Below are 144,179 nucleotides of genomic sequence, written 5' to 3' on the forward strand. Positions count from 1 at the left end.
TTTTCGTTTCCACAAACAACGCGAGACTTCTCAGAACGCTGTCATGGGGTTGGAAAACAGGCCTTGTAGAAAGGCTTCCAAAAGAATCTGCAAAGTTGCCCGCGTGAGCCTCGTCTTTTGGCGCTTCGCCTACTATTGTGGCTACCCATGACACAATCCTACTTACTACCTCCGTTTCGCATCACCTGAAGCGTTTTTGTATCGCCAAATAACCGCCATGCGCAACTCGATCGCTTCACGTGCGCGGGAAGCTAGCGGAGCAGACGCATGGCCTCCGAGACCACCTCCGCGCGCACGTGTAAGTTGGAAAAGGAGCGTGGCAGCGTCTTTCGCCGCACCGCGGTGCTCGCCACCCATTCATCAAGTGTTCCGCCGCAGCTTGGCGCAAACTATAAAACACGAGTTTTCTCAGCTTGCGCTCGTACCACAGTCGAGCTGCCAGCTTTAAAATGCCACGGGCAACACGGCAGCCACCAATTTCGCTATCGTTAAAGTACTAATAATATAAAGCCCACATGCGCAAAGTTAGGCAGCGACTACCCGAAACTGCATGCCTGCCCGAAGCATGCATGCGTGCTCTGGCGCTCTTTGCTGCGGCTCCACGTCTTTTTTTTTAGTCAGTGTGTATATACACACCGTACATTTGCGGGTTCATTAACTCGCTAAATACAGTATTTACGAGTGCGGCGACTTACATAAACATCCATCGCACGAATGCACTTCTCTAAACGGTTCCGCCACAGCCACATGATTATTGCTTACTTAGATGCATGTCACGATAGCTATTTTTTTTCTCGCACGGTTTTAAAGCAGCCTTGGAAGATCGTAAGCACGCAAGTTCGATAGCGTCCTTACGGAAAACAATTTACATGTATTTTTATAATATGCCTTATGGCAAGCTTGCGTAATAAAAAAAAGTTCGATAAAGGTGAGGGGTAATCGGGGCACGTTCAGGCACCTCTGCCGTCATACGAGTATATGCGAGGTTTTCGGAAGTGATCCCGATAAAAACGGATCAGCTTATACGATCGAAAGTGAGGAGAAGCTATTACCTCGTTTGTAAACTACGCGGCCCGCCATAGCGTAAATGTGCGACATTATCACGCGAGTTTCAGCTTATTTCTTGTTTTCACTTGTTTGCATATGCTACAGACTCGGTGCAGTGCTTTTATTTTTAATTTTTACTCCTATGCCTCTACACGCAGAGAGCCAAGCCGAGCAAGTGGGTTAATTCAAACGAATTATGATTAGACTATAGAATGGCACTATCATACACACCTGCCATACTAGTTAGCAATTTTTCATTAACTTTCAATGATATGCGAAACTTATCAGAACATTTTTGGCACTAAACATCCGCCGGTTGTAATGAAACTAGCCACTTTCTGAATAAAATTACGAGGCAAACACTGTTAGCAATTTAAAAAAAGACGTACATGTTTCTTTATTTACAAAACTCATGAGGTAGAAAAAAAGAAAAACAATATGAGCAAGCACAATCAAGAAGTACACATAAACATTTCGTTATTTACAAAGTTCAATCACCACATGATGACTACTTGCGTAGTTTTCTATTCGCAAAGATAAAACAGGCAGACTAAACACACAGCTCCTATCTTGCTTAGCAGGCTTTTTTTTTTTTTGGTAAGCTGCTTGATCAATTACTATTTTTGCTGCGTTGATTAGCTGTGGCCTCAGCAACTTTTCTATGATTATCTTCGTTGTTTCAGTGGCGTGGTCCTTTCTTGGTGCACAAAGCTAGAAGAGAGCACCTCTCGAAGTAAGCAACATAAGCTAGCGACATGTACGCTACACATGGAATGTAGCGATCTACGCTCCTCAGGAATTTGTTATATTTGCAAGCAAGCGCAGAAGCCTTAGGATTAAAAATGGGGAGGAAAACGAATGTCTCATCAGTTCACCAAACTGCAACAAGACCTTGCAGCTGAGAAACATGATCCCTTTGACCACTCGAGCATACGCTCGTAACGTTGATTGACTGCCGGCTTCACGAGTGACTGTTAGGCATTCAAAGACTACCACCTACACGAGGTAATCTTGACGAGTAACTGTTTCACAAGCAAAGAAAACTATCTACACGAGCACAGTGCGCAAATTCAAAGTAGAACGGAACGCATTATGTGAACGCAGCAAGAACATCAACACTCCGCTTCGGTAGTAAACACAACACTCAACTTGTGAAACATTCCGGACACACCTTGCGGTCAGTTTTTGCTGGAAAACCAGCTAGAAATGAAAGGCTACGTAACACTCTCGTAACAAATTTTTCGTCAATGTACACGCGCAAAAAACGAGAGAACCGCCAGCGGAGTTAAGGCCCGTTCACACTTGCGACTAGCAGCGGTCGCGCGACCGTTTTGGTCGAAAAGCGACAGTCGCAAATGGTCGCATCGGTCGAAAAGCGACTGCCGCGGGCCGATCGGGCACTGCTCGAATTTCTAGTCGCGCGACTACTAGTCGCAAACCATTTCACCAATCAGCGAGGTCCCGGAGTACTCGATCGAGCACCTTCTCGATGCAATTAAAGAATACCCCTTCCTTTTCAACAAACGGCATCCGGAATTTAAAGGCAGGGAGAAGGATATGGCCTGGGAGGAGATTGGAGAGATATTCGGACTATCCGGTAAGTACTATGAACTTTTGAGAAATGGGTTTTTCACGCAGGCGCAACATTTTATATCGACACCGTCTATTCATCGTCGGCGTTCTCGCCTGAAAAAGCTGAAGTGTCTGGCAAGCGGCTGCTACCGACGTTCGCTGTCAGCGCCCTGCAGCTTTCCTACTCCCAACTCGTTTTTCGTGAAGGCGACAGTCGCAAGTGTGAACATAGCTCCTCTCCTCTGGTCGCGCGTCTAGTCGCAAGTGTGAATAGACCTTTACGCCGCGAGCGGGCTGGACGATGCATCAACGCATAGGCGCGCACTGCCGCCTGGTGGTGCCTGGAGGAACTGACAAACAACATTTGGCTGGAGCGCGCTCCGATTGCAACGGCCGGAGAGAAACACGCGCGCGAGAGTGATCTCGAAGGCCATGGCAGACGTCTCATCGTTTCACATTTCGCCACCGTGCCAGGAATGCGGCGCTGCCATCGCGCGGCGAAAATTCAGCTTGGGTTCCTTAGAAGATGCAGCAGTGGCGTTGAGGTAAAGCATCCGCCTCGCATGCAAAATAACCGTGGTTCTCCATCGGATAAAAAAAAATATATATATAATACGCGTGTTGATAGAATTGCATACAGTATCGGGGTGTGACCTGGTGCTGGTCAACACCTCCGACAACGCACTCTTTCACCAGAACAGGAGTTGGCCACCCTAGTGCAGTAATTGGCTGCAACCTCCCATGATTAGTCTTATGAAACCCCGGCCCTCAGTCACCAGCGACTGCGGAGCAACTGACCACGGCGGCGGTCTGACCTGTGACGCAGCGGAGGGTGCTAAGAATCTCTAGTCCCGCTGGACAGGCCACCATAGGAAACTGACCCTGGCAACGTTTAACGCTAGAACCCCACCTAGTGAAGCTAGTTTAGCAGTCTTGTTAGAGGAACTAGAGGGTGTGTAATGGGATGTCATAGGGCTTAGTGAGGTTAGGAGGCCGAATGAGGCATATATATACTGTGTTGAAGGTTGGGCATGTACTGCGTTATCGAGATTTAGTGCAGAGACGAGAAATAGGACTAGGCTTCCTTGTATAGTCAGTAAGTGTATAGCTGTTAATATTTATGAATTCTATAGCTTCAATGAGAGGGTGGCAGTAACCGTAATCAAGCTTAATACGCAGTATAAAATGAAGGCTGTACAGGCCTATGCACCAACGTGTAGTCATGATGACCGGGCAGTTGAAAGCTTTATGAAGATGTAGAATTAGCAATGCGGAAAGGAAAGACGCAGTATACTGTACTAATGGGCGACTTCAATGCCAAGGTTGGGGAAAAGCAGGCAGGAGACCAGGCAGTGGGTAATTTGGCATTGGTTCTATATAGAGTAGGGGGGAGTTACTAGCTGAGTTCGCAGAGCGCAATTACTTAACAATCGTAAACGTCTTCTTCAGCAAAAAGAAGAACCGAAAGTGGTCATGGAAAAGTCCTAACGTGGAGCCTAATAATGAAATTGACTTCATAATGTGCTCTAACTCCGCCTTTGTGCAGGATGTAGAGGTAATCGGGAAAGTTCGATACAGTGACCACAGGATGGTAAGGTCTCGAATTAGTCTAAATCTGGAGAGGGAACGAAACAGATTAGTAAGAAAGAGGTCCATCAACGAATTAGCGGTGAGGGGGAGGGCAGAAGAGTTTAGGATCTCGCTACAAAATAGATATTCCGCTCTAACCGAGGATGACGACATTAGCCTAGAAGCCGTGAACAATTATTTCAGAGATATCATTACTGAGTGCGCTGCAGAAGTAGGCGGTAGGGTAGTTAGAGAGGATATCGGTAAGCTCTCTAAGGAGACAAAATATTTGAATTAAAAGCGTCAAAGTATGAAAGATTCCAATCCAACCGACCAGATACGATTGGCAAATATATCAAAGCTAATTGTAATGTTCTGTAATGTTATTACCTTGAGGGTAACCATAAAAAAAAATAATAAGCGAAAAGTGGCCGTTATAAGGAAGTATAACATGGAGAAAATTGAGCATGCTGTAAAGAATGGAGGAAGCCATAGAGCGATGAAGAAGAAATTACATAGGCAGAACTCGGATCTATGCGCTAAGGGACAAGGCGGCCAATGTCATCACGAATATTTACAAGATAGTCAAAGTAGCCGAAGAGTTCTATACTGATCTCTACAGTATAGCCAAATTGGTTAGGCCGATATTGAGATTGGCGCTAGGGAAATGCAGTCAGACTATCGGCCAGTGACGAAGAACGAAGTTAAGAAAGCATTAGAAACTATGGAAAGGGGGAAAGCAGCTGGAGAGGATCAGGTAACTATAGATTTGTTTAGGACGTGGGGCATATCGTGCTAGAAAAACTGGCCACGCTGTATACGCAGTGCCTGGTGTCATCAAAGGTACCGGAACCATGGAAGAACGCGAACATTATATTTATTTATAAGAAAGGGGATCCCTGAGGACTTGAAAAATTAAAGACCAATCAGCTTACTGTCCTGCACGCATAAGGTATTTACCAAGCCAATCGCTAATAAAATCAGGATAACCTTAGACTGCAACCAAGCAAAGGATCAAGCAGGTTTTCGGAAATGGTACTCTATTTATCGATCATATCTGTATCATCCACCAGGTGATAGAAAATTGCTCGGAATATAACCCCTTATACATACCATTCATTCATTACGAAAAAGCATTTGATTCAGTAGAAACCTCGACGGTCATGCAGGTATTGCGAAATCAGGGTGCAGACGAACCGTACGTGAATGTGCTGGATGATATATATAGGGGCTGCACAGCAACCATAGTTCTACATAAAGAAAGTAATAAAATTCCTATAAATAAAGGTGCCAGGCAAGGAGGCGCGATCTCCCCGGTACTATTCACAGCCTGCTTAGGAACAGTATTTAGAGACTTGGATTGGGAATAGTTAGGGATAGGGGTAGATAGAGAATACCTCACTAATTTGCGATTTGCTGATGACATTGCCTTGTGAAGTGACTCAGGGGATAAACTTCAAAGATTTATTGATGACCTAGACAGGAAAAGTAGGTTAAATATAATATGTAGAAGACTAAGGTAACGTTCAAAAGCCTGGGGAAGGAGCAGCAGTTTACGTTAGATAGCGAAGCACTGGAAGCAGTAGCCGAATATGTCTACTTAGGACAGATAGCAACAGCAGATCCGGACCACGAAAGGGAAATAACGAGGAGAATGAGATTGGGATAGAGCGCATTTGGCAAGAACTCGAAGGTTATGACTAGTAGCTTACCGGTATCGCTCAAGAGGAAAGTATACACCTTACCTGTACTCACCTATGGCGCTGAAACGTGCAGGCTAACGAAGAGGGTTCTACATAAATTAAGGACAACGCAGATGGCTATGGGAGGAAAAATGGTAGGGGTATACGTTAAGAGATAGGAAGCATGCAGATTGGGTGAGAGAAATAATTCAAGTTACTGACATTCTAGCGAAAATTAAGAAGAAGAAATGGGCATGGCAGGACATGTAGTGCGAAGAGAGGATAACCGATGGTCGCTTAGGTTAACAATCTGGATTCCAAGGGAAGGAAAGCGTAGCAGGAGGCGGCAGAAAGTTCGGTGGGTAGATGAGGTTAAGAAGTTCGCAGGGGTCAAGTGGAAGCAGCTAGCACAGCACCGGGTTACTTCGAGGAATATGGGAGATGCGTTAGCCCTGCAGTGGTTGTAGTAAGGCTGATAATAGGGATGGTGATGTTTCAATTCGCACGGCTGTCTGCTGTGTCAAGCATGTGTTACCGCGCCGATTCCCCGTTGCTGCGGGCGCGGTGGACCCCGCGCGGCGCCAATTCGCGCATGCGCGCGCAGCGGTGGTAGATATCAATATAGCGTAGTAGCCTATTCTAGTACACTATAATATTACCGCATGCTATCATGTGGTTTAATCACGTGAGGACCGACTCGCTCCATTTTATTTTTGATTACTAGGCTCGACGAGTATTGCTGCGCGCTGTTGTGATCGGGCGTCTAGCCGCAGTTCCCGCGGCTCCTGCAGCGAGCGGTTCCGGCAGTCGAGAGGATGCGGGCGAGCGGCTGACGCCCGCTTACAACCCCGGTGTTGCACCGCACTTAGGAGAAGCCTCGGCGTTTGGCCTGTTTGGGCTTGTCAGAGCAGAGGCCAGATATCATAGAGGAAGAACCCTCCATGCCAGATATTCTGGCGCCTCAACGACCTCCGGCGCCCCGACATGCCACGGCGGCGCGCTCTCCTCTCCTACGTCCTCGCCCGCGGCGGGAACCCAGTGCGCTCGTTATTGGGCCTCTTGGTCCGCGGCCAACCACAGCGTCCTGATTGGACAGTTTGCAGATGATGGCTTTCTGGCCCCTATAAAAGAAGGTACGAATACAGTCGCGTGAAGTCAGTAACTTTCAGCCCCCGAGCCTTTATTGTTGTGCCTTGTACCACGATTGTAAATATTGTATAAATTAACCCTGCGTTCTCTTAATCGTGGGTACCTGGAGCCTTAATTCACGGACCAGAATCGTGACAGGGCTTCCTTCTTAGTTTTTTTTTTCTTCATGGCCCCATGTCGTATCTACGTACTCAGTATACTTTTTTACAGCGCTACCTGCGTATGTCCCCTACGCAGGTAGCGCTGTAAATAAGTCAGGTTCGTGTCGTTCAGCGTTCGCATATATGCAAAGGTACAAAGCAATATTGGATTTACTGTTGAGCCTTCCCACAGGCTCAAGTTATCCTGGTTTATTACCAGGGATCCGCGAGATCGCCTTGAGAGAGTTTCGCCACTCTCGTAAATGCACCTACAGCCGGCAACGAAGGACATCACGACACGCGCAGGATTACATACGTGGGACGAAGAACAAGAATCCAGGAAAGGAGGTCGCAGACGCTCTTTGCCTACTTTGTTTCGGTCTAAAGCCTGGGGCGAATGCAGCCTTTACGAGCCGACAGCTTTCTGTGCGATTTTAGGGTGCGAGGTACGCGCTATCCGGCACGCAATCATGCTCGCAAAGCTCGGTTGAAGCGGGGCTTTTTACGTATAATGTCGAGTGCTCTTGCCCATTGTTGTGATTTCTTATGCGACTGCTCGCTGATGATGGTGTTCGAGACAAAAAGGATTCGTGGGCAAGCTGTCCCTGAAACAACATACTATATGGTAATAGTCTCATCGTTTTCTCCCCTCACGGTGCCGGCGGCGGTAGGTTACGGCACACAGTCATATGCAATATGCATATGCATTTGATTAAGACTTTAAAACCTCCAACTTGAATAGCAACTGCACGCGAAGTGAGAAAAGAAACGCAACTCCATTATCTGGAATGCTAGGTGTTAACGATTGCTTTTCAGTATTGCCAAGACTCAAAAGATATCTGTCATCAGATGGTGGTTCACTAGCGTTGGTATAGCCCACCGCTTGATTTCGTAGCTCGGCGCACAACCAGGCGAGAACAGAGGAGGGGGACCGGGGACACACGAGGGCTCGTGTCTCCCTCGTCCTCCTCTTCTGCTCTCGTCTGGTTGTGCGATTAAACGATGATGACATAGGGCCGCCGGCCCAAGCGCGAAGGCGCGCGGATTGAATGCTGGCGTTTTGAACCATGCCGCTTGAGGACAACTTCCGACTCGTCTCCTGCTCTTCTCTTCTGTTCTCGACTGGTTGTGCGGTTATTGACGATGCCATGACAGAACGACACCATGCCTCCGGCACTTGCACTTTCGAAGGCGCCGGGGAAGCAGTTTCCTCACTTTTGATAGCGTAAATAGAGCAGAGAAAGCGATTCCTGCGTTCCATTGGGCGAATGGGAGAAAAATGTAAAACTTCATAGGGTATTCGTAACCACTTAATGAAGGAAATGGAACAGCGCGCCGTATCTCTTCTATACCGCACAAATCACTTACGTGCAAACGACTGAGTGGAAGAATGCAATAAGCAAGGGAACAAAAGTACGGACGAGTTATGCGTACAAAAACCGGAATAAATGCTGCCGAGAGTTAAGGCTTTTTTGTCTCAAGCAAGCCCAACTGCCATCATTATTTGCACGAATCCCAACTGCACGAAGGCTGCACGATCACTGGGAGACGTAACCAATTGCGCCCGCCATGCTCCCTTTACAAATCTTCTCTGGGTTGTATACACGCAGGTAGTGACGAAGCGAGTTGGCCCGCTGCCAAGTTCACCAGGCGGGCTGGGGCCTCTGGCGCCACTGTTAATATAACAAGCCGTCGGCGCACAGAATTCTGGCCTACGCCGACGGCGAGAAAGTGACTAACTAGTTAGGCAATGAAAGGTTTATGCTCTAAAAGAGTTTCAATGAGCTAGGTCCTCTGCATGGTCCGTATGCGCAGCAACCATCCCACTTCATTTTTTATCGTCGTAACCATCAAAAGTCTCAGTGCGCCATCGCAATACGGTGACATGTGCAAAATGATATTTTTTTAAGAATCTGTAAATAATTAAATTTCTTGCCCGCATTTTTAACTAGCATCATTCATGCCATCCAACTCCAAAAGTTCCATACAACACTAAGTAATCTATTTGTGTTCACCAACTGATTAATATTCTGCTTTGGCGCACCACATCACATTACTGTTCGTCAATCTCTAATGTAGATTCAATAAAGCTGTTAACCATAATTTTGCCTATATTGTTTTGTATTGAATTAATTATACTTGGTGTTCTTTTCTCTTAACTTGTGTACTGTGACCTGAGGATAAAATAGAGAAAGGAAAATAGAAGTAATGGTATAGATGAAGTGAGGAGGGGGGGCGGATTGAGTGGGAGCTAGCAGAACCCAGTTAGAGGAAACTAAGGATCAAACGAGTGCGCGTCGACAGGCCGAAAAGATGAGCGGGCACAGCGATGGGCGAACCAAAGATGCACAGTCAAGCAACAAACGAAACGACCGATGAATGCTTTGTTGTCGAAGTGCCGCCCCTTATTCGTGACGCAGGTTCAAATTCCGCGCGAAACATTCTTCGCCTTCTGCACTTTTATTTAGGCGCTCACGAAGCCACAGATTCACAAAACTGAGTCTAATAATGGACCTAAACAAAAAAGGATGCTAAATATTTTTTTCTCATCATCAGCCAGAGTTTACGAAAAAATGGCCCTGAAAACATTTTGTATTCACCATACAAAAGCACAGCTTCCCCCTACGTCACAGGCCGCTGAGCGAACTGCCATCTGGTACGGCTCAGACGAACTAAGGGACTTTATATGGAACAGGCGCGGTCCGCTGTGGCCCCACCTATATATCTTGCACCGTGTCCCAAGTGAAACGGGCGGAACGGAGCGCAGTGAGGCAACGTTTCGCCGGTAATTTACACTGGACAATGATTTTGCGTTTCCCCGTGTTAGTTGTCGGCACACGATGAAAGACCTTATTGTCACGAATGAAATGGAAGTAGTCACGATATTGCCAATCCGGAAAAGTATGTAACGAATGTGTATATTTTGTTCTTTTAAGGCACCTTTAATTTAAATACTGCATTGCCTGGACTACTAAAATGACTGCATTATAGCATACAGGCACGCAGAGGATAAAGCAAAAAAGAAGAAAAGTGCCACGTCAACCTGGTGAGCAACCACCAGACGAAGAAGAAGCAGTTCAACCACTCGGCGTGCCATGGCACACGATCGCAGCGTTGTCTACGGTCCCGGCTCGGAAGAGGAGCTCGCGGCAAAAGACAAGGAGCGGGCAGGAGTGCAACCGAACCTGCCAGCAGCCAATTTGAACGGATTGTTACCGATACGGCAGGTAAGTCCTCCACCTGGCGAAGAGTTTGTAGCTTCTGTTTGAGTTCAAAAACAGCCTTCACCAGATGAGGACGGCAGGGTATACTTTCAAAACCTAAAGAGCAGAGTATACGGTCAGTGACGGTGTTAATCGCTACAGTGCACGCAGCGTCTTGCGCGGAACGACTTCCCCGAAACGCTGCCCTAATGCCATGATTGTCTATTCCAGATGAGATGCAAGCAACTCCGGCAGTGTGGACGAAACAATCGTTCGGTGCTGACGGTTAAGCCACGTAGCATCGGAAACACAAAGCGGAATATAAGTGCATTCGAGGAAGGCCTTCTCTCAACTTACCGATTCGACTGGCAGGAGCTCCTGATATCTCGCCGCTCTGTTGCAGAGACAAAGGATCCGCAAGGCCGAGCAACCAAGTTGCCTGGAGACATGGTCAGTCAGCTTCGCAGATTCGATTATCGCGGCTGCATCCGAACGAAGTGGAGGCCGTCGACAGTTTCTGATAAAGCATCCGGCACAGGCCTTATGTATGCGGCTCTCCTGTGCAACAGCCTGAAGCTCATGCTGCGACTTAATGTCCCCTACGAACCTGCGATGAAATGGAGCGGCTCCGAGGCACGCTATGAACTGCTTCTCGATACGCTGATCATGCTGCCCCCGCTGCACGCAATCTCTGATGCGTGCGGGATGTGTTTGTAAGCGGTCGGTTCTCTGCACAAGCGCAGCTGGCACTGCTGGAACGTCTCGAGCTTAGGGGCCACAGCTTGGTCTTCAGAGCCTCCCAGAAGCACTATTATTCACAGCAGCGTTGCGGCTCGCTCAAGTCTCAGTGATTAATTTATTTTATGTTTCTTTACCAACTTATTTCCTCTTTTTCTGTATTCATTTATTCACTGTGCACCTGTGTGTCGTCAATGTCCGCATCGGCGCATTACATCTCCCTGGGAAGAGAACTGGAAACCAAAGAATAATATGGCTTCGTTACTCCTCGACGCTGCACGAGTTTAGTGGCATAATAATAAATACCGGTTGATTAATTGAAACACGTCCTTTATTATAGCCCTGTAAGTGCTTTTGCTGAAAGTGTTAGTGTGGCAGTGTGGCTCTTACTTCTGTTTGGTACCTTCAGTGCAACAAGAAGTTTGTGATGCACGTCATTCTTTCCTTCTAAGCTTGTGGACTCAATTATTCGTGTATATGGGACAATGCATTTTGCCTTGCGCATTGCCAATGGACGGGCTCCCAGTACTCCGGTAGCGCTGACGGCATCACAGTGCTCGATATGCTGAAGGCGTCTTAAAGCGCTCGTGTAGGCGGTACCTGTGAGGCATCCTCAACTGCATACAGAAAATTTCCTACTCATTTAAGCACAGACCTCTTAATATGTGCCTCCATTATCTCCACTTGCTCATCAGGATAAAGTCGTGAGCTACCATATAATGCGAAAGACCACTCGACATAATATAATGCCCCGCTATAGTCAAGATGTACGGATGTGCCTGCCTGGCCTAAATCGCTATAGGATGTCTTAGTCAGGATGCAAGGTTCCTGGCGGGTTTGATTCCCATCACAAAGACCTACTCAATTCCGCAGCTTTTATCGTCTCGATTATGACATGTCACCTTGCGACGTAACACAACCCGCCAACCAATCCCTTCCCGGTCGTATCACCTGCCAGGGCTTATCAACGGCATTCCCATGATTTCTCGCTCTCAACGAGGACGCCTGATGTTCCGAAGAACAAGGGCTTTAACGATGTCGTGTGAACATACCCGTCCGTTAGGTCCCCTTCATGGCATCAAGGAGGACTTAGATGTTGTCTTTCGGGAGGATGAGAAGTTCTCGAGTAGTAGTTCAGTCTTTACCCGGCGAATTGGAGAGGTTTTTACTCCCTAAACCAATGCGCAGCTCTGTCCATCGACATGATTTTGCTAAAAGCAAGCGGGATATTTCGAGGCTCGAAGTCATCGGTGTAAATCGAAGGCTCAGGTGAAGCAACAGTTTCGCGGAAGAATGCGACAGCCTGAGTGGCAATCTCTTATTCGCACTTAGCGATAAGCAGGTGATAGGGCGCACGAAGGGCAAAAGGAAATGTCATATTCTGGAAGCGTACTCGCGATGGCTAGATAGCACACCTGTGTCTGTGAAGCGTCTTAATTAAACTGGGTGGATGATGTCAAATACCTGAAAGGAAAGGTTTCTCCTACCCCCTTTTTTTTCTATGGAGCCTGCATAAACCACACGTGTTCTTTCAATACCCGGCATCAGAAAGAAGGTAGAGCTATCGACGACAGAACTAAAACAAATCACTCTTGAATACTACCACGAGTACCATGCAAATCGTTTGCACGTCTACACTGATGGTTCAGTGAATGCCGTGAGTTCTTCAGGCTCCATGGTCATACCCTCAATTAATACAGAAATAAAAGTTAGGACAATTCACCAGACTTCTTCAACAGCTGCAGAGCTAACCGCTCTTCGTGTCGCAATTAGGCACATCAATCAGCAGAGCCCCCAGCGGTGGTATATTTTCACAGATTCAAAAGCAGCCTTGCAAGCCTTAAAAGGGGCTCTTCGCCGTGGAGCTCATGAACAACTCGTTGCGGAAATACGACAAATTCATCACTGTGCAATTAATGGAGGACATCACATCATCTTCCAGTGGCTTCCAGGACACAGCGGCATAGCGGGAAATCTTCGGGCGGACGAAGTCACACGAATAGCCCACCAAGACGGCGATTGTGTGTTGATTCCCTTTTCCAGGGCAGACGTAGCGGGCGGGCTTCGCGCACTTGCGCGGGAACACACACTCTCCTTGTGGAATTCTGGCCAGTTTGCGAACTGCCGCCTAAAATCCCTGGACCCTGACCTGAAGCTCCACCTTCCATCTGGCCTACCCCGACGCGAAGAAACTTTGCTGTGCCGCCTGTGGGTTGGTGTAGCATTCATAAACTCGTATTCTTTTATGATAGGCATGGCAAACAGCCCTACATGTACAAACTGTGGCTGCGACGAGTCTATAGGCGACATTCTGTGTGAGTGCCCGATATACAGCGAGGAAAGGCAGTGTCTGCGCCGTACGCTGGAGGGTCTAGATGGACGCCCATTGAGTGAAATTAAGATTTTAGGTCCCTGGCCACGGCGACGTCTGCGGTGATGCGCCTCCTTGTGGGCGGCTATCAATGATGTCCTTCCATTGTGCAGCACCTCCACCATTCACGGACGCTGGCGGAAAAACTTTCATATCTTCAGTGAATTTTTTAATAGTATTGTGTAATTACTGCAACGCTTATCGACAGGGGGAAACTTGCTTGGATGATTATCAGAAGAACCTCGAATGACAGAGGTACCGGTTATAGGAATCGAGGCAAAATATTTCAGCAAAGTTGGCTTCCGTTTAGTGAGTTCCCCAAACACAGCTCCGTTCGCAAATTACCCGAATGCTGTTCTTCGTGTGTCGAATAGCTCCTGCCGCATCGCAGCTGGTAACGGTGAAAAGTCTGCCGAGGACTGACAACCTATGCTTATCCAAATCAACAAGATGATCAAAGTTGTGAAACACCCGATAAACGCTGCGAAACTTTTGACGCTTCGCCATTAGAAATATTCGTGTGTCCCCAGTCTCATCAGAAAGATACTAGCTCTCGAGTTCAGCTAAAATTAAAATTTGAATCGTAGAATTTAAAGTCACCGCCATAACGTTAAATTTTGAACCTGTAAGGCACGCTCTCAAAAATAACGGATTACGCATTTTTTGTTCGGTTCTCCTATTGGAACTGGGGAGGAAAGAACAAGAGAGACGAATTTTTATCTTTAAGAAGCCTGTGTGTTTAAAAGAGGACCTTGCTCAGCGAAATTGGCTCCCTGAAAACCGCTCCGGGGGAAAGTTCCTATTTAAGAAAACAGCATGTGCATGCGTTGAATGCGTCATTAAATACTGGTCAAGTACACGACGCGGAAGCAGGCAGTAGTAACCAAAGCATAAGTTAAACAGCCACTAAATGAATTTCGAATTGCGGCGCAGAATTAAAGCAGGTAAATTTTATCGGAACAAGTTTGAAAATCGAAGGACTTTGAAGGAGATCGCTTGAGATCATCGTCCAAACACGCTGCCTCACCCTTCAGCCGAATAAAAATGTATCTAGAGAAACCAAGCAGCAGTACACTTTGAATGTGCGTGCAGGAACACATTTCTGTACCAACATTGCACAGGCCCGAAAAATCAACATCTCGGGAAGCCAACGCGGCCTATTAGATTGTTCGACTTACTTTTACCATGAAGTGTGCGCGCTGCGTAGGGTTCCATGACTAAGTAATGGGCGGCTATGTTAGTGCTGTTAACGATGGTTTTAACATCGCTAATAATTTGGTTAAGTGAAAGCGATGTAACAACACGCTGTTTTAGGCAAGTTGGAAAAATTCATATTTTAGACTAGCATAAAAAATACCAAGAAGCGATTAAAGAGACGACAACTCGCGCGCATGTATGGACGCGATGTAGTTGTAATTTTAGTTACGGGGGTCTCGGTACTGGCAGTCTTGAAGCCATAGGGAGCGTAAGAGGGTTCTAGCACAGCTTTCGCCCTCGCTCTTGATCACGTTCTACATGACGCTGGCGGTAACACAGGACGTTCCACGTCGATTTTTATGGTTGATCGTGGCTGGCGCCGGTGAACGCTCTCAAGGTTCGTATACAGGCATTATTAGTACCCAAGAATGTAGCGGGTGGGACAGCGGCCTATGTAGCTTAGTTGGAAGAGCACCGGACGCAATATTCGAAGGTCGTGGGTTCGGTTCCACCATCGGCACGGTGTTTTTCCTTCTACTTTGTGTTTAATTATCTTCCCCAACGGATTACTATAATAATTTGTGATTACCAAAACAAAAATTAAAAAAAAGACACACACACACACACACACACACACACACACACACGCACGCACACACACACACACACACACACACACACACACACACACACACACACACACACACATATATATATATATATATATATATATATATATAAGCAGATAAATGGTTTGCATGGGAATAATACTAGGAAGAAATAACATTTAAAGGATGTAGCAAATGTTTGACGAATTACCTGCGGGGCGTGAAATTTAGGCCAAATAATTGGCACCGAAAAAGGAGGTCGGTTGGCAACAAAAAACGGACATAGATCGGTGAAAATCAGATACCTATATCCCTAGGTACGTCTGAACAGTTAGAAATTATAATACATAGCAAAAGTGGAAGTCAGGCTTCAAGGTAAAGCACGTTGTTGGCCACAAATTTGGGAAGCCCAAGACACAAACGAAGCGCTTCCCGCTCCAAGATAACAAGCGGGCGAATTTTATTAGCTGGCGAACCAGAAAACAACACTGACCCGAACTCTAAAATTGGACGTATACATTACATAAACCATTAAAAGCGAGTCTCTTCGCAGTCCACAGCGGGGACGACTTATTCGGCGCAACATGCACACGGCACGAGCGCCTTTCGTGGCGATATGTTAATGTTAATGTGCGGCTGCTATGTAAGAATATTGTCATAAATGACACTTAGATATTTTAAGGACCTTATCTGAGGAATTATTTGCTGCTGATACATTAAATACAGACTCACAGGATCTTTTATATTGAAAACAAGGACGGTGCCCTTGTTCACATTGAACGTGAGTAGCAAGCCACACAACCGGTTCTCAATAGAGAGCAGATACGTTTGCAAACGGACATAAAAGGAATGGATGTCTGATGCAGCCGAAAAACAAAAACGCGATATTAACAGCCTATACGTAAGTGCGGGCTTTATGATTAACTGGGATTAAGCTGAGTAGTGTATTGAAAAGCCCAGGTGAAAGGACTGCCCCTCGAGGTACTCCCCTGTCTTGCTTGTATATCTGCCTGAATGGACGCCATTTAATGCACAGAAAAACTTAGTTTTTAAGGAATGCCGATATAAACGCTACTAAATACTGTGGAAACTGAACAGCATGTAATGTTTGCAATAAAATGCTGTGTTTTACACTATCCTAAGCATTGGCTGTATCTAAAGTTACCAAGGCAGCGTGCATTTTTTTGGCGTCGTGCAAACAGAAGTCGACTCTCCAAGTCGGCATGCGCATTCCAGATGGAGCACTTTGGACGAAAACCAATTTATACCTCGATTACAGCACCTCTTTCTTCTTTCATCTAGTCGCATTTGTTTCATTTACTGGGCGGTTCAGGTGTCCACCGAAATGTGCGACAGATACTGCGTCTTTCTTTTCCTATAAATCAATTTACACTTACGTTTTCATGGGGCGCGGTTGGGTGCCGTCGTGACTTATTTTCTTTATTTTTCTTTTAATTGCGCGTCGGCTTTTACTGAGTTGAAGATTAGAAGAGGAAAGACATTTTCGATTGCCGATATGCTCGGTGCTGTTGAAGCTGCCTAAAATTTTACCGTTGCAGTGAGATCCAATGGAATGCTGATTGCTCGCACATTTTCAAGTTTTAGTAACTATAGAGCAAAAAGGCGTGAGTGGTAGACACCCTAGGCGCACCATCTGCGCTGCACCTGATGCGTTTACTCGTTGGCCGAAGAAGGCTATCGTACCTTAAGCCGCGTGTTATCGATTGAGGTTGGTCTGTGAGTGGAGCGCACTGTACATAATTACTGTCCTGCAGTTGTTGGTCGACTAAATGTCGTTACTATAGAACGCCATGTACAGCGAACTATCCTTCATTTTCGCCTGACATAGTTGGGGAAAAATGGATAAAGAGGAGGCTTGGACTGATGTTTGGGCGAGTTGGTATATGAAAGAAGAACAGCGGCGACTTGGTCACTTGAGCCTGCCTGCCACAGAAAACCTGCAGCACCTTCGACTTGCTACATGTATACAAAAGCACCCCACCCCGGCGCATCGCTGAGGCATCTCGCCAGAGATTTGAGTGCGTATACAGCAAAAGTACAGTGGTTTCAAGTACACAGCGACGAGCGACGTAACCGGAAGAATCACCAAAAACATGGTGGCAGCCCATCTCTCGCAATGCATTGCGCGCACATGCGCAAAGGACCCCTACAATTGTAGAGGTTTAAGCAAATGGCTTGAACCTAGTGATATAGAGCGAAAGCTGTGTGTTGCAGCGAAACCCGCTTTTCAATCCGCGATTTTTTCATAATATTTATTTAAGTTAGGTTTTTAGGAAATGAAGGAGCCTTATACTTTTGTCTGGACGCCACGGAATTGTGGACGCCTACACCTAACCAGGTAAAGATCACGTTTTCATATGTTTTTCTTGTATATTGTACAGTGATCCATAAGAAAGGAAAGGCGCTGTATCTGCCTTTGACCTTCAAGGTTGTTCAAGGTGACGTCGCACAACCGAATCTCCGTTAGTAGTAGTAATAATAATAATAATAATAATAATAATAATAATAATAATAATAATAATAATAATAATAATAATAATAATAATAATAATAATAATAATAATAATAATAATAATAATAATAACAATAATAATAATAATTTTTTCACAGGATAGGGAAGGCGCTGCATCTGTGACACTTGTTCTGTGGACACCTGAACCGCGCAGTAAGGAATGGGAGAAAGGTGGAAGTGAAAGTGGAGAGAGAGAAAGGGTACTCCTGCACAGTAGTCGGGCATATTAACCACCGAGCCACCGCGGCGGGGCATGCCTCTCGTTTTAAGTTAGGTTTTGGGGAAAGGGAGGCGCATTATGCATCTGAGTGAACACGAAAACGTGGACACCCACACTTAATTAGGTCAAGGTCATTTGAAGGGAAAATTTACGGTCACACGAAGACCTGTTATACTAGTGAAGGCTTCGCTTCCATTGTAAATTGATTTATAAGACAGGAAAGGCGCAGTATCTGTCAAGATTACTTGAATGTGAAAACCGTGCATACCCCACGGCTCAACTACCTGACGTAGTGAAGCTTTCGCTTCAAAAAGGTAATAGAGACTGTGGTAGTAATGGCTTATTAAATAAATAAAAAATAATACTCGTGGTTTAACTCTGCTAATCACGGAATATCGTGCAGAATCAGTACGTTTTCACATGGCTGTGCTTGTTGTCTCTTAATGAATACACCTTATTTTGCCGAATGAATCTGGCGGCTATGCTTCTTGATCATACATTGCATGTGCTTCACAGAGGCTATCTTAGAAATGTTTTATTCACAATGACTTTACATGCACATCACACTTTGCAACACAATTTTACGCAGTTTTGTTATCAGTGCAGTAGTTTGCATTGACCATCATCCTAATATTTTTAATACAAGACCTGTGTAACTGTTCCATGACCCTCCTTCATGGGTTTGTGGAGGACGTTTTCTCTGCACATACTGCCTTTGTGATACCAGTTAGAGGCCACAACATCGGCCTCTGTCGCCTTGCCCGATGTTGTTTCCTTCATCGCACAGACGACCCTCTTCGTCAGACAAACCGAGCGGTCCCGAGTTAACCTCCATGCTAACTGTAGAAAGAGGTCCACGGCAGAAAGTAGTCGATCACGCCTATAGGAGCGGCTTCCCCTACTCCCCAGCGTGGTAACTCCGGCGGAGCAGCCTTAATGCGTCGCTTCAAACGTCAAATCGACTTTTGACATCGGGATAATGCAAGAATGCGGACAGTAGGGCTGCAACGCTAAAAAGGAAAACAAAAAATATTGCTGACCGCGGCCATGGCTATCTAATATCTTAAAGGTGTACAAAGACGATACTGAGCTCGTCTTTTTATAGCAGGAGCAAGATATTGTAGCGTGTGCAACAGCAGTCGCTAGGCGGCTGCTCATCGAGAGTCTCGTAAGCGGACTCGAAGAAGTGGCCCCGTGGCATTCGAGAAGAAGCTCTGCTGCTGTCACTCAGTGCTCTCTGGACCTGCTCTTGTTTCTGTTCTTACTAGGTCAACCCCCTATTAAAACCAACCTTCTGGTTACGGGCCTAAACGGCTACGTGACACTGGTGGAGGCGAGGCCTTGAATTACATGTCGCGGGCCTCTCGCAGCCGCTCATCGAGTCCCAACCGGCTTCCGCTCGTGTCGACACCCGTTCATCGCTGCAGCCGTCGCGTCCGACGTCTGGCACCGGAATTCGCTCCTCTACCTGAACCGACGCCAGCTGACCAGCAGTTCGAGACTTCTGTAATGGCACAGGCAAGTCAGCATCAGTTGCTGCTTCAGCAGCCTCGTACGCCCCCCAGTTTCCATGGCGCTACTGTGGAAGAGGTCGACGACTGGATCGACCAGTTCGAGCGAGTGGCGCCATTCAATCAGTGGAGCCCTGCTCAGAAGCTGCGCAATGAATATTTCGCCCTTGAAGACTGCGCAAAAACGTGGTATGAGAATAGGGAAGCGTGGCCATGTTCGCTGAGGACGTGACCCGTCTCTGCCGACGGGCTGATCCCGACATGACAGAATCAGCGAAGTTCCGCCACCTGATGCAGGGCGTAAAAGAACCCCTCTTCGCTGGTCTGGTTCGCAGTCCACCTCAAACTGTCGCGGACTTCATCAATGAAGCTACCCTCATTGAGCGAGCCCTGCAGCAACGATACCGGCTCACAGAGTCTGCCTGTCGTCAACCCTTCAGCAGTGTGGCCACATTGAACGGGTCCACTGAAGATCACTCTCTGCGTGAGCTGATCCGCGAGGTAGTTCGCGAGGAGATCCTCAAGTTCAATCTTGGATCGCCTAACCCGACTGCCGCGGCTGTCATCGAAGCCGTGCGTGAAGAAATCCGTCAAACATTTTCACCGACTGAGTCATTGTTGGAGCCACGTTCTATGAACTACGCAGCGGCTCTTCGTCGGCCTGCAGTGCCTCCTGCGCAACAGCTTCGTTTCGAAGCACAGCCGCCGCCCACTCTGCAGTCACCGCTCTACCAACCTTCCTACCAGCCGCCAACCTAGCAGAGCCTCTTCACGCAGCCGTCCGCTCCTCAGCCACTATCCTACCAGCCTCCCTACCAGCCGCCATCATAGTAGAGCCCCGTCATGCAGCAACCGGTTCGGAAGGCAGACGTCTGGCGCACTCCTCGCCAACGGCCGCTGTGCTACCACTGCGGAGAACCCGGCCACTTGTACCGTCGTTGTCCATACCGTGAACTCGGTCTTCGGGGTTTCGCTCGTGATTCCCCACGTCCCCGGATCGGCGAACGCCCTCCAGAAATCGAAGAATATCTGGCAACCCGTGCAACCCCTTCGAGCGACGGTACACAGTCTTCTCCCGTGTGCTACTCGTCACCCGGCCGCCGTGACTTTAATCATGTGCCGAGGCGCCGGTCGCCAAGCCCACACCGGGGAAACTGAAGGCGGCGACCTCAGGGGAACAGGTCGCTGACGAACGGAATCGATGTCCCGAAGACCCTCCCGTGACGACTCAGCCCGATGCTGTGACTACGATGCCTCCGCCGCCCCATGAACCCGAAACTCACAATCAACCTAAAGCCGATCACGTTGTTAGCGCCGATCTTTCCGTTCTCGTCGACGGACACCCAGTAACCGCTTTGGTAGACACCGGAGCAGACTTTTCAATAATAAGCAAGAATTTCGCAGATCGGCTCTCCAAGGTGAAAACTGAATGGCTGGGGCCGCAAATTCGTACTGCTGGCGGTCACCTTATGACGCCGATCGTACGATGCACTGCCCGAGTAACCATCTCCGATTCAGCCTTTGTAGCCGTTTTTGTTATCCTGCCGCACTGCTGCAAGGAGCTCATACTCGGCATGGACTTTTTACGTGAGCATGGGGCCATTATTAATGTTCCTCACCGTACTGTAACGTTTTCGACGTCTGCTACGATTACCGCTGACTCAGAACGACGCCACGCACCTTTACGCATCGTGGCCGCGTATGTATCCATGCCGCCACGTTCGTCTGCTCTCGTCACAGTCAGGTGCGACGACCAGTCCTGTGCTGCCGGTGTTGCCGAACAGAACACAGAGCTTCTGTTACATCATGGAGTCAGTGTTGCACGCGGTATAGTTCATCTGACTAATGGTCTAGCTCACGTGCTGAAAACGAACTTCGGAAATGAACGGCAACGCATCGCTAAAGGCACCACGGTAGCTTACTTTGAAGGTGTCCCAGAAGCTTCCCACGACTGCTTCGTTCTTGAGACCAACACGTCTGCCAGCCAAACGCCCAACTTCGACCCTGATGTGAATCCCGCTCTATCACCGGCAGAGAAGGAAAGACTCGTCGGGCTACTCTTTCAGTTCCAAGACTGCTTCTCATCCGCCTCCGCGGTTAAGCAGACGCCCTTGACCAAGCACCGCATAATAACCGACGACCGCACCCGACCAGTCAGACAGAACCCCTACCGAGTGTCACCGCGGGAACGCGAAGTCATTGCTCAACAGGTAGACGAGATGTTAAATGACGGTGTCATACAGCCATCGAGGAGTCCCTGGGCTTCGCCTGTTGTCCTCGTTAAGAAGAAAGACGTAAGTTTAAGGTTCTGTGTGGACTACCGTAAGCTCAATCAGGTCACAAGAAAAGACGTCTACCCGCTGCCACGCATTGATGACTCATTAGACCGGCTGCGCCACGCGCGCTACTTTTCATCGCTTGATTTTAAGAGCGGTTACTGGCAGATCGAAGTCTATGGACGTGATCGCGAGAAGACAGCGTTTGTCACGCCCGATGGACTTTATGAATTCAAAGTCCTACCTTTCGGATTGTGCCCCCCTCCAGCGACATTTCAGCGAATGATGGACGCAGTTCTACCTGGTCTTAAATGGCAGATGTGTCAGTCTACCTGGACGACGTTGTTGTGTTTTCACCAACGTTCGAGGAACACCTCCAACGTCTCTCCGCTGTGCTACGGGCTATCAGATCTGCCGGCCTCACGTTAAAACCACAAAAGTGTCACTATGGCTATGAAGAGCTCCTGTTCTTGGGCCACGTCGTCAGCCATCGAGGAGTTCGTCCCGATCCCGCTAAAACAACTGCCGTCACCAAATTCCCTACTCAATGTAACAAGAAGACAGTTCGCCGTTTCTTGGGCCTCTGCGCCTATTACCGCAGGTTTATTGAAAACTTTTCGCGCATTGCCGCTCCGTTGACACGTCCCACCCGGGATGATGTCACCTTCACCTGGACGGACAAACAGCAAAAGGCATTCGACGAGTTACGGCACCGCTTGCAGACAACACTTGTGCTTGCCCATTTCGATGCGAATGCCGAGACTCTGGTCCACACAGATGCCAGCAACGTGGGTCTAGGCGCTGTACTCGTCTAGTGGCAAGACGGTGCCGAGCGAGTTATCGCATACGCCAGCCGGACTTTGTCCCGTGCCGAATCGAACTATTACACAACCGAAAAAAAATGTCTAGCTGTTGTATGGGCGGTGATGAAATTTCGGCCCTATCTTTATGGCCGGCACTTTCGGGTTGTGAGTGACCACCACTCTCTGTGCTGGTTAACGAACTTGCGAGACCCCTCCGTTATTAATATAAATAGCGCGAACACGAAGGCATTAATAATGAATAAGTACCAACTCGCCCAACAAAGTATCTTGGGGAGACCCCTCCGGACGCCTTGCACGATGGAGCTTACGGCTTCAGGAGTTCGACATGACCATCGTATATAAGTCTGGACGGCAGCACAACGACGCTGACTGCTTGTCCCGTTCACCTGTCGAGGCTGCGCGGGAAGACAAAGAACCAGACTTTCCCCTTATCGCAGCCGTCGACGCGCTCACCGTTTCGCAGCAGGAACGTAACGATCCGGCTCTCGCACCACTTATCGATTTTCTGGAAGCGCGCACTACAGAAGTTCCCCGTCTCTTCGCCAGAACGCATTCATCGTTTTGCATGCGAAACAATGTCTTATACAAGATCAACTTCGCTCCGATGGGAAGAGATTACCTCCTCGTCGTACCAGAGTCTCTTCGCGAACAAATCTTACTGGCATGTCATGACGAGCCCACCGCGGGTCACTTGGGGTATGCTCGAACTCTGGCCCGAATTAAGAAGAGTTATTACTGGCCAAACCTTGCTTCCGCAGTACGACATTACGTGAGAACATGCCATGATTGCCAGCGACGGAAAACACCGCCTGTGAAACTGGCCAGTTTACTGCATCCCGTTCAAGTGCCAAGATGCCCATTCGAACAAGTTGGCATGGATCTGCTGGGTCCTTTTCCAATTTCTGATTCCGGCAACAGGTGGATAATTGTCGCTACAGATTACCTCACGCGTTACGCTGTAACGAAGGCCCTCCAGCGTGGTACGGCAATCGAGGCAGCGAAATTTTTCATCGAACGCATAGTCCTGAGGCACGGCGCCCCAACAGTTATAATAACGGACCGAGGCACTGCTTTCACTGCCAAACTACTGGAATCTGTCATGCAGCTAAGCGGCACTACCCATCGCAGGTGAACAGCCTACCATCCACAAACTAATGGCTTGACAGAACGTCTGAACAAAACTCTCGCCGACATGATGTCCATGTACGTGGATGTTGAACATCGGTCTTGGGATGACGCCCTCCCGTACGTCACGTTTGCGTACAACACGGCGCAGCAGGAAACAACGCAAATGACGCCGTTCTCCTTATTGTATGGCCGCGAAGTTTCGACAATGCTCGAAGCCATGTTGCCCCACGACGGCCGTGACCTCGAAGTTGGCGCCGAGGAGTTCACTCAACGCGCAGAAGAAGCAGAAGAAGCACGACAGCTGGCGAGGGCACGCATCCGGAACCAGCAAGGCCGAGACGCCCAGCGTTACGATCACCGCCACCGTGTAGTGACTTTCGAACCGGGCGACAGAGTGTCGTTTTATTTTTTTTTGTATTGTAGTCTATTATTATGCAGACGTCGGGGACTATCTGAAAAACTTCTGAAGCAGTACTTTGGGCCATACAAAGTGCTCCGTCAGCTGAGCGACGTCACGTACGAAGTGCTTCCGGACGGCTTTTCTTCTACTCGTCGCCAGCAGAAATCCGAGGTTGTCCATGTCGGGTGCATGAAGCCGTACTTTTCGCGAGAAAATTAGCGCACCGCCTAACGCATGTTTCTTGCTTTATTTTTTTCTCTCTCCTTTCGAATTCATCAAGTTGACATTTATTTTTTAGAGAGGGGGTGATGTAGCGTGTACAACAGCAGCCGCTAGGCGGCTGCTCATCGAGAGTCTCGTGCGCGGACTCGAAGAAGTGGCCCCGTGGCATTCGAGAAGAAGCTGAAGTCTGCTGCTGTCACTCAGTGCTCTCTGGACCTGCTCTTCTTTCTGTGCTTACTAGGTCAACCCCCTATTAAAATCACCTTTCTTGTTACTGGCCTAAACGGCTACGTGACAATATACATTCTCTTACTGTTCTCATATATTTGGAATTATTTTCTCTTGTGGCTGATTTTCCTATTCAAATCGAATCACACGTCGCCGCTCACGCGCCTTCTTTTAACTCACCTCCTCGCAGAGAGTTCGAGGAGTGAAGCAGAGTGCGGAGAGTCTTTCAGGGGATCGCGCTTTGCTGTTGGCGGAGTAATACGCAGAGTGATCATGTGAACACAGTCCGCTTGCTACAGTCTTCTTGTTTCGGTTGTACATTCTCTGCAGCACAACTATGTAGCAGTTTTACCTGAAGAATATTTACGCATGTTAGAAAAAACATTAATAAAGGTTAAGTTGGGTATTTTATACGGACTATCGTATATTTTCATCGGCTAGCGCGGAGTGATTAGGTTGAGTTTCGCGGAAGCAAAGAGCACGAGTGTTTGTATTGCCGTTAGCTTAATTTGTGGCTATGTTGCCTGCGAGAAAAATTATTTTTTTTCGTGGAGACCTACAAAAGAAAATAAAAGTGAAAATGAAAATGAAATTTTACAGGGGGCACTTTAGCGCACCTTTAAGCACACGAGCTGAGACCGGCTAAAAGAATTGAGACAGTGAAGAAATGGCGAGAAGCAGAGTGTCACAAACTCCCGCCTTTGATCAAAAGAGGCACGGGATCCCCTTTACGGTTACCCGTTGTCCCTCTATGAGGTTTGAGAACACAGTTAAAAGTTAGGCCGGTCAACCCGTGAAGCACGTGTGTCGGTGTGGGATTGAGGAATAAGTTCAAATAAAGGTCGCTTCCTTTTACGAACAATTGACTGTTTATAAATAGTAGTCCGAATTACACTGCATAATAATAGACTACAATACAAAAAAATAAAACGCCACGACAAGATATTTATAAAAGACGACTAGTTAAATGACAAGAGGGACATCCGACAATGAACAAAACACTGCGATAAAAAGAAGACTATAAAGATAACAAAGCAAGTATTCTAGATATAAGTATGGGCCAAAGTCACATAGAAAACAAAGCGTAAAATATTACTAAGTCAGGTAAAGGTTAACAAAAGCGAATATAATATTCGATTGAACAACAGTCTGTGGCGAAATGGAACGCTCACGGCTTTCTTGCGAGTTGAGGCGTCGAAGGCTGGATTGTTCGGTAGCGGCGGCCGTGCAGGTGAGTATATAGAACGATGCGTCGATCGCGGGCCCGAGGAAACACAATACGCTTTCCCGGAGCAGCAGCGAGAGTGGCCCGAAAGTCTGAATCTTCCCAGAGCGCACTGGCTCGGGCGTTTTGCGGTCGGTTATTTCATACACTCGGCTTGTGCGCCGCCGCGCCCGCGTCAAGGACAGGCGGTCGCTGCCCCTGCCGGCGTGCTGAATCTTGCTCAGAGGAGCAGCGGGGTCCCGTGAGTTTCTTTCTATACCTGAGGTAGAAGGTCCCGCAACGTCCGCTATTTAATAGGTGAGGCAGGTTGGGGCATAGAGAGAGCAGAGACAGCAAGAAATAACAAGGGAGAGTTGAGAGGTTGGGGAGTGGGGAAAGGAGAGACATAGGGAGATAAATATTTACGCGAAATAAAAATCCGCTCTTTATACAAAACCACGGTAAAAAAAAAAAGTGGTGGTGGTGGTGGTGGTAATCATTTATTGAAGTAATATTACAAAAGGGAGAAAAAGAGTGCTGCCGGCCGCGGCAATTGCTATCTAAAATCTGAAGCACTCTAGCTGCGGCCGGCGGGAAAGACGAATGATAGGGAGAGGATAGCGAGGAGAGGTGCAGAGGGGAGCGATAGCAAGAATGAGCAGGGGGCATTATTTACAAAATACAAATATTTGGCAGTTGGACGGAAAATGCTCCCAGGAAAGCATACGTCCAAATAGAGAACTTGTAAAAACTCGCGAGTGATCCTTAGATCAAATATCGTTTTTCAACTAGATAACCTCGTTGACAGATTAAATTACAGCCCCTTTCTTTGCATACAAAACACGAGAGGGCGAGGATCAAGTCTCCATGCATTAATGTTTTCTTTGAAACTCGTTTTGCGAATAGCGTATAATATAGAGCCAAGTACTGGGGTTGAGAAGGAAGCAATAATATGGCCTTTCGGGAACTGATCTCTCGCTTGATCTCGAATCCAGGTGGCAGCAGCCAAAATTCAGGAAAATTAAGCGGCACTTCACCTTTTCGGAAAAGAATAGGTTGGAGGGGAAGACGAATGACGCTTCTCTCTGAGCCCTATAGTCCCTTATGTGTGCACACCAAGGCGTGCCACCGCAGTCAGTGAACAGGAGCTTTTCGTTGAAAAAAAAAAAAAAAAATGTGAGAAAGCAGACAAAGAAAGAAAGAATTGAGGGATATTTTTCAAGTAATGTTTATGTACCATTTAGGTTGTTGAGCAAAAATTCGAAACTCGGTTTTCGAATCTTTCAATACTTCCCCCATACTTCCAAGGTGCGAGAAGAAATGAGTGTCTCGATCCTGGCACTTGGTTTGACCATTAACCAACGTCCACAGCAAGCTGCAAATATATGCAATTTGTAGAAACTGCGAGCGGAATTTTCGGCTAATTACAAACGTTCAATCAGTAGGCGCGACCACTATGTTTCGTTATAAATAGAAATCACTCCTCCTGGTTAGCGTTTTTTTTTTTATTTCGTTGCAGGCAGTAGCAGCTTTCTTAATTCGGTGCACGATTCGCGTTGGTGAGCTGTGGAGTCGGTACTGATGTAGTGATTCTTAAGTGTGCAATCTTTTGCGATGCTATTGCTTTTTTTTATGCGCGTGTGTGATCATGGGAAGTAGCTCGCAGAGATTTTAACATGTGAAAATGAGTAAACGGTGGTACCTAGAAAGCGTACGTGGATTTCTCGCGCTATCCGGTCCAGGAGGCGTAGCGCCTGGTTTGTCACGCTTCCCATTTCGCTGCTGGCGCTCTCTCATCTCGACTTGCGCATGCGCCTCGTCGTGGGCGGCTATCGATGTAGCCCCTTCCTTTGGGCATCCCATCCACCATTCACGGACTCTTGTGGAACGCTGCTTTTCAGTGAAGCCTCTTTTAGTTTTATAACGTAACTGTCATTGCAACTGTTGTTGATGAGGAACAATTTTCTTGGATCAGTCTGACCACGGTCCTTGTATTTGGCAATGGAGCGGGTCGTAGGGATTGGGGAGGAATCGTTCAGCGAAATGGACAACACGTACCAGAGTGCCCCAAACGATCGGAAGTGCTTCGAATGCCTCCCGGTGATTCTCAGCTAATAACGTTGAGACGACCTCAGGGAACAGAACGCCTGTTCTTTTCCCCGAGTCAACATGGTGAGCGGAGCTTGATCTCTGGATGAAAGTTTTTCTCGTGACCGCTAAAATTGCTCCTACGCCACAAGCTTAACCGGACATTTGCTCCGTGTCGTGCACATTTATTCGTAGTTTAGACCGTACAATTGGAACCAACCACCGTAAAGGCAAACTTTTTGGATCAGTATCACCCACGTTCAGAAAACAGCTTCCGCATTCTTCCACATTCTTCGTTTTTGTACTACCGCTGGTGTCCATGCAATGAGAGAGACCGGTGTTCATAGTTTGGGACCTGGGGCTTCAAAGGAGATTGTTTAGAGAAATGGGCGCCGCGTTTTAGAGCGCCGTGAGCACAACTCCGATCACAATGCATGCGTTAAGACAACAGCATCAGCAAAGTTGGATGCATCATCGGACATTGGTAAGCGCATGAGGCGCCATTGTGGACGATAGGCCATTAAGCTTGCTAACTGAAGGGTAGATGGAATTTTTTAGAATAATTTCGAATTTAATATGGGAACACACAAATTCAAACAGTGTTGCCAGGCATTGATTAACAACAGAAAAAAAAGGGGATCAGAGTAGTAATAATATTAATAAGCTCTATTTTGCAAGTAATAACTTAAAATAATTTGTAAAATAATGTTACTCTATTCAGTGAACAACTAACATAGCCCTTTCATTTTTTTTTTTTTTTTTTTTTTTGCTTTCACAGAATGCTGAGTTGCAGCAGTGTACCTAATCTCGAAGTGTTGTATACGCTACGAAATATTTACGTCAAATGCTGCTATATGAAGCCATGTAAAAACGCAAAAAGATGCTTGAAAAGACAAAGGAAGGCAGCTTGGGATTACAATGTGTGCGGGCCTATTTCTTCTCTACGTCTAAACGCATAGAGCTGTTCTGAAATGCTGCTTCAACGTGTGCCGATATCAATGGGGGCATAAACAGCTTAGCCCTCGCATATCTGTATCTCTGCACATATGGGCGAAGATGCGATGAGCAGAAATGCAGAAATGTCGTCGCACGCCGGAGGCGGGAATACGAAACTGCGCCCCAAGATGCAGCAGTGCGCGGGGCAGACTTCGACGCTTTCTTTTTTCTTTTTTGTTAACCTGCTGCTTTCTTGTTCTCTGTGACTGAAAATGCACAGCTACCGAGTTCTAATATGCGATAACTGTATGGGAAGAAAACGGTCGCCATGAAACGATGTCATGAGCGCATTTGTCCCGCCGCCAGTTTTGCCCATTCACGATCTTCCTAAGGCATATATATGTCTCCGCTCGCGCCGCGTCTCTCATAACATAGTGGTCGGAAACCATTGCAGTACTGGCACTCGATCGCTCGCTTTCTTTGTGGGCGCGTTGATTGGGATTCGTCGACTGGGGCATGGTCCGAAACTATAGCGTTCCCCAAGATACTGCACCTCCTCTTCTGACCCGCAAGCGACGGCCTCAAAGCGCTGCTTTCATGCAAACATTATCATTACCACGCGGGCTGGCTGTCGCGACTCCACGACAGAAATTAAAGCAAGTGAAATGATGTGACAAATGAGATTTCGCAGCTAGTGAACGCCATCTGTAATCCGCGATGGCTGTCTCCGAGTTCAGGTAAAGAAAAAAAATCCCGTAATTAAATAATATTCAGAAGGGTCGAATACTTCGAATAATTATAGGGCGATGCAGGTCGGATTGAATGGTATGTGCCATTCACAAATTGTTCAAAATTTTAAATATTCACTTAGTCCTACAAAATCGAGAAAGTCGTAATAAGCTTAGCAAATCCTGTCAGGCTCGAGTCGCTTGCATGCGCAGCTTGGCGCAGCTTCGTCCGACGTACTTTTGGCGCAGCATGGCGCAGATAATTGTATATATATATATATATATATATATATATATATATATATATATATATATATATATATATATATATATATATATATATATTCTGAGCCGACGAGTAAACAATACAAATCATTTTACGTGAAGAGCTCTCTGCGCGGGACAGTGTTTCTTGGTGACAGTTATACGTTCATGCACATCAAGCACACAAAGAGTGGGAGCATTTTAGCAACACTCCAAAGAAAATGTATTCTGTGTTTTATGTGCGCACAAATGCACGCGGCTCTGTATGCATTGGACGCAGCCTGCTTATTGAACGATCACTGTTTTATTTTCCAAAGCATTTTTTTTTCCTCGTCTTTAAAACGGTAAAATATGCGCCATGAAGTAGAAAGGCGACATCGTTTTCCTCTCCCAAGGTCTCGCAGCGTGCCCTGCTGGTTCCTCACTCCTTGCAGAATGGAGGTTCCGGGTTGGTCTCCAGGTAGTGGACGCCGCGAGCTTTCGTCGACGGGCTGAAGTAGCCCATGCGGCCGAACTCTAGCTCCGTAGCGGGACCGCGGCCGCAGCGTCTGCCACTGAAGAAGCGGCATCCCTCGGCCCAAGCGATAGATTTGAAGCGGCAGCGCGTCCACTGGCTCAGGGACTCCACGAAGAAGAGGTAGGCGCGCTGGTGCGAACAGGTCAGGCCTGTACAGATGCACGTACGCATCCCAGCAGAAATTACAATTGAGTACGAAATTATGAAGCAAGGCAAACACTGTGACGAACTAAGGACTATATACAGTACAACTGTTCCCGGCCGCGACATGCATTCTTCCATGCATACTTCACTTATAAGCTTCTGTGTCATCATCAGTGTAATCAGGGCCCTCCTCCCCTGAGTATAGCCGAGATCTCCTGAATGAAGCGTACATACCTTTTCCTTCGCAGCCCTTCTGTTGAATTCCCCCATTTGGGTAGAAGTCGACGTGGCCGAATGGTTTGCGCAGCCCGACGTGGCCCATCAGCAAGTTAGAGCCGGCACTCGTGTGCAGCGCGTCCAAGTAGAGCACGTCTTGCTTGCGGGGGTGTATACCGCGAGGCTCAAATAGAGGCGCGGCGCAGTCCAGAGCTGCGTAAAGTGCAGAACTGTCTCTTTATATACTGGTTACATTAGACGAGAAAACATTGCATCACAAAGATTGAAAGTGCGATAGAGCATTATACAGTCGCTCTCGTAAGTTGTGTTTCAGCCTTTTCCAGGAGGGTAGAGATATTTCGTTCCCGATTGTGGAGGTGATGGTTTCTTACCTTCTTTACAAGCTTGGTCCGGCGTGCAGTAAGGAACTACTACACTATACGAATACGCTCAGTTTTGCGCTGAACGAGTTTAGCCTTTAAGTTTTCTTTCACTCTGTTACAGACACGTTAATGCGTTTTATTTTTTGCTGCCAGCAAATGAATAAAAATGAGGTTTGTAGTTTGTGGGATTTAACGTCCCAAAGCGGCTAAGGCTATGAGAGACGCCGTAGTGGAGAACTCCGGAAATTTCGACGAAGTGAGGTTTTTTAACGTGCACTGACATCGCACAGCACACGGGCGCCTCGCCTTTCACCTCCATCGAAAAGCGGCAGCCGAGGTCAGGATTCGATCCCGCATCCTTGGGAACAGTAATCGAGCGCCGTAACCACTGCGCTACCTCGGAGGGCTGAACAACAACAACAAAAGAAAAGTATATGCTGGCATAGAATTCCCTGGTGCCACGACAAATTCAGTCGTTTATGTCCGCATAGTATAATGTCGTACTGCGTGACGTGCTACAGACCTTTCCGTTGGATACGCGCAGGTGTCAAAAAGCCTTCGTCTGTTGTGAATAGGTGCAGGAGCTCGGGATCGTGCTCGCACCAGAAATATGGTGGCGCCCAGGGAGTGCTCTTAGGAAAAGTCTGCAGAACTTGCCTCGCATTCGAAACCTTTGGGCTTGATTTGCAATAAATTAACCGGTTATCTAATAACTTTTTATTATACACCTTCATATACGTAGCGCGAAAGTACGACCGCGTGGCTTGCACTATACTGTCGGCGCAGTGAGCTGCCCAAGTGCATGTGATCAGACCAATAGAAGCACGCTACAGCATTGTCCGGTATACATACGCCGCCGGTAGATACGTCCTCGGCGGCATTGGCAATTGCGCAGCCAAGCCGCGTGCCACTGCACTTGCATCAAACGGTAACTTCAAGCGGTACCCAGCTTGATGCCACGTTTTACCAGCGACGAATGGCCCGTAAATGCTGCCGCGCAACCATAGCATATCTTCCATGCTCTGACGTATAGCACACGCGCTAACGTATACCTTCATATTTCCATTCCAAGCGAAGCGAAATCTCGTATTTAACGTGTTTAACATATTGAGCCCCATATATATTGTCAAGAGTTTCGGTTGGAACTGGGTAAAAAAAATGTAACTGATGTGCAACCTGGTAGCGGCCCCTCACCTCTCCAGTTTTGGATTTTTTTTTTTTTTGCTCAGATTAGACGGAACACGCTCAATCCTCGTGAGTAAACTGTTGAATACCTACCTGTAAGCCTGCCGACCTTCAGGCCGTAAGTGCGTGCCAGCCTCCTGGCAGCGAACCCCACCAGCTGGGCGCCCAGGCTGAAGCCAATCATGTGCACGTTCCAAGGCAGCACAAGTCCGTTGTGAGTCAGTGAGGACACGAGAAAGGCAACCTCTCGTCCCACCAGCTCGGCGTTGGCGCACGCCTGTACGTAGTCCCGCAGCGAGGCACCGAGAGCCCAGTCCACCACCACCACGTTGCCGTCTTCCTGCGTGTTCCCGCGCGGGCACGAGACAGAGGTCACTCGGTAAAGGTAACGAGATAGGGAAAAGGTAAACCTCCGTTTATTGATATCTATAGAGCCAGCAGCTATATTAGAAAATGGCTAGTTATTAAGGATAGAAAGTCGGGCTAGTTGTAGGCTGTTCATGATGTAAATACGTGGGCGCAAACTGGACGAGGCAGAAAGAAAAAGAAGACACAGGTGTCTTCTTTTTCTTCGTGCCTCGTTCAAGTTTGCGCCCACGTATTTACATCGCGACTATAGTGCTCTGGAATCTTCTAGAGCACTATATTATGACTGGCGTTCTTTGACTGGCGCTTCCCTCCAGTCCTCCGTTCCTAGGGTGACTCGTTCCTAGGGTGACTCGATTAATTATCAGAAAATTGTTAATCACCTTACTAATTAACATTATTCGTCTATTTTCTTATATCCATCAATACTGGTACTTTTGCGCCGCAGAATCGCATGTATATACTTCAAAAAGCATATTTCCATATTTTAGTTTCGGGTTGTCCTGAAGCAGTTGATACAACGTGCGAGTAAGTTAAAATCATGATTTGAATCGTTCTTGTAGGGAGTGCCAGCAGTATCAAAACTGCAAAATCTTGCGACGTTCATTTTTGGCGTAATATTTCATAGATTGAAGAAAAAGTTATTTGTAATTCTGTTCGCTATTGCACTGTTCAACTTTACCTTTCAGATGACGCGAGTCTTACATCGCTACCGTAAATTTCGAACTTGAGCTTTCTTTTTGCTTTTGTGTATTTTATTGTATTCAGATATTGAATAGACAAGGCTGAATAATTATCAGAAGAAAATCACGCTACGTTGCGCATACGCGATGAGCGCAGGAGCTTTTCCCCACCAGCCTGAGGAAGGCGTCCTTCATCTGGTGCAGATAGGTAAGGTTCCCGCTTCCTCCAAGACCGTGTGCCAGGATCTTGAGCGGTGCGCCTGGCCGGTAGGCTCGAGACAGGGTCATCCCGCCGGCCGCATAGATGTCGAGCACGTCGCTGCCACTGCGAGAGTACAGCCGGAAGCGAGTAGCGATCTCGCCGGGCGGCTTGGGCAACAGTTGTATGTGCGCTAGCAGACCCTTCTGGTCGAAGCAGCCCACCACGTCGTAGCAGACCTGTACGGTTTAAACTCGCGTCACAGACGGTCATGACACTCTTGAATATTTAGCAGTCTCTTCTTCTTTTTTTTTTTTTTTTTTTTTTTTTTTTTAATATGTGAAGCATCCGAGGGCTGTTCCCCGAGGTTTCTTGGTTAAGGTTTCCGAAAAGAAAATTCCGGGAAATGACCGCCATAGGGCCGAGTAACTGGTATTAAAGTTCAGTTTTATTAGTATTCAGTTATAAAATTAAGTCCCTACTTATTTAGTTTTTCTTTATCAGGCTCGTTAAGACGTAGTGGCAATAGCGAAATAATGTGGAGCGTTTTTCTCCTCGTTATCTTCGGATGAAAATGATTCTGCAGCGGAGATTCAGCGGGAAGCGAATCGGACAGCAACCTTTGTATTCCTTTTTTTTTTTTTTTTTTTTCATGTGAAACAGCACCCTTGCTGGTATCACTGTGGCCTAGCTTGAGGATGGCGAAAGTGTACTACCAATGAAACTGCCACGCATAATAATTTTATATCATCGAAGTCTATGAGAGGCTATCGATATACAGTTGTGACGAAGCTTGATTAAACTCAACTGTGGCAGCTATTATAGATCTAATTCTTCGCACTAAGGTCATTACTGCTCGAAAACTTTTGCCTGGTTACTGGTTTTATTATAGTAAGATACAAATTAAAAAATAAAAGCAGCAGTTTGTAACAGTGGGCAGCTCCAATCGCAAGCCAAACAAAATAGGCTTTTTAATGCTTTACTATACTGTATTAAACAAGCAAGACGCATCAAAATTCTTCAGCTCATAATCTCTTCTGGCAATTAGCTTCTGGTTTAGGCAACAAGAAAAACTTTAAGAAGAAACTGCTTTTAGTCACCGGGGATCACAATGTGGTTGTCACTGCAGACTTAAGCTGTATGCGAATGTAGTTCTTTCGTCGTCCGCTTATACAAGCAACAATGGAAGCGTTTTTACGAATATGTTTCTGCATTGCCCGGTAGATTCGATGCTCATGAAATATGGCCTACACTGTAAGCTAATTTTCTGATCCTTTCTAATGACACTGCGGTGATATATTTGTTGCTACGCTCTGCCCTGCTACCGCGCTCGCACTAATTCGGGTATCTGTACTAGCACGTAGCCAGGAAGCGAGAAGGAATGGGGATGGTAGGAACAATTTTGAAAATTTGAACAACCACTACCAAGAGAACCAGGGTTAAAAGGCCGGAGGGGGGGGGGGGGGGGGGATATCGGGGAGGGCCATCTCTCTTATGCGTGCCTGACCTACACCAATCAGCCACGTGGTCGACAGTCCTACGCAGTTTTATGTTTCAACAAATAACGGCTCAGTTTGTTTCGTCTTACATTCTTGTTTAATTAATTATATTCAGGGTTACTTGCTTTACCTACATGTAGGGGTTCGAAATTTCTGGTTGTTATTTTTTGGAAATACGGCGGGCTTTTACTGTGTTTATTTCAGAATGAAAGTTTCAGGGTTTTTCTTTTGGCAATTGTCATTTTCGAGGAATAAATTACTGCCTTTGTCCGATTATTCAATGCGTGCATCTTTTGTGTGCGAAAGTTACCTGGACTCAATTTAAACGTTCTGCCACTGTGAACAGTTCATTTACAGGCAATTTTAAAGTGCGAACAGTCACAATTTGTCGATAAAACACAAGCAGAGTTCAATTGTAAAAATATATAGTATCGCCCGAACTGAAATTAAGTTATTGAACAGCTGTAAAGAAAAGCAATTGGGAGTTAATTTCTAAAAGGTGGGTTGCCTTGTTATCACTGGGCTTGTTGAACATGGTCGGAACATGACCCCTTTTCGCGACACTTAAGCATGGTTTTAAGCGTGCTCGCATGCTATAAAGACAACTGAATAACCAATTAAGTAACTACCCTGAGCGGCTTGACCGGAACAACGCTACTAGCAGACGACATTTGCTGACGATGTGAAATATCGTCTGCAGAGGTACAGAAGGGGAAGCCCTTCGCTCTTGCCTTCCGTAATTTTTTCATTGTCTCTTTTGATTGGGGCCAGTGTTGAAACATATGAGGAGATATATTTCTCAGGTAACCGAGGTGTGACATTCAGTGCATATACACAGTATGGAAAACTGGATGAAACGCTTCGCGGAACGACACTTTGTCAGCAGCAAACAAAAAAGATTTCGGAACGTCGCACGTCTATATCGTGCATATCGTATTTCGTGCATATCAGCAGAAAACAAGCCAATGCATACGTGTAGACTATTTCGCCTACGGGGTGAACGCTGCGTTTATACTTCTTACCTTGTTTTTGTGAGGCGTCTGCTGACTCATTACATGTTCGATGTTTTCTCGAATTGCTTCGAAGTCCATCTCCGGTTCGTCCGCAGAGCTGATGTTTTCCGCAATCGCTCCTTGTTTGAACCACGACCAGAAGGTTAAGCAAAGAAATAAGAAAATATTGAAATGCATATTGCTCGCAATTCGCGCTTAGCCTCGATCGAAATACGTGACTCTAGAGTGTTTCTAAGCGAAGCGACTTGTCCACTTCTCCGCGAACAAGACTGAAAATGACAACGCGTTCCCGCGGCTTCCGAGCCCAGCAAAACACCGTTGGTGGGGACGGCTGAAAACATGCTATTCTTCAAACCACTTTTTTTTTTTCTCCCCTCTGCGTCATGCTGAGACACGGGGAGCCCGCTACTTTCGAGACATTCGTCCAGAAAGTAAGGAAAAAGAAATAGAACGAGAAGGTGCTATACGGAAGTTCAGTGAGAGGGCGAAGAGTGTCTCCCCGGCCTCCCTTCTGACTTTTCCGGGGGAAGGACCAACGGGTGGGCTGCCCCTCCCAGTCAAGGTGGGGGGCTTAGATTGCTGATAACGGCTTTGTCGCATTCCTAGAACTGCTAGAACGACAGCGCGTCGAAGAGCGGCGCTAAGAGAACGTTTGTTTTACTTTTATTTTTTTAAAGATAGCTGTTTTATATAGCGAAACTAATTTTCAAGCTCGGAGGCGCGATTTATACCATTTTTTTCTTAAGAACCTTCTTTTTTATTATTTTTTTTTTTTATTTTTCGCACGCGTTCTTTCCTTTCATGTAGAGCCATGGAGGAAGTGTAGAGCCGTAGAACTGTAATTTCTGTGCGGCTTTTTTTTTTTTTTTTCGATGAAGGTTGTTTCGGTTTCGAAGTCCTCCTAGCCGAGCCAAGGCGAACCAAGCCACAAGTGTCATGGCGGCTTCTACAGTGACCAGCTTTGTTGATACTGGTGAAAAAACGAACGTTTTAAAAGGTGACAAATCTGCCAGCGCCATCTCTGCGAACAGCACAGGCAGCCAGGCGTCTGCTAGCGAAAGACACCCAATTTTCTTGTTGTCAGCTGATTACGGCCGCCGTGAAAAGTACTATCGAGCAAGTAAGTCTGTTCCGCTTGCATTGAAATCAGCCCTTCACCCATTTCGATCAGCGAAATTTACATGCTGTAGAGTCTACAAGAGTTGCAGCGATTTGTTTCAGAGCTGCAAGTTCAGCTTATGTGAAATTTAGAATTCGTGGTTCATGATTAAATCTATGAAGCGATCTGCTGCGAGCAGTATGGAGACCGAGTTCAAGTTTAATCTTGCGACCTCGAAACTTGGTGGGTGTTTTCCTGTGTTCAACGACGTTCGGCGTAAAAGCAAGCTTTGGCCTCCATATAGTCATAGACATGTGTTTATTTTGTGTTATTTGATATAGTTCCCACTTAAATGTTTGCGATGTCGAGTAGCCCCGATATATTTCCTAATGATCGGATGACTAAAATGCGTGGTGCTGTCACGCTGTGTTGTGTTTTTTTGTGTCGCTGAAAATATGTATGCACTCACATCGTTTAGAGGAGCCTTGAGGAGTTATTTGCCTTAACTTACTGCCTCAATTTAACTCTGATAGTGTTTACGGTGGTCGTCCTTGTGATATATGGAACGGCACTGGCCAAAGAGGACCCTAATCAGCCTCAGACAAAAACGGTCAGCCTAGTTCCGCTGTAGCGCTGTTTGGTCCTGCAGGGGACTTTGTTTTCAGAAATTCATCCTGTGAAACATCAGTAGTTTTACATAAATGCGTGTCAGATTGGTATGTGAAAATGCATTAATACCTTGTTGTCACATTAGTTCATTTATTGCGTTTTCTAGGACGCTTGATAACATTTGCAAAATAATTATCGCTTTATGCATTAGCTTGTCATATCATGTGTTTCTGAAAAAAGCTGGACTGATTTAGCTTACGGGCCAGATCAGTCTAGTTGTCAACGTAGTGATGATTGGCATGTATTATTTTTCTGTGTCTTCGAGTTGGGTTACGCTTATTTCTTTTCAGTTTCTTTCTTGCCAACAAACAACATTATAGTTGTGTGTTGTCTTCTCAGGGACATTTTGTAAAATATCTGCGAATGCTCTTTTTTTTTTTTTTTTATCGCGTTTATTTTTTCTTGGGTTGATCATACTTGGGCATGAAAAGGCTAGGTTGATTTATATTATAAGCCCCATCAGTCTGTTTGTGAATCCAGTGACGGCTGTCAAAGTTTTCTGTCTCACAGCTTGCTGATTTCTTGTGAACATATATCGAAATAAGTTTGTACAACATTTTTGAAGCATGGGCTTTTGTGGGGGCTGTAGCCTGGTTTTGTGTGTCATCTTTGTTCAGACTTTAGGACGGTCCTTCTCTATATATTTATGTAGTGTAATGATCATATGTTCATGTGATTGTGTTTTAGGTTTGTGTGTGCTTTGCATTTTATCAGTTCGCGTTCTTGCGACATTCGGTGCCGCACTGTGCGTGAAAAACAGGTCTTGCTTTATAACCACTCGTGATTAGTGGAAACTTTCAAGTAAGTTTCTGAAATGTGATCCGAAGCTTTCCGAAATGCATTTCTGTCCGTACTTGCTTGGTCATCATAGATTGGGTAACATACAGCTTGATACGCATATTTGTCAGTCACCCTGCTCTCTTTGCTGCGCCCGCAGAAAGCGTTCACGGTTCATGCTTGCGGTTTGCTTGTTTACAACTTGATAAACACTCTGTTCACTGAAGGGTTTTGAAGGATATAATAAATTATGAGCATAGAGCACACGCCTGCGATGTGTTATTTCTTATTCGACATCTAGGCTTCTCAGCTGCTTGGCACGGAGGCTCACGGCGTCCACGCCAGCCGCGCGCCCCGATCGATGCCTCCCGTCCTCTTCTTCCTTTCCCTCCCCTCCCATTTTTATTCTTTCCTTTTGCGCCTTCGGAGATTTCCATGTTGTGTCAGAAAAGAGGAGCCATGTTGGTAATTCGGAGGGCCGCTGCTCGCCTGTACGCTGTTTGAGCGAAGGTTGCGATTCTTGCGTATATGCCGACTTCGCAAAGCGCCGCAGACACCCACAGTCCGCTCGGCGAAGACCATCCCGAGAGCGCCGAGCTATCGTATCCTTGTTCGGAACCCGGTTGTGCGGAGTACAAAATGGCAGGTAGGGAAGTTGGTACCCTGCAGTCATTAGTTTCGGTTCTCTATCAAGCGTCTGGTCTGCTGTCATCATTCGTATTTAATGTAGTACCAGCGTCCGGAGCGGACACGAGGCGTGTATATGGTGATCGAGATGAGCGCTTGCTCTAGGGTGTTTCCCCGCGTATGCATGGCTTACGGGTGTCGTATTTCGGTTTCTTCAGTACGGTGCTGGTCGATGTGCGTCGAAATCAAGCATGCAAGTACACATCTAGTGTCATTATACTTGGTTAAAGCAGCCTTCAGTTTTGAATATTAGTGCGCTGGCAAATCTTTGCGGGCTCTTCGGAGCCCTTACTTCGTAGGTTGTTTTGCACAACACAAACAAGCTGTGCTTATGCTTTGCGCAATGACCAGCACTATTAAAAAGTAACTTTCTGTTGAAGGATTTTATTTTGTGAGAAAGAAGGCAGAGTGTAGGCTACACTGTGCCTTCCTTGCCAGCCTAAAGGTACAGTGTTCATGGGCAAATAAGACTTTAGGGCACCACTGTTTATGAAACTTCAGTGGCAGTGCAAATAGTTGGTGCTTTTAACCTTGGTTGATGGTATTGAAAGATTTTGCGTCAGACCTTACTTTTCTAAATGGCACCAACTATTCGCCAATGTTTTTGTCACTGACTTGTATGTATCTCTAACCATGCTGTGTAATGTGCTTTACAGAAAATTAGTGTTCCGTAAATTGATTTTTATTTGAACTTTTTGCTTTTTTATGCTGACTGCCATTAAAACCTGTTGGTTCACATGGAATTGTGATATGCCTTGCTTTCTGTCATTCAATTTTGTTTGGGAGGCAAAAAAAAAAAAAATTAATTTATTAGATAAATGAGGTGTGTGAGCATCACAGAAAGGTTTCATTTTTAACATGCAATCTCATATTTTTGTTTAACATATATTTGAACACTATAGCTCATTTCATGCAAAGCATACAATTTTGTATTATGGAGACACTAAATTTTGCTCGTATGTTTTCCTGCATAAGGTATCAGCATAGTAATTGATCAACATGTGGGATTTGCCTATAATCATTAAATATTTAGTAATTGAATTGTTTGCCTTTTTGGTTTTTGTTTCAACAGCTGAGATATGGCTTGGACGTCAAAGTTCTGTATAGCTCATGTGAGGCCGATAACCGCAATATAATTGCTGCTGCTTCATTTATTGTCATTCCAAATGTTAAGGTAGGCTGGCTTTAGCACCGTAGTAAATGAAGGAGTGTGATTGCAGTTTTTCTATTCCTCATGTGACATATATACATCTCTGGTGTCATAGCCATTACTGGGCAGTTGAAACTAAAGCCAAAGGAGGGGAGAAAAGAAATTTGATTTTAAATTATTTAGTGGTCGTAGGCAAATGCCGCATGGTGACCTGTGTGTAGTAATATCATGCGCATCATTACAAGGAATAAAACACTTAACCGAAAATCGGGTGTGTGTACTCCTTTAATGCAGCTTTATACTGACATGTGAAACATGGCTTTTTCTTGTAGCATGCACATTTGTTTTTACATCGTGCACTTTTACCTGTCATTGTGTGTCTTGCAGGGCAACCAACAACATATATATATTGTGACATTGTTTTTTCCTGAAATAAGTAATATTTTAGCATCTGCTAAAATGACATTTATGAATTTATAGCTTTTTTACAAATTTGGTTCTGTTCATGATTATAATTTATGCTCAGTGAAACAGTTTGCACAGTGCTACAGTATATATATTTTTTTTCAGATGTATAAATAAGTTGTATGTATTTCATATTTCATGCGCTTATGATGTTTATTTTTTTATTGTTTTTCATATGTTTAACTTTAAACTACACGCATATCTAGTTAGGCTATTCTGGCTATATAGATTTTATTGCCTGGTAAGCTAGCTGTATCGCTACCTGCACTTATTGATGACATTTTGGCCCAATGTATATACTAGATATTGCCCGTTGGCCAAACGTTTGCATGAAGTTTCCAATCGCAAAATTTTTAGCATATATTTTTAGCTACTGGATTAACATTATTAAAATAAAATGATTGAAAAAAATGTATTTCTGAATTGATATTCCTTGCACGTGAACAGCTGAAATTTTAGCTGTCAGTTGCTTTATGCCTTGGAATTTGTTTTATTGTGTTTGCTTTATTTTATTGTGTTAGCTTAAGTGAACATTTTTAAGTAAATGAAATTCTGTTCACTGCTATTTCATTTTATTTATTGTCTTCTGTGGTCACTTGAGACCCTTAACATTATGGCATCCAGCCGGCCAATGGCCAAGGACACCATTTACCTCTGCAACTTTCGAGTCTCGGTCGACGGGGAATGGCTGTGCCTCAAAGAGCTAGCTGATGTCCAGTTCGACACCCAAAAGCCGCTTGCAGTGACAACACCATACACCTTCGAGGGTCTGTGCTTCTTTTGGGTGTGGCCTCGGCTCTTTGGAATGTTTAGCTCTATAGATGTTCGGGTTCATTCCAGAAAGAGTGTGCTTCTCCGGTGTTGTGGTGTGCAGTGTTTATTATTGGTGTGGTTTGATTCCTTATTTTTGGAAGTGGTATACTGTAATGATAATTTGCTTAAATAATGAGAGTTGGCATGCAGGCAATCCAAATAAGTGCTCATTCTGCCATAATGTCTCTTTTATTTACTTCGTTATATCCTATTCTTTAAGGTGTTCATCTCAATACGTATATTGAAGTTACTTTTCAGACTTTCTGCTAACTGACATGTGCCTGTGGGATTTCTAGGATGTTAATAGAAGTATGAACAGACCTTCTTTTAGTTATTTTTGTGTGCTTTGTCATGTAGCTATAGTGGTTGGTGTAGGGATGCGCAACTATACCTAGTGATGAAGATGTAGAACAAGGAGGGTTAGGAGTGGCTCATATATATGTGTTGGGTGTATGTGTATACTCAACTAGTAACTCCCCCCTGCTATTCCTAGAACCAATGCCATAGTCACCTACTTCCTTGTCTCCTGCCTGCTTTTTCCCTACCTTGACATTGATGTCTCCCATCAGTACAGTATACTGCGTCTTTATTTTTCGCATTGCCCATTCTACATCTTCTTAGAAGCTTTCAACTGCCTGGTCATCATAACTACATGTAGATGCATAGGCCTGTACAACCTTCAGTTTATACCGCTTATTAGGCCTAATTACGACGCCTGCCACCCTCTCGTTAATACTATAGAATTGAAGTTACTTTTCAGACTTTCTGCTAACTGACATGTGCCTGTGGGATTTCTAGGATGTTAATAGAAGTATGAACAGACCTTCTTTTAGTTATTTTTGTGTGCTTTGTCATGTAGCTATAGTGGTTGGTGTAGGGATGCGCAACTATACCTAGTGATGAAGATGTAGAACAAGGAGGGTTAGGAGTGGCTCATATATATGTGTTGGGTGTATGTGTATATGAATAGGTGTGACTAAAATCTAATAAATGTGATGTGTGCTGGGAAAGTTCTGAAAGTGCACTGCATGGAGGTATTCATGAATTTAAATGCCTGGATTTGTTATGCTGTTATTGGCTTGCTTGTCTTCTTCATTGTATACTTTTTGTGTACAATCTTCTGAGCATTTTTGGTAAACTATTTTGGTTGTGTGTCTGTTTCATAGTGTATCGAATAACACCATTATATCGTATGTACTTTGTCTTCTGATTTCAGAGGTACAATCTACAACCTCGTATGAGCTGTTAAAGCAGTACGGACTGCTTCTGTATTTTCCTTACCATGTGTTGCAATACCATGTTGATGTACCGTATACCATATGCTAATATGTTGAACATTTCTCAGAAGTTATTGGAGGTAGTACAAAGTTTTGAAAGTTTTGGGGCATTTACAGTAAAAGGTGATTTTTTTTTATGTCCTTGGGGAGGCTCACTGTTTTTGTAACCTGGCTTCTTTATTCTGTATTACATATCACATTTTAACGCTTTCATTTCACGTGCGACGTCATAGTTCATGTGTGAGTAGTATGGGTATTTACAATTTTAAAATTCCTTTCTGAGGTCGTGTGACGGTGACATCATGACAGTGTTGGCCAATCAGAATTTGCTTGACACAATGCCAGATGCCGACGGGACAACAGCGGGTTTTCCCTTGAACGGGAGCTTTAAAACTATCGCTTGAAAAGTGAGCTTTAGCAAATTGGACACAAAACGTGTGCAAGACTTAGTTGGCCATTTATTAATACCGTGAGGAGACCAATGCTTTCTTCAACATGCTTCTTTGTATTTTTTGTTTGTTACAACACAAGTATTTTTTGGTATTTAGGACATTTGAGTGTGCGGTTAACAGTCTGACAAAATGAAATAGGCAGTCATAGGCTGGTTATTAACTTTAAAACAAACACAATGTTTGGGAAGGTTCAAATTGCAGGAGCAATTGATGGTTTCATTAATTAAATAAATGTTGGCCAGTTTTGGGAAAATCGTTTATGCATGCACCGTGGTGTGGCAGAACAGGTTGAGAAGCTGTTTTCTATTGAACAGCGGGGATTGATTTTGGTGTAATTTGCGATCTGCGCACAAGCTATGTAGATCACATTCTGGGCATTGGTTGACAAGCTGTTGAATGGCACACAGTGTGAGGAATGAAAACTATTGTTATCTTGTCACACTGTTATCCTAACACTGTTCTACTGCTTTTGTTTGGGAACATTGGAAATCGGGATTAATTTCTTAGGGTCTCCCAGTCCTCCCAGGTGGTGAAGTGCTCCAGACCCCGTGAGGGAGGATTCGCCCACATTGGAACAGGATGTGGGCGAGGGTGGCGGTGGGGTTGTTGCAAAGGGTGCAGAAGGGATCGGTGAGGGTGTGCGCGTCTGGAGTCGTTGCTAGAGTGCCTGGTGGTAGTTATCTAGAGATGGGTGAGATGAAGAGGGGGGGGGGATGTGGTTAGTTTGACAGACATTGGGAATCTGGTGTTTTATTTCATAGCGGTTTATTAACTCTCTTCTGTGTCGTTCATGCAGAGCACATGGAAGTTTTGTTGCAAACATTGTTTTGGTTGTCTTGTGTGTCCTTTTCGGTGTTGCTCATCTCTGCTTGAACTCCAGATCGAGATCCTGTGGCTATAGAACGCTCCAACCTGCTCAACTTGACCAAACTTGTTGTGAAAGAGCTCATAGAATCATCTCTCAAGTTTGGGCGTATGCTCGACTCGGACCATCCTCCTTTGCAGCATTTCTTTATCCTGCTTGAGCATGTTTTGAGACACGGCTTAAAGCGTAAGTTTTGCTTCTTCTTATCCTTAAATATTCAAAACAGTCTAGAAGGTGAACTATTTACTAGCACAGAGTAATGGGTATTTTTGTGACATTATTGTAATAGTTCATGGTAGCTGAAGCTTCATAAGAGCAGTGCTTCTCCTGAGAGCTCTAGTTATATTACATTAGGCTGCTGGTTTGGTTGTTGCATTCTGCATTCATTGTTGGGGCAGTAGAGTTCAATTTAATAAATATTGCTAGTTACTACATTTATAAGCTTAGGTGTGATTTCAGTATCATTTTTTTTCTAATACAAGTGTAGTGCACTTAAATTTTTATAACCGGGAATATTTTGTGCACCGAGGTGGCAAGGTTTTTTATATTCATAACATAAGATGGTGGCATGATGCGTAAACATCATGTAGCCTTTGTTCTTTTTTTATCTGTTATCTTGCTTTAATTTAAAGCCACATTTCTTTTGCAGAAATGAATTGATAGAAAGTGAGAGGTGCAAAATAGATTTTATGTTTGTGCAGTTTAATCTTGCTTGATTTGCAGTTTGGATTGCTACTTGTTCAACATTCTGGATGTTTCAACGAAAAAAAAAAAAAAAAATTCGTGGCAGTGTGGAGAATTTTTGTCATATAAATGTCTAGTTGATGCATGCCAAACATTCCACTACTGTCATGTTTATTTGTGCTTTGAGGTGAGCAGATATGTTACACATTTCAAAGCTTTGTACTTAATTATGACTTCTTATTGTTTTGAAAAGCAAGGGGCAAAAATTGTGTTTTGTTGTTTTTCATTACTAGTTATCTTGTGCTGGAATGTTGTAGTCGTTACTGTTTAACTTGCATTAGCACTGAAACTATGGTACCACCTATCACCCAGAATTTCGCCTGATTTGATGATGGCATATGATGAGATTTGAAGAGTAAAGTCCCCTTTTGTCACTTCCTGCAGCTAAAAAGGGCATTTTGGGACCCAAGAAGGAACTCTGGAATGTTCTTGAAGCCGTCGAAAAGTTCGTGCCTGAAGCTGCCGACATCACAACAAGTGTGCGAGATCTGCCAACTGTCAAGTTAGTTTCTGACATGCTTTAGTTTCATTGCTGCTAGTGCATGTTGACACTGGTTATCTGTACACCATGGCTAGGAACTCTGTATTGATGACTCATCATTAAAATTTATAATAACCAGTTAATACAAAGAGAGAAACAATGTAGAGAGCGGCCTAATTGATTCACCTTCCCTGATCTGACATTAGTTCTTGCAAGTTACTTAGTTTTAACAGAAACTTTCTTCCAGACGCTAGCTCATAAGAGTGTAATTGGTGCTTTGCTATGGGTTTGCATATAATGAAGTATTGCAGCCTTTGTGGCTGCAACCGGAAATAGCATTTGTGGTGGCCATCACCTTGGGTAGTAGCAGCTTGTATACCAGGGGCAAAACATTTTTCAGCCATTGTGTCGGGTAAGCAGCATCATGGCAAGGATTGTCTGCTATTGTTGATTATTTGCTTTTTTCTCGTGGGCATGTTCTAAAAGGAGCATGAAAGGCAATATTCGGGGCACAATTTCAGTGGCATTTTTCTGCGGTTTGTCGTGGCATTCAGTAAGGTGGCTTACAGATGACAGGAAATTCTGCCATCTTCATATAATGCCTTTTTTGTAAAAGCTAACTGAGCATTTTTAATCTCTGTTTGCTTTTTTTTTTTCTATCAGCACTGGAACTTTACAGATGCAAACAGTACGGTTCTATCACACATTTGCAAAAAATGGGGTGATGCATGAGGGTGCTGACATCTGATGAGCAGTGATGTGCCATGTGCCTAAGAAATATACATATTTCATGTTCATTTCTAGCCTAAATCAGAGTCTCTCCTAAATGCAGCGTTAAAGGTTTGTGCTGTAAAAATCTAATCACTCGACTTTTTTTTATGCTAATGATTTTCTGTTTGCTGCCTGTGGCTGAAGGAGGGGCTGCATAGAAAAGCATCGCTGAGAAAGTTGTCGAGGTTGTTATGGCAGTGGGAGCACCTATTACATCGAGAGTATACTATGGCTGCTATAATGCATACAGTAATGGAGCAGTTGTAAGTGTACATGCAAAGAAATGCAGTAAGTAATTGAGGGTGCTGGTGATACACTATCGCACAATATAATGCTGGTATGGGTGATGCAGAGCAGATTTGATATGCTATGTGTGCCCTGTTTAGCTATTTTTTAGGTATTGCATGGTTTCTATAGCTACTCATTGCATTGCCCAATGTTCCATACTGTGCATATAGCGAACAAAGACCAGACGCTTACTTAACGTTCTAGGGTGCCATTAAGGCCATGTACAAGATAACAGAACTTTGTTTAACAAAACATAATGGTGACAGAAGAGCTGAGCGCTGGGCTGGTCGGTCCATGTTTGGTAAAGGAAGAAGAGTTTTTGTTAGAAATAATTTACTTGCGAATGTATAGATTTTGGTGCTGCGGGGCTTTTTATTTGCTGGAATTGTGAGGTAGGTGTGAAAATGAGAAGAGACAAAGAGACAGACAGACATCAATTGTCAACTACATTTGAGGTAACAGCTGAATGGAAAGCCGGATCTGCACCCAGCTAAAAAAAAAAAAAAAAAGAACTCTTATAAGGGCAAGGCTACAGAGCTGTGTACTTGTCCTAATTTTTTGATGTAGTCCTGCGTGTCCAACAGTGGTCAGACAGCTAACTCAAACAAAAGTGTAGCTGGCAGGATTGTTATTCCTATTGAGACAGCATGATCTGGTTTCCCCACTGCATTCTTTATAACTTGGTGCTAATGCTTTGTCATTCCACTTTATTCAGGAGTCAGTTGGGCCGAGCCCGAGCATGGCTGAGGCTTGCGTTGATGCAGAAGAAACTTGCCGACTATTTTCGTTTAGTTATTGACAAAAAGGATGAGCTCCTTAGGTAAGTGCCTTGCTTAATTTCTTGATTTTCTTCTTTAGCTAACACAATGTATGCTATACACAGACTAGATTTCTATCCTCTTTTTCTGAGCTTGTCCAACTCATGGACTTTTTTTTCATGCCAATTCAGTAAAGCTGATAGCAAAATGGTTAGGATTTTACATATTTGTAAAGCCAGCTGGGTTCTTGACGCTATGTATATTGTGCAAAATTGCATTATAGTGGTTGTTTATATGATCACATATGGACAAGTTAGATGAGTACCATGGTCAGTCAACAATTCACTGGGGTATCATACTGTTTGCTAGCAGCTATTTCTATAGTTCACATTGGTCTTGATATTTTACTGTTTCAATTCCAGAGTTCAAGCTGGCAAATTGATTGTAGGCCTGTGACCCATGTCTTCGGGCTTTCTGCAGTTCAGCAGCCGGTGTTTATTGCCACAAATTAGTAAATTACTTATTTTATGAAGTGCTATATGCACTTTATTTTTTACTTTTGAAGTATAGCAAAACTGACTATATAGTTTAGAAAGTTGTGCTGTGAAGTTAGTGATTAATGATGGCAAGAAGAAAGCAGTCTTTTTTTTTGGGGAGGGGGGGGGGAAGGGGGGGGGGAGATATGGTATAAATAACGAAATAATGAATAAATCAACCAATCAGTGAAACATCATGTTATCCTCCTCCCTTACCTCCCTTACCTCCCGTTAAGCCTCAAGCCAACCTTTCGTCTCTCTTGTTCCTCGTGTATTATGTACCCTTGTTATGTTTCAGACATTAGCTCAAACAGCTAGTGTAGTGGAGCTGGAGATTGTTTTATGTGGAAGCTGATTAAGCTGAGGAAGTATTTTTTTTTTCCCATGTACTGTGCGACATCAGTGTATGTTGAAGAATTGTCCGTGGTCAAAATTATCTGGAGCCCTCCACTTCTGTGTCCCTTATAACCTGGGCGGCATTGGGACGTTAAACCGCATGAACCAAGCCAGGCCGTTTTTGTTTGGTTTATCTAAGGATCTTTTTTTTGTGTGTGCTTGTTCCTTGATGTCTTATTAAGGCAAAGCTTATTTTAAACATTTTAACTGTAATAGACTTGAAGGATAACCCAATCTAATTTTTGTTCTTTATATGAAAATCAATCTGCCTTTTTGAGTCTATTTTGGTTATGCATTTTATCAGCAAGAAAGCTGGATTTAAGAATCACTGAAACATTTTTTACCTGCCATCCAATTTCAGTTAGAGCCGTTAGTAATTAAAAGGACTCTGTAATCACTGTTTGGAAGTGAAAAGCTGTGTGGTCCAGCCTTAGAGATGCACAACCAACAAAATGCAGTGACATTGCCGCAATTTACTTGTGAAAATGGCTGGCGGTAGTATTTAGTTTTTTGGCTATTTTCTAGGCCATAGAAAGTAGTCTTTTTGCCATTTGGGCATGGCAGTCCATTGGCACAACTCAACTCCACTTTGTCCTCAGTGTTGCTTCATGGCACGCAAAAGTGATGCACCACTTTGCTGTGTGCGAGCTTCACTTTCTGGCTAACACTTTCCTGCCCGCCCCTGTTCCCATCGATAGCCTGCTATCGATGGTTTCACGATTCGAATTTTCCTGCTTTTGAAGCGCTCCTTGACAAGTGGCGTCATCCAGTGGGAGATAGAGGAACCCTGCTTTCAGTTTTGCTTTTGGTTTTATTTACTTTGCACTGGCAGCTGCTTTTTGTTTGCATGCGCAGTTCTTTTGTACCCCGAATGCAAAGAAGATTTGGAGTAAAATAAGATGTATTGCTGTCAGGAGGGCAAGAAAAGTTATGAACGAGTTGGGAGAAATAAATGAAGTGGCATATTTTTGATTCCCACTTTCTTGCGGTTGAGGTTCTGCACGGTCAGCCCAAAATAAAGATTGTAGTCTGGAAGTCATACGTGAACCAGAGTTTACAGGCTTTGTATGTTATTCAGTTACATTTACTGGTCGTTTCTCTGAGAAAATATTCTGGAGCGCTTCACTACGACGTCCTTCACCACGCATGGGTTGCTTTGGGAATTAAACTCCCTATACCTCTACCAATGCCAGTTTGCTAAGTTTTAACGTGATAGCATTAAAGGCCTCGTTACCCAGAAAGTGTGCCATTGACATTGTCGGCGTTGTGAGTGAAAAGTTATGGCATGGCGCTGGCAGTTTGTGCGACTTAACGAGACCGCATGATATCAGAAAGTTGGGAGGAGCTTCAGCTCGGGTTGTTCATTTGGGGTGGGAAGGGGGAATAAGAATCGACCTTCCAGTGCTTTTGGGTGCTGAGTAAGGTATACTACTGTTAACCCACTCAGAGGCATGTTCTTACGACTTGGTTAAAGTAGGCTTTATATGTAAGGGGGTCGCCTATGTTATCCACGTCATGCATCATCCCTTAAAGGTGGAGCCTAAATGTCCCCCATAATATTTATAAATTTTATAATTTATTATATTTTAATCATTTATTAAATTTATTATAATATTATAATTTTTCATAATTGTTATAAATTATGGATGAGTCAATGAAATGTGCAGGATGAAGGTACGTGGTTCTTGAAGGGACATTGAGAGCAAATGGCAGTCGGACTGTATGAGTGCGGCACCGCATTCTATTTAAAAGAAATCGCTCACATTGAAAACAAAGCTTTTGTAAGGCAGAAAAGGTAAAGAAATGAAATAGAGATGTCACCATCAGTAGCTGATTTCGCAATCGAAAATGCATTCTTCAACACATGATTTTTGGCACGAATCACAGAGTAGCTGCACTGCGACTCTCTTTGCCTCAGAACTGTGTGTCAATGCATGCTTTTCAGTAAGGGAATCACAATTTTTAATCCAATGGTAGGAAGATTTTGAAACCGATTTCTCGGCAATAAATGCGTTTTTGTTGTGGGACAAGCGTAAAAATAGCAAGAACGACCTAGGGAATCAATGGTGCCATAGTGGACGGGTAATAGTATTTCGAATCTTTGTAAATCTTGGTAAAATTGGTGACTGCATTAGGGGCATGAGGCGGTCCCCATAAACAAATGCGAGGTTGTCTAGTGGAGCAGTGTTGAAAAATAACCTTTATTCGATGTGGACACCGGTCACATGACAGTGAATAGCCAATTAAGAAGTGCACATAGACAACAGAAGACACACAACAATCTAAAGAACTGAAGCAGAAACCAAAAGCTACAAAAGTGTCCCTCTATCACATATGGTCACTGTACTATGATTTCAATATTAGTGCCTTGTTTGAATATGATGTTTGTCAAATTAAGTTGTTTAGCATGCCTTTTTTTTACTACACTGTACACTGCTTATTCTGTGCGCTCAACTGAAGAGGCAAATCTTCCTTAGGGACTTCTATGAGGATGATGCCTTGATCCTTTCTGAAGAAGCTGTTGTGATTGGGGGCCTTCTGGTTGGACTGAATGTGATTGACTGTAATCTCTGTGTTAAGGAAGAGGACCTTGACTCACAGGTGTGTATTTCTGTGATATTTCTCACATGATGCTGTTGATTGGCTCATTTGCATGGTACTAGAATCTCATTGCATTCATGAAGGTACTTGAAAGAAGCCTTCAGTCTGTACTTGAAAGCAAGGCAAGCATAAAGGCATGTTGCTCTAATTTTTCGATGGTATGTTTATTTGAGAAGGAAATGAAGTAATCATTTTTTATAGGACATACTTTAACTGGAAGTACAACAGAAGACAGCCGCATACCATTGATTCTTTCGGGAACATAGAAAAAAAAGTGCTTCGGTTGTTGCGAGTCTGACGTACCCCTTCCCCTAACCGCTACCCATTCTCCTAACTGCACTAATAAAATGCAGTGAAGCTAAATTACTGAGGAAATAAATGTTACAAGTTTTCATGGCAGCATCGGTAAATTGCTTAAAGTGGAAATTTTCAGCTCAGTTTTCTACAGCTTCCAGTTTTTTGTGTTTTGTAACTTTATTTGGTTTATGGTTGGCACGTTTTGCGGAAGGTAGCGAAATGTGATCTGGTTTGCCATGGATCAGAATTTAAAATCTGCCCAAGGAGCTCTTTTTTTTTAAAGCTAAGTGGTCTCATCTGGCTCGATGTGGCTGAAAGAGCCACGCACTTGTTCGAAGTTCTAAAACAGCCACTAGTTGTGTTGGAGCTTTCCTTTTTGTTGCAATCCTAGCATATGTATTCAAACACTAGTAGGCACATATAAAATAGTGAGAACACTCAGAGGACTGGTATAACTGTGCAAGCACAAGCTAAAGTTGAAAGCATGCTTTCCTTGGGCCACTGGTTAGAGTTCCAGGCTTATCGTTGCCAGATTCGCCATCCGAGCTAAAGCCAGAGCTCGTAAAATCGTCTTCATACTCTTCGCTACTACTGTCGTCCAGAAAATCTGAAGTTGAAGCAGTAGAAATGTGCAAATGATGCTGAATTCGTAGTGTTCATCCTTACATGAGTTCAACGCCGTCTTTGTTTACATTTGAGACCGCCTGGTTCTGATTAATTCCATGATTACTTCTCCTAATTTGCCACTTGCCGAAAAAACAGTGAATTTCACATAAACCTAAACTACAGTTGTCACACTGTCTGCCTAGCTAGGGCTACATGTTCCAACAGACGAAGCTTTGAGTTTAGCAGTGCGTTGAAAACCATGAATCGTGTGATCCGTGTCCTAGGGGACGGTCCAGAAAGAGTCGGTGGTAGCGAAACTCAACCACTGTTGTATATTGCATATGAAACTTTGTCCACTAAGTTGTGGTAGTGGCCGCCTTGCCTTCTGCTTTCGAATTCACTGTATATTTACGTTAGCTGTAGCCTAACCCTAAAAGTGTTCACCACGCACACTTCTAGCTATAGTGGATACAATGTAAATTTTTACATTACTCCACAATTGCCTCACGGAACATGGTCCAAGGTGGAAAGCAGCAACTGCAGGAACCCTGTCTGAACTGAGACAATTACTGTGCTATCAGTGCAGGAAAATAGGGGAGCTGGTGGACACAGTAGGGTATTGTCTCATAGCAACTTGTGCATGACATGTTAGGCATAATTTTAGAAGGCAAGTAGTCGCAGGCGAAAGAAGAAAATCAGAAGAGTGGGGTGGGAGCCAACGTTGGTCTTTGCCGACTTTTCAAACCGTAACCCAGGGGTTCTCAAACTTTTTGCTTGGAGGAACCCCAAAAGCCTTCAAATAGTTCCAGGGAACCCCCCCCCCCCCCCCCTCTCCCCCTCAGAGCCAGTCTCATATCAGCTGCCGGGTCAAGGCGGCTCCTGGGCTTGTTCTTCAGATAGGCGAGGGCTGAAAATGCCTGTTCACATGCATATGTAGTTGCAAAGGGAAGCAAAATGTCCACTGCCCTTTCAAAGAGGCATGGAAACAGCGGAGCAGTCCCCATCCAAAATTTCACCAAGCCTTCACCATTAAATTTTTTCTATGAGAGCAGTGCTTGCCCTGAGCTCTGAGGATTCTCGCGGAACACAAGAAGACGGCCTGCGGAACCCCTGTGTTCCGTGGAATCCAGTTTGAGAACCCCTGCCGTAACCTATCATGGTGCAGATTTTGGTATTGATTGCAAGTTCGTAATAAGCGCTGCTTTCAAATGCACAACTGCCTGACACAATTTTTGGATAGGTTTTTGAAGCTGAAGGAGACGCACACACACACAGCTGCTAGCTGCTATTGAACTCATCCTTTCCAGTTTTGCAAAAATGTTGCTGGCAAAGTGAGGAAATATTTTTCACTGCTTGTTCAAAGGGCACCTCTTGTGTTCCCAGATGCTCAAAATGCATGTTTTTTTAAAAAATTCCTCATTGGTTTCAGGTTTATTGTGAAGTCGTAAGTATGGGCTCTCGTGCCACCTAATCTCTCAGAGAAAATATATCGGAACTTGTGCTAGAGAGATTTTGCATTTCTCTTAAAGGTGGTTAGTACTATGACAGAAATGAATTCATTATGCTGTTATGTGTCCATTTAGTTAGGGATTCTTTTCCTTTTTTCTTCCCAGAAAATGGATAACTCCAGCTGCCTATGTGAAAGTAGTGATGGGCTTCTCAGTCTGCATGGGTTCATTAAGGTTTGAGTTATTGCGTACAGGCTGTAGCATTAGCAATGGATGGGAGCATAATAACAGGAGCCAGTGGCAGTATTTTGACAGTCTTTTGGCAGTCCTCTGTAGTTTTGGCTTCGATTGTCAGTGTAGCAGGGCACAGTGACTGAGATACTGTGAACAAAGAGTCTTGTGCCCAAAATAATGTGGGAACCTGTAATAAGCAGAAAAAGAAACTGCTTTTACAAATATTTTTTATATACAGCCCCACCAAGCTTGAACATAGTAAAACTTGCACCATTTCTGCAAAATGGACTTAATGGTGATTGCAGAGAATTCATGGCAATCTGAATTTCCCAAGTGCGATAAGAAAGAAGGCAGCTATGATTTTTTCTGAGATCCTTTCTAAATCAGGCACTAAAGCTGTAATAGATGGGCCATTGTGCTGCGTTAGACTTAATCTGGCTGATGATGCCAAATACAGTAAAAGCTCGTTAATTCAAATTCCACCAGGCCGCCAGGCCAGTTCGAATTAACCAAAATTCGAACTAATGAAAATGAGCAAAAATGAAGGCGTTTGATGCCCGGAGGGCACGAAAAACATTTATTTAGCAAAAAAGTCTGTTAAAGTCTGTTATCATCTTCTGCTTCTTCTCTCTGAGGGCTACCGTACTCACTCGGTCTTCTAGCATGCGAATGCGACGCAGGGAGTCTTCTTCCCCCTCTTCAAAGCTGAAGAAAAGGCGCGCGACATTCAGCGCTCCCATAACTTCTGCCGCGGATGGACGCACGGGCTCTTGCTCCTCGTCGTCGTCCTCGTCTTCTGCCTCTTCTGGGACAGACTGCTCCCCAACAATTTCAGCGACAATGTCCTCATCACTTAGGGCACCGCACACTGCTGCATCGCTGTCTACTCCAACGTAATCATCAAAACTGACGTCCTGCAGCACAGCACGCACAGCCGCAGGCAGAGGCTCCGGACTCCCATCGTCGCCACTTTCTTTCATACTTCCGGCAGCAAAGCCACAGTGGTGGAAGCAGTTTGCAATTGTGGACGGCGTGACCTGCTCCCATGCACGCACCAACATGTGCATTGCTGTGAGCAATGTGATGGTGCTGGTCTTCTGGTTTCCAGTGCACAAAGTCATGCGCTCGATCATGTGGCGCCTATAGAAACATTTGATGTTTCTGATCACCCCCTGATCCATCGGCTGCAAGGCCGCAGTCGTGTTGGCGGGCAAAAAGACGAGCCTTGTGGCTTTCAGCTCGGCGTCGACTTTGTGTGCCGAGCAGTTATCCACAATGAGGAGAACTTGACGCTTCCCTAGCTCCATCCTCCGATCGAATTTCAAGAGCCATTTTTTAAACAATTCGCCCGTCATCCACGCCTTGCTGTTGGCGGAGTATTCCGTCGGCAGCGTCCTAATGTTCTTGAAACATCTAGGCTTATGTGCCTTGCCGACAACAAAAAGAGGGACCTTCTCCGTCCCGGTCATATTAGCGGCGACCAGAACAGTAATCCGCTCTTTGCTTCGCTTGCCGCCAGCGCAGCTGTCCCCTTTAAATGTTACTGTTCTGTCGGGCTGGAGCTTATAAAACAAAGCCGTCTCATCAGCATTGGATATATCATGTGCCGAGTAGCTTTCTAAGTACTGCTGCAGAGCACCGCTTCGCCACGTGGCACAAGTTTCTGCATCCACTTCTTTGGCTTCTCCAGACAACACCCGGAAGACAAGATTATGTCTGTCTCTAAAGCGGTGAAACCATCCTTCGGAGGCGACAAAATCTTCCACATTTAAGCGCAGGGCGAAATCGGCTGCCTTCGCCATGATAATTGGGCCGCTCAGTGGAATGTCAGCGCTTCTCATTTCTTTCACCCACGTGATCACAGCGGTCTCAATTTCCGGATACTTGGCTAACCGAAGCCTTTTTCTGTTGCTGGCGAAATCTTCGGCTTCATAGGCATCCTCGATGGCCTTCCTATTTCGGACGTACGTCGACAACGTGCTTGGTGGAATCCCGTGCTTTTTCGCGATTTCCACTTTGCTGGCCTTCCGTTCATCCACCTCGCGTAAAATAGCCACTTTCTCCTTCACCGTCTTGGCACAGTATTTCCCACGCGAACACATCTCGCGGACACAAGCTCACAACAAGCGGCGTGCAAAACGAGGGCTCACGAAATGCAACACGAAACCGTGGTCGATAACACTAAAACGTCGTTCCTCGAAGGAGTCGCGGCAGGAAAGACTGTTTAGTACTTGTTCCAGCACCCTAGCGGCGCCCCGATGGTTGTGCCATCTATCGTTCTGCCGTGAAAGCTTCCAACGATGGTTTTTAACAGCGCCGCTTGGTGGCGCGCAGTTCGAATTATGGGTGGCGGCGCCAATTTTTGAGTGAATTAACGAGCTGTTACGCGCATAGACTTCTATGCACTGCGGACCGGACCACGATGACTATTTCAAATTATCCAAAATTTCGAATTAACGAGTTGTGAATTAACGAGCTTTCACTGTATATATATATATATATATATATATATATATATATATATATATATACAGAGTAAGTGTTCTGCTGCATTTTCCTTCTTTTCTCGCCTAGTCTGCACTTGCTTTGCGCTATAATCGGAAATGATTAGCAGCAGGCGAGGCATTGTTCAAAGCATCTTAGTTACCCAGCTCTGGTTCTTGTGTGTTTGGCTTTATAGTTGTAACAAACTGCTATTGCATGTTTTTGTTTACCATTATTTGTAACATTTAAGACATCTTATCTATTCATAGCCACAAAATATGAAAAAAAGTTTTGGGGTTGAACCTGAGTTCTGGATGTCTTTGTGAGAATTGTGTAAACCAAGTTGCTGGCAGAAAATGCTGCCGAGTAGTATCAGCGTTTCTCTGTTTATATTTTTGTTTATTCTGAGTTGTTTTTCTTTCATCAGTAGATGCTACTGAGAGAGCAAACAAAGCATGGGGCTGGCCTGTGTAGAAAAAAAATTTATTGCAATATTATGTGCTTCTGAGACTGAAATAACCATTTTGGAGGTTGCAGTTCCAGGGCTTTTCTTCATTCAGATACATGTGACAAGCTAAAATTTGTAGTGTCTTGTGTGCCACCGGGTGTTGAGTGAATGTGCAGCTTCATGTGCCTCTGACATCTGTCTTCCGAGATTTTGCATTTGCGGACACTTTCTTTTTGTCAATTCTAGCAAGGAGTCATTGACTTTGGCCTTTACCTTCGGGAAAATGCTCACAGTGATTCATCTGCAGAAGGGTGGGTTACCATCTTGTCTGTGTTTCACTCTATTTCTGTAATAATATGCTTTAATTAGGACGTAGGATAGACTATGCATACTTATCTAAAAGCTAAAGGCTCGACGCAGTGCTAATTATAGTAGGGTTGTGGTTGTGGCCTTTAAGGCTGAGTCACACTGCGGGAACAGAACAGCAACATGAATTAAACATATTTGCCAACAAGCCGTAAGCTTGCTTTCTAATAAACATATTTTCCAACAGCTTGTCACACTTCATAGACAGCTGAGGTAAAAGGCAGGTTGCTGGGGTGTTGCCTTGGTGTAGCAGATTTGAGAAATGAAAAGTAAACACAAAAAACACTGCGTCAACAGTGTTTGGCTTGTTCACTGGGCGAACGAAACTTCTGGCATCAGTACACCAAACAGAGCATGCACTTTGTGCTGAATCCCGCTATCATCCTCACGGTACAGAAGCGGAATTATGAGCAGCGCTTCACGACCCGCGGCGTGGCACAGCGGTAAAGCGCTCTGCTGGGGATCCAAGGGATGGAGGTTCAATTCCCGGATGGATACTAATTTTGTTTTTTAATGAGGAGGAGTCGCACACCTTTTAAGCATTGCTAGGCAACGGCGGCAGAGCTTGGTGAGGGGGCTGTGCATTTGGCCTTGGCTGTGACGTCACGGCATACGACATACGTGAAGCTCGGCTCTGACCCTCGTAGTGAAGCTTTTTGCTTCAAACACCTGTGCCTCTCATAGTGACGTCACTCGGCGAGTTCGTGCATGCGCAGCTGTGGCTAAAATAGATCACACGCACGTCAGACCCGGTGTTGACTAGCCTAGTGAAGCTTTTCACTTCAAAAAGTGATACAGATAATTGCGAAGTAGTGTTCACCATCAACTTGCTAAAAAAAGATGCATGCCTCCCAATCCTACTTACACCCAAAATGTCATTGGGAGTCATGCTGCATTCATGCTTGCTCCACTCGTTTGGCCTGGGGCTACTCTGGCAAGACACTAGCGGGGTGCGAATAGTACTTTTTCCATACTGAATCAGATATGATCGAAATGCGAATTAAATATTTTTACATACTGATATTTGCCACTTGTGTGAATATTTGTGAGAACGTATTCAATTTGTTTTGAATAATTTTATACTCACACCATATGATTTGTCTTAACTAAATTGAAACTATTCAAAATTTTCAAATAAATTTTAAAATATTTGCACCCTGTGTGCAAGGCAGCCATGGCATTTTTGCCTCTGCTGCACGTGTGCAACAAAATACTGATTGGTGAGGGCCAGTATGACAGTAAATGATGAAATGGGCTAGTCTAGTGTCTTTTCTGGCATTTTGATTTGTTAGTGCCTTGAGTTTCACAAGCGGATTAACCATCTTTTGCATTGGCTGATTTCTATTATTCTTTCCTTTGTCTTGCAAATGGATGACAAATCCTTTGAGGAGAAGTAATAGCCATTTAAAAAACCTTTTGCAGAGCACCTCAAAAAGACGAATATCCTCTGAACAAATTTGGACATCGTGAGAAAATGTGTATAATGTCTAGAACAAATGATTGTGGCCAGATATTACTCTTGAATACCTGATAGTGAGCCTGGGAGTAAAAATAATTTGTGTGAACTGCGAAAATACTGTGGCACCAATGGCAAAAGTGGGCCACGTTGGCTATGAAAAACCATACTCTGTTTCAATAGTTTCTTGTAGGACTACCAAAACTGCAGTGAGTGTAGAGGTGACATTCTGATGCTGGGGAATGTACTGCCAGTGTAAAATGGGCGTAGTATTTGGGATGACAAGCTTTAAAGTGCCCAGTCACGAAATGCTATTTCAAACCATGCATTAACTTCCGCTTACATTATGGATGCTATTGTTCAAGCTTAGTACGCTCGACTGCCGTGTATGTTAAAATATTGGCTAAAATATTGTTGCCAAAATGCCAGTTTACTTTGAAGCGGGACGTCTTGCTTCGGACTTACTGGGGGTTTCAGTGCGTTGAGGGGTCATGAAATTTGCATCAAGCTTTTGTTCTCCCTCATCTCACCTACAGTACCATTCGTGGGCAATATATATTCCCTTTATTTTTGTTTTTATTTCGAAGGAGGAGTTTTTATTTCGAATGAGGATCCTGCCACTCCAAAGCCTAAAAGAATGCCAGTTTCTAAAAAAAGAAACAAAAAAACAACAACGACTAAATGCTTTCACTTCTTAAAATCAGATGGTGCCACTAGGCTGAAGTCTGACCGCGTCGTTGTCCGCATACGTGAACTACACCTGCGGATATTTCAAACAGAATAATGTCACACAAAATGTCGTTCTCAGCTTTCTAAAGGTATTTCAGTGTTCGGCACGGGAACAGAGTTTAGTCATACTCTTTTCCAACCATATTTTTATGTACCGCAAGCAGATTAGAAAGTGCGGAGAGTGCTATACAAGGAAGGCTCCTTGTATAGCACTTTAAAATGCTTTGTGGTTGCAAGAGGGAAAAATGAGACTGCGGTGGAGTCTCGTTAAACAGAACCTCAAAGGACCGAGGCAAAATATGTTCCATTTATCGGGAGTTTTGTTTGCAGAAATAAGTTCAGCACAGAGTGAACCGCTTTCACGCTGCTGTCTCAACGCGAGAGACAGGCACCAAGTTGGCAGTCTCCACAGAGGTGGATCCCGATATGCGGAAACTAGGCAGTAAGGGGAATGGTGTGCGATGGGCGCAGCTTTATTACGCAAAAGTAGGCAGTGAATTTTTTTTTTCTTTAATTAAACTCGTACTGGAATTTAAAAGAAAAATGCAAATAGAACACTTACACATTCTGCCTGCAATAAAATACTGTGGAAATTTCGATTTGCTGGCTAGTGAAAAGCAATTTCATATTTGCTTGTATTAGCTCTCACAGCCTCTTTTTCATTTAATGGCGTCACCCATACTCGTTAGGCTGCTCTTGGGGACGACATACTTCGTCGCATGCACCATTTCTGTGAGGCGACCACTCTCAAAGTTGATGATATCAATCTTGTCTTGCAACTCAAGCTCATTGCACGGTAGTTTCAGCACTACAACCAGATTCTGACTTCACGGAGAAAAGTTCCGATTAATGTGATAATTTTTTTCATTGCCTTGATACAAATGGAGCCAACTCCATGGTGGTTCTGTTTAAGTGGCAGTTCTATTTAACCGAACTCTGTTTATCGAGATTCTACTGTGCATTGTTGATTTGAACTGTGTTGCTTGTCATCTGACTCCTTCTCTACAGGGTGGAACCAGCAAGTATGACAGCAGTATTGGACCAAAAAAATTACATTGAAGAGCTGAATCGTCACTTGAAGTAAGGGTTTTGTTTTCTTAAATACTCTTCCTGAAGATGCCAGGTTCATTGTTGGAAGCATTTGTTCACAACTTTAGGAAGGGATTAAGCTTCTTTCAGTCACTGGGTATTAATATTAGGCATCAGTCAATTCGACAAACTGTGGGAGCTTGGTTAAAGGGGAGCCATGCCAACTGAAGAAACCTTGATGTGTGTCTTGACTGCTGATAACAGTTTTTGTTCTGACTTGAAGTGTAATAAGTGTTTCGATTATACGACTGTCAAATTATCTAATGTCCCCCCACCCACCCTTTCCTCCCCAACACTCAAAAACACCATTCGCTTGATAGTTATTTGGTGAAAACCTGGATAACGGTCGTCAACACTTCATGGCAGCAACAATTTTTCGCAATTCCATCAAATACTGCACTTCGCCATAATGGCAGAGGTCTGTGCGGCTTCTTCCAGTGTGTGATGCAGTATTGCACGGAAAGAGGCTTCATTGCACAAACTGGGAGCAGTACATGGCAAATGCAGAGAGGACACGCCGGTCTCGAAAATGCCACTTAGACATGTGAGGGAAATGCAGATGGGCCTTGGGAAAATGAAAGAAGACAAGAAAGATGTCAGCGACGAGGCAGTTCTTGCTCTAATGGGCATGCAGCTATGGGATTGGCTGGCCGGCTGATGTATGCGGCCAATAGTTGCTTTCAGCACTGTCTGGCAGTGAAGCCCTCAAAGGGAAACTATGCATCCGGACTCTCTGTTGACAGGGGCCGGTCGATCGTCAACACCTCTTCTTTTGCGTGAATGTGGGACAGATGCAGGAAATAATGCGATATGTATTCCGAGCCTGAGGCCGAATATTTGGACAATTATTTGTGAACGAGATTATGCAGTTAACCGAATCTCCGTGTTGTGAATTTCTTGGTATATTGCAAAGTTTTTTTAATTCATCAATGCTGCCGCCATTGAAGTGCGAGTATTTGAAAAATGTGGCGAACGCGTTGCAATGGTTGACTTTAATATAACAAACTCATGGCGCCGACTATGCCTTAACTAGTGCTGAGTTGCTAAAAATTTTGCAGAACCCCGCAGTGAGCGACCTCAGTTGATAAACGCGCTATGTTTCGGCACCATGGTGCATCTACGTGACAAACACTGAAATTTTCATTGCTTTTGCTTCTAGAATGTGGCATTAGAATAGTTCATGCTCAAAAACAGCGAAAAGTAACATGACAAAGGTAAAAAATACACGGGGCGATCTGTGTGCCCCCGTCATTGTCGCACAATTGCTCACGAGATTCTGGCCCAATAGCTCTCGCGTGTAGGTAGCAGGAATAGTGGAGGGTGTCAGTGACGCACGGCGAAGAGTCGTTTTTCCGCGGGGCAATGGCGGGGGCCGTGCGGGAATATGCATGAAGATGCAGGCGTCGCCCCGCCCGGCGGTGGCGGCGTGGCCACGCGCGCTCTCTGCCTTAGCCTGGTTTGGTCATGATGCCTCCAGCAAGCTACACACCCAGCAACATGCAAAACCCTGACTACTCCACCACATTCTCTCCCCGCTCCCTTATAGATGCGGTGGAGGGGGAGGCTGCTGCCGCTGTTGCGCCATTCTCTCAGTGTGATCGCAAAATGTTTAACCTCCCCTGTAACTTTGAGTAATGGGGATTTACTGTAAACACTCTCAGGGCGGTTTTCCTTGCTTTCAATTCTTAGTCTGGTTTTCACTCTGCGGTGTCCTTTCAAGTCTTTGTGCGAAAGCTGCATATAATGAAAACCTGAATGTAACGAAAAATCGTGGACGTTTTACAATTTAGTTATAACCAGGTTTAACTGTACCTGAACTTGATGCTGCTGTGGGAGCCCTTCCGAATTAACTGGTGCTAGCCCCAGAGCATCTATATAAACTAGCTTCTGACCTCATAGACTTGATGGCTGTTTGGCATGAGTGCGGTGACAGTCGACATTATCTTAATTTCTGAACTAACAAGGTGTTACTGTACAGAGCTTCATTTTAACTTTATGACTTTGAAAAGGGTGCAGGGTCCATTTGCTTTTGCACTTTTTGCATCAGAATTCAAAGCAATGCTCACTTTTAGCAATAACTTAAAGAAGCCTAAGCATGCAAACTTCTAAATTGAAAAAGCAGCTGATATTTCTTAAGTCTTCATTAAGCCATAAGCTGTGGGCAACCTTACTAAACCTAGTTTTTATGGGGATACTGTTGCAGGTTGAACATTTGTCATGATTTTTTATCATTTTCAACAGAGATGCATGGCTGGCAACCAGTTTGAAAAGGAGAGCCTGTACGTGGTATCTACTGTAGGAGATGCTTTTGTTGTAAAGCCTGTGTCAGTATCATGTCTTTTACTTCAAACAGTGTTTGGAAAGTCCATCGTTTTTTATTATTTTTCATATAAAAAAGAGAGACTTGAATAGCTAATTTTTTGAAGGCTCATTTTGTACAGCTCTCTATGCATCATATTTAGGGTTCTTCATTTTCAGATTTTATATTCAGATTTTGGGGGCAAAATCGGTGCACATTTTTTCAACTTGATAATAGAAGGATTTTTTTTTTTTTTTTTTTTTTTTTTTTGTGGGAGCATTTTGGAATTGAGGTTGTGTTCTTGGGTTCAGTTTTACCTGCTGTAATAACTTAACGGAGGGTAAAAATGGGGCCATGTTTCTGGGAGGAAAATTGCAATTCTCACGAAAATATTCCAGAATCTGCCGTTTCTTTGGCAATTGATAATTACTGGCACTAAAGAACATTGAAAAAGCTTTGGGACATTAAACATCTTGGCCACGCAAGCTGGTCACTGACTTTTTAAATGTCCATGTGAATGCATAGAATTCGTCTGCATGTGCAGTGTATCAGTTTCTATGTGAGACCTGTCCTCCAGTCTTTGAAGCTATTTCAGCTGAGAGAGCATTCTCTCAGCATCAAAGCTGTTATTATTAGCTAAGCACAATAGTCTCAACACGACATTTTGCATCCGGGGGTAGAGCACGGTATACTTGGTGCCAATAATCCATGACTTCAACACCTGCTTTAGTGCGACTTCCAGAAGTCCGGTTTTGTCCGATTGTTCATCAGCATGTTAGGGGGACAAAAATGATGCAAAATTGGGCGTTATCGGGAAACGAACATCCAATCACATTTGATATGCTTGTCATTCAGTTTGAGCCATTGTGAATGCCTGGAAATTCGTCCTTTCTGATTTCTTTCTTCCCTCTTTTCTCATTTTAGTGCTACTGTTACAAACTTGCAGCAGAAAGTAGAACAGCTACAGACAACTAATGCACTAATGAAGGAGGACTTGGCCATCAGCAAAAATCAGATACTCTCTCTGGAAGAGGAGAATCGTGTTCTCAGGGATCACCAAGATTCCATTGTTGAAGACCATCAGCGCAAGCTTCAGGTATTTAGTGATTTTTTTTTTCGCATGTTGTTCTGCCTTATTTTGAAAGAAGTATGCAGAACTGTTTTCATTTGTATTAAACTAAGAAAAATAGTTCCTATACTGTATGTAGTTTCTATCTCTGGTCATGGGACGCTGTCACAGATTGTAAATAGTGTAAATCGCCAGTTTTTCATCCTTAGTATACACAGTTTAAGTGGCACATTGCACTTTCATACATATACAGTTGCCGACCGATATTTCGGACGCCCAATTTTCCGGACCTGCCTGAAAATCCGGACCTTGCCATGGCACCGCCACGCACTCCATAGAGTCAATGTATAACACCGACCAAAATGTTCGCCAGGTGCCTGAAAGTGATGACTCGGGCTCCGACAGTGAGGAGCCAGAGGCTGTGCTGCCAACTATAGCAGTGAACTAACCCGAGCTCTGATGGTGCTTTTGGCTGTGTACAGCGAGAACGTCACCCTTGCCAACGTGCTACGGCAACGTAGTGCCCCACAGAGGCATATTGACCACTTTTTCAAGCCGCTCGCTAAATAAAAGGACTTTTTTTGCGTGAATTCGTTTTTTTCGTACTGCCTGATTTTCCGGACGCTATCTCGGCCTCTTAGGGTCCGAAAAATCGTTCGGCGACTGTACTGACTACAAACGTACGTTTCTTATTGGTTGTAAATTAAAGCTATACCGTGCTGTCAGAAATAGTTGCCGAGTGTACAGGGATAGAAGGTTTTCATTTCTTTTTTAACATCCTTTGCTTTCATATCAACTGTATTGTGCTTTGCAACGCAAATAATACAGCATTCTACAACTCTTTACACCACGTTGTTAGCTTTAATGCACTCCTGGCGAGATGCTCTAAAGAGATACTGAGAACAATTCATGTTGGCATGTGTGAATAAATATTGATTAAATAGGCTCTTTTCACTGAAAGTGGACTCGTTATAAGATAGAAAAGGTAAAAGAAAGTTTAATACAAGTATTATCCCTACCAGCCGTTTTCATGAGCAAACAGTTGTGACATTCTTTCTTTATCTTTTTTTTCTTTAATCTCCAAGGCTAGACCACACCACCTCCACTTCTGGGCAACCGTTCACAGCCTTCATAATAACTGGAAACCTCATTATAGCAAAGAGGTGAAATAACTGTAAAATAAAACTATTTTTCAATCTCCGTCATTTTCAACTGTATATAAAATTTTATCAGAAATGCATGCCAGAAATGCATTGAAGTGATGGCAACTCAGGCAACCCATATTGAAAAGCAGGAAGGGACCTGCCTCAAAGTTTTAGTGCCATCTTGAGGTGATTCCGGATGTTGTGAAGAACGCCAAATGCTAGTTCAGTGAACATCAAATCAAATCAAATCAACTTTATTCAGCATTTTTTTTTTGTCCTGATGAACAGAAAATAAATGCTAGGGTAAGATGCTTTGCGGGTGAGGGCACTGCAGTTAATGCTTTCTACGTGGTACAAACGTCAAATTGAGTTTTTCTCGCAGTCATTCATACGTTAGAGGAAATAGAGGGGGGGCATAAACTGGGTAACTTTTCACTACAAAGCATGAAAACACAAAAGAAAAATTTTGTCGCTAACTCATTTGCATTTCTGAATGACGTTCCTATAGTGTCCTGCCCTCAGAAATGCTGAAAATGAAACATCTAGTTGGGCAGTAGAGATTTTCTTCATATCTCCTTATTAATGTGACAAAAATATACGGGCCCAAATGGGCTCTGTGCATTTTCCTTATGTCTGTTGTCCAGATGGCAAGTTTCAATATTAACAAGAGGCATAAATAAATTGGAAAAGTTTGGTTCCGAGATAAACTGTCCATAAATCGAGTCATCCACAATAATTGTGTCATATTAAAGAGGCATGACTACCGTATAAACTCGTGTAAGGGTCGCACTTTTTTTCCAGATTCAAGGGCCAATTTTCTGGGGTGCGGCCCTTACACGTGACATAAGAAAAAAAATATTTTATTTCAAGTAAAAACAGACCAATCAGTGACTGTGTGGCATTTATTTACCATTCAATCGTCACTTGTGGTGTCTTCAGACTCCGAGCTGGTGCTGTGCTCTGGTGCACGTTCACTTCACAAGCTGTCTTCAGTCCCATCTAAACTCTTTGAAATCCTGGTCACCTTGAAACTACGGGATACAACGTTCGTAGACATGGAGTTCCATGCATACAAAATTTAGTCAAGCACAGTCGCGAGTGGTGCCCTCTTGAGCCACCAGTCGGCATCTAGTCGTGATTGCCGTTTGCCATTCATTCTGAGCACTGCCTTCGGAATTCAACCTTAAAAGGCCGATTGAAGCTAACGTCCAGGGGTTGCGGCATGCAGGTGAGGCCGCCCGGAATAATGGCCATGTCTGTGTGGATACTGCGCAGATGTTCTTTAACCCTATTCGTCAAGTTGACTGTGCAAGTCGCAAAACAAAGCCGGAGTGGCAGGGGCTGGCAATACCGATGCCGATATGGATTGCGGAAGCTCGCAGCAGAGGAAAAATATGATAATGATGATGACTTGCGACTTCGGACACCATCCGTAGGTGGCATCTGGAAGCTTCTGTGCATGTTGTTGTGCCGGTGGGGTTATCACACAGTATCCCACCGTTAACAGGGTTGTGCAAAGGAGTTGGTTGCGTAGTGCTCGTCACCCGTTTCGTGAACGAGGGCTGTCAGCTCCCTTACGCGGTAGTGATGGATCCGAGTCGGCGCTGGTGAGATGAAGAAAAAGCTTTATACACTATTTACAGGCATTTACACAACGAGATCGGCTCTGGGGCCGAAAGCTAACATAGCCATATGCGACGGTCCTCGCGCAGCTTCGGCCAGGGAGATTCCGCCGCGTCCGCTCTTTCAAGGGGTGAACTGCTCCCAATGGACGCTAGTGACGAACTCACTCTTAAAGTCTCGAGCGGAAGCACTTGAGTCTCCGTAAACTGAGAAACCGTTGACGCTCAAATGGTCCAATCCGACGGCAGCACTTTCGCAGGGCCAGTGAGAGAGCTTGCTGTGCTCTTGCTTCAAATATGCCGCGGAGCGAGAAGGGTTCCACCGGCCTGGGCCACGACGCTGAGCTGTCTGTATGCCCAGCTCATTTTGAAACACGTCATTCCCACCCAAATAGTTGCGCCGATGTGGCAGTGATTCGTTCCGCCATCGGACAACAATAAGTCCGCCTTGCGCGGCAACAGCCCATTATGTGGCTCTTTTTTTTTTCTTTTTGAACCAACATTTTTGGTTCATGGCCCCTTTTTCCAAGCATTTCACCCCAGAAGAGCCGAGCACCAGGCCGGGGGAAATCTTGTACCCATTGGAAACCGGTGGGTACCCGGCGGCACTGGAGATCGAACCCCGTACCTCCCGAATGCGAAGCGGATGCTCTACCAGTAGGCCACGCTTCATTTCTCCCTTTGGTACGGCTCGCTTCCAGTGCACCAGTGCCTTGCAAAGCAGTATCCAGATTTTGTGAAGGAGGCATTCACCGGAGAAGTTTGGCGTCCAGCTGAATTTCTGGGCGGCTTTGGCCGGGCACAACAATGTGCATTTTGAAGACTATTTTCGTGTGGGTCGGAGAAAGTTTGGTTGCGGCCCTTATGCAGTTTATTTTTTTAATATTTGCTTCGAAAATAAGGGATGCGGCTCATACACGGGTGCGACGTCTTGCACGTGTTTATACGGTATATTCCGCAGGGTGAGGAAGAGCACAGAAAAGCAGACCTCTTGAGGATATAGTGTTGCAAGTTTAACACCCTGTTCACTTCTCTAAAGAGTACCAGGGTTGCAGCACTTGCTGTCGTTTTTAATACAGCATTACTTGGCTACCTGGCCTTTGGCCTGATGTGTTTTCGATTACTCCTTTTTTCACATGGCACATTTTTAAACCTCTTGTAACAGATTATTACACAGTAGTAGCAGCACTCTGAGAACTGAGCAGCACACCCATGATGACCACCATGCAGTCTGCATTGCAGATCAAGGCATCCTCTCGCACATGCTCAGAGGGTAGAGTGAAGGGCTCGGATGCGTGCCGAAACATTTGCCTTTTATCTGCTTGCTTGTACATTTGGAATAGTGCTGAAGCACCACGAAGATTAAAGAACATGCTTTCCACCAAGCCCAAAGAAAGTTAAAAACATTTTTGGAGAACTTCCTGCTACATTTCTCCAAAAAGAATTCTGGACAGCGTATAAAAGAAGCCACACGAACAGATTGACTTTTTAAAAAACAAATTTTTGCTCACTTTTGTGTAATTTGAAAACTGTGTCCCTTCACAGCGAGCGAGCTGCATTTTTATCAACTTACTTTCTCTTTCAATTGAAGCTATGAAAATGTGCTTGTGTCATGCAGAAAAAAAAATTTTTTTCATGCGGGGGAGGTGGGCAGCTGTTGCTCCATCATCATATCAAGGTCGGTTGAAAATAACAGAGCATTCTTTTTTCTTGGAAACAGAATGCAAAGGCTGACATGTGTGCCGAGAGGGAAACGCTGCAGGCAAATCAAGCTGGCCTGGATTCTCTCTACACTGAGGTCCGGAGGCAGCTTTCTGAGGAAGTGGACAGGAGACAGGCAAGTTTCTAACTGCCCACTTGTTTTGCTGCATTATGAGTAGCCCCGCATATGATAGCAGCCTAGGGAATGGCCCTAGAGGGACTGCTTTGAAAGAACCCGTGGTGAATGCACAGCAGGCAGTATGGCAGGTTGCAGGTTTGCGGGAATAACAGTTTCTTCTTGCCCCAGACTTGAGGGGTGCAGAACATTCCTTTATTGAGCCTTTGTTGAAGTGTAAACAGCAGCAAAAGACCGATGCATCGAGAACACATCAGCTGCAGCTCTGACCGCAACTAAACCACGCATTACTCATATGTGTCAACTCATCTCTCTATACTTTTTGAGCCGCATCCCTCCACCACAGGTCTGCACGTTCATTGTTTGATGTGTTGCATTCCAGAATAAAGTTTGCATTCAGGGAGGTTGGTGGTACCTTTTATTTAGAGAGGCTCTGTCCTTGTGGAGCGACTTTGAAGGGGACCCCTTCCATACAAGCTCCAAGATCTTTACTTTTCTCAGCAATATTGCAGGTGGCAGAGTACACATTCCTCCTTTTCAGCTGGTGGGCAAGAGAGCCTAAAGCAGCTGAAACTGTTCAGCTGGGGCTCCTGCCTGTTTTTTTTTACTGATTAATTGCAAAAAGCTACTACAAGCACTCTCGTTAGACGGACTGTGTGCATGATGTAGGTGAAATCTTATTAATGAGACCTGAAGGAACTGGAAACGTGGGCTGAAACGTAGAGGCTAACCAAGAGAGTTCTACTTAAGTTGAGGACAACCCGGAGGTCTATGGAACGAAAAATGGTAGGGGTAACATTAAGAGATAGAAAGCGTGCAGAGTGGGTCAGAGAAATAACTCGTTACTGACATTCTAGTAGAAATTCAGAAGAAGAAATGGACATGGGCAGGACATGTAGTGCAAAGAGAGGATAATTGATGGTCGCTGAGGGTAACAAACTGGATTCCAAGGGAAGGAAAGCGTAGCAGGGGGCGGCAGAAAGTTAGGTGGGCGGATGAGATTAAGAAGTTCGCAGGGGTCAAGTGGATGCAGCTCGCACAGAACCGGGTTAAGTGGAGAAATATGGGAGAGGCCTTCGCCCTGCAGTGGCTATAATCAGGCTGATGATGATGATGATGAAGGAACTGGAAATTGTTTCATTTAGTAACAGTTTTGTTAAACTAGAGTTCTAGTGATGTCTTGATTACTTTCTGAGATGATGTTTCAGGGGGTGCCACTTCATGTCCTATTAGCTCTTCATTGCTGCTTTTTCTGAATGGCTTTATTCATGGCGAAGAGGGATGCAAGAGAGTTTCAGAACTTTGTTTCCATCTGGCGAAAGACTTGAGTTCCTATTCTCTAGTATTTTTTGGTATAAATCTTGTCTTTGATACTCACCACTATGGCTTAGGAGTGAGCTGCAACACTGCTGACATTCCCCTGAATTGGTCCCAAGATAAAGTTCACGGAAGTTTTTTTGTTTTTCCATCTTTCTTCGTGCATTTCTAGTGTTCTGAAAGCTAGAAGCTCACATGCAGTATAGCACGTGTAATGCCACTACAATAGAACATGCTCTTGTGTGGTGCTTGATGAGTGACAGAGCACTATACTATGCTGCTGCTTAATTTTTATTTCCTACATTTGGCTTGTGAGCACATTCTCCGCTCTTCTCAAGCAAGGAAACTGGGTGATATTAGCGCATTATTTCTGTAGTTCCTCTTGCATGCCAAAACCTACAATATAAAATAGGGGGGGGGGGGGGGGGAGGGGGGGGTTGAAAAGAGCGCTCAGAAAGTGCGCAGCAGTGGGCTATGTGATCTTGAATCTGCTCTATTTCTCACTCTGCTTCGCTGCCTCTCATCTGCATCAATCTTGGGTTCCACACCAAGCTAACTCTGCACATCAGAACTGTGGGGGTCTAAATGAAATCCTGCATGCCTATATTAATAACAATTAAGTGCATTTGCCATCCCGGACGTCTAAGTGTGATTGATTAATAGCATGAAGAGCATCCATCTTGTATCCCTTGCTGTGGTCTACGTATAGTATCTGCATCATCTACAGCCGTTGACCGATTTTTTGGGACTTGACGGGACTCTGGAAATGGTCCAAATAATCGAACAGTCCGAAAAATCCGTGAACTTGAAAAAAAAAAAACTTTTCTGCTAAAAATCAGCTTTACAAATGACGAACTTCGCAGCACCCCGTGTTTCGTTTAGTATATGTCAGTAATAGGGAGTTATAGCAAGCGCAACCTGCTGTTCTGATTTGCTTCCGCCTGCTGCCCATGCACACGCATTAGTGTGATCCGACAATCCGATATGGCGGGCGCGGCCACAAGTGCGCGCACGCTGATTGGGGCCAACGTGGCAGGCATATGCGCCACCGGGAAGCATGCAACTTGCTCAAGGCACTCACTGCATGCACAGTGGTTCCCCACAGATGTGGATTGTAGTAATCTAAAACCACTATAACCCTCCAGAATGTCTTGGCCAGTCTTGCTATCGTCATGTCCATGCTACTTCACGATTGTGACGCAGCTGCAGGTCATGTTCATGCCAGGAACGAATGCACGCGTTGCGCGAATAAATAGCATTCTCTTTCCGAACAGTGGTAGCGAAGACCGCGACGAGATGGGACTCGCGAGGGAAAAAGTGAGCAGAACAAGAGCCTCTGTGAATGCACCGACCCCTCTACCCCCCCCCCCCCCCCCCCCCCCTGGATGGTTCATTTTCAGTTCGATTGCACGCACTTTGTAGGCTACCGCGTTGACAAACGACGAGCGTTCCCTTATTGCCACTGCCTCAAATGGTAACGATAAGCAAATAGCCAAGCTAGTCTCTCCGAATGACTATGCTTTGCCTAGCTTTCACAGCTTCATAAAAACATTTTTTTTTTTGTGTGTGACAATTATGCCTGCTCGCGTCTACAAGCCGGCATACAAGCCTTTGGCCAAAAAAAACGACCTCCACAGTATTACTGGCACTGAGTTTGGTCCAAAATATTGAACTTTTGGACACCACAAAGTCCGAACTATTGCTCGTGAAAATGTACGCGTTTTTATGGGGCATGTGACGGTTCCTGAATGAAGTCCGAAAATTGCGCAAGTCCGTATTAATTGACTCCGAAAAATCGGTTGCCTACTGTACAAGAGGCTTTCACAGAAGTGGTCAGTGGGGCCGGGCCGTCAAGTAGTCTATTTATTGCAACAATGCAGCTGTATAATGTGGTATTTGTCAGTAGAAGCTCCAGTTGTAATAGCTTGAGAACAGGCAAGCTCTGTGTTCAGGGCAGTTGATGACAGTGATATTCTTCTGCTATGAAAACTGAAGGCCACCGCCTTAAGTCACTTGCAGAAGAGAACTTGGTGCTTTGATCCATGTAAGGTGGGAAATTTACAATGTTTGTAGAACTTTGGTTCTGTGACCTGCTAATTGCTAGTGTTGAGTGTGGCACTGATTGTCCGGCAAGGTTGAGCTGTCTTCTAACCTCTTCACTATTGCATTTTCCATCTGTCAAGGCAGAAATCTTGTTTTTGGAGCATGAAATTAAGCAGACTTTTTGTCTGCATTTAGGTGTTTTCGACTTTTAACTGACACATTGTATAGAAACTGCTGTGCCCGCCATTTTTACACTTGTTGCTGCCTCTCTGTGCATCTTCTTCCAAAGAAGTGGGGAAGACAACAATTAGTATTCATTGCACAAGGAAGCCTCAGCGTGAATTTAATGGACAAATTCTTTAGTTTTGCATAAATGTGAAAAAAATTTGCTGTCAGCTCTGCTATGCCAGGTATATTTAGTAACTGGAGCTATTTAAGATGCTCTGGTTCCGCATAGATGCTTGCAACTTAAATCATGTAGTGGTCCTATCATATGAGGAGGCCACTGTAGTTTTTGTAACCTGTCTACTTTATTAGCTCAGTGTAATTAAATATTCAAGTCTGAAGCTTGGTGCAACACGCCATTCTAAACGCAACTTAAAAAGTTAAAGAGTATTCTTGAAAATGCCCAGTGAATCAATTCTGTAAACTTTAGCCCCATTGCTAACTAGTTTTTTTTTGTGTGTGTGTGTGTTAAAATGAAAAAAATATTTATGTAAACAATCCTCGACTTCACCATGTGCTCCCAGTTGAGCAGCTAATATATATATATATATATAAATAATTTGTTCTTGACCTGATCTACTGCTACAAAAAAGTAACTGGACAGTAGTAACATATGCACTCGAGGTGAAATTCACAGACATCAGTTCTACTCAGCTCTAACTTTTCAGTATTTCAAACTGGTTGTCATTGCGTCTATCCCTTATGCCTTTTAGGTACTTGCTCTTCAAACATGAAACTGGTGGCTGGCAGGAATTTCACACTGGCTGTTTGAGAGAAGGAGAGGATGGGCACATCAACATCAATGGCAGTTACAAACCTGCTTACAACACTATCCTAGCATATAGCAGCACCATCTTTAGCAGCAACAAATGGGCCATAGCAGTAGCTTATTATGTCTACATACGAAACCTAATTAACATGCACCACAGGACACTTCAGTGATTCTTCAAGTGCCTGTGCATCTGCAGCACAAGCCCTAATACGAGCCCTGAAGCATATGTCCATGCTTCTCCTTCACTTTGTCTTAGCGTTTGAATTAAGGCCTTAGAAAGTCTGTATCTTATCCAAAGCACATAGCTAACTGAAAAGGCACTTACACAGTTACAGCTATGTTGCAGTCTCATTAACAAGTGCAAATTATTTGGACCCCTAGACACATAGAGATGAAGGAAGACTAGCTCATCCTCAAAACCAGTCACACAGGCTTTGCGTATTCTGCCGCCAGGGTGTGATGCTTGTTAGTTCATTTGTGGTGCAATATTGCATGCAGGGATTTCTGTGCTCAGAGAACTCAGAATACATCAGTAAAACTTGCGGGGCTAGTCAGTTGATTCTTGATTAAATATTCTGGCTGTGCGGAATGAACAAGAGCAAGGAAGGTGCAACCGTGACGTGCAGAAGCGCGCTTGTGTGGGTTGTACATGTTCCTTCTTTCTTCTTTTATATTTTCGCTCGCAGAGCAGAGACATTGCATCAAAAAGCATTTTGGGGAGCCCAGATTGAAAACCAACATACAACACTTCTCCCACTGTGCCTCTCTCTAATTCAAACTAAAAGCGATTACTCCCTCCTCAAAATTCACTTACAATATATCATTGGATTCAAAAGTAAATAATTGTCTTACTGCCTCAGCTGCGTCTTGCTGCTAGCCACTGTAGCACATATTTTTGCAGTGTAGTGTAGCTCTTCAGTTCTCATTTCTAGCCGCCATCATTTTGGCTCACCATGAACTAGCTGTGCGCGCATTACACCTTGACCAATCGCGTATCATATTTTCTGGTGGCCTGTATGTAGGCAGTGCTCCTTCAAATAAAGTTGCGATATTTTTTTGGCTGTTGTCTTGAAATAGTACAGTACTTTTCTGTGAGCACTACATTGGCGAATCAACCACTCTGCAAGTTGTTGATATTCACGATTTAGTTTTTTTTTAACATGATTGCATGATCCGGCTGCTTTTGTTTCACTCTCGAAGTTGCTGAGTTTGTCTACCCATGCTTTCGCCAATTGACGACGCGTTGTGCATTCACAAAGCATACACATGAATCAGGTGAAGTAAAGGCAAGTTTAAACGCTGCTGCACATAGCAGTGGCACTTGAAAAAAGTTGAAGAGCACCTTGCAGTTTTTCTCTTAGCTTCTTGTTTGATTTTGTTTGCCTCAAGGTACAGACCTTTTGTCCTTATTAGTGCACTTGTTTTCAGGCTGAGTATATACAGCGCCAAGCAGTGCAAAGGAGGTTGTTTAGTCTAATCAGAAATTGCATTTCATCTCTGCAGTCGTTAGTCTGGTACTATTCGGCACTGTCCGACATTGGGCAGTGGCAGTTCCAGCCATATGTGTAGCTTCTGACATGTTCTTTGACATCTGCCAAACTTGCTATTCCCATTTGTTGTTTTTTGCCGATTGTGTGGCATCATTATGCGGAAAGAGCACTAAACTGGTTGATAGCGCATATATACCTTTTGCTTTGTGCTTATGCTCGAATTTTGTGAAGAAGATTGGGCTAGAGTAAGAGATTAGAGCTAGAGAGAGAGATTAGAGAGAAAGTAACAGGTTCTGCCATCAGATGCACGGGAATTTTTCAGGTGGCTCCGGTTGAACTGAAGGGGGCAGAAAAGAGACTTACTGCGAGACATGCATTAAACACACTGATCTCCGCATAGGAAGACATGTTTTATGCTTCTCTATAGTCATATTATCATTAGATGACTTTTTGAACCATACAAGGGCATTGAATAAATAATATTCGCCATAAAAAATTGAGTGACTTTTTATGGCTGTTTAGTGAAACGGTTGAGACCTGTATTTACCGTGGCAACGACCACAAGAACATGACACAAAGAAGGCAGTCGCTGCCTTCTTTTTTCTTGGAGAACTTATTGATCATTGAGTACCTTCCAAATAAAACAATAATTGTAACGTCTGGTAGCAGTGTGTTCAGTTTCATGATGCTGTAAAAAAAATTAAACTAAAAATGATGTTCATATTTCAACATATTTGCCTTTATGTTGCAACTGGCACAGGAAACCGCATGGAAATTCAATACTGAAGTTGCAGTTCATTACTGGGCTCATTAAGGTTTAAAATGGTTTTAGAAAGCACTTGAAAGATTTTACATCTTATTGTGAAAATGAAGAGGAAGACGTTAAATAGTGCTTTTTGAGTGCTATAAAATGTTCTATATCGACACAAGAAAAATTTGCAAGTTAGTGTCAGTGGTGCATTGGTATTGGAGGAATCTGGTGTAGTCTTCTTCGCTGTAGGTGTGCATACTTCACCTCTGTTTTAGTTTGTTTTATTTTAAAACACATAGGTATACTATGTAGGAGGAGGTTTAAAAACTATGAAATTGAAACCGGGCCTCTGGTCATGTCTATGCCAAGCTTCAGATTTGAAGGAGGCCTTATGCAAGACAGGAAAAATGTGTGCCATATGGTAAATATGTCTGACAAATTTCTGCTTTAGTTCTCAGTATTACCTCAGTTTTTTGGTACCTCTGTTTATTCTTGCTGAGGTTCATGCTTCTTGTTTTTTTTGTTGTTTTTTCAGGAAGCAGAGATGGCACTGAAATTGCTCGAAAAGGACATTCATGAAAAGCAGGACAGCATAGTGAGTCTACGCAGACAGCTGGAGGACATCAAAGCTATCAACCTTCAAATGTACAACAAACTTCAGGTAATTAAGCTGTTAACTGAGTTTAATTCAATTGCTAGCAGCGCAGTTTGGAATCTCAATAGTGGAAATAAATGTTCATATTAACTAGTACAGACAGTCTTGGATGGTAGCAGCACTTTGCAACAGTCAGTGAGGCATTGGAAAGGGTAAAAGAGTATACTTCTCGTGGCTAAGTAGTGATGGCCGATTCAGACCTGGAGAGAGGAATATGACTAGAAGAATGAGTCATGAATACCATCTTATGACTATCCCTCCGGAGGAAAGTACACTAGACTCCCATCAAGGCGAACTCGGTTAAGACAAATATTGCGGCCCGGCAGCGTGCAGCCCACGCTGCCGGGCCGCAATACTTCTAGCGCATGCCGTTGTCGGATGGGAGGGGGATTGGCGACGGCTCCGTGCCCCAAGGTCTCACACAGCGCATACGTCTTCACGCGCCTGCTAGGGTGCTTCTGCTGCTTCTGCGCCGATGCCACGCTTCCGTAAAACGAAGGAGGGGCTCTCTACAGCAGCTTCCACGAGGGACCCTCCTGTACGCATCTCTTTGCAGCGCTCCTATTCGGCAGCTGCCTACCATGTGATCAAAGACGTTCGAGCAGCTCCGGACCTATTGCGCTTCGAGAAAGAAGCAACACCGGCCAGAACTGGTTTCAAGTTTGGGCGAAGGGAAGGCAGCCTCCGAACAACGAACGCGTCAGTGGCGAACTTTCCCGCATCCTCGGAGCTTTCTTTGTTCGCGTTTGCAAGTCGTGCTGCTGCTATCCTCACGATTCCGGATGTGCCTACGTTGCTGCTGGCTTGCATTCCGGCGCTACATCCTGCAAGATGACGACGAAGCAGCGGCGTGCCCTACCGCTTTCCGACAAGCTGGAGATAATTCGTCGCGTTGGCCGCGGCGAAAAAAAGTCTGACGTTGCCGCGCATTTCAAGATTCCGCGGAGCACGTTAAGCACCATTTTGAAAAACCAGTCGGCCATCAGAGGCAATGCACAGGAACGACCAAATGGTGACGGCTTTCGCCACCGCAAGCCGGCTTAGGACCAAGTAGAGAAAGCGCTGTACCAATGGTTCTTGGACGTTCGCGCGCGAAATCTGCTGGTCTCTGGCCCCATGCTACAACAGAAGGCAAAAGATTTTGCCTTCGTCCTGGACGTCGAGGGGTTTACAGCGGGCAGTGGTTGGCTCCAACGATTTAAAGACCGCTACTCCATCACCGGGAAGGTGGTTGCAGGTGAAAGCCAAGCAGTGGACGCTGAGAGGGCTGAAAAGTGGGTGCAAGACGTGTGGCGTGCTGTCACGGAGAGATACGAACCGTGCAATATTTTTAACACCGACGAGACTGCCTTGTTTTGGCAACTGCTGCCGAGCAGAACCTTGGCGCTAAAGAATGAGAAGTGCCATGGCGGCAAATTGAATAAGGCCCGAGTCACCGTTCTTCTCACGACAAACATGGACGGTTCATCAAAGCTGCGGCCGCTTGTCATAGGCAAGTTCAAGTCTCCTATGTGCCTGCGAGGATGCACTTCACTCCCAGTCACATACAACTCAAATTCTAAGGCCTGGATGACCAGAACTTTGTTCGAAGCGTGGCTGCGTGGCTGGGACGAGGAACTTGCAACGAGCGGGCGAAAGATTTGCCTCCTCCTCGATAACTGTTCTGCGCACCACTGCGGCGTCACGCTCAAGAACATCGAGCTTTGTTTCCTGCCACCGAACGCAACAGCGGTTTTGCAGCCCCTCGATCAGGGGATCATCCGCGCTTTCAAGCTGGGCTACAGGAAACGCGTCGTTGAGCGGCTGTTGGTGAAATTGCGGGTTAACAACGAGCTCAAGATTAATTTGCTGGCCGCAATAGAAATGATTAACCGTGCCTGGCAAGACGTGACGCAATCCACAATCCGCAACTGCTTCCACCATGCTGGACTATGTCGAAAGGATGCAGAAGCTGCTAGTGAAGCGCGCACTGTGCAAGATGACAGCGATGTTGCCACGCTGTGGGAAGAACTCGCTGATGTTCCGGACGCTGTGCCCGAAGAAGTTGCCCTGGAGGATTTTCTCACTGTTGACGACAACGTAGCCGTGACAGCGAGCCCATTGGACTCGGAAATTGTTGCCGACATGCTGGCATCTGGTGCGAACGAGGAGACCGAGGAGCCGCTGCCGGAGGACGATCGCCCTCGCCCGACGTTGCACGAAGCCCTCGCTGCTACCGATCTGCTGCGCCGATACTGCTCCGGAATACAGGGAAGCGGACTGGAGTTTGTGGAAATGATGTCGCGTGTGGAAAGTGCGATTCTCGCTGATGGAGTTAAATGCAGTGTTCAGGCGAAGATCACTGCCTACTGCAAATAAGTGAGCATTTATCTGCAATAAATTTCTTTTGTAGATTCACGATGAGCGGCACGGTTTTTCTTTAGTTAGTGCGTTTTCGCTGCGCTGTCTGGACATCGTGTATAACGAATTTGGTAACGAAGTTCGTTATAAACGGGTTTGATTATAGCGAAATACATTATATAGCGAACAAATTGCGTTGAATTACGCAGTTCGTTATAACCGGGTTTGACTGTAGCTCGGATCGAGCAGGATATTTAAGTATGGTATATAATATGGTATATGGAGTTTAATGTCCCAAATTGGATTCGGCTATGAGGGGTGCAAAATAAGCAGAATAAGATGATGCGTATCTGAATAAAAATGTTTCAAGTATATTAAAAAAATATCCGCAAATCGCTTATATTTCGCTGCCAGCGATCGTGGAGAGCATTGCATTTACGCTCATGCACCTCTCTTATAGAGCAAAGAGAACAAATGAAAGCATTCTTAAAAGCCTTCACGTATATATTAACCTGTGAATGACCTTGAAGCATCTATGCGATGAAACAGACGTGAAACTTTTTTTTTCATCATCCAGCGTGAAACAGTTGTCTATAGGCAAATGTTACAAAGAACTAATAGACTGAATTCTTCTTATTCGATGAAATTCTGTCACTTAAATTGCAGGTACAGTGAGCTAAAAATATGATTTCTAGTTTTCTGTAGTTGCCGGTAATATTGTTCTTTAGAGTGAAGAGGCTTGGAGCAGTGGAAAGCCCATCAAAAGAGCCGTCATATGAAAAACTCACTTCCAGTCATTCATATTGTTACATATATGCCCTGCGCGTTGCTGGATGTTGAAGAAGAGGACGATAAACAGTAGTGACGTGAAAGAAAGACGAAGCTGAAGAAACCGTTGGGACTTGCCTGAACACTTGCTGTGTTCTGCTCTACTGTGCTGTGAACGCTTGCCCATCACCTGCTGTGGTTTCCTGTGGAGCAGGATGACGTCGTGGAGAAGAAACGCAGCCACGTCAGTTGCACAGCTGGTAGGTATCGCACGTACGACAGCGTCCGCCGCCGCTTCTTTTGGCCGGGCCTCTATCGCTCTGTTCGTCGTTACGTGGCTTCTTGTGACCGGTGTTAGCGACGGAAGAAGCCATCGGTGTTGCCTGCTGGATACCTGCAGCCGATCGACATTCCAGTAGACCCGTTTTCCCGAGTTGGCCTTGATCTCCTCGGGCCTTTCCCACTCTCTTTGTCGGGGAATAAATGGATTGCGGTGGCCACGGATTATACTACGCTCTACGCTGTCACCCGAGCGATACCTACCAGCTGTGCAACTGACATGGCTGCGTTTCTTCTCCACAACGTCATCCTGCTCCATGGTGCTCCACGCCAGCTGCTCACTGACCGTGGCTGTTGCTTTCTTGCTCGAGTAGTCGACGAAATTCTCCGGTTCTGCTCCATTAAGCACTATTTCACCACCGCTTACCATCCACAAACGAACAGCCTCACTGAATGCCTCAACCGCACGCTCAGGGACATGTCAATGTATGTATCGGATGATCACCGTGACTGGGATGTTACTTTGCATATACAGTTGAACCCGGATATATCGAACTCGAAGGGGATCGCGAAATAGTTCGATATATCGATAATTCGATATACAGAAATCGGCTTGGGACGGCACTTACGATGCGAAGAAACAATACTCTATTTGTCGCGTAATCAACTCACTCGCATAATGAACCCACCCTCCACTTTTGCACTCGAGAATTTTGAAAAAAAAAAAAAAAAAAGCGTTAAGGCCAGCTCGCTCACATGCAAGCGATTAAGCGATCTCGGCGACCAGCGGCAGCGACAGAGCAAAACATTTCTAACTTGTTGGAACCCTCTGCAGTACGAGCCACCGCGGCAGCTCAAAACAAGGTTTCTGTGTCACTGCGGCAGAAATCGCCAGCGTTATCGCTTGCATATGTCGCACTCCGTTTCGGTCGTCTCATCCACAGCTCATTTCTTGGCAGCGTGCCAAGATGCTGCGCAGCAATAACGTCGCGGCGTGTTTATCTTTTGATAGCTCCTGCTGCGGCGGGGAGCAAACTTGGCAGACTGCCCGTGATGGCTTGATTGCACAAGCCTGGTTCGATTCATCACGCCGCGCTTGGGGTGGGCGTAGTCTACTGCCACAAAATCATTGGAAAGCGTGATAAAGTAGCTGCAAATGCTGTTTGAAGCGAAAAATGCTAAAAGCCGGTGTCATGATCGCAGCTGACCACGTGCTTTCGTTGATTCATACATGCAAGGATAAACGACTCCCGCAAAAAAAAAAAAAAAAATTTGCCGCTTAACTTCCGCAGGCGCCATAGCCACGTCAGCCACTGTGGCGCGCAGAGGGTTCGCAACACACGCTGGAGAAAGCGTCCGACATTCTGTCTGAAAACGGGCTGAGCTGGCTCGTAGCGCGTGCTACTGCGAACGAAGGCCGGTAAAGAGGAAGAAGAGAGATAGCTCGACAAAAGAATGGGCCCACCCTTGCGCTTTGCTCTATCGCGTTTTTCCCCTCTCGTTCCCACCGGTTCTCTCTGGTTCATTCATTCTCATTCCTTCCGCGTGTGGCTTGAAAACGTCACGCGGCAAACGGCCGAGGGTGATGCGATCGTCTTTGGGGAAGGCACACTTTCCAGTGCGTGGGGCGGAGTTCGATATATCGAACGGCCGGTGAGATTGAGTTCGATATATTGCGCAGCTTTCCTATACTTTTACATGGGATTTTCAAGGGAATATTCCGTGAGTTCGATATAACCAAAATTCGACATATCCGGGTTCGACTGTACTTCCTCCCGTCACGACACAATGGGCTACTCCCCCTTCTATCTTCTATACGGCCGCGACCCTCCCCTTCCGTTTGACAGCGTACTGCCTCCCACCGTTAATGCCAGCTCCTATGTTCGTGACGCCATATCTCGAGCTGACGCCGCCCGGATTATTGCTCTCCGCCGACTAGCTTCCTCCCAAAATTCCCAGAAACGCCGCCATGATTCTCGTCACCGCGATGTCCACTACTCTCCGGGCTCTCTCGTCTTGATCTGGACTCCCACTCGTAGAGTTGGGCTGTGTGAGAAGCTCTTGCCACGCTACGCAGGACCCTACCGTGTCTTACGGTCAGTCACTCCTGTGACATATGAGATCACCCCTGTGCATCCGCCGCAACAGTCCGCTATGCCACGTACCGAGATCGTTCATGTCGCCCGAATGAAGCCGTACTACACCTGCAGTAGTTCGACATAATGCGCACCGAGACTGCTTTTCGTGGGGGGGTAATGTTACATATATGCCCTGCGCGTTGCTGGATGTTGAAGAAGACGACGATAAACAGTAGTGACACGAAAGAAAGACAAAGCTGAAGAAACCATTGGGACTTGCCTGAACACTTGCTGTGTTCTGCTCTACTGTGCTGTGAACGCTTGCCCATCACCTGCTGTGGTTTCCTGTGCTAGCCTTCTGCCCCGTATCAATATTGTTGTCCTCCTTTCGTGCGCTAGCAATAGGCCCGAGAGTTGAACAGTGTTGACTATTAGTTCTTTTATATGTTGCGCTTTCTCATTATCATTTAACTTAATCAGACACTACAGCTGCTCGCTGTAGCCGCACGCATTTGAGGCCGCGGCGAAGGAAGCCAATGCAGCTCTTCGCCGAGTAATTCCAGCAGTAATTGGCTCCAAAAGTGCTGAACAACTCTCCAAGCATAAACCAAACCATTTCTACGTGCACGCGAATCTTATGCTTCAGAATATTCGCACATGTAAACTGGTTTCAAAGGCAGCGTCACTTGGCGCTGTGTAGGCACGCTGGGTTTTTGCCTACACCCCATGTCGCTGCTGATCGCAGCGCCACCTTTGTTTACAAACATGACGCTTGTCTATACATAGCATTCATTGATTATAAAAAAGACATTTGACTGAGTAGAAAACACGGCTGTCATGCAGGCATTGTGAAATCAGGGTGTTGATGAGCCGTACGGGAAAGTACTGGAAGATATACAGTCAACGACCGATAATTCGGACTCCACGGGGAATGTAAACCAGTCCGAAATATCGAATGTCCGAAAAAACAAATGAAGCAAAAAATACCTGTTTATTTACATTTTAGGGTGCCTGTTTCGGGAAGAATTTGTCGATGCGTTGCTGCACGCACTTCCGCTTACGTGCAACCAAATCTGTCTGTATGTGAACTGAAATCCTTCGATGCCAAGCTGCAGTGCGAGTGTCTCAGCCTTATGCTTCAAAAGGTGGCCAGAAACAGGAACACGCTGGGCGACAGTAGCGTTAAGCCAGATGTTCAACGCTTCTTCCAACTTCGGGTAAAGGCCTTGTCGCAGCCTTTTCTGTTCAGCTGTTGTTGTCTTCTCCGTGGCCTCAAGAATCTTGGACCTATTCTTCATATAGTCCGATATCGTTTGCTTGGAGATGTTGAACTCACGGGCCGATGGCGAAGACGCGGGGAGGCCAAACATGCCCGAGGGCCAGTCATGCGGAGTGGAGCGCCGCCTGCTGTTCTCCCGTCCCAACTGTCCTGTCGCACCGCCGCCTCCGTGCCGACGGCGCACCGTTCGCCGATCACGGAGGCCACAGTCGCTTATTGCGAGTAGGCGCCAAAGGAAGGCGCTCGTCTCCTTTCTTCCTTTCTTTTTTTTTTTAACTAGGAACGGCGGCGGGGGAAGCGCGCGCATCGAGGCACCCTGTTTAGAGTCCGGATTATCGAATATAGAGCCGGAGGCTGTCCGAAATATCGGTCGTCCTTACACATCATGTTTATGGGGCCAGTGGCGGTGCCGCAGAGCTGTCCGAATAAACGAGCATGTCCGAACTATCAGCGTCCGATTTATCGGTCGGCGACTGTATATAGTGGCTGCACAGCAGCCATAGTTCTGCATAAAGAAAGTAACAAAATTCCTATAAAGAAATGTGTTAGGCAAGGAGACACGATCTCCCCAGTACTATACATAGCTTGCTTAGAGGAAATATTCAGAGATGGAATGGGAGCAGTTAGGGATAAGGGTAGATGGAGAATTCTTCAGTAATCTGCGATAGGCTGATGACATTGCCTTGCTAAGTAACTCTGGGGATGAACTGCAAAGAATGATTGATGACCTAGACAGGAAAAGTAGAATGCTAATACTCGAATTCTATTTATTGCACTTGCAAATAGTACAGAGCATGCTGGCTAGCTATACATCAAGGTTTTCCTTGGAAGGGCAAGGCTACGTAAGAAGGACTCCTAACTCACCGGCTGGGGAATGGGGATGCGACTTCGGCGGTGGACGCGCCGGGAATATGGCGGCCAGGATCTCCCGTGCGCGCCACATTCTTCGGACAAAGCCATACCACGGCGTCTGCCGCAGGAAACGGCAAGAGCGTGCAGTATTTACCGGTCGCTTTGCTGTTGGGAACCAGAAGACGGGAGGTCGTGCACGACAGGGCCTCCCGTGTGCGCCGCGCACTCCATGCCTGCTATCCCCCAGCATTTGCTGGAAGAGGAGGCGGGAGACGATCCGCTCGCGTTGCTGGCTGGATCCAGAAGCTCTCTGTCTCATCTTCTCGTGGGGCTCTGCGTAGACATCTTGGTAGCGCACCTATCGGTGGTCTCCTTCTCCCAAGGGAAGGTGATTACCTCCTCTCCCAGCCAGCGCTGCCACAACGTTCGCTGGGGTGGTGGTGATCGGCCGCAGCAAAGGGGAAGACAACTGGTTTTCCATAGTGGTAACAGCAGACCCGGACCATGAAAAAGAAATAACAAGGAGAATAAGATTGTGATGGAGCGCATTTGGCTAGCACTCGCAGATTATGACTAGCAGTTTACCGGTACCGCTCAAGAGGAAGGTATACAACAGTTGCATCCTACCTGTACTCACCTGTGGGCCTGAAACAGGGAGGCTAACGAAAAAGATTCTACTTAAGTTGAGGACAACGCAGATAGCTATGGAATGAAAAATGGTAGGGGTATACGTTAAGAGATAGGAAGCGTGCAGAGTGGGTCAGAGAAATAACTCAAGTTAGGGACATTCTAGTAGAAATCAAGAAAAAGAAATGGGCATGGGCAGGACATATAGTGCGAAGAGAGGATAACCGATGGTAGCTTAGGGCAACAAACTAGATTTCAAGGGAAGGAAAGCATAGCAGGGGCGGCAGAAAGTTATGTGGATGGATGAGGTTAAGAAGTTCGCAGGGGTCACGTGGATGCAGCTAGCACAGGACCGGGTTAATTGGAGCAATATGGGAGAGGCCTTCGCCCTGCAGTGGGTATATTCCGGATTATGGTGATGATGATGAGCATGCTCGTGTGTCTTTTTTAGGTAGTTTTGCTCGATCAACTTTTGATGAAGTGAGCACATTTTAATGGTCCCTTCAAGTTCACAATAAAAGGTGTCGGCTTTACATAATAAGTGCATATATAGCAGCTGTACCTCACTGTTGCCCACGTGTGGGGCAAAGCATGAAGGCTAACAAAAAGGGCACAATTTAAATTAAGGACAATGCAGCTATGCAGCGAGCTACGGAAAGGATAAGGACAGATGTAGCGTTACGAGACAGGAAGCTTACTTAGTGGGTCAGTGAACAAACGTGAGTTGATGACATTCTGTTATAGATCGAGAAGGAATGGTCATGGGCAGGTTATGTAATGCGAAGGCAAGATAGCCGATGGCCTATAATGCTGAAAGAGCGGATTCCAAAGGAAGGCAAACGTAGCAATTGACAACAGAAAGTCAGATGGCATGATGAAATTGGGAACTTTTGGGATAACGTGGCTGCAGCTGGCACAGGATCGGGTTAATTGAGGAGATATGGGAGAAGCCCTTGCCCTGGATTGCGTGTAGTCAGGCTGATGACGAAGACGATGAGGACTGTACATAAGAGGTGTGCACCTCGGCCATACTTACTTATGGTGCTGAAATTCGGAGGCTAACGAAAGGGCTTGCAATCAGATTGAAGGGAGTGGAGCAATATATGCAGAGGAAAAGGATAGCAGTAATGTCAAGAAACCGGGAGGGAGCAGTATGAAGAAAGCCAACGGTGTTTGAAACCGAGGAAAGCATGGGGAAATTTTTTTTTTTTTTTCATTTGTGGGGCGTCGACCAGCGAGAATTTAGTATTGTAACCCTTTTTCGCCCGACAGGTACCCGATTTAAAAAGTAGAAGGGAAAAAAAACAACCACATGCCACGAATATGATCAGAAACCACGACCTCCGCACATTTTCTGTGGTGCTCTGCTTACCGAGCTGTGACAGCAGCTGTGAAGTTTTTTACTTGCACATAACGTTGCACATAACGTAACCTTGAGAAAGTTCACCCGTGCCGTCCTCGAGCATATTGCCACATGTATGAACATCCCATTTTCCCTCGAGTACTATATAAGCGAGATCAATCAGCGAGGAGGGAAGACGCGTGAGAACCCTCTTTTGCTTCATGCGATGTCAAGACTGCCAGAATTGAAGCACTCAAAGATGAGAAAATGGACATGGGTAGGACATATAATGCAAAGGGATAACAGATATTGTGTTAAGTTAGCAGAATGGATTTCAAGAGAACGAAATCATAGCAGGGGGCAGTACAGAGTTCGGTGGGCAGATGAGGTTAGCACATTTGTAGTGTAGTCATACAATGGCTGCAACTGGGGCATAATTAGCATTTAGTGGGCAAGTCCTTTGCCTGCAGCAGGCATCACCTAGCTGATTATGATGGTGATGAAATAGGCTGTAAGTTCTTAATCTACATGTACTGGTTGCTCTGTGGTAGTTACAAAGCTCCCACCCGACGTCACAGCATTGATATTCTAGTCTTATATCTTAGACAGCAGCCAGCAAGCACTTTTGTCCATGTTTAATAGTATATCAGATATCAAGATCTACCTTGCTTTCCTTGTCTGAACACATAGTGCTAATTTTTGGAAGCTCTTTCATGATACATTTTCACTGTTATACCGTGTGAGAGAACTAAAGCTTTAGCTGGTTAACTTTGGTGCTGTGGAGAAAGTTTTGGTGGCATTTGCAACATTCCCATATTACAGTAATGCATGTTAATGCAAATTACAAAATGTATTGGTGTGACCCCAGTGTCAGTAATGGTACAGTCACCGCTGACATTTTGGACTTAATGTGATCCGGGAAATGGCCCGAATAATCGAATGGTTCGAAATATGCATGAACTTAAAAAAGAAACATTACTTTCTGCAAACAATCGGCTTTAAAAATTATGAATTTTGCTGCTCCCCATGCTTGGTTTATATGTCAATAATGGGGAGTTACAAACTGTGTTCTGCTTCTGTACACCGCCCATACGCACATCATTTGTACGCACATCATTCCTCCGGATGCGGCGGGCGCGGCCGCCAGTGCGCGCGCACTGATTATTCCCGATGCGCTAGGTGTGCGTGCCACCAGGAACCACGCAACTTGCTCAAGGCGATCTCCTCATGCGCAGTGATGCCGCACAAGAAATGGATCACTCTAACATATAACCACTACAGTAGACTCCCGTTAAGACGAACTCGCAACCCTCGGTTAAGATGAACAGTGGAGGTCGTCTGTTTGGTGCCCCATAGAGTCAATGCAAAAAAAATCCGCTTAAGATGAACACGTTGCAATCGCTAATCGGTTAAGATGAATTTTCACGGCGGGCCGCACCCCACCCGCGCAGCTTACTTGACCGTCTGAGCAGCGCTTCAGCGGAAAGAAAAAAAAAAAAAAGCTTTTCAGTGCCACGATCATCCGTGTCGCCGACGCACGCAGACCCAAGCACATCGGCATCGGAAATGCGATTCTACGAAGGCGGAAGAGTGCCGCTGCTCGTCCTCGCCCACCGTTCCCCCGCTCACTTCTTTTGTCCCCGCAGTAGGAGTAAGTTCGCGTTTCACGTCGCGCCGGCTGTCTTGGTATGACCTTGGGCAAGGACGAAACAGAGCGCAGAGAGGAAGAGATAGAGAAAAAAAAAAAAAAAGAGCATGCGCGGCCCGGCCAGCAAAACTAGCAAAACGCGGGAAAAAATATGGTGAGAAGAAAAAGCAGCCAATGACGTTTCCCAATGGTGATCACGTGATAGTGTCGTCATGCCAGTGCTACCGAGCTCCGCGCCTTTGCTGACTGCCAACGACGCCTACTACGCAGTGCACAGATCCATTGTTCGTGGCGGGTGTGCGCGTCGTGTCCCGCAATTTCCTACCAGGCTGTACGCTGTCACCTCGTGGTGTGCACTGTTTGTTTTCGTGCTCGCCGTGTTCGCCGTGTTGCTACTATGGCTAGTCGGCCAACAACTCGAAAAAAGCCGCTTGAGCTTCGTGAGAAGGCCGAGAGAGAGAGAGAGAGCAGAACTTTTTATTGATTCCAGCGGATGAAGAGGCTCCGGCCCTCCGTCGCTTGGGATGGATGGCGGGTGCCCCGCCTCAGACGCAGGCCGGCAGACGTTGTTGGCCGGCGGCGTCCCAGGCCAGCTGGATGGCGGCTAGCTGGAGCTCAGGGTCCGAGCAGCGCAGCATGGTCTCCCAGAGTTGCGGCGTCAGATTTAGACCCCTCCCGGAAGAAAAGGGGCAGTCCCAGATGATGTGTTCGAGGGTCCCTCTCGAGTCACAGTTTGCACACAATTCAGATCTTTCTCCTGGGAGCATATGGCTCACCAGGAGCGGGTGCGGAAATGTCCCAGTCTGAAGGCGACGCCAGGCGACGGCCTGCCTGAAATTTAGGGTAGGGGCTGGCGCAGCAGCCACCCGTCTACTGAGTCTATAATGCTGCAGAATTTCTGTGTAAGATTTGGCACACTCTATGGTCCCCGCTCCAAGTCCGCCCTCTCTGCCGCCGGCTCGGTGGTAGAGCCCTCGAGCCATGGCATGGGCGGATTCGTTGCCGGGAACGCCAGTGTGCGATGGAGTCCAAATCAGCTGTATAGTTCTCGAGATTGGTGATTGCTGTAAAGTTTTAACCGAAGTTTGCGCCGGCCGGCTTTCAAAGACTGAATTAGCACGCAAGTTCGGCATCGCGAAAAGTACCGTGAGCGGTATCGTGAAGGACGAAGTGCGGATTACCAGTGCTTTGGAAGATGGTTAGTTTGCGCCGAAGCGGAAGAGTATGCGCATAGCTATGCACAAAGACCTTGAAGACGTTCTGCTTGCCTGGGTGAAGAGAGCGCGCAGTGCGAATTTGCCAGTGAATGGAGTGCTACTGAAAGCTAAGGCGGAAGAAATTGCCCTGCGACTGAATGTCGAGTTTACGTGCAGCGATGGGTGGCTCGTCGACCGTTTTCGGAAAAGGCATGGACTGGCCTTTCGTTGTGTTGTCGGCGAGGCCGCTGCAGTGGATGAAGCGGTCTGCAGCGATTGGAGGCAGAACAAGATGAATGAACTCATGGACGAATATGACCCTTAAGATATATACAATGTGGACGAAACTGCGCTTTTCTACCAGCTACTCCCAAATAAAACGCTCGCATTTGCTGGTGATGACTGCGTGGCGGGCAAACGGAGCAAGCTTCGAGTAACGGTCCTCGTGGGCGCAAATATGACTGGGACTGACAAAGTAAAGTTGCCGGTGATTGGCAAATCTAAAGCACCACACTGCTTTAAAAACATAAAAACGCTGCCGGTCACGTACATGGCTAATTCAAAAGCATGGATGACGCAGGCACTTTTCGAGCAGTGGCTTCAAGAGATGGATCGCCACTTCCAGAGACAGAAAAGAAAAGTTCTCATTGTTGTTGACAACTGTCCCGGACACGGCCACGTCGCTGGACTTCATGCCATCCGACTGGAGTTTCTACCAGCGAATACAACGGCGAAGCTGCAGCCTATGGAACAGGGAGTAATAAGTAGCTTGAAGAGGCACTATTGTCACTCTCTGCTGCAAAGGGTGCTGATTTGCATGGAGAGCAGTAAGGAGTACACAGTTAACCTGTTAAGTGCTGTCCACTTACTGACGAGCGCCTGGGAGCAGGTTACTCAAGCCACTATTGGCAACGCCTTCCGCCATGCAGGATTTGTGGCGCTTAGTGATTGCTCAGTGCAGAATGACTGTGATACTACGAATGAGGACCACACTGTGAACTTGGAGGACAGAAGCATTGTTTCTGCGCTGAGCAGTAAGGGTGTGTTCATTGACATCAGTGTGTATGTCAGCATTGACGAAAGTGTGGAAACATGTAGGGCTGACACACTGGACGCTCTGATTGAAGAAGTGCTTGACCTACCATCGGAAACTGCTGCTGAAGATGACAGCTTGAATGTTATGCCTGAATCTGCACTAGTTACCTGTGATGCAGCTGATGCCTGCCTAGACACTTTAGTGCAGTTTTTTTAACAGTGTGAGGGCACTGAAGGGTATCTTCAAAAGTTAAGCGAGATTTTCACGACTGACTCACAAAAAAAATAACAGACTGGGTAACAGTCAACAATGCCTGGTGTCTTACTACTGCAAAGTGTAGTAGACAATCATTAGTTCAATAAATGCTTGTATTGCAGTTTATTTTCCTGAAAGGCCATTTTATTCGTTTGTCCTCATATACGAGGTATTTGGACACACTCTGCATGCTCAAACATCATTTTTGGAAGCACTCCTGATTAGACGAACAATTTTCATGGTCCTTTGGAGTTCGTCTTAAAGGGAGTCTACTGTATAACTTTCCTGTTAAACTATCTCAGACTATTTCAACCAGTCATGCTTTCGTCATGTCTGTGCCACTTCACTAATGTGATGCAGCTGCAGGTCATGTTCATGCCATGAACAAAGGCATGCGCCATGCTGTGCAAAAACATTCAGTTTCCATGGGTAACAACAGTCGCGGATGTCATGAGATTGAACTCACGGGGGAAAAGCGGGTGGAACAAGAAGCTCCGTGATGCCTCCCTTCCCCCCTCCCCCTACGCTTTGTGCTACGGGCGGAGGCGGTGTTGAAGCCACGGCGGATGATGCTCACATTTCATGTTTAGTGCAATTGCATGCTCTCTGTAGGCCACTGCAATAACAACAAAGAGCGTACCGTTATTGCTACTGCCTCAAATGGCAATGATGAACAAACAGCCAACCTAGTCCATCCGAATGACTCTGCATAAATCCAAGATAGCACCTTTCATGGCTGCACAAAATGTGTCCATATCATGCCAAAGAAACGCGTCTTTGACAGAAAAACAATCTCCACAGTATTGCTGCCAGCAATTTTTGAACGAGAAATCGAACTTTTTGGCTCCACAGGTTAGATATGGAGGCGCTAAGTAATGTGAATTTGCCTCTTCTTAATGATAGGCATAGAAAAAATTCATGTGGAATTGCAGTATGTAAGTAAATGCAAAAATTGAGTGAACACGACAGTATATCAATGAAGGTAATTTAGTGAACACGAACTCACCCAGGAACAGGCTTTACCTAATTGCTTTGTGACAGTGAAGCCTTAAATGTTGTGCAAATATTGTGAAGGGAAAAAAAGCTGGCAAATATTGTGAAATGCCTAAAAAAATGGGGTTTTTGACCGCAACTCTTGTGGAACAGAAAATCATTTTAGCCATAGCGCTCTCTGGTCAAGCAACCCTTCCAGCATTAAAATCAAATCGTCATCAGTAATTCAGTGTTTTGGTTGCAGCGTGACGTCATTTAAATGTGACCGTGCCATTTATTTGTGCTTATATTCTACATAATGATGAAACAACTAGTCCAGCTTTATGCTGTTGGTCTGTTGGCTTGCAGTAGCATGCAGAACGCAGTAATGAACTTTAAAGCTGTTTCATTGTTTGAATATGGGTCTGTTAATTTGCAACTTTGCACTTTTGAAGATGTTAAGATTACTGATCTGACTTGTTTTCGCTTTCCTTTCCTCCATTACAACTGCACCGTCTCTAATGCTGTCTATGTGGTCTTTTCCAAATCTTTGAATGTAGGATTGTGAGTCTTCTCTGAAGGCAAAAACAGAGCAAGCTACAAAGCTGGAACAAAAGGTGGCGCAACTGACGAGCAGCCTGAAGGAGGCTGAGGCGAAGTAAGTTCCAGCTTTCCTGTGGGGTGTCATAAGAGGCTGCATGCTTCACACCTTGTTAACTTACTTATTGCCACTTTCATGCATTGATTGGTCGAATGGTTGCCCGAAGGCATGGTGTCTTTCGAAAGCAGCCAAGACGCTGCTGTCTGTGCTCTGGCCCAAAACATACCTCTTGTCTTTGGCGGCAGATACTTGTCAGATGAAAATGTGTATGTATATTCATTATGTAAGGATGTTGCAGTAGTATCAACTGCTACTTCTGGGGTGTGGACCTTCATTTTATAGTACTATTCTTTTCGTGAGCGCTTGAAATTTGTTGCTCGTTATTTTCAAGTACTGCTGTATTTTACTGACATTGGTGATGCGGATTTTTGCGCCACCCACTGGTTTAGTTGGTGGTTACTCGCTCTCATTCCTGTTCAGATAGGGTGCTTGTTTTGTTGATGGTGTTTGAAACGTTTACATTGATTGTGTGGTTGTTTGCCGCTGTGGACAACATAACATGCAAGCTTGTTTTCTTGTTTGTCTTTTCCACAGCAGCATTCTCTTTGTTGCTTGTCTTCACGGCTGCAGTGATTTCTTTATCTGCTTACTCTAGAGGCAGCTTCATGTTGATGAAAAATGTGCTGTTGCTTTAATCATTTGGTTGGGGGGGGGGGGGGGGGGGGGGGCAACATTTTGTCACTTCCACACGTGCCACTTTCTTTTGTCTGCTTGAATGGAGAAGCAAATATAGTTACAGTCATTGAATAATGTGGAAAATGACTAGTTATGTGTGTGAACATGCACTGTTCTTTATTGCCTGCTCAGTATGTGATAAAACTTATCTGCAAGAGCACACTTATCCGAGGAATATGTGGCCATGCTAGGACAAGAAAAGGAGCAAAGTATGTGCCTGTCACAACTGTATGTGTGTGTGTGCAAGCTTTTCTATTTTCCGGTTCTCTTAATTTTCATCTCGCAACGAGTGTTTCTAATGTATATATATATGCAGAGCCAATAAACAAAGCTACATCGCCTCTTATTGTGCTGTGCTTTGTAACTAGCACCTTTGTAGCAACTTAAAGGCTTTCGTTTCAAATCGGTCTTTTCAAGCTACAATATCATGAGATGTCCTCATAAGGATCTTAACGAATTACTTGGCAGATTTATTTGTGTGCTGGCAATTTTGCGGGGAGGCCTCCCTTTGTTGCCATCACTGCACTTGGGTGTCTGAGCAAATTTAAGAAGTCTAACGTTGAACAAGAATGTGCTTTCAGAGCACTCGAGAGGCATTTTTCAGGATCATATGCACCTTGCATCTCAGGTGCAGTGCGTATATTTCATTACACAGTAGAATGTTATTCCCTGTTTCTGAGATCCAGGCCTTCTGTTCTATATGTTGGGCATATAACTTTTGCAAGCATATTCAGTGCAAAGCTACAAGAGATGTTAATAAGACAAGCCTGTTGATCTAAGAGTGCCATTTCACGAACGCACCATTGATATCTCAACGGCTTCTTCCGTGGTGCCTGCTCATTCGAGCATACTTTCAGTATGCCTGCTCACATAATGATATATTTAATGCACAGGGACAGCCTTTTACGTTTCATGTTTAATACGTTTGACTGCCATCCTGTTGATGCATTACCATGCTCAAGTTGAAGCTCATACTTTCAAAGTGACCATTTGAACTTGCACCTTTATGTAGCAGTCCCATAAATATAGCCTCAAAGTTCAGCAAAAGCTTATTGATTCGAATTTAACGATACTGAAAGAAAAAAAATTAATTCTGCGAAGTTGAAATTATCGAATATACTCGAAGGCAAGAACTACATGCATTGTGGTAAATTTATTTGGCGAAAAACTGGGAAAGGGTCGCCTGCTGAAAAACAGCCGTTGCCTGCGACAATGGCTGTTTTTCGCATTGCCATCAAATGCGTTATTGCGTGCACACTGTCGGGAGCGTAAAAGCAGGACTGCTTGAAAATGGTAAGGGCCTCCCCGGCATCCTTCACGGTGCGGCGCGGTAGCGGTGGGGCCCCCTCACAAGCAGCACAAGTAGCGTGTGATGTTTCGCCGCACGATGCGCTGAATGGCACTAACCACGCGGATGGAAGCATGGAAGCACAGAAGACGCTCGGAAAGGGTCGTCTGAAATGCCGCGGTCGGTTAGTTGGCTGATGCACGGACTATAGCCGCCGCTGTCACGGTATGGTGGGAACTTCGCGAAGCTCATAAAAGCGGAACTGAAACCACTGAAACTACTTAGTCGGCCTATTATCAGAGACGGGGCCATGGGTGTTTCGTCACGCTTACCGTTGCGTGCACGGAGGCGCATGGTCAACCCAGAAACATGGAGTTGAAATTTTAGGAGGGCTATTTTGACAGTCGCTTACCATGCAAATCGTACCACAGGACGTGGCCTAGTTAGTCGGTGCGATTCGTGCGATAGCCTGACATGGGCGTCGGCTATGACCGCGCTGATCTCTGAATTTATTAAAAAAGACCAGTCAAAAGACGAAGGACAAAGAGGAAGACGAGGCACACACAACGACTGGACTAACAACTGTGCTTTATTGAAAACAGATCAGTCTCCCAAGAAAGGTAACAGGGCTTGTGCCGCTCATCCTCCAAAGTAAACACACCAATTTCTGGAGATAAGCCAGTAATCTAGCGCGCCGCTCTGAAAGGAAGCAAAGTTCCTTCTGCATCAAGGAGATGGAAGATGTGCTGATACAATTATCCCCTTGCATACTGAAGAGATACGCTTCAAGAATTTCGTGCTCCACCTTTTCCTTGCCTCTACCAACAATACTGACACTGGAAAACAGCCGGTAACAGCCACATTCCCGGCTGTGGCGAGGCAGGTTTTTCTCCGTCAGTGGGGCTCAGAGAGTTGTTATGCTCACGCAGCCTATCATAGATACACCGGCCTGTTTGGCCGATATAGACTTTTTCACAGGTCAGCGGAATCTTGTAAACCGCTCGGGTAGCACATGTGACGTAGCAGTTTTCATGCTTTGTCGTACAAACAGGACGATAGGTTCTGCCTTGCGCAACACGCGAGCAAAGGCTAGAAAGTTTACAGGGAGCTGAAAAGACGACGTTGACGTCCTGCCTCACAGCAACTTTTTTTTTTATGTTGTAGGATACCCTATGCACATAAGGCATTACTTCAAACTTTTTATTTTCAGCTGCCAAGGTATCAGTATTTTTATCATCTGGTTTCTTAATTTTTTGCAGCAACGTTTCTGCTACCACATACAAAAGCGGTTTTGTATGTGCTGGCAGAAACGTTGCTGCAAAAGATTAAGAAACCAGACGACAAAAAGAATGATACCTCGGCAGCTGAAAAGAAAACATTTGAAGTAATGCCTTATGTGCATAGGGTATCCCACAACATAACAAAGTTGCTGTGAGGCAGGGCGTCAACGTCGTCTTTTCAGCTCCCTGTAAACTTTCTAGCCTTTGCTCGCGTGTTGCGCAAGGCAGAACCTGTCGTCCTGTTTGTACGACAAAGCATGAAAACTGCTACGTCACATGTGCTACCCGAGCGGTTTACAAGATTCCGCTGACCTGTGAAAAAGTCTACATCGGCCAAACAGGCCGGTGCATCAATGATAGGCTGCGCGAGCACTACAACTCTCTGAGCCCCACTGACGGAGAAAAACCTGCCTCGCCACTGCCGGGAATGTGGCTGCTACCCGCTGTTTTCCAGCGTTAGTATTGTTGGTAGAGGCAAGGGAAAGGTGGGAGCACGAAATTTTTGAAGCGTATCTCATCAGTATGCAAGGGGATAATTGTATCAGCACATCTTCCATCTCCTTGATGTAGAAGGAACTTTGCTTCCTTTCGCAGCGGCGCTAGATTACTGGCTTATCTCCAGAAATTGGTGTGTTTACTTCGGAGGATGAGCGGCGCAAGCCCTGTTACCTTTTCTGGGAGACTGATCTGTTTTCAATAAAGCACAGTTGTTAGTCCAGTCGTTGTGTGTGCCTCGTCTTCCTCTTTGCCCTTCGTCTTTTGATTTTTTCAAGAACATGTGCCAACTGACCCAAGTGTCAACTCTGCTGGTTGGAATTTAGATGGGTCGAATTAACGAGCATTTAGTTGTAAATCTCTAAGGCCCCTCGGAACAGCTAGCAGGCAGCTGCCGCCCCCTACCCTCCGGCGCCGTCAGCCGCCGCGCCGGTCATGGCGCCGGTTCGACTTCACCGATTCTTCCATCGCTTTGTCTGGTTTTTTTGTTCTTCGTTTCGTAGTCGCGCAGCCTCGTGACTATGCCGCCCTGGTTGCGTAGGCGTTTCTTTGGCCTTGTTAGAGTCCCTAGAAGTATTTGCTAGTCTGCCGTCCGAGCGGGGTTCCCTATGGAACCGGTTGGCCGCTTCCCGGATGAAAGCGCAGGGGGCGCTGCACGCATTCGGAGCGTGGTCGCATTGTGTACGTGGTGCTGTGGCGGTTGTGCCGTACTGCGAGTCTGCGCCGCGCTGATCCGTTGGTGCCGTGGCAAGGCTTGTGCACCACGTGCACTTCTTTTCGCTCGCGAGCCGGAATGCGTGCAAATTAGCTAGCATGTGTGCAAGTGTGCCTTTTTTATGGATGTGTGATCGCGTCATGTCCAGAAAACGGGGTAAGCGTGATAGCACGTGTTTCTTGCCCGGGTGCAAGAGCGGGTAGCGCTCGTGCAAGGTGAAATGCTCTCTCTTCAGGACACCGAAAGACGCAGGGAAGAGGCAAGAGTGGGAGCGCAACATCAAGCGCGACGGCAAAGCCAATAACATTGTTTATTGCCTCAGCTAGGGCATAAAGGAATATGTAAAACGAAAATTAAAAGGCGTAATAAATGGAAGAAAATAGGTTGGCTGTGTTCTAATAAGTTCAAGAGAGAACGATGATAAGGCCCTGCCGATATTGTCGGTTTCAGTGGCGGGCAAACCCACAAGGTGTGAATATCTTCCTCATTATTTGTGAGCAGACAGGAAATCCTGGACGTTGATATAAATATCGGTATATATAAATATCTGAGGATCCGGATCGGGGTTGCCCTCACATTACTGTAACACGAACAAGCTATAGTGTCGACGTTTGTGAGCGACACCTCAAACCCTGCTTTATTGAGCGAAGTTTTAAGACAGGTAAAGGTAATTGAGATTCCCCGGGATGTTACGCAACTCACGAAGGATACCATATCTCAATGCTGTTTCCTGACTTGTTGAAACCCCTGCCTCTCAAGAGAAAGGACCACTTGTACGAGCGAAAACAGTCAACAGGGAGACCTGCAGAGAAAGAAAAAAAGCGCACTGATCCTGAAGCATCAGTGGAGCCAGTTGAAGAATACAGCGGTGGTGGATCGTGTGACGCGAGCCTGCCCCAGGAATGCAGAAAGCTGCATGCCACCACCACTGGGGACAAATGTCGATATTTCTGATGTTGAGCAATTAACATTCGCATAGTGCCACTCAAGCGAGGACGAATCTCCGGAGGCAATCTACGCAAATCGGCGAGTTCTGTTCCATCGCAGTGATAGAGGTGAAGCTGCCATGAATGCTGCTGTGTGCATTCGAGGAAACAAAGTCAAGGAGATAGCTGTAAAGTCGACAGAAGAGGTAATTAATTTTCTGCAGGACATTGCGAAACTCAGCTTGTGTCCTGGCAGCGGATTGAAGCCTATTACCAAGACATTTCCCTCCTACAATGGGCGTTACTTAATTTGCGACGAACTGTACCAATATTTTTGATGCAGCTTGCATATAGCCTGCAAATACTTGCGAAAGTTAACTCAGAACGCCCTGTCAAGAAGAAGAAAAAATTAAGAAACAGACTTCTAAGTCTCGAGCAGTTTGTCGTACGAAGGACAAGGTGGCAAAGCTGGTAAAAGCTCTAGGTGAAATGAAAAATGAAAAGGAACACCTTTCAAGGACAGAGTTTGAAAGAAATGTTAGTGCCCTTCCTCTCAACTAACAGTTGACTGTTAAAATATGTTTCAGAGGTCAACAAAAGTGATGGCATACTCTGATGAGTGGCTACTAGGCTTCCTAAGCACCAAAGAATGCCTATCAGCAGTTTGCCTGAAGCGCGGTGCGAGTTGAAGGGCTCGGGTTCCCATCTTGCGTGCTTTAATTGTGCATGCATCCGAAAGTTTCTAGTTCTACATACGTGTTATAACTTAGCTAAACGTCCGAAGAAGTTAAGATGAAACTATAGCGTGAATGAAAACGCCGGCGACAGCGCTCTATTGCTTGCACACGTGGTCCTTGGAGTCTAGAATGTGCGTCTAGTACAGTCCTCCATGCAAGCGCAATCGTTTGCACAAAATCCTCAGAAGTCTTCATTACAATACAGCACGGCGGTAGCTTCAGCAGAATAATAGGGTATAAAAAGCAGCTTCGTTTCTACATCGGCTCAGGGGCATGCGCGCAAAACTTCGCTCACGAAAAAAAAAAAAAAAATCGTATCCTTGGTTATGCCAACAACTCGGCTGCGAATTCAATATTACGACTAAACTGAAATCAAAGACTAAAGAGCGGCATCGCATGTACAAGGCACCTGACAATGAGCATATGCAGCGAATGCATTTCGAAGCGCACGGGCGCGCGCGTCGTCTGCTCCGTCGGCAGTGGCACTCCGCTTCACCGCAGCGCCACCGCAGCGATCATTCAGCGGCAGCCCTCGCCGCGGCCGGCGGACGACAGACTAGCAATATTTCTAGGGACCCTAGCCTTGTGCCAGGCGCCAGGCAGTTCGGACGCGGCGGCGCGTAATTCGAATTATCCGTGGCGGAACCGACTCGCGATCGAATTAGCGTACTTTTTCATACATTAATTTCTATGGAGCTTGGCCAGACCAAGTAATGCAGTTCGAATTACCCAAAATTTTGAATGATAGAGGTTCGATTTAACGAGCTTTCACGTATCTCGTTTTGGCGCTGGGACTATCTGCTGCGTCGAATTACTGGGTTGTGAAAGTAGCTGTGTTGTTGCTGTAGCAAGAATGGTTCTCCTCTTGTTGGCCAAGATAGACGCTTGTAAAAGCTACACATGTGTGCTTCCTTAAGCAAGCACACTAGATGACCTCTAAACGCTATACTTGGCCTGAAACTAACTGACGATCACACTTTATGCTTGCAGTGAAGGCTGCGGGGAAACGAGGGGGCTCCACGCCTGAGATTCTGACAGCTCTGATGTGCTTGATGATGCACTGCATATCACCATGCATATTTCTGTAGCAAAGCCGGTTAGTAGGTGTAGTTTCCGCTAGACGCATAACACTTCGCTGATTTATTTGCAAAAAGAAAAAGAAAAACGCGATATGTTGCCTGATGCTAGAGAGATTGCCACCTATGCTTTGTAAGGGTTGTTTTCATCATTTTTTTTTCTTTGTCTTTGCCGGCATGCTGTCGTATCATTTTCTGTTCATTTCGCGTGATCAGTTATCTACACGCGTCCCTCGACGGGTGTAGGTAAAAACATTCCCGAAAAAAAAAAAAAAAAAAAAGAAACTCCGAGAAGATAAGGCTCCGAAAAAAGCTAGCTCAGAATAAAAGGCCCCTGAGGAAGTATACCTTAGGAGAAAACGGCCTGAAGGCAAAAAGTGCTCCATGTATGAATCCTGGAATTAACTTGGCAAAAACATTACTTTTTTTTGGGGGGGGGGGGGGGGGGGGTAGGGGGGGGGATTTTTATTGGCTTTGAGAACAGACGTCACCATTGTTTGGGTCTGGCTCCTCTGGGTGCCTGACATGTTTACGAACATTGGAAAAGGCATGCGAAAAAGCATGATGACAGAGCCTATTGAAGCATGCCGTTCGGCTAATTTTTATACAGTTCGTGGTTTCCAGTTCCCCAGCTCAGGAATGTCATTCATTAACACAGTTCTCTCATATACTGCATCGGGCTCATGCGACAGCTCGATGACAGCGTTATAAACTTTTAGCATGGCGCTACCGCTATCGCGCGCCGTCAGCGGCGCAGGCGCTGATTGGCTCCTACGCGCCGGATGCGCTGACATATGGCGGGCACGTGGCCCCATCTGGAGCCCTCAAGACCTCCGTTAGCGACAGACGGTAGCGGTAAGCGGTGGCGCTACGCTAAAAGTCTCGAATATCGCGCGGGCGTCAACTGCTCAGAGCTGTTGCGCTGGAAGACGAAGAAGAAGAGAAAGCATTGTGGGAGGGCAAGGGCTCGCCTACCGTTCCTGCTGCTGAGGGCAGCGTGATCATGCAGGCTGTTCCTTTTAATGGAAAATAGCCCTGCAAGTAATCTGCTGTTAGGCAGCGGAGCCGTAAAAAGCTCCGAATCATGCAGGCTGTTCCGTTTAATGGAAAAATATAGCCCTGCATGTAATCTGCTGTTAGGCAGCGGAGCCGTAAGAAGCTCCGAACAATTATTTTGTCGCAGCATCTAGTGTGGGTGGTGCTGAAAAGAGCACACAGTGCGATGCACCCAGCATGCCCAAGAAATCAGTCGCAGTCATTACTTTTGACAAGCTCGGATCAGTGCAATAATTTAGTCACGAGGTAATTACTACTCATTAGCGTCCACACCAGCCTATATGTAGCCATACGACTACAGAGCAAAGATATACGGATTCCACAGATAATTTGTAGTGCAAGAAAAATTGTCCTTATTGGGGCTTCGAACCCAGGGCCTTCGCCCATCCGTTGCAATCGCTCTGCGAACTGAGCTAGCCCGGTAGGCTATGAGATGTTATGGCCAGAGCAAAATGGCAAGAACGTGCAGAGTGAATGGTGTTCGAAAGTTCAGGGGAATCCACTAAGGGGGAGTTGATTTGTAATAAGGGAGCGATTATTAATTAAAACAAACACCGTGGAGACGCAGCCCGCAAACGCAGACGCAGCCTACCGTCGTGCATTGCTTGTAACGTTACGCGTTAGTGCTAATCCAGGTTATAAACACGCACCAGATTAAAAAAAAAAAAAAAAACCGACTTGCTTCGCGCAGAGCAAATCTTTTGGATGCTTCTAGTTTCTCTATGGAGTAGTGTTTTTAATATACTGTTATCTTTCCGATTCATCGAAACAAAGACCGCTTGCTGCCGTTCTTTTGACACTATAATGTAGGTTGGGACGAATACTTATTTGCCAAGCAATTCACTCCTTGTAAGCCAAGCACTGGGCCAGACGAAAGCTTGACGTTACTGTACGCCAGCGGACTTATTCGCGCTTGTAAAGCAAGCCACTGTGCCTGTAGATATGTATTTCATATGCCTTCTCCCACATCGTCACCAATCATGATCTTCTTTCTTCTCTCCTTCCCCTTCCCCAGTGCAGAGTAGCAGGCCAGATTTGAATTATTCCGGCCAACCTCTCCGCCTTTTCCTTTCAATAAATCCATTTATCTGTCTATGTTTGCACGCGTCTGGGGACATTTTTTCCTACTTCGAAAGTGAAGATTTTTTTTTTTTTTTTTTTATGAGAACGTTTTTGTCGGAACGTTCATTGGGTACGTTTTTTTTTTTTTTTTCGGAAACGTTTTTATCGGAACCCATGTATATCGTTCTATGTGATGGGCGTGTGCGGTTGATGCTATGACGTTCATTAGTATTCGCAACTGCTTGGTTTGGTTTGGTTTGCAGGGCTTAAAATCCCGAAGCGACTCAGGCTATGAGAGACGCCGCAGTGGAGGACTCCGGAAATTTCGACCGCCTGAGGTTCTTTAACGTGCACTGACACCGCACAGCACACGGGCGCCTTGCTAGGATCGTAAAATAGAAGAGTTTCTAAACGCCCTCTCAATGACAGTTTCGAGCTGCCCTCGGCGCACGCGGAGGGGTAGAGAAGTGGGGGAGAGGGGAGGGGCGTCTAACCGCAGAGAGCGGCGAAACCCAATGCATATGATAGCATGGGCAGAATAGACGCACAAGCGAAATGGCATGTTACTCGGGTGTCGAGTCAGACATAAATGAAGTGCCCCTAACGGAAATGCTGGCGCAGTGCATGTGGGCACCTAATTAAGCGCTGTTTCTTTTGGCATATTTCTTAATTTTCTTAGTTTCTGTGTATCATTCTTGAATTATGTTAGGAATGACTTCCCTTCCATGTGACAACCTTTAGGGCCCTCACGTTATACAGTAGATAGTAAATAAACCGAAAAAGTTACAAGGCATCCATCTAACAGTGCTGGATCGACCATTTTTCTTGTTTCGTATAACTTGCGGACGTACAAAAGGGGCCAAAGGAAGCTCGGCTCTAACGTGCGGCCACAGCAAGAGATGCCGCATAAAAGTCTACCCAAGGGCTTCCTAACGAAGGTACCGCACCCCGCATTCGGCCCTTTCGCCGGTGAAGCTCCCTGCCATGAGATGTAATGCCTCGAAATTCAACATAATTTAACTGGCCCTCTTGCTTGTCGGCCCACCACGAACGTCTCGGGAAGTACGGAGGAGCAGACTTCGCGGCTCCCTCTGCCGCCTCACACCTGCTTGCACTCCGCCACGCACATTAACCGACCGTCGAAAAGAAAACAAGTTAATAATAATAATAATAATAATAATAATAATAATAATAATAATAATAATAATAATAATAATAATAATAATAATAATAATAATAATAATAATAATAATAATAATAATAATAATAAAACGCTAGCTCTCAAAGAGCCGCCGAGAAGGCTCTGACGTAGACTGTCACCACTGTGTCACATGTTTGCTCGTTGACTATCTGCAAAAAAAAAACCCCTCCCGCTCATTGGATTGCAAAACGTTTTAGTTATTTCGTCAGAAAAGGCAGATGTTGATGATCCATGTTAGGTGGCCCATGATTGCGACCTGAGTGGCCCACTCGATGCCCTGGCCTTATGTGTCCAGGTCTGAGCCTGCGAACACGGTGTTCCATTGCTTGTATTTGAGACTTGTATTAGAGTCGCCGGAGGTGCTCTTCCATACACTCTCATAGTATGCCATCATAAGCGGCTATATGTCTTTGTAGAATTTGTATTTCGGTTCATAATCGCTGGGCTGCGTGCGTGCTAGTAGGTAAGGGTTTATGAGAGTTTATGAAAGAGCGTGCCTGCAGGAGTCTCCAGGTTGTCGCTTGCGCATTTTCCAACGACCTGCATCGTGGGGGAAAAGTACGCCTTTCCAATTTGGATTTATATCATAAAAGGGTGCCAAGCCGTCCTTAGACAAACTCATGTCAACGTTCGCGCTCCCAGCTCGGCTGACGAAGCCTCGAACTTTATTGTGAGGTACTTTTTTTGGTCAGTTTCCCGAGTGAGACGGGGCCCGTATAAATTCTGTTTTCTGTCTTCCTGCATGGTTAGTTGACTGCCTTGTCTCAGTGTGTGCATCGCTGCCTGAGAGATCCTGCCCTTCGCAAAGTTGCGTATGACCAATTTGGAGTCGCTGAATATTATGTCAGCGTCCGTGTTAGTTATGGCTGTAACTATTGCCATCTCTTCAGCGGTCTCGGAGGATTTTGTTTTGATTGTACCGGAGACGCACAGTCGCCCTTGCGAGTTCACATCCGCCTCGTGTTCGGGAGATAACAGGTTCGATCGCTGGTGCCGCCGGGTACCCACCGGCTTTTCAATGGGTACAAGCTTTCCTCCGGCCTGGTACTCGGCTCTTTGGGGTGAAATGTTTGGGAAAGGGGTCATAGGCCTAAAAAAAAAAAAAAAAGGCCACATAATGAGCAGAGACATTAGTCTGCCAACCAAGATCCGTATAACTCGTGCTATGGTCTTTCCAGTTGTGATGCATGGATGCGAGAGTTAAACTGTGAAAAAGGCTGACCGCCGAAGAATTGACGCGTTTGAATTGTGGTGCTGGCGAAGACTCTTGAGAGTTCCTTGGACTGCCAGAAGATCAAATCAGTCGATATTGTCGACCATAAACCCTGACTGCTCATTGGAGGGTCAAATTTTAAAGTTAAAGCTCAGCTACTTTGGTCATCTGATGAGAAGAGAGGAGTCGCTGGAGAAAGATTTGATGTTGGGAAAGGTTGAGGGTCGCCGGAGAAGGGGTAGGCAGCGAACGCGTTGGTTAGATGGCATCCTCGAGGCACTGCAGATGAAGTTATGTGATGTTAGGGAGATAGTGAGAGACCGGAAAGCGTGGCGTGACATGGTCCATAGGGTCACGAAGAGTCGGACACGACTGAACGACTAAACTGAAACTGAATGGGCTTTTGCCGCACTAGGCGGACTTATTGTTATCCGATGGCGGAACTGATGACTGCCACATCGGAGCAACTATTTGAGCAACGCTTCGTCTCGCGCAAGAGTTCGCCTGACTTATCCGGCAGCCTGCCTTACCGCAGTCGGTCTCGAAAAGAACGCTCGCTCCCCGAGATAGACCGTGGCCTGGCTGTCATTTGCGCTGACGCCCCTGACTATACCGTCACTGCGACCTGATGCTGTTGTGAATAGCAGGACGGGTCAGATAACGTTACCACTAAAGGTAGGCGCTTATGTCATTGGAGCCCACAGCACTTAGTAATTACCTCTCGGAACCTGACCGAGTGAAGCCTCCGCGTGAAGGGCGTTTTGACGAGCCAACAAAACGCTTTTATTCGAGCTGCAATGGTCAGCTACAGTCACGATAAAAATAAAGCTAATTGCAGCGAAATGTGACTTAGTGTCGCGTATCTGGCTGAACTCTGAGCGTTGCGCGGCCTTCCGCGGTCACGTTACTGCGCTCCGTATATGCTATAAAGCCTTGACATTCTATTGCTCTGAACCATAGCTTCTCGACAGTAGAACGCTACTATATTGATTCATTCATGTAGGAAACATGCTTATAATAAAAAAAAAGCTCGCCTCTGTTTAACTATAATGTTTTTTTACGACAAAAAATAAATAAAAAGCACTATGCACTGACACCACATGCATAGCACGGCGAACGTATCGTTCGTATCTTACGGCTCAAGTATCTTATCGGCTTATTGCCATTTGATTAAAAGTCAAAAGCGCGCCGTGTGTAAGTCTGCTGGCTGAAGTCAATTGAAGCATTTGTTGCTGACTCCCCATAACGCACGGCAATGGTTTTTTTTTTATGAAATATTTGTCGGATGTCATCGTTAATTATCGTTTTTGATTTCTCTGGTACCCTCGAACAGCTGGCACGGATTAGGCGGCTATCGCCTTGCAGTGTCTTCGATTTCCTCTGAATCGAATCGCGTGGCGCGCTTACATTGAAAACATGAAGATTTCGTCTGCCGATCAGGTCTATTCGCTGCGGTAGCATGCAGCAAACGCTATATGAACTTCAGCCTGTGGAACGAAGGCTTCACTAAGTCTGAAAAATTGACCTATCGGGAATATGTGAGGAGGTTGCAAATTTTGAAGAGGTCGACGAAGAGGCGCACGAACCTGGGCCCTTGCTAAGCACCTAGTTGTACTGGTGCACCTTTCCTCTGTCTCCTAATCAGCACCCATTATAATACCGTAGCAGTCTGGGCGTGTTGGTTATTCATGATGGAAAAATACAGCGCAGAGAAGGACGAGCGCTCGTGTGTCCTATGTGTCTTCATTTTGTCCTCGTCCTTCTCTGCGCTGTATTTTTCCACCCATTATAAGTTATAGTACTTTCCGCACTCACCGCGGTAACTAACCGGTTTGGGCGCTCGACTGCTGACCACGGGGACACTAGTTCCGATGGCGGCGAAGTGCAATGGGTCCATGTATTGTTCTGTGTCAGTGCACATTGAAGAACTACAGGTGGTTGAAATTAATTCGGCGACGTTCACTACGTCGTCCTCCGTAGCCAGCGTCGTTTTGGTACATTACTGTACCTTCACATGACCCCCGGTGTGGACTAGCAGGCAATCTTCTTCCTTGGACTCTGTCAGGGACGCGACAAAAAGTGTTGATGGTGGAGAACGGCAAAGTGCACAACCGACACGCCACGCCCAGGGAATTTTCGAGGGAGAGTGTAACACTTAAAGAAAGCTTGGGTGACTAGCCTTTTGCAGTGAAACATGCGGGACGGATTTAAATTCGTGCTGCTTGTTGGTGTCCGATTTTGTAGAGTATTGTCGACTGAACAAAATATTTCATTACCTCCGTTTGCATAATATAATTTTCGATGGCAGAGCACGATTTGCTTGGTACTTGTTGCCTTAGTACCTTGGTAAAAAAGAAAAAAAGATAAAATTAAGTCTTTCTGTTCTGCCTCCTTGGCAGGAGCGGGGCAGCATGGATATGTCAGTGGACGGGTCTGTGATCTGGCCATCCACGATTGATAAGTCGTATCTGCGAGTTATAGTGGAACGTTATCTGTGCAGGATATACTAAATCCTTCCGCTGCAAATGCGAGTCGTCGATAGAGCGGAAACCGCAAGTGTCGCACGTTGAAAGCGCCGGGGGGATAAATTTTCGTCGTACTGCAGAAGAGGGTTCTCATATATTGGTTAGCCGAGCTGGATTAACAACTGCAAGCTGATAACACGGATTACCACATAAGCCTGGCTGTCCAGGGTAACCTGTGAGTTTCTGAAAGGCGTGCTCAGATTAAGACGGTAATCGACGTCCCCTGACCATTTTTTTTTGTTTTCAATGAAATTTTTATTCGTTTGTTACCGCGTGCTGCATGCACTCTGGAATTTATACGCGCATCAATATTTACTCATTAAATTTATGCAACGTTTTCTATTAGAAATGGCACAAAAACGATTTTTGCTCCTGGAGCTACGCAATAAAAACGTCAATTTTCAGCTCTGCATTCTGGCACGGTGCATTGAGGTCTTGCCAATGATTTGTTTCCTCAGTATTTTGCGCGTAATTGTTCTTCATTTCAAGCGAAAATCGTAGTCGAAAAGTAAATTTTTTTTATGCTCTGCTCCATATTTGACAAAATTCAAGAAAAAAAAGAGAAATATGACAGCTGGGGCCCATTGCGCTGTTTTGATACAAATGCAATATACCATGCTGCCCCAAAGGTAATAAATTGGCCGATTATTGCTCCAACTTGCGCAGAAAAGAGGCAAGCGCGGCACGAATTTTTATTTTATTTTATTTTATTTTATTAGCAGCAACTGTCGCGGGTTCCAGGGGTGTCCGAACATTTGAAACGATTTGCGATAGCGATTTCAAGATTTCAATGCCGTTCGCACCGCACTTATTCTATGCATTAGATCAATGTGAATACTCGTAATTTTTTTTTTTTTTTTTTTTGTGCGTGTGTTTTGAACTCGCAGCCAGCGATCGCAGATTATAAACGGCGTTTTCTGGTTGCAGCATTTCACAATGGTTACATCAGTCTCTCTTGTTTGATGAATGTGCGGCAATGCTAGTTAATCAAAAAAGCGATGCTTTCAGCCGGCATGGCGGCACTGGCGAGTGAGATATGGTGCAGCGCGGCATGTCAGGGTGTGGGGCCATGGCGCAGTCAACGAGTGGCAAACGGCGAAGAAGACGAATTATTGCTAGTGCTGGGATTATTTTCTATCACTGTACCATGAGAGACGCGGCTTTTTGCAGAGCACGTCTTTAGGAAGATGGGGGACGGACAAAGCACGTACGCGTGCGCTGCTGCGGTTGCTTCGCGCTGCGACCGCTTTCGTCCCTCTTTCCTGTCCCTTCTTCGCTTCGCCTTCGGGCTTCTTTTGCGCTGTTTCACTCAAGACCACTTTATTCCTATGCACGTTTTGTTAGACCTTATTTCTACCCTCGTTAATTCGAAATAGGAGCGCGGTCCAGGCCCATGTAAATCTATGGCATCGGACGCTCTTTAATTCTTACATGGGCGCACCGTTAAAAAAAAAAAAAAAAAAGAGGGGGGGGGGGGGGTCCATATACGACCCACGCAGCCAGCGATCGTCGATATAGTCCTTCCTATTCTAAATTTATTAGAACAGTGCTGCGCATGTACTGCGTGTTTTCTGTGGCAGGCAGGACGACGATTGGAGTCCCCCAATTCCGAATTCCGAAGCCCAGTGGCATAGTTTCGGCTTCCTCAGCTTCGTGTCATCTCGTGGCTGCTTAATTGGTGCTTCACTGGACTTTTTATTTTACTTGGGGATGACGTCACACGTTCTAACTACTGCGGCTATTTATCTCGCATCCGTGTGCTTTCTCGATTACGCTAAAACTGCGCCCATGCCACGCACTGTTCACAGTCCGTGCAGTGAAGCATCCTCAAAATGCGGCAGGTCCGTCTGTAAGCAGGCGCCGCTTCTGCGTTTCACAGCGAAGAGGGTAGCTGATGCCTTTTCAATTTTAACGGAGATTTACACTGACCGCATGCTCTCAAGTTGCTCTAAAATACTGATATTGCTGCTATCAAATGGTTAAATTTCAGCTCAATGGTTGTTCCAGAATGCACATTTTGTGCTCCATAGCTTCTGTAGGAGCTATGGAGCACAAAATGCCTATTTTGGCCGTCTCAATCCGGGGGCTCCAAACTTGCAACTTGACGAAATGACAAAAAAAAAAAAAAAAAAGACGTTTTTGTCTCATCTCTTTTTTTTTTTTTCCTCGGGAAAACTACAGAATATCTTGAAGGGCTACGCTTCATTCCTTTGTGTCCACACATTTTCCTCTGAAAAATTTTCCAATATATAATTTTAATTAAACACAAAAGGGGTCATGGGACCTCGAGATGCTATCTTTATCTGATCACACCCTGAAACGACTGTGGCTCGTCGCTGCTGTAGTTTTCTTAATTAATGAGCCGTGGCCAACGGGACGGAGAGTAGCTCGTACTGTGAATACGTTTTGTCTCATTCATTGTTGTGCTTGATAAAACAATAACCTTTTTTGGGGCAGCGGCGGCGCGTTAGTAAGCGTGTTTACATTTGCTTTGCTATATTTATGACATCGAATGGCGTTTATGCGCTGAAATTACACGACTAAATGCAACCATGATTGATTTTGTGCAATTAAACCCAACGAAGTAAAGAAAGCAACCGTAACTGAGTGTTTCGTGCTGTTTCTTCTTTGTATCTGCATCCTTCCTGAGTTGGCACTCACTTCACCGATTGAAAGTCGGGGGGGTCGAAGCCTCGAACTTACAAATCCGCATGCTAGCTTTCTCTAGTTTGGTTCAGAGTTTCAAAGTTTTTGTCAGTGGGGTCTTAAGCCGCACAGTGCTACGCGATTCTTGCTTCGCGTGTGCTCTTCGTCGGAGGATAGAGAAGGAAGCTGCGGCGTGCTTAGCGTTGGGCATCCAGGATTTACCACTCGAACGTCCTGCAAGATTCGAACTGGCGCACTCGCGACGGTGATGTTTAGCGTTTCGTTGAAGATTGCGAAGTCGCTGTAACTTCCCGGCTCCCCATGTGGACGCGATCACCATGACGAGCACCCCGTGAATTGTTTGTGCTTGGGCTCGGGTGTGTGTTTATGCGAGCTACTCGATGGACGGGAATTGGCTAGGCATTTGTTCTTCTTTACTGCTTGCGGAGCAGGGGTTTTCCCAGGAATCCAGCTTCGGAAGGTTGTCTATATTTCTAGGGAAGGCAGCGGGGGCGTTGAATTGGTGGAAGGGGTACTCGTTTTTGGTTGTCATCACTGTAAGAAAAAAAAAAAAACCATTTGGAACAAATTCAGCAGATTAGTGGTGCAGGCGGAGTCTGGCTTTGGACTCCAACTTACATTATATATGTTGCTTTCATAAAAACAAATGAGGTGCGTAGGGGCATCACTGTTACGAAGTGCTACGTCGACTACATTTGCTTCACTCGCTTTCCCACAAGCGGTATCTGGCACAAATCCGCTTAAATTGCCGCCTTAGCCCCACCGCCGGGGCCCTGTCAAACCGTACATCATGACATAGAAAGCAAGCAGTGTACCCCGTCTCATGGACAACTTTCTGCAGCGGTCCTGTCTGGGAATCCGTGGTGCAAGACGAGGAGTGTATGACGCCGTCTTGATGCAGACCTAGACAAGCAGCTTTATTTTCTCTCTAGTCCTTCACCTGATTTTGTTCGCTCTGTTTCGGCTAATTGTGATGTGTCAAGCGTGTGTTCACATCCCACCAACGCATGCTGTAGTCATGATTTGTGTTTGTACTCCCCCCCCCCCCCCCTTCTGCTCGGGGGCGTGTTCAATTTGCTGTCCGGTTGTCCGATTTTTTTTTTTTTTCATTTTCAACCGCGGTAACTATGACGTGGCATTGGACTGCATCATTTTGTTAGCACTTGAATATATTCATTGCCTAGGCGTGCGTTCCTGCATGCTAGCGTTGTTTTTCTCTGCTCTTTGCAGACCGTAACTGCCTGCCTAATGTTCATTTTCAGAACGCAGTCGATAGAAAAGCAAAAGCAAGCTTTCGAAGAGACTACACGTAGCCTAGGACAGCAGCTCATCGACAAAGATCAAAAGAGGTAATTCGCATGATCTGTCTTGTACTACTGGTGTTGTTCCACGATGACCTTTGGACTACAGGTCTTGGCATTTCGGCCCTTTTCTTTCTTTTCTTTCTTTTTTTTTTTTTTTTTTTTTTTTATTGCGCCTGCCGAACGTTGGAGCTATACACCTGCAGAAGTGAAGGGGCGCGTATGCGTTTTTCAGTGTATACCTGCGGCTGTTTTAGTCACAAATTTTGTTCTAATGTAGGACCAATGCTGGGGTAAGGCTGATCTTGGTTATAATTTGGCAGTGTCTGTAGAGGTAATGGCGCTGCCGTCTGCGTTCTCACACTGACAGCACTGCTTTGAGAGAAAGAGCATGTTGCGAATTCGTCGCTTAAGGAAGAAACAGTGCCTGTGTGCAGCCATTTCGTGCAATCGAGTTTGTGTATCCGCAGCTGATGATAGCGGGAAGGGATACGGGGCCTTGGAAGCCTCCGAGAAAATTATTTCCGTCGTCGGCGGTAAAGCCATAATTCATTTTATGTCGCCAAAAACGCATAGTGTTTTGAAAGCTGTAGCAAAGTGTTAGCCATTCGAGTGTAATGCTAAAAGAGTGCGAGACTGATGAGAGCGAAGGCCGCCAGCAGCAGCGCACTTCCATTGTTTCGCTACTCGCGCTCTGCTCATGTTCGTGTCGAGTTTTGCAACTGAATGAATAGACTTATGAATCTAAGGTTGCACGCCTTGTGGGGCGTGCTGCGTGCCGAGTAAAATGATGTTTAATGCTTATTTGCGCGACGGATGAGGTTGTGAACGAATCCAAGACGTCACGTCTAGTCAAGGAGACTGTCCGTGCGCTAAAATCATAAACGCGACTGATAAAAACGGCAGATGCCAGAAGGGAAAAGCGCCCTCCTCTTCCCGTCCGCGGACTTGAGCATCACCACCGAGATCTTGATAAGGCCAGTGCACCCTGGCAGCCTACGCCACCACTGAGGATGGGCTATAAGAAATCAGCAAATGAGGCTGCAAGCGCGGGTCTGAATCGAGTCACGAGGTGTTCCCTTGCCACTTCACTGAAACCCTGATGCGCAGTTTCATTTGCCGACCCTCTATCGCCCTACCGGTAGTCGTGACGTTCGCTGCTGGGAAAGAAGGGGACGCAACGGCCTTGTTAAGTTCTCGGTGGTGGTAACTTGGATTGGCCGACTTAAATCCGCGAAATATTAGCCGCGCGATGTGCGATTCGTTTTCGATCTACCTCGTTCCTCACAGCAACTGCCGCTTTTGCTCGGCCAGCATTTCGTGCTCACTATGACCCAGACATAGCCACAGTTACACTCGGCATTCTCTTCTGGGCGGCTGGTAGCATTTGCGAATTCATGTCACCCTTGGTCAGTGCAAGGCGTCGAATGATTTGTCGCTCCACCCAGGCTATTCTGTAGCTCTGTAATTTGGCCTAGCTTAGTGTATGCACACGCGGGTGTTACGGTGTTGGCAAGGATACCTTTTTTTTTTACTTGTTCAGAGCAATAGCGATCTCTTAAGATTTCTTTTTTTCTATGCACCCCTATATACAGGGTGGTACTAAATATGTGCGAACACCGCGAAGCGTGGCCCCGCTCCGCGGAGCGTCAGCGCATCCGGCGCGGCCGCGCAAGAATCGAAGTGGCGCAAGCGCACTGAGGCTTGGAGGAGGTGCTTCGTGTCGTCTGCTACAGCACGGAATCGCACCGTGTTTCTTTACTGAGAAGCACACCTAACTGTACTGGCAGCGGCCAAACGCGCCGAGATGGCGTTATCGCGGTTCACTCACTGCAGTGTTTGCTCAGTCCTATGAAAGGCTACCAATTTGCCTATCATACTAGCTTGAACATGGCAATGTCTTATCCGCCGGCGAGGCTTTGATAAGCTCCTGCAAATGAGTGCTAAGCTAAGCCGCTAGTCGCCTTAGTGAGTGGTGCTCGGATGAATTCCATGACATCTTTATGTTCATCGTCTGACAATCGACACGCTATCAATTTTAAATGTACGACAGCCACTTTTTCCTTTCTTGCTTAATAATTATGCTGTCCCAGGGATAAAACACCAGCAGTGAAAGAACAGTGCGCTTTCGCGCTGCAGCAGACGACACGAAGCACCGCCTCCAGGCCCCTGTGCGCATGCGCCACTTTGCTTCGATGCGCGGCCACGCTTCGCGTTGTTCGCACATATTTAGGACCATCCTGTACATTCAATTCTGCTTTGTGGCTGCGTGCAGTATCGTAACACAGAAGCCTCCGCCTGCTTTCGTTCCAGGCTTAAGTACTTTCTTTTTCGTCGGAATCTTGGCTTAAAAGTGAAAAATTTAAAGGCTTGTGCTGTCTGAATGACCTCAAGGGAAGGGAGGTTCAGTACCTCATCGACAGCCAGCGCCTGAAATCCCCCCCCCCCCCCCTTATTACTTAGTAAAAACGTTTCAGGAGGAGGTTTCCTTTCAGACAGGGTGGCTGTGGAAGGCCGGCACCGGGATTCGAACGCAATCCCAGAGGTGCACTTAAGTCTGCTGAGGTGCAGTAATGCAAAAGCATTGCGAGTTCTGTCACGCCGCCTGGTGTATTCGCCCGACACTACGCTAACGAACCTCAGCCACACTCGCCCAGATGACATATGTGCATTGCGTATTTTATTTAGGTTAAATGAAGAAGCGGCGCAGATGGAACTTGACGATGTTTACTGCACTGCGCGTGAGTGTGTCGCGGTTTTACACGAGGCATTGTCGGCTGCGGTGATAGTGTAGTGCTCTCGTGTCTGGGCCAAGAAATCTAATCTGTTCGGATGGTAGTTCGATTCCTGGCTGTGACGCGATTTTTCTTAAGTGTCAGTTCGTCCGGACACGCTCTGATGACAGGCTCCGTCCACGGTAGTCATGACCCAAGATATGCTTTCGCATTAATATACTTGTTCTCACGCTCTCTGCTGCGGCGTTTTCATGCAGTAGCTGAAAAGTGTTGTGCTGTTATTTGTCGTTACTGACGCGCTGTTGCATTCGTGCGAAATGTGCCCATTGGCATTTTTATCTTTTCTCTCTCCGCGGCTAGGTCACTGTTGGAGTCCGACCTGAAGATTGAGCGCGAGTGGCGCGTGTCGCTCCAGGCCACCGTGGCCGAGCAGCAGGAGGCGGCCACGAAACTGCAGAGGGGCATAGACGCCTACCAGCAGATGGCCCAGGTCTGTTAACTTTCCCATTCGTGTTCTTGCAATTTTCGTACTTTTAATTTAATGTGAATTGATTCGACCTCGCCCTTAAGCATGTCCAAGCAGAATAGAGGGGTTTGTTTTAGCTTGCGTTACGCGGCAGCGAATTTTTGTTGGTGGCGGTATACGGGCTGCTCGTTCGTTAAGTCAGCTGATGGAAGACGTGTGGTTAAGACTGCGTCGGGCTCATGAAACGCTTTTAAAACGCCGATTTTTAAACGTCATGTTGCATATAATTGCCCGCTCGTTTCTCACACTCTCTCTCTTTTTTTTTTCAGGACCACGAAAGGCTGAAAGTGGAGTTTTCCGAGTTGGAAAGAAAATGCGCCGAGCACGAGCTCACTCTGGAGGAGCTGGGCTGCCAGCTGAGCGAGTAAGGCACAGTCTACAGAGAGTCCTTTGAATTGCGCGTATGGGACAAGCAATGTGCACCCCGTTTTGACTGCGCTTTGGTTGCGAGCATGGAGTGGCTTTTACTGCTGCCCGGAGTTCGTCTAAAAAAACGTGAGAATTTCCCGCCGGAAGGAAATTTTGAGTTCATAGGCGCGCCCACCAAGCTCTCCTTGCTCGTCGCCAGCGGTATAATTGCAACCTACTCAACCTCTTTAGGAGAGTATTGCGTACGGTACCGCTCTGCGCTTTTAACATTTCGTTCCTTGGTATTTTGTTTTTCTTCTTTTGATTAATCTGAATCAATTTACTTATTTACTTTGCGGAAGGTCACTATTGTGCCACATGCTAAGGCCATTTCATCGTATATCGAGCCAGTGCATGGTGATATATGATTCATTTGGGAGGAAATGCCAAGCGTCCTCGTCCATCTTAAACAGAGCGTTATTAGCCCCCTCCCCCCACCCCACACACACACACACGTGTGTGTGTGTGTGTGTGTGTGTGTTTTAGTTAATAAGGCAGTCACAATAGACGAAATGCAGATGTACCTCAGACAGATGAAGACATAATTTGAAAGGATGCGCTGCTTGGCGTACGTGGATATGCCCCCCCCCCCCCCAAAAAAAAAAAAAAAAAAATGGACAGAGTCGTTTTGCACATCCTTGTACGCCTAAGCAGCGCATTCTTTCAAATTGTTTTTCCAACGAGCCCAGCCCCAAGCACTTCTTAGTTGAAACACTTGCTACTGATGCTTTTTGTGTGGAGTAGTAGTTAAACTCAGCATTATTTTTACTACTCACTCATCTTTTCAATTTTTATGCTGTAGCAATTATCGGGGTATGAATTATTACGTTATTTCAGAGTCTAAAAGGATCGTGTATTGTATGGCCGTTTGATGTTAGCACTGACCAGCTAACACCTACGCGTATGGAAACGCAGGTCCAAGCTGCAAGTGGCTGACCTGAAGGAAAACAACTTGTCCTTAAAAGAAGCTGTCTGGACTAGCGACAAAGACGCCTCCTGCTGCCGGCAGTGTAGCAAGCCGTTCTCCGTTGCCCGAAGAAAGGTGGGCCTGCTTTGGTAACAGCTGAACCAAAGCGCGTGCTGTGGCGCGACCATAACCGTTCGGTTATGGTCGCGCCGTTCGCCTCACGCGGAATTGAACTGATGAGCGAACTCTGCCGCGGCAGCTATAAAATGTCATATCGCAGCACTTTTTGTCGCAAGCTGATGCCTGACATTAGGAGCCCGAAACTTTGCTATGAGGTCAGTAAAAGACCTTGAACATAAGTCGTAGCGGAACGGTTCAGGATTCAGTCACAAAAGGGACTGATTTAAACCTGTTATGATACAATCGAACACGCTTGTTCGGTTTTGTAGAAGCAGTATACTTCATCACCATGCGCACAGTGTGGAATGCTTCTTGTACAGTTCTGTGTGTTCATATTGATGTGTGCTTATAGCATGTGTATATGTGCCACAAGGGCAATTAAAGGTCTCTATAAGATACACGAACGGCCAGTAGTTTGAGACCGTACTTGTGGACATGGAAGTTGGATTCAGTTTTCTCATATATAGAGAAATTAGGTGAACGTTGCAAGGTTCACATCACGCTCATAGAGCGAATTTGCCAGACGCGCGTCCGAGAGACTTTTGTCCTCGACAGAACCGTCACCAGCAAAAGCCCCCTGCCACTGCGTGCGGAACAGTGCCGAAATATGCCGAAGTGGATGCGAGCGCGATACTGAAACGAGCCCGTGTTGCCGAGATTTCGGTGCACTGTAATGATCCAAAAGACGCTATCTGCTTCTGGGCTGCCCTTCACCCGTGCACGGCGTCGCTTCGGTACCACCCCTTGTTTCTATCTCCTAACGCGCGCATGTGATTTTTCTCTCACAGCACCATTGCCGCAGTTGCGGGGAGATATTCTGCAACGCCTGCTCGGACAACACGATGCCACTGCCGTCTTCGGCGAAGCCTGTCCGCGTCTGCGACACCTGCCAGACTGTGCTGCTCCAGCGGTATTCGGCTACCTCTTGAAGCTCTGCGTCGTGGTCTCGCTGTGGGACGTGTGCTGCGTCGTGGTTGTCCTTTTTGGTCAGGTCCCCGACCGGGAGTTCATTCCATCTCTGCCTTCTCGTCTTGCGCTGTCCCCTCGGGAGTGCGTGCTGAGGAACGGCCCGCCAGTTACGGCGGGCACTGCCACAGGTACAAACGCGGTCAAAGTCGGTGGGGCGTCCGTGTCTTTGCCGACGAATGAAACATGGGATATAGGGCTTAGCGTTCTGAGTGCGACGCTGCGCTCAGCTGAGCTTCTTTTATGCGCTGCTGCGGCTCCTGAAACGCAGCCGTACTGCTGTAGCGAGCAGGAGTATGGCGGCGTTGGACGACGCGCCCTGTCAGGCGCTGCTCGGGGCGTCTCATTCTAAGCGGCGCTGGGGAAGGTTGGTGTTCGGTAGAGGTTCGGTAGAGGTTCCAGAGCCGAAGCGCGGCGGTGTGGGTATCTCTATATTTCATATTTAACCCAACGCAACCAATTTGCAAGCTGCATCGCGGTTCGCGAGTTTTGGGACGCTAGAAACATGTTACTGTCGACATCTGCAAAGTTACCAACCACTTACACATATGCTATTATTTTGCTCGTAGGCTGTGTGTGGGACCCGCTTTTTGGAGGTTGAAGTAATCAGGCCGTCGTCGTTGCCTTTACAGACCCGTTGGTTTTTAAGGAGTTTTCAATGAACTGTTATTGCGAATAAAGACCTTTCCTTTGTGAGTGTTTGTTTTGTCTGTGCGGACAGTCATCTGGCTCGGCACCATCGTCCGGTGACGAGCAACCGCGCGGCCGCAGTGGATTTAATGGTAGCTGCACGTGGAGCACGAAGTAGGCAGCCGTTTGAGGCGGGCTTTCCTTGTTTCGAAACTGGAGCCACACGAGCTTTCAAGAGCCAATGGCGAAAAAAGTACTACCTGCTTATAATTTTATTACTCCATTCTGAACGTTCGTTGTTGATGTCAAAGTCGTTTCAGCCTGTGTATTTTTTTTTTTTTCGTGCGTATGTGTTTGTTTTACGCTGAATGCGTTTCTGGCACTAAAAGTGGCACTAGCTCTATGTCTAGCATATCTGAAAATAATGGAGCTTTTGTGAAACGTACAATCCGTGCGCTGCTATAAGTTTGCTTCACTTCTACTGCAGTTCGGTGGACTAGGAATAATATTCTGCTTTGTCTTTCACTAAACTTAAACCACCTTTTTCTTTTACCCTTATGTCTTAGGGAGCGATGCCGTGCCTTTTAATGTCGCGTCCGGTTACGCCAGTGTCCACTGCTGCTGCTTGCATCGTATAGAGCGCGCGCGCTGGCTTGAAATCGCGGCAGCTGTGCGGATGCGCGAGCCGGAGTAATAAACGAATGAGAGCGTTTTCGTGCTCCGGCTGTGCACGCAACGTTGCACGTTTGAGAGTTCAGTAATCGTGACTGCAATGGTTGCACTTCTTTTTTTCTCGCGATTTTGGCAGGCCGCGGCCCTAACACAAAAGCGGCATTTGTGCGTTCAAGTTGGGTTTATTTGCGGCAAATCGTACTGTGCCATACAGGGGCGCGTATTTGCAGAAGCCTCTGAGGTTCATCGCTGTTGCCGCTGTAGCCATCTTCGATTCTACCCGTTGCATACTAACTTTGAGTCTAAAACCTTGAACAACAGTTTTGGGGGACACTACGCTACAAAATCAAAGTACTTGAGCAAAAAAAAATAAATCAAGCGGTTTCATTCTTATCCGTCCTATCGGCGTCACTTTGTGGTCTGCCCTTGCCATTCGTACAGGCATCTCATCTGTATTCTGTTTTAAATAGCACCGCTGCGCACGCCTAAACGGATATGATAGCAGTAGGCATATGACAGCTCCGCGAGCGGTGTGTCGCTCAAGGAAATTTATACGCGTTTGAAACGTAGTTAATTTCTTATTCTACATATGTGCTCCCAAGTTTCGGAGGAGCGGCCTATACACGGGCATGGTTTTTGGGGGAGTGTATCTGGTACTAAGGCGAAAGTCTTCCTTGGCGCATGAGTGGCGTCCGAAGGAATGTGTCGGACGAGGCAGATCCATAGCCAATCCAACAGTAGCCACATAACAAACCAACATTGGCTACATTGGCTGAAGTATATAAACATTGGGTAATCAGTAGGCATACAAAACAATTAAGAAAAGTCGTAAATCAATCCAGAAGGCCGGAATCCTTCCAGGAGCCACGTAACAAGCCAACATTGGGTAAATTGGCTAAAGTATTTAAACATTGGGTAACCGATAGGCAAAAGCCATGCAAAGAAAAATAAGTAGCAAATGATAAAAATAAAGCGTTTCGCCTTACTGCACTTAAGTGCCTTAAATATTTTTCGGAATACAGCGCCCCCTCTGGACTCATTTAGTTGCTTTCAAACCTCCCTATCGTTTTCACAGAGCACCAGGAGAAGTGGATTTTTTAGCTATCCACATAGGAAAGGCTATGCGACGTGGAGAACCTGCCCTGAGCCACGGCCGCTCAATGGCCTGAGCTTTCCACAGCGACGAGCACTGCCGTCGCACATCACGTAGCGAACGAAGCAAGCAGTTTCGGGTTGTACACACCGCGGTTTATTGGCGTCACGTGCCCATTGCACAGCTTGATGCACGGATTCTCTACTTCTGCTTAAGCCAAAACCGCGCGCGCAAAATGCACGGATTCTCTACTTCTGCTGAAGTCAAAACCGCGCGCGCTAAAAGCGACCAAGCTGCGTTGGGCGCATCAAGCTCTCGAATATGCCTCCGCTCAATACTGCGTTTTTTTTTCTTTTTTCTTTTTTCTTTTTTTTGTTTCCGAGCCCAAGTGGGTACGGCCAGCAGCTTTGAGTAGTGCAGTCGTGTCTGGGGCTCTTCAATCCCAGTGCATTTGGGTCTCTACATTAGGGAGTAGACCATACCATCATTATTCCCCATAAAATCACCAATGAGCATGCATGGCGCAAATATACAAGTCTGATGGATACAGCGCCTTGATAGGTGCTCATTACTCTGTCATGACAAAAAACGCTGTCAACGCAGCGGTGCCCTTCAAGTGATGCATTTAAATGAATATAACTGTGCCTAAGGAGTACAACGTGTGACGCCTGTTCATTTCCGTGCATTTAACTGAAAAAGAAAAAAACTAGTGACAACAAAGTGGATGTGCTGAAGACGTCGCTCGGAACACAGCAGGAGTTTTTGAAAAAGCCTTCGAAAGCAAAAGAAGGAAGGTAAGAGCAAGCTTCTTTATTTCGCATCTTATTGGAAAATCTGCAAAGCATTTTACTGATCGGCTATTTGTTGAAAACTGCTTGCTGGAAGCTATCTGCTATCTGTCCAGCATGAAAAGGGAATGAAATATGTAAGCCAATACTGTGTTGCGACGTCGTGAGAAAAGCCATGCCATTGAAAACACCTTGATGAAGCGATGTCAGCACTTTGAAGCCTTTTCTCATGTCATTGTAAGGAAATCTAGTGCCTCATGAGCGTGCTCTGGTTAAGTCATAGAGACTAGTGCTTAAGAGACTTCGGCCCGAAAGGATATAGACAGGTTCTTCAAAGAGAAAAATGATGAGCTATCAAATTAGAAGTGGTTTCGTTTCCTTAGATTTCTCGGAGAGGTATGTAATCGCCTGAACATATTGAACGCGAAAATTCACGGAAAATGAAAGGAATTTCTTGCGTTTCAGAACAAATTGCAACTTTGGCAGTGTCAGGTAAAAGCGGATAAGCTCGACCGATTTCTAAATCACAATTCACTGCGGCAAGTTGCCCAAGAATCCTGTGTTTCCGCGTATCTTCCAAAATATCAAAGAATTCGAAATTCAGTTTTTAAAAATCCGCAGCCTCTCCAAACATATGTAGTATTTTCTGGTAACATTTTGCTGTTCGAGTTGACGGTGTTGAGGCTGAGTTGCAAATGAAGCTTACTTGAAGCAACGATCACATGGCATTAGAAGTTTGAAGACGTAAGTGTATCGGAGCTTCGCACTTTTTAGGACAAAGCAGTGCTTCAAATTCTGCTGCCCGTAGTGACAATAATCAATGCCACGTTCGGAAGCACACACCTGCGAGATAGGTATTCTCTTTATTGAAAGTGACGAGGCTTGTGCTGCGTTCAGAGGGGACAGCCACCACCTGAAAGCCACCATGTGAATCATATCCGCACCACACATAGCACCGAATATTGCTTCTCTTGTCACTGGTAAGCGTTGCGTAACCTCAAGCCAGCAACATGCTAACAACTGAGGGTAATTCCTGCGATTCAAAAATAAAACATCTTTTTGAGGAAACCAATTAATTGCCTTTATTCAGTTTCTTTCCTTTAACACACACACACAACCGTTGCCAGTGAGTCTGGACCAGGCGTTTCGGGGGGGAAATGTACCACACGTATTGCTGGGCACCCGAAGCACGTCGCCCGTGCCCCACAGATGGTATCTGCATACTCCAGCCGCTGTTCGCCAATCGCGTCTTTGGCGCGCAACAGCAACAGAAACCTATCTTCCCTCCATACACTTTTTGTGGCTCTATATTGACCTGCTGTTGCGGTCCAGCACCGCTGTGAATGGAGAGATGGACCTTCTATCCCTAAAAGGGGTCTGGACCACTGCGTATGTGGGCATTTTTTCCCGCATCCATCATACGGCGTGTGTCGTTTATATTGAGCAGTCCAATCTTTAAGCTGCAGCACCAGCTTTTACAATGAGGCGGGTCGAGCCTTTTGCCTGCGCTCTACTTAAGGCCCACTTGTCGCTTCAGGTTCGTCAGCTCCTGCTCTGGTATAGAATCTCAGACCTTGCTGCTTCGCAGATTGGTGGGGCCTCTGTGATATTGTTTTATCCAATTACCTTGTTCGGTTTCAAGTGTAGCCTTTGATTTTCCTCATCCAAAGGACCACGTGCTCTATCATCGTGATTGTGGTAGACGAACCATGTTAGATTGGCCGCTATGTCTTAGTGCAGCCTTTAGCTGGAGGGCTCGATACATGCTCTCCCACTCGAGCCTGCAGCTTCGTCAATGTCTGGAACATTTTTTGTGCAAAACTTTCTGACGCAGTTTTTGCTCTGGCGGTTGGGTTTTTGCCTTTTTGGTAGCTTGTGTACTGGGAAGCTGTGCTGTGTTGCTTTAGTGCCCTCGTATTCTATGCATACGCTGTTGTTCCGATCGACCCGTGCTCTTTTGGACTGGCGCCCTCTGGGCTGTCTTTGGGCAGCGCTGAACCAGCCTCTTGATAAGGACGGGACTCTCGCTGACTGCTGATTCATAGAGGATGCCCTAAAAGCGTGCACGCTTGTCTGCCAAGCTTTCTTCACAACAGCCCCGGAGCATCTCACATGCAGCAGGCTGCCTGCTCCTGCCCTTCTCGCCTGTCCCCTGTGGCGTATGAACTCTGCTTAGTCTGCCCCACATCTTGGCTCACTCCATGAACCAATTTACCGTCACATCTTACGAGTCTCTGGCTGCATCACTTCGCCTTCGGGTATTACACTGGCGGCATAGAAATGGTGCCGGAACTAATCCTGTTCTTGCCGTACCCATTGCTTCACGGAGCCCGCCATCTCCTCTCGCTATGCTCCCTCCTCTACTAAAGTAAGCTAGCTCACTTTGCCTCTACTTCCTTCAGCCCGGCATGCACGTCACCGTACTACGCTTACCCTTACGAGCCTGCAGTTTCTCGTGTACCCGTTCCTTCTGTTCCACCAGGGTTGCACTAGTATTGATGAACGAAGACAAGCGCCTGTCTGTCTGAAAGTCTCCTGGTCCCTGAAAACCGTTCGGGACTGTGTGACCGGTTGTCGTTGACAGTTCCTCTCTCGAAAGCAGGTGACTAAGTGTCAGACTCTCCAAATGTCGCCTTTTCCCCGCCAGCGTTTCCCGCACGGTTTGAATAATCTGTTCGTTCTTCTAACATGGTTGTTCCCGCGCCTTTCTGCTAGACTCCCGGACTGTGTTCCCGCCTACATTCTGAGAGAGGGTATCCACAAGCCAATATGCAGTGAGTCGTTCAGCTCGACGCCTTACCATCTCGAGAAAGCGACCCTCGACCTCTTTCGTTCTTGGCCCCTCAGGCTAATGCTTAAACCCTCTAAATGGTCTGCTGCCGCCAGTACGTGCCTCAGTCATCACTGTGTGTGTGAAAAACTTTATTGAGTAGAGACTAGGGAGGGGGATGTGTAGGTGAGGTCCCTAGTCCGGGATTCCAGCGGCTGCCGCTGCTATCCGAGCACGTGTCACGAGGGCCCGTTGCCGACCTCTTTTTTTGTTTAGCGCCATCTGAAAACTGAGTCAGAAACCACAACAGCAAAACATCGGAGTTGTTTCAAAGACCACCTAGCTACTTGCTGTTAATAAAAGCTAAACGATACATTGGACGAGTTGGTAGCTGTTCACCAAATGTGACATCGTGGGTGCCCTTACAAAAAAGCTTAATGAGTTTCTGATTAAATGGTAATTACATTCCTCATCATGCACATTAACATTTCTATACATTTTCTTGATGCATTTTTGATGAGTTTCACAAGAAAGTTGGCCACCGTGTTTCTGGTTGGTACCTAATGTGTGCATTTCTTGTGTGTTATTCATGAGTGTTGACCAATGAGCACTTTTGGATAAAAAGTAAAAGCTAAAACGTAGCGAAGCACCTCAACTACATTAAAAAAAGCTAAAAAATAAAAAAAAAATTAAAACTAAGCGAAAAAAAAAACTGCACCTCTGGCGCGATTCGAACTCGGTACCTCTCACTCCGTAGCTTTCTACGCTAACCACTCGGCCACTCGGGGAACTGGTAATGTCGGTAACGTATTTGCTTCTTATGTCTGGACTGCATTCATAAGATTGGGACATACTGTTTCGAAGCATGTTTCGAAGTGTACAGGCCATTGCGGCTGCTCTAACAGTTACAACTTCTTGACCATTAGAACTTGCATCTAATGTTCTAGATACCTATGCGCACTATTTTGTCCACTGCAGTCATTTTAACATGTCGAGTTTGGCATCGCTGGCAAATTTATTAGCGCTGGCTCTTCGGTGGTTGCTACCTTGGGCGTAATTTTCGCTGAACACGGAGCTGTAGCACGAACCTTTAAGGAAAAAAAGTGCGAGCAAGCTTCAATACCGGCAAGCGCAGCAGCGCCAACACTATTTTACTGGTAACTAAATCTTATTTGTATCTAAACATTTCGGGAAGCGTTGCGATGACTGAGGGCTCGGCTAATCTATACGCAGAGCAAGAAGGAGCTCGAAAGCTTAAGAAACACGCAAAATATCATGCATTATAAAGAAGGCATTGCTTCTCGTGCCCTGGTCGCGCACATGCTCCCAGGACGGTCCAGTTCTGAGTCAACGCACGGCTCGGGTTACGTCCGCGCGTCGTCGTCGGCGCAGGCCGGGGTACCCCTGCTGGTCTCTCCAAAACGGCCTGCTCGCAGGTGCAAGGAGGCATTGGAAATGGAGCGGCCTTGCGTTCGTTAGCTTGGAGGCGGTGTGGCAGTGCGTCGGTTCGCGTACACAACAATATCCTTGCCCGTAACACCCTCAAGCATATTGTCCAACCACAGCACCCATTCGCTTGGCAAGAAGTGATTTGCAATGGCACAAACACCCAAGACGCAGGGTGTAAGCGTGTTTTGAATGAAACAAATGTCCAAAAAGTTGTTTTTGTTTTTACAGTGCATGCTAAACAGAAATGAAAACATAGTAAAGAATATACATTCGCTTAGTGATGTATAATTTCCCTCATTTGAGAAAGTCAATGTATTTCCACATTAGCTCCTATACAAAAATACTATTTTGTTTTCCAAGTACAAAACTTCTTGCGTAATCTCAAATGAAAGTCTGTTGCGGATCTCATGTTAAAACACATAAAAATTGTTTCTTAGGCAACATCCTACATAAGCTAATAAGAAATGAAAACATAGGGCTCTGAAAGTGTGCAGTTTACAAAGAAATAATATATATTCACTTAGTGATGTATACATTTCCTCATTTGATAAAGTCAATGTATTTCCACATTAGATCCTACCCAAAAATACTGTCGCGTTTTCCAAGCACAAAACTTCATGTGTGATCTCAAAGGAAAGTCTGCTGCGGATATGATGTTAAAACACATCTAGTCTTGAATCTCCTTTGAGTGGTTGATGACTCATCAAAAACACATTACGTGGGTAACAGAAATTCAATATCCATTTTTGTAAGGGTGGTACCAATAAGCGGCTTTTACTTTTTTCATCTCCTACCACTCAGGTGGAAAGAGTACAGGCGGTAAAGTGGGCGAGTAGCTGTAAAGTATGATGTGTTGCCTCCCTCAACTACCATTTATAACATTGTAGGGATTCGAGCACACATAGACAGACTGCCAACAGCAGACGAGAAAGACGAGAGAAAGACATGTTAGCCACTCGATTGTCCTGGTGGTTGGAGCACCACGATTTCTACCACCCCGCACAAATTGGCTTCCGTCCATCCATAGGCACTGAAGATGGGCTGGCTGTTTTGGCCTCGCAAGTTCTGTCGACAACCCGCAGCCGCAGTATATACGTACCATTATCGCGATGGATGTCGAAAAGGCGTATGATGACATTAGCCATGCCGCCATTTTGAATTGTATTGACATGCTGCATTTCCTTCTTAGGGTACGCAGTTTCGTATCCTTCCTTGAAAACAGAAAATTTGCAATACGGCTTAATGGCGATTGGATCATTTGTCCCTGTTCGCGGTGTACCCCAGGGCTTGGTACTGCCGTCATCGCTGTTAAAGATTGCCTTAATTCCACTGGCATGGCGCTTACATAATGTCCCTGAAATCAACTTTTTGCTCTATGCTGATGATTTTACGCTGTGGAGTACACACAATGACCTGTTTACTCAAGCGGCAGCCTTGCAGTCAGCCTTGGATATTACTGCCAACTATGTTAAATCTGTCGGCCTAGATATTTCCATGAGCAAAACTATGTTCACGTCGGTCGCCAACCGCTGGGGTCGCCGTAAACTCGCGGTGACGCCGATCCGTCTCCAATTATCTAGAATCTCCCTTCACGAAAGTCCGACATTGAAAATTCTGGGATTGTCGATTCATCAGTCGGGAACGGGAACCGCCTGGCTTTCTCAGGCTAAAAAAGCAGGTGATGCAGACCTTGGGCCTAATCAGATGTATTGCTCCTAAATACGGTGGCGCTCGCTCCCACGTCGCACGGCACTTGGTGACAGAGGTTCTGCAACCACGCCTCATTTATCAAGCACAGTTTCAGCACTTGACAAGAGCTCAATGGGATCGTCTAGAAGCAGTAAAAAGAGAGACTATGAGAACTATCACCTGTCTCTCCCGCATCAAACCGGTCGTGGCACTACAAGAGAACGCTCAGCTCAACACATTAGATGAACTGGTACAGCAACGCCGTGATTCTCGTAGCCTTAAGGCGATCCTTTTGCACTCACCGCGAGCACTTCGGGCCTATGCTACATCGCACACCATATTGCCGCCGCCATCGTCAGTTCTTCCTCCATAGAAATTTGCTCACCTAAGCGAAAACACACCTGTACTGACCTTCATAGACCAACCACATCTTATGCGGCATTATCCCTTCGTGAAAGGATCGCAGAGCAAGACACCAAGCTGCCCCAAGGCTCAATAATTATATATGTAGATGCCAGCATTGACGGATGTGAAACGACAATTGCAATTCATTGTCCTCGTAAGCCGGCGCTTAATAGCACATCCAGATATCAATTTGCAGAACCTCCTTCTTCTTTCTGTGCATAGCTGGTGGCCGTACAGGACGCGCTTCGCTCTCTATCCGTCACAACCTTACTACCTACAGCCAAAATTGTCATCTGCACCGACGCCCTTCAAGCAATACGTCTGCTTCGACGTGTCAGTCGCAGCCCAGAAATCTGCCAGAATATACATCGTCTGGCGACTCGCATCTCGCAAACCGCTCAAATTGAGTGGGTCCCACGTGACCTACTCAGTTCGCAAACCTCGGAACATTCCGCAACCCGCCAGGCGACTCTATCTTCATCAATGACACGCTTCCTCACTATGGATAATGCCACTGCTTCTCACAAGAAAGGAGCACCTCCGGCGCCGTACACGTGCTCTTGTCCCACCGTGTGCGGTAACCCTCCCCAGCGGTCTTACCCGCGCAGAGGAGGTTACGCTACGGAGGATCCGGGTCGGGGTTGCCCTCACACCTGCTGTAACACGAACATGGCCTCAATATCGATATTTATATCAACGTCCAGGATGTCCTGCCTGCAAGTCACAAAATCATGAAGCAGATATTCACCACTTGTTGTGGGCTTGCCCGGCACTAAGGTCGACGAGAATTCGGCACCTGACGGCAGTGGGCCTTTCGCCGAACAACCCATCTTCGTACATTGCACGGACGCAAGGGCCTTATCACCGTTCCCTCTTGAACTTTATTAGAAGAGCCAACCTTTTTTCTTTCATTTAATACCCCTTTAAGGAAAACACAGAAAACTAGAAGGCCTTTCAGGTATGATCTGGATCAAATTCCATTAGAATATGCTGTGGAAGTGAGGAACCGATTTCAAGAATTAGATCTAGAGGACAAAGAGCCCGAGGAGATGTGGACTGATGTTCGTGATATAATACAAGAAGTTGCTACTAAGGTAGTTCCAAAGCAAAAGAAATGCAAGAAAGCAAACTGGTTATCTGAAGAGGCTTTGCAAATAGCTGAGGAAAGGAGGATGACAAAAGTTATGGGGGAAAGAGAAAGATACAAGGTTCTCAATGCGGATTTTCAGAAAATAGCAAGGAGAGATAAGAATGCCTTCCTGAACATACAGTGCCAAGCAGTTGAGGACAACAACCAATTAAGGAACACAAGAGCTCTGTATAAGAAAATCACAGATATCAAAGGAAGCTTCTGTGCTAAGCTGGGCGTGATAAAGGACAAACGAGGCAAGGACCTCACTGAAGCCTCAGAGATAAAGAAAAGGTGGCAGGAATACACAGAAGAACTGTACAAGAAAGACCCGAATGTGCAAACCCAACATAAGACGGTTGTGATTACTGATCTCGAGCCGGGCATCCTGAAGAGTGAAGTTGAATGGGCCTTAGCCAGCCTTGCTAAGAACAAAGCTAGCAGAATTGATGGCATTCCAGCTGAGTTGCTTCAAAACCTCAACCATGACGCTGTTAACATTCTGCATACATTACGTCAGAAGATTTGGACAACCCTGCAGTGGCCACAGGATTGGAGGAGGTCAGTTTACATCCCCATTCCAGAGAAAGGCAGTGCCAAAGATTGTTCCAACTACCGCACGATCGCGCTTATTTCGCATGCTAGCAAGGTGATGTTTAAAATCATCCAAGGTAGGCTGCAGCAGTATGTGGATCGGGAGCTTCCGGACGTGCAAGCTGGGTTTCGCAAGGGCAGAGGAACTAGAGACCAAATTGCCAACCTTCGCTGGATCATGGAAAAAGCAAGAGAGTTCCAGAAACCCATCTACTTCTGCTTTATTGATTATGCGAAAGCGTTTGACTGCGTAGATCACAGCAGATTGTGGCAAGCTCTCCAAGAGATGGGAGTTCCAATTCACCTCATCTGTCTCCTCAGGAACCTGTATGAAGGGCAAGAGGCCACAGTTAGAACTGGGCATGGTCTTACTGGTTGGTTTCCGATTGAGAAAGGAGTGAGTCAAGGCTGCATACTGTCGCTCTGCCTATTTAACCTATATGCAGAGTGCATCATGAGGAAGGCCGGTCTGGACGAGTCTTCAGCTGGAGTGAAGATTGCTGGAAAACGTATCAACAACCTTAGATATGCGGATGATACCACTTTAATGGCAGAAAGTGAAGTGGGGCTCAAGACACTTCTGATGCGCGTACAAGAAGAGAGTGAGAAGTTTGGGCTTAAACTGAACATTAAAAAGACAAAGATCATGGCGTCTTGCCCTATCAAGTCCTGGAGCATCAAGGGACAAGAAGTGGAAGCTGTGACAGATTTTCTCTTCTTGGGCTCCAAGATTACCTCGGAAGGAGACTGCAGCCATGAAATTAGGAGACGCCTGCTTCTGGGAAAGAGAGCAATGTTTAGCCTTGACCGCCTAGTAAAGAGCAGAGACATTAGTCTGCCAACCAAGATCCGTATAACTCGTGCTATGGTCTTTCCAGTTGTGATGTATGGATGCGAGAGTTGGACTGTGAAAAAGGCTGACCGCCGAAGAATTGACGCGTTTGAATTGTGGTGCTGGCGAAGACTCTTGAGAGTTCCTTGGACTGCCAGAAGATCAAATCAGTCAATATTGTCGACCATAAACCCTGACTGCTCATTGGAGGGTCAAATTCTAAAGTTAAAGCTCAGCTACTTTGGTAATCTGATGAGAAGAGAGAAGTCGCTGGAGAAAGATTTGATGTTGGGAAAGGTTGAGGGTCGCCGGAGAAGGGGTAGGCAGCGAACGCGATGGTTAGATGGCATCCTCGAGGCACTGCAGATGAAGTTATGTGATGTTAGGAAGATAGTGAGAGACTGGGAAGCGTGGCGTGACATGGTCCACAGGGTCACGAAGAGTCGGACACGACTGAACGACTGAACTGGAAGTGGAATATTTTTACATATTCCAATATACCCTGAGGCAATAAACAACGTTATTAAAAAAAAAAAAAAACATTGTACACTGTGTGCAAGCCAAGCGATTGTACTGTCACCTGAACTGTTTCTAGGGCGCTGCAAAAGCAGCCTCAGAGCACTTATCGAAACTCATTGTTAGGTCTGCGTACATGGAGAGAAGTAGTGCTGATTAGATATGTAACGAATCACAGCACAATACCGCTTTCACGCTTCATCACCCATGTCAAAACAGCCGTAGATGTGGCACGATTTCACAGCCTAATTACGGTGCCGGACGAATGGGAGGAATCCAAGAGACGTTGTTTGCTCGTGGCATCTCATGGTTATATAAGAACAACCGCAATCTTTTTTCGTTTCTCTATGGCAGCGCGCCAGTGTAGTTGTACCGCAGAGCCATGTTATTTTCTTTGTTGATTCCGCTTGTCCAGTGCCCGAGGTGGCAGTACGATAGCAAACTAGATAAAAAGATACGCATATCAACCACTAGATAACAATCAATTGGTCCGGTTGTGTTGGCCGGACTTGATCGACGGTCCTTGTTTAATGGCTGGATGAGGTGTGTGTCAAACGACGAAGCGCCTGCTCCCGCTGGCGTAGCTGTAACCCACGGTAAGCGAACGTGGTCATGATTAGATACTCCATAACGCATGCGTGGTACCTTCTGTATCTTTGAAGAAATAGCACGCTGTTTCATGGCGCCATACTCAAGTGAGTGCTTCTGCATTACTTTTTACGCTGGCATACGTGCAACCGCTTAGGGTTGTGCTGTTAAGCGCTGTATGTCGCAAATGCAGTTACGGGCTTGTCTGTGAAGGATACGTTCACTTGCCTGTGATTTTGGCGTGTCATATTATCGAAGCAATTATTTTTACCGAATTTTCCCGCGGAGTTATAAAATGAGCAAAGTATATGTCCACAAATTACTTTGACATGCCGCACTCTGTGTCGGTTCATGAGATCAACTGAACTTAAAAAAAAAAGCAGCGAGTTACACAATTTGCATGCTCATCCCAAGACGCGAACTGCTACAATATAATGAGCGCAGTTAATAAGCATGTCTGTATTTGTAAGCCTGACGTTAAGCTGAGTCATGACGGTTATACGCGCTCTTGCGCTACGCTTGGTTAAATCACCAGAGAATGTGGGAAGCAAAAATTGGGGCCCTGCGCCTTTTGCTAAGAAAATATTTGTAGCATCGGTTTTCGGCAGCGATGGTGTTCCATTTGCGTCAAGCTAAAATGTCTGAAAAGTGTAAGGTACTCTGAAGGCGGCGCAAAAGAGAACAGTGACACATAATGCATATACCTATAAAACGGCAGAACGAGCGCCTTTTTTTGTCCCTCATTTCTTCTACGCTGTCTTCAGAATATTTTGCAGTTATAAACCAGCTAGCCCAAACTAAAATATTAAATAATTAAGGTGATCTCAATAATAGCAAAGCGTCTGTTCTCAGACCTAATAGTGGACCTGGCTAAATGAGGCAAAGCGCTATCCCTTCCGAAGAAGAAATAGCGTATAGTCGGCACTAACGTTAAGGCTGCCCTCAGCTCACACCTATCTTTTTATCAGCACCACCATCATGACCGCTTAGGTCACAGAACACGACCAGAGAAATACATTTTTCGTGGTTTCGCTTACTGTTGTGAGGTAACACGCCGCGAATGGCTGCTGCTTATATTTGGAACCTCCTTCTGCGGCAAGTTAGGCGGGGAAGTATCAACATATGCATGCGAAATGAACCAGACTTGTTTTCAAGATGGACGATTGTGCCTTTTACAGAAGAACCAGTGTGCGCGTATCTTTGTTCGCTTATTTGGCGAGTGTGGGTGCTTTAAATGGCTTGCAGTCTTCTTATATGCTAACATTACATCTTCCTGGGGCACAAACGAGTCAAAACAACAGCAATGCGGCCGTAGAAATAAGGATGAGGCACGATGTATATCATTTGCAACAATTTTAAAGCCCGGGGAGTATGCTTCCAGGCCGTGGAATGGGGCTTCTGCAGCAGTCGTGGAAGCCTATACCCTTTGGAGAGGCGCAGTATGAAACATCTTACCGTCAGGAGATTTAACACACTACAGATGCATTAAGAGCTACACTGTTTAGCTGGCCTTAAGAGTGTACATGTAATCGTTTCCTGGCAAACATGTGACGTTCCCTGTAGAAATGTGAAGAATTGCAGTCCTGCCGTCGTTCGGCCTTGGCCCCATCTCCGACATTTATACCCTTGCTCAGGATGTCCGATACGCAAATTCTAAAATAATGTATAGCCGACATTCACCGCTTGCTGTGGGACTGCCCAGAACTGAAACCTGCAAGAATCCGGCAGCGGACGGTATAGCTTGCATTTCACCGAGAAATCCTTCTTCATATATTCCCTGGACGCTGAGACTACATCATCGCTCACTCGTGAACTTCATAAAATCAGTAGACCTTTTCATCAATTTAATCGTTCCTTCATCCTTCATTACGCACCCTTCTGATGCCTTGGGACAATAAATACCGGTTATATAAAAATTGCAGAATTCCCTCCCACTGGATAATTATTCATGAATGAAGCAGATAAGATCTAAAGGAAGGCATATAAACGTACGGACCCCAGTCGCTTTATCGTTAAAAAAAAAAAATGCGGTATTTACAGTTATTGCATATACGCGTTCATAAAAACGAGCAAGCCAGTTTTCGCTGACAGCAGTTGCAGATTATTAGCGCTGTTCTATTCAAGCGCAGTCCCTTAATCACCTTCCTGGTAGGCTCGCCATGGCTGCACAATCTGATAATAAATATTGCACGCTTCACGTCGCTGAGCCGGAGGAGAGTGTTGTGCTTGTTTCCGCTCTCTCTATTGTTTCTACAGGTGCATTTTTCTCGAAGCTCTCGAAGGTATGAGGACCGAAGTAGACGCGCAATAAATGCGCGAGAGTGAACGACTTGACGAGTCTGCCGCGACAAAATGAGAGTTATCGGAGCCGGAAGGCTGCATTTTGTGGGACCGAATATTCAACCTGCTTAGTCACATACCCCAAATTCCATGATCCCGAAAAGGCACTACGCACATGGCCAACAATTATACCGCAGTCTTCCGGCGTTTGTAATGGGCCCTATTGTAGCTGTAGGTCGTTTATGGAAGGACGCACAATCGATCGATCGATTGACCGATCAATCAATCAATCAATCAATCAATCAATCAATCAATCAATCAATCAATCAATCAATCAATCAATCAATCAATCAATCAATCAATCAATCAAGCCGTCAATGAATAAAAATAAATCTTGTTTTTTTTATGCGCCTAGGAACTACCACGTGATATGAATATTGGAACTCAAGACAGAATTACGCAAATGAAGGGCACATATATTTTGAACGCAGAAAATCGCCAAAGGGGAAAGCATGCCTTTCAGTTTGTCCAGATGCACCTGTGACTGCAGTCACTCTTGCCTACAGAGCCAGATCCGCATGGGCAGTATGCATACTTCTATGAAATGAGTCGAGTTATTATTATTATTTCGTCCAATATTTCGTGAGGGAAACCACTAACACAACATAAACAATCAATCATAATGTATAAGTTGTTGCCGCTCTGGTCGTCAGGTCGATGCCGTCGTGACGCGCCCGAGTTTCACAGTCATAGTGACGAGGAGGCACAAAGGAAGAGTTTGGCGCAGTTTCTATTTTTCGTATCCGTATTCCTCGCGGAGTCTGGAGTGTCAGGGCCGACTGTATAGGTGAAACTAAACAGCGTCTTCTGAAACCATCAAACGGAATAAATCCGCTATGAGCTGACCCGTTCCCGTGGCGGCGGCTGGGCTAGACAGTAGATTTTTTTTTTCTTTACTGCGAAATTTTTTATTGGAGCAATCCCTATTCATTTTTCTTACTATTAGTTTAAGCCCGTTATACCTAGTGGCACGGGCAGAGGCATATTATTTTATATTTTTTTTTCTGGTAGCCTCACCATAATATATGTATCCTCACTGCCTCCCTTGTCCCTTTTATTATTATTATCGTTAAATTTTCACTGATACCAATTACAACAATAAAAATTTGAAGAATGTTTTCACATTCTACCTTACCTCTCCTTAATGTTATTTGTGTGGTATCTATTTGGCTATCGTGTTATTTTTTATCGCTTTCAGTTTGCTCCACGGTCAAGTGCTCTTTTGCCCAGCTTTTCGTGCAAATTTATTTTGCACATTTATTCTTATTATACTGAATTCGGATGATATAAGTATTAATTTCGTTAGTTCACCGTTACCACCTGAGCGCATCATAACTTAAAAAAAAAAAAAAAGAAGCACTTCAGGATCATACCGATCGAGAAGTGATGTTCGCAGTTTTATGTAGCAACAAAGCGTATTTTGGTGTATGGTATGCTAGTTAGTACTGTGGGCGAGTTAGTGCCAGCAAGTGTAGACAATGTAGAAATTTTGACTTGCAGTACAATGGCGTTGATTTCAACATTTACTTTGTTCGAGGATTCGTTCTTGCAGCCTCTGCAACACTCCGAAAATTAGGAGAACCGGAAACAGCCTCTTGTAATTGGAAGTACACACAATTCGAGCTTTATTTTTTATCCCGTTTGAGTTAGAATTATTGAGATGGCTTCTTTTAAACGATTTTAGAATACCATAATTTGTCGGTTAATGGACGTCCGTTTTCAAAGTTATAATTTTCGATTTAGATACGAAAGGTTTGGTTTTGTTTGTGGGGTTTAACGTCCCAAAGCGACTCAGACTATGAGAGACGCCGTAGTGGAGGAGTCCGGAAAATTCGTCCACCTGGGGTTCTTTAACGTGCACTGACATCGCACAGCACACGGGCGCCTTGCTTTTCGTCGCCATCGAAAAGCGGCCGCCGAGGCCGGGATTTGATCCAGCATCCTTGGGCACAGTAGTCGAGTGCCTAACCACTACGCCAACCTGGTGAGGCGCAGTGCTTAAACACGAACGGTTCGTGTGTTTGTTATTTTCATTTGTGCATAAATTATGTCGTCATGTAGCGGCTGCGGAGATTTTCACAATACGCTGATGTTTGGCGGAAGGGCATGTGTCACGCGGAGGTCGTCACTTCGACATTGTCCTTCGAGCGACTAATATGTTCCAGCTCGCTGCCTTGTAGATACAGCTTGCCGACACAAGGTATTTACGCCTGCGGGTGTATTCGTGGTTTGAATTTTCTTGCAGGATTGTAAATGCCGTGAGCATCGACCGAGACCCAGCGAAAAAACAGCTGCCGCCATCATGAGTGAAAGTTACAACTGGCCCTTTTTGACCAACGAAGAAACCATAACGTTTCTGCACTCGTATGGCCGCGTGATGTTCATCACCCGTGGCTTGCCGGGTTCAGGAAAATCTGGTATCGCGGAAGCTATTAAAGAGACTTACCCAAGTTGCAAAGTTATCCACGCTGACCAAATGTTTGTCGGCTTCGGAGCCGTAGAGAAGACTCCAGAAACAACGATCGAATCTCATCTGCGGTGTCAGCAGAAGTGAGTATGGAATGATTTTTTTGTTCTAAGGTATTTTCTTCTGAAAGACTAGATCGGCCGCATGCCGTACTGAGCCCCTGCTCATAGTTTCTTGCAAGAGATTGTCGGAACGAGCTGCGCATGAAGAATGTTTAGTACGTTTGCGAAGGATGTCTCAGACGTGTTTGCTATAGATAGGTGTTCGAATGCGGGCATAGCCCGAAAATATATATACGTGCTTACTTTCAATTTTTTTTTCATCCCTGAGCAGTTCACTTCCTTTGTTGCCATGGGAGAGTGACGATTATTTGTGTTAGCGCGTCGATCGTTCTTTGCATTTTTTTTTATGTTTTTCATCACTTTAGCTGTTCCCGGAGCGGCGAAGCGACGGATGCTCGAATAGCACTTTTTCCAATCCTGATTAAATACCATTCAAGTACTTGTACTTATATCGGCCTCTTGTGCGAATATTCGTACAAACCAAGCGATCGTGGGATAAACTGAGTCGCTGAGGCAGTGTTGCGGCACAGTAATGTAACTTAAACGTATAGTTGTGGAAAGACGAAAGCCTAATATCCGCTAAAGGGTCGCGAGTGGCTACACGAAGTCAGTATATTAACTCTATAATTACCAAGCTATGCTCATAAGGAAACAACCATCGGTAATGATAACCGAAGAGACGAAGATAGCGCCACATATCAGTACACGAGGCGGGAGAAAACTGAGTGAGTCATGCATGACCTTCAAGATGCTGAACTTGCCTGGGGCCTGCCGCTGCGTCCAGTATGTGAATCAATGCATGCGCATTAATAAACACCGTCACGAGAACGGACCTCGTCGTGGTGCTGTAAAAGATCCATTCCGGGCATATCTATAGTGGCAGCGTTGTACACGGCGTGTGTGGTTCCTGTTTTCGGAATAGTCGGAGAAGAAAATACAGTGGGCCATACTGAACTTCGTGCCAATTATCCGAGAAGTATTCGAAAGCTTGACAACCTATTAGATTTGTTTCGAGTAATTTTGAACATGGGCTGAAGTATATTCCATTCGCTATTTGGAATTTCCGAACATTCGCACACCCCTGAATGTAGTTCTTGGGTCGAACGAGATAACGTTTATGATTTTCATTAAATGTTTTCCACCTAGCACATTGTTACCAGGGCTGGTCCGTGAACCAGCTCGCAAGGGACGCGAATCACGTGAGAAATGAATGAATGATCACATAATGTCTCATTTTATTTCTGTCAGTTTTCCAGATTTAGATTTTATTTCTTCCCTGAGTAGCCTTGTAACGCCTGGCGTATCACGTATGATGCCAATCATAGAAATGTGAGTGATTTGCGCTTGTACTATAGTTAATATCCTATAGGTAATATTTCCCTGCGTATTCTTGGAAGTAAGGTCAAAGTTTCAGCCGCAGGAGATGCAGAAGGCCTGTTGAAAGATCGCTTATCGCAAAACCTAGCTCTACGGGAGAAATTTCGGCAAGCTTGCTGGTGCGTAGGCGTATAGTATATAGACCTGAATGAATGCAGAAAGCGAACAAAATAGAGATAAATAACAGAACAAGCAATAATGATTACAAACTACGTGTTTTACGTTGGGAGAAGGGAGCTCAACGCTCAGCAAGTTACATTGGTTTCCTGGGATCTTTATCAAAAACATACAGCCCAAGGGGTTTTCGTCTAAGACCTGTAAAGTGGTTCGTTGCGAATTTCCAGCGTTTGTTCAAGCGCGTCACTGCGCGAGCGCGGAATGTTGAAGAGGTCGAACTGCCGCCGGCCGCTCATCTAATTTATAACGTCTTTTATCGCCCACCAGAGCATGCCGGATGATATCACCAGCTTTATTTGCTTTCTGTATTGCTCATGGGTCATCGAATATACCGCATTATTTCAGGAAAGTATGCTCTCATCTTTCATAGTCATCCTTCCGCAGTGCGCCTGGGGTCAACTGCGGACGGAAGTAACTGCCTAATGAACAGAAACAAACAGCTGTCTGAAACAGCAGAAACAAACAGCAGAAACAAACAGCATTAGTCGTATATGGGAAAAATACTTTATTTAAAAAAGAAAAGCTGCAGCCCAGCGCCCCATTTCCGAAGGTAGGAGGATGGGGCCCAATTATTCTAACCTGCAACGTACATGGAACGACAAATAACAGAACTTATATGAGCAAGAGGAGTGAAGAGAAAAAAAGAAACCAAAACGAGAAGGCCCACCTAATCGATCTTAATGGTTTGGCAGTTAGGGATACCTTGAATAAAGAAAAAGAACGCCGACCAAAGGCTGATGTTAATACGAAGAGGTTTCGGCTTCTTCCGTACGGAAGCCAAAACGTGTTCGTATTAACAACAACCGTTGGTCAGCCTTCCTTTTCTTTATTCATGAATCTACTACCCAACTGCACGAGTTTTCTCCGAACGTTAGCTTTAGCTTGGGGAGATCTTGTTAATCTAAAAAAAAAACAGCAATTCCTCACCACTTTCGGAGGTATCTCTCATGTGAGGTGATCTGCACTTTGCTTATAGAATCAGATAAGAGTTTTTGATGGCTTCCTGTCAATCCCTCCATCCTGTGGTGGTGGACAAAATCGAAAAAAATGCAATTGAAGCAATGGATAAAATAAGGAAATCCCTATCGCCCTACATCTCTCAAATATTTCCATCAGTTCTTCTACGCCGCTTAAGGGGAGGAAAATAGACCGTGTCTGAGTGAGTCCCGGACTAGTCCCTCTGTTTGTTCCCCCCGCGTCTGACTGTTAATGGCTGCGCTTGTGTTCAGTGTACTGCAAAACTAACACATCACTCTTGTACTAATCACAGTGACCACATCTTGCCATTGTTTTTTTTTTAGTCGCGTGTAGTTAGAATGAAACGGGGTATATTGCAGAAATGCAGTATGGAAATGAAGAGGACCGACTGTTGGAGGGAGTGGAGGTTACATGCGCTTTAGTCCATTTCCCTAATCCGGCCCTGCCTCCTAGTACTGAAGAAGAGGGAACGCGTCCCTCTCGTTATCTGCCTGACCGCAGTGTCGCGTGTTATTGTTCCTACGCTCCGACGACCTGTCATTTCTGCTAATCTTTTTCACTTGTGTGTGGAGTGTACAGTCCAACGTTACTAGAACAAATTCAGTTTCACAGCTCCCCATACCGCCCAGCGGAGGAGTGTGTCCCAGGTGGCGGGTACGAGAACTAGCGGCGCTGCAGTCAACTCTTGCTCCTTGCCGGGCATATAGTTTCTTACTCTTACCTAGAGGGAAAGCTGTGCTGCCGTCTATGGAAGTTTACATGGAGTTTCCAGACGACCAGTTCAGCCACCATGGGCGCTCAAAGCATCATGGGCGGAAAGCTACCGAGTGCAGAACTACAACTTTTGGCCAAAACTAATGCAAAGATAAACGTTGTTCTACCGTAAATAATGTCCTAACATTGAATATTGTGACTATAAATTGCCAAAAGAGAGAGAAACGGCATGTCAGTGTGAGATTTATTGAATATAAGCGATGGCTTTTTCTCGTATTAGCTTAGTTTTGAGCAGCACATATACCAATAATTGGCACTTAATAGGCAAACTTTGAAAGAAAAGAAAAACGTTATGAAAATATTTATGGTTGTGCAATCACTTAAGGAAGTTTTTAGTGGCATTTCTGGAAACAGAAACCATTTACTGGCGACGTCAGCTTTTGCGCCTTCGCTACTATGGCTTTTGCGGTCTATGTACGCACCTTAAGGTGATGATGATGACGAAAAAGAAACATCGTAGTAACGTCACTCCACGTACCCGAGAAAAACCGACTGTCCCGCATCAAGTAGCACACCGGCCCATGATTCTTAGCGCGCCCACGGTGGCTGAAGTGCAGCGCCCTCAGCTTTCCCTCTAGGTAGTGTAAGAAACTCTATGTTGCCGGGCGCGTCGTCTGCTACTCGCGGCGCGGAAAACGGCCAGCGCACACGCAGCTTTTAAGTGCTGCCATTCCACAGTACATGGCTACAGTATAATTATAACCACATTACGACAGCGTTGGCTTCGAAGCGATGTATTACCTTGGAGAAAGCGTTTGTGTTATGCGAAATTCTCTTGTTAATGCTGTGAAAAAAGTGTGACAGCGCCGTCGGCTCACAAGCTCTGTTTCTTGCTTTACTCCCTGGCATGCTGTTTGTAATGAGTTCTTTCAGGGCATAGATCCTGTCATGAAAACAAATTAGCGAAATTTTCATTGCATAGGAGCACTGTAACCTTAGAAGGTAATGTGGTGGGTATCACGTTTACTACTACGCTGCGCAGATTGCCTCCATTACATGCATAAATCTGCTAGCCTGGACAGCCTGATCATGCAGTGCATGAAGTCTAGTTACTCGCGTCAAACGATACAGTGAACACAGATTACGAATAAACGGCCTCAGTCGTCGCCTAATCAGAAGCGCTTTTCTTAATGCATTTTGAGGTATGGCATGGAGCATAGCTCCGGATCAGCACTCTCGCACTCCCGTATATATACAATATGTATATATATATATATATATATATATATATATATATATATATATATATATATATATATATATATATATATATATATATATATATATTCTTTTGTCGTCTAAAGCAACGTCAGATGTGAAGAGTTATTTAATGAGTTTACTGAGAGTTATCAGTAAGAATTGGCGTGCGCAATGCGAAAGGAAATGACTGAACAAGCGCATGAGTCTATTAAAAAAAAAAACGTACATTGCGAGTAATCAAGTCGCGCCCTTGATAGATTCGCCATTCCCCTTTACACACACACAGAAAGAAGAGGAACACGAAATAATTTTACTGCTTGTAGGGGAAGTTAATGTAATTTCAAACTAGCACTGGACTGCAGTTTTAAAACACGTACGAATTGAAGGTATATACAGCACCGGAAAGGGCGTTAGAAGTCTGCACGAACCTAAGGTATTTCTCAGAAAATCAGCGTATCGAACCTGTATGAAACCCGTTTCGAAACCGTATCGAAAAAGAAATGTCTAGGCGTTGTCATCTCTGAAGACCTTCCACCTAAGGCACACGTGGAAATCATAACCAAAAAAGCAATGAACAGGCTTCTCTTTCTTAAGCGCGTCTTGCGTTTTTCTACTTCCCAAACCAAGCTGCTGGCGTACAAGGCTCTTGTCCGATCAATCTTAGAACACGCGAGCATTGTTCGGTTCCCGTACGCGCAAAATGACACAGTTATGCTCGAGTCAGTGCAACGAAAAGCGGTTCGTTTTATCTATACAATCGATACCAGTGCACATACTCTCCCTCAGAATTGCTTATCCGAGCAGACCAGCTACGCTAGCAAGTCGCGCAACCTTGCACAGACTGAAGTTTCTATATTTACTAATTCATCAAGCTTTTAACATGATCTCTACTGCATATGTAAATTTCAACCACACCAGGGGAACACGGCATAAGCACGAATTTACGCTTGAAGAGTACACTTGTGCCAACAATGTATACTACTTTTCTTTTTTTCCGACGTGCAATACGCGAGTGGAACTGTCTTCACAGCCTTCAATGGAAAAATTTGAACAGTTTGCTGCGAAAGCAGCAACTGGCAAACTAGGCAAAAATAATTTTGATGTTGTCTTATTTTTTTCTTTGTTTTTGTTATTGTGCCTTTTATTTTGCTTGTATAAGATTTCGGCAAAATCTTCCTTTTCATTTGCTTCAATTCTAAGGTATTTATTAGTGCAACAAGAAAAAATGAGCAGAAATGCAATATTGTCAACAACACTAATGTCGTATGCAAATGAAATGCAGGAAACAACCAGAACTTGATTCCATCAACATAGACAAACATTACAAGGTTACAAGCATTGCACATGAGAACATTATACTTCTTTTGAGAAATGTTTGAGTGGGCAGCATAATCCTTTTTTTTTTTGTCTAGTGGGAGATGAGCGTTAGCTTTCCTAACTTGCCCTGACCATCTTTTTTTTTTTTTTTTTGCATGTGATTTTGCATTGCTTCAACAGCAAATGTACTTCAATGCGTGAATTAAGGAGCTCATATGCTTGGTTGGTAGCAGATATTGGGCTTTTATACGCTTTTGTGCTTGCCCGTCTAGCTTGTATAGATGCCGATCAAAATCCTCTTCCGAGCTTTTTAGATGCTTATCTTTTAACAACGAGAAACAGCTTGAAGAACAGTGAAGAAGCGAGAAGCTGCACTTCCCATCCCTCCTAACTCCATTATTACCCAAACAACGACCGAGAGTCATTCCTTCAATCAAATAAAAGCTTTATTCATTCATTCTCTTTTTTCTTTTTCATCTCAGCTGCCGCAGCTCGCACGCAGCATGCGTTTTCTACACAGCATGCTCAGTTATTTAAAAGACATATTAACTTTTGTGATCATCTTGCTTGTCGAATTACAATTCACTTCTTATGATGTCTCCTCTGTTCTCATTAGCTCTGAATTGGAAGCACCGTGCACAATTTTGCTTCATTGACATGCTTCAGAAGACCGTCTACGTAATCAACGCTCAGTTCACATGATATGAAAAGGTTATGCGCAATATCATTGCCGTGACAACCACTCAATGACAAAAGTCTTCTCAACAAGCACATTTCTTCGTCATCATAGCTCGTCTATTTCCTCGTCGCGAAAATACTCAAATTTCCTTCGGATTGCTGGTATTGCACTCAAAATGATCCAACTCACAATCCGTTCATGCAACTCAGCTGTCCGATTTGCGCTATGTACACTGATAGGCTCTTGGGATATTGGAAGTTCTCTTCCGACATTGCTGTCCAAACAAAAGGGGCAGCGCGATTATTATGTTGCGTTCTCTTCGGTATAAATGCTTTTTGCGTTCGAAATATATGTGCCAGCAAGAAAATAAAGAGCACTTTAGTATAGTTAATTTTTCTGAATGCAGACCAGAAACTGTTCACCTCGAAATAAGTTATTTCTTATGTGCAGAGCTTGTGCCCGCCTTTTAATTTCGAGGACGTCTATCAGTGACACGAACCAATGACGAACTTCCAAGTAATCGTATATATATATATATATATATATATATATATATATATATATATATATATATATATATATATATATATATATATATATAGCAGAACGCTTAAGATTCGTCTCAAGAGAGGACGCGACACTTCATTCCGCCAATTTTAGGCATCTAGAGGCTGGCACGTAGTTGCCAAAGCGTACGTATACGTTTACAGTGAACGGCATAGAATTGGAGGTGCACTTGTCGGCGGCTTGAATCCTTGTCACAAATTGGACTGAAACTGGAAAAGAAGGTGGATGCTAAATAAGAAGCGAAATTGCATGCAACCACACTGAACGCTGCGCAATGAACGGCTACGCCACAACGCATTCTTCGGATACGTTTTTCTCAATTTTTGGTTATGGCAATCGTGACGTCTTTTCGCCTGTACGAGCTGTGTACGATATTGCGTAATAAAAAGAAATGAAACCGAAGAGCAGACAACGTTACTAGAACGTTGGTTCTGGCGAGCAAGTCGACAACGCTGTCGCACTTATTTCACGGCATTAAATTTCGCATCACGCAAAAGTGTTCTGTGATGTAATGCATGCCTTTGAAGCCAAAAAAGTCGTAATACTATCATAACTGCACTGCAACCAAGTAGAGTGCAATGGCAGCAAGTAACAGCTACGTGTGTGCCGGCCGCTCCATTCTTCCGCGTCGCGTGTAGCAGACGGCGTGCCCGGCAAGAAGCAAGAGTCGACTGCAGCGCCGTTTGTTCACGCGACAGCCACCGGGGACACCTCTCCGGGCGGAGCTGTGAAATTGAGTTTTAAGGCGAAAGCCTTTATAGCCTCATCGTTGTCGTCAGCAAAAGTGTCATGCTTTTGCGGCGGCTCTGTTTGGTCGAGAAGAGATGACGTCATGGAGGTTAATTGACTATTTAATTGATACTTACTCTTTTATGGTAGTTGCACAATAAATCATGATTAATTTCTTAATTACTGAACACTAATTAATCACTAATCAGCGACAGTTGCGTAATGAGGTAATTAATTACTATTTAATGCCGCGCATCCCTGACTACAGTATGCGTGAATGCGTGCCTTATAAGGTCATATGGCAATCAATACTTAATTCCTTATTAATGACTAATTAATTAATCACTAAGCGCAGCTTACGAATTAATTCCCAATTCCTAATTAATGCTAAATATAATTAAGCAAACAATTATTGATGCCAAATCAATTATTAATTACTGACATTTAATCAATTTCTTCATTAACTATTAATGCCGCCTTATACGGTCATATGTCAAGCAGTAAGCAATTATTAAATAATGGCTAGCTCATTCATAACTAGTTAAAGACTACTGATTAATGACACATCAATTAACAATTACTAATTCGTGACAATTGCATAATTAAATAATTAATCAATATTGAATGTCGCCAAACGGCCATATGGCTATCAAGACTCACTTCCTAAATAATGACTAATTAATCATTGTCTAATTGAAAATTACTTAATAATGACTGAATAAATATATTTACTAATCAGTGATAGTTGCGTAATTACCTATTTAAATACTAATTAATGCCGCGCACCCGGTAAAATCGCGTACCAGAATGCAGCACTCAGACTTTCGCCTTTCATCACTTTAGTCGCCAAAGTGTCCTAGAATTTTTTGTTCTAGTAACGTTGGTATGTGCATGATTTGAGTATACTTATCCCAGGAAGACTATCAACATAGAGCCGTAGTGCCCTTCTTCCTCGTAAAAAGGGTATGCTTAGATTCGCATGGAAACGTTTTTCCATTCTTTTTTCTTTTTTTGCGAAGTTAGCGGGGGTTCCTAGAATCTCGAAAATACGACATTTGCAACGAACCTGCGGTCCCTTAGTCGGCCTCGCCGTCCCTGGTCTCTTTGACGCCATCCTCCTCGTACAGTGCACAATCTTCTGCACCCTCAAGTGTTTTCGAAATACAGCATTTTGTGAACGAGTGTATAACCAAGCCTTCCGGGATGTGATTCCAGGATGCAGCAATCCAGCAAGCTACTATAAGTTATGGACGCGGGTTTGAGGCGGCCCGTTGGGGGTTAACTCGCGCGTTTCAGGAGCCAGTCTACATAAAACATTCGCATCCAGTCCCTAAAGAGGCTCCTTGATACAGGCGTAGAAAGGCTGTATCTAGCGTGTCACGTCACCAGGTATGATCGCGACATCTGTACCAACGTTGGTGAGTGCAGCTTTCACTCCATCGGTCAGGTGCCCGCAGTATAGGGATCGAGGACGAGAAGGGATGCAGCAGGTGGGAGGCTTTTTGAAGTGCTCGTTCCACGGTACGTAATTAGATTTAACTGTTACTCAATCGGGGCTATACGTAAAGCGTAAAGCTAAATGCCTCGCAGCCACATTTCGCCTACTTGCAAGCGCCGTTCATAGCGCGCAGGTCGCGCAGAAGGACGAAATCTCCACGACCCGTGGAATTCAGGCTAGAGCCACCCTTTCAAGTACTCCCGTCGGCTGCAGGTAGGAATAGTAATGGCCACAGTGTTGTTTTCGGATGTAGTTTTGTGAAGGCACCACCTGCCTGCCGTTTTTCTAGCTCCAGTGAGTTGTTGCCGTGTATTATGAATGATATTTATGCATCCTGTAATCTAATCCTGTCAAGAGTTTTGTATCTCGCGTTATAAAAAAAATTAAAAACAGCGATCGACCTAGATTTTAATAAATACAGTATATGTATATGTGCGTTATTCTTGACAGAACGATTGAAGCCTTACAAAAAAATACGCCATTTGTTATGAACCGCAACAACAACGCCACGATTCGGGAGACGTCCAAGTACATCGAACTGGCTGCAAGTTATGGTTACTTGGTGATCATCATCGACACTTTTCAAAAGGAACTGATGTCTGCGGAGGTATGTGCCGCTTGTATTTCGCATCATGCGCTTTTACACGTCGATAATCCGTAGTTCATATACGTTTGTGTAACGTCTCGCATCCTGCCCTTGCTGAATAGCCTGGTTAGACATACGTCCTGTCTGGCAAGCGCTTATACGTATAGAGAACGTTGCGCAAGACAAGTATTATACCGACTTTATAATATTCATATATTTTATTTCTTACCCCGCAAAGGTTCCTGACCGGGACTTTACATGAGGGGTGTACACAACAAGGCTAGTATATCAGGTGGGAAGGCTAGAATAATGGGCTTGGATTTAAGATTTGAAGCTTGATGGGGTCATTGATGCTGGTAGTATGATCAGACAGGCAATTCCAATCACTCACTGTGCAGAATAAAAATGGGATCTGTTGCGGGACAGTGCGCGGGTGGGTATTGCGGAAATAGCGATTGGATGGTATTGTTTTCTGGTGGTAATGAGAGACCAGGATGGGCTTTAATGCTATGATACTGCTGCTGTAAGACTAATTAGAATAAATCTAGCGCTGTTTTAAACGAATTTGAAGATTAATATTAGGTTAGTATGATGTGGGTCGAAACCAGCGCTAGGATATTTTTGTTTCGGTCTCTTTAGCGTCTTGTAGGCAAATACTTTAACAAAAGGAGTTGCGAGTGCCAACTGCGACGCAAAACAGCCCAATAACCGATTAGCCGAGATAGTGATGCTAACTATACGATGTCGTCATACACGTGTAACGCAGAATTCGTCCGTAAATTCCCCTAAATACAGAATCGAACGTGTTCAGAAATGTGCTTCAAAATTTCTGTCTGTGAAATACGGATTAGGAGCGGTAGCTACTGCACGACAACTTGATCTGCCGTAGATCGAGCGGCCGTGACCAGCATAAGGAAAAATACTCAGGCTGAAGCTGTCTCAATATATATACAGCGATATCCCAGTTAACGAATGCTTTGAGTAGCCTAACAAATAATTTGAATAACACTAACATGGTACCGCAGGTTTTTGTCAAATAACCTTATAAGGAAGTCTGGCGAATGTCCTTAGAAAATAACGGAAAATTAGGAGGGTCTCTTTTGATTGGTGACACTATCGTGATTGCGCACGCGTCTTTTGTTAGGCGCGTCGAACGTGAATGATTACAGGCCAGAACTTAGTCCATTAACAAACAGCACGCTGTCGTGTCCAAAACTGACCTCTTAGTCGGGTAAATTATTTGCAACGCAAGTCGTATGCACCAAGGCCCTTGCTCGCAGAACGGGACGGTATGTAAGTCATGAAGCCACTGTTGTTGCGTATTACGGAATGTTACTGCAGCACAGTTGAAACCTTGCGACACTTTTTTACAGAAACATTATCGCATATTTTTACCCTTAACAATGACTGGGCTATTTCCCCTTCCAGCCCCATTACATTCACAATCCTCTAACTTACCTTTCTTAGTTCTTTTTTTCCTGTGAATGAGTTCGCACACGTAGGTTACTGCTCTTTTTCAGGCGACTGTGCGTACATGTGTGCATGTTCATACGAGCAGCGGCTATGAAAATGCCTTTGATCTCATTTTTCTTGGTCGCAGCGCTTTAATCAGCGCAAGTTCACAGTGTTTTATTTGCAGTATTTAGTTGCTTGCAACACCAAGCTGTTGGACACGACGTACATCAACCGCGCATTGGAGAAATGGCAGGAAGTACACCCATTGTGCACAGGATGGTTTCTGAAGCCC

General features: G+C 45.5%; 3 protein-coding genes across 3 annotated transcripts in view; 2 read left to right on the forward strand and 1 right to left on the reverse strand.

Annotated features, from left to right (window-relative positions):
* Nucleotides 1-30,122: 30,122 nt before the first annotated feature.
* On the reverse strand, nucleotides 30,123-36,317 carry LOC146202147 (pancreatic triacylglycerol lipase-like). Its single transcript, XM_084584079.1, has 5 exons — nucleotides 36,053-36,317; nucleotides 33,504-33,770; nucleotides 32,377-32,623; nucleotides 30,734-30,928; nucleotides 30,123-30,504 (listed from the first exon to the last, which is right to left on the reverse strand). The coding sequence occupies exons 1-5, from the start codon at nucleotides 36,218-36,220 to the stop codon at nucleotides 30,260-30,262; spliced, it is 1,122 nt and encodes a 373-aa protein (XP_084440205.1). The 5' UTR covers nucleotides 36,221-36,317; the 3' UTR covers nucleotides 30,123-30,259.
* Nucleotides 36,318-36,949: 632 nt separating this feature from the next.
* Nucleotides 36,950-114,634, forward strand: LOC146202148 (RUN and FYVE domain-containing protein 2). The gene is made up of 16 exons (XM_084587979.1): nucleotides 36,950-37,163; nucleotides 44,313-44,483; nucleotides 45,426-45,543; nucleotides 47,297-47,401; nucleotides 50,749-50,872; nucleotides 56,636-56,700; nucleotides 59,949-60,020; nucleotides 63,253-63,424; nucleotides 67,885-68,005; nucleotides 75,139-75,260; nucleotides 90,487-90,584; nucleotides 108,766-108,852; nucleotides 111,900-112,029; nucleotides 112,335-112,429; nucleotides 113,389-113,515; nucleotides 114,349-114,634. The coding sequence occupies exons 1-16, from the start codon at nucleotides 36,980-36,982 to the stop codon at nucleotides 114,487-114,489; spliced, it is 1,932 nt and encodes a 643-aa protein (XP_084444105.1). The 5' UTR covers nucleotides 36,950-36,979; the 3' UTR covers nucleotides 114,490-114,634.
* A 13,013-nt stretch (nucleotides 114,635-127,647) lies between these two features.
* LOC146202149 (2',3'-cyclic-nucleotide 3'-phosphodiesterase-like) overlaps nucleotides 127,648-144,179 on the forward strand; it is a 22,576-nt gene continuing 6,044 nt past the window's right edge. Inside the window, exons 1-4 of the mRNA XM_084584091.1 lie at nucleotides 127,648-127,788; nucleotides 132,267-132,571; nucleotides 142,297-142,453; nucleotides 144,072-144,179. The exon at nucleotides 144,072-144,179 is cut by the window's right edge and continues 61 nt beyond it. Of these exons, the coding sequence (XP_084440217.1) occupies nucleotides 132,324-132,571; nucleotides 142,297-142,453; nucleotides 144,072-144,179 (513 nt within the window). The 5' untranslated portion in view covers nucleotides 127,648-127,788; nucleotides 132,267-132,323. The remainder of the gene's footprint in view (nucleotides 127,789-132,266; nucleotides 132,572-142,296; nucleotides 142,454-144,071) is intronic.

This window comes from Amblyomma maculatum, chromosome 1 (assembly GCF_055883805.1).
Source record: "Amblyomma maculatum isolate TAMU_Amacu chromosome 1, ASM5588380v1, whole genome shotgun sequence".
In the NCBI taxonomy this organism is placed as follows: Eukaryota; Metazoa; Arthropoda; class Arachnida; order Ixodida; family Ixodidae; genus Amblyomma; species Amblyomma maculatum.

Bases quoted from the DNA above. Each gene is read 5' to 3' on its own strand.
- LOC146202147 (XM_084584079.1), bottom strand. From the start codon at position 36,220: ATGCATTTCAATATTTTCTTATTTCTTTGCTTAACCTTCTGGTCGTGG. The intron at 30,929-32,376 runs GTAGGTATTCAA...CACTTTACGCAG, and splicing joins GAAGGTCGGCAGGCTTACAG to CTCTGGACTGCGCCGCGCCT. The intron at 30,505-30,733 runs GTATGTACGCTT...GCATCTGTACAG, and splicing joins GAAGGGCTGCGAAGGAAAAG to GCCTGACCTGTTCGCACCAG.
- LOC146202148 (XM_084587979.1), top strand. From the start codon at position 36,980: ATGGCGGCTTCTACAGTGACCAGCTTTGTTGATACTGGTGAAAAAACG. The intron at 45,544-47,296 runs GTTAGTTTCTGA...CACTTTATTCAG, and splicing joins CGAGATCTGCCAACTGTCAA to GAGTCAGTTGGGCCGAGCCC. The intron at 90,585-108,765 runs GTAAGTTCCAGC...GTTCATTTTCAG, and splicing joins CTGAAGGAGGCTGAGGCGAA to AACGCAGTCGATAGAAAAGC.